This window comes from Mangifera indica, chromosome 18 (assembly GCF_011075055.1).
Source record: "Mangifera indica cultivar Alphonso chromosome 18, CATAS_Mindica_2.1, whole genome shotgun sequence".
NCBI classification, from domain to species: domain Eukaryota; kingdom Viridiplantae; phylum Streptophyta; class Magnoliopsida; order Sapindales; family Anacardiaceae; genus Mangifera; species Mangifera indica.
The window spans coordinates 8317752-8441884 of NC_058154.1; the positions used below are offsets into that span (position 1 = coordinate 8317752).

The window sequence follows — 124133 nt, forward strand, 5'->3', positions numbered from 1 at the left end:
AGGAATGAGTATCCCGAACAAACCGAAATAGCAGTTACGGGATGACGATGCCAAAAGCAAAATGTGAATTGGTTTTATTGAATATTGAGATAGACAAACCGCAAGAGCCTTTACAATTTTTGTTTGTTCTACGACGTGTAAGTGTTGAATTATCAAAACCTACTTGGTGGCTGAAGTCATCTCTACGTTAGCTGTCCTTCTCCCCATTTTTAACGTCCCTCGATTTAATACTTTCAAGTTTCAACTCTCTCTCTCTTCTTTCTCTCTCCCTCACTCTCGAGAGACCAAACCAAACAAACCAAACAAAATCAGCATACAAAGTTTTCAACTTTATCACTCTTGTTTCTTCTAATAAAACTTTCATCTCTATCAACGCTGCCTTGTTTTTTTTTCTTCTCTTTCTTTTGTAGAATCTTTTTGATATTTGATTATCATTTCTTGAGGAAGTTTCCATTTGGGTTTTTGTTTATAGATAGCATTTTAATAAATCATAATCGGTTAGTGTGTATTGATTTTGATTTTGTTAACAGAGAGTTTGAAGAATAAAACTTGAAAAAAAAAAAAACTTTTGTAGTTTAATCTGATTCATTTGTTTTGTTTGTTGAATTTACATTCAAAGTTTTATACTTTTTTTTATCCGATGGCTGCTGTTGCTGAAATTGCCAGTGAACAAACCACCGCCAACAAAACCACCTCCACCACCGCCACAAACACCACCATCACTACCAATAACAACGAGAAGAGTAACAATAAATTGGAATTGCCGAAATCGGATTCGGAATTCAATGTGCAAAAGCTGGTTGATATGTTCACAAAGTTGAATCCTTTGGCTAAGGAGTTTTTCCCTTCTTATTATCATCAAAACGGTGATGATAAGAAAAAAAATTTTGCTAACGATAATAAGCATTCTGCCAATGATAATTTCCCTAGAAGGGTACTTCACTTATTATGTTCATTTCAAGATATTGTTGCAATTTTGTTCAGTTCTCATGAATTTATTTGATGGGTTTGGCTTAATTTTTTTTCTGTTTTGAGATTTTGATAATATCGATTTGGTCTAAGTGTTTTGGGAAAATGGAGTTTTGGGTTTTCTGGGATTTTTCATTTTTCTGGTTTCTGATTGATGATCAGTCAAAATTGATTTGAGTATGAGAATTCTTGCTACTGTGCATAATAATTTTGTAGTGTCATTATTTATTAGTATAAATTTTTTGGAGAGTGGTTGGAGTTTAATTGTATTTACTATGCATTATTGATTTTGTTTTTCTCTTTAATTGTTTTCGGCAGTTTGATTAATCTGGTTGGAATTAATTATTTATAGTTTATCATCGTTCTTATGGAGTTTTAGACGGATGATGGGTTTTTTTTTTTTTTTTTTTGGTTTTCAAGGTAAATAAAATAAGATTTCTAGGTTGGTGTTTTATTATTAATACGTATTTATAAATTTGTTCTTGCTTTCTTTATGCATTCTAATCATGGTGGGTTTTAGTCGGAGTATGACTCCAATTATTGTCTATGTTTTAATTTTTTTGGGTTCAGTACTCTATATGAGAATGTCATGTTTCTTGTATTTGTTATTTTTCTTTTATTGTATCTGTTTTAATGTTTTTTTTTTTTTCTCTGTTCAGAGAAGAAATAATTATCCTCAGGGCACGAGGAGGTTGAATGGGAGAGCTTTTAGAGCTCAACGGGAAGATAGTATCAGACGAACTGTATATGTTTCTGATATTGATCAGAATGTAATTTGTTATGATTGATTACTATTTTCATGCCTCAATGTAAAAGTATTTCTCTAGTTTTGTTTTTGGATTCTAACATTGGAATATGTGATCTTTTTTCATTTTAGATTACTGAAGAGCGGCTTGCTGGGCTATTTAGTAGTTGTGGACAAGTAAGTTATGCCTGTTATGGTATTACAGTTAACTGTTTGTGTTAGGTGTTTTGATAAATGGATATTTCACGGCTTGAATAAGTTCCAACCTGGATAATTGTTAATTATCTTATTTTGCTTCATCACAATGTTTTACTCTAATGATTTTTTCCAAGCAAAAGTTCACTTTCTCATTCTTTGTTCTTTGTACCCATTTCGCTTTAACAGATGGGATACATTTGCTGAGAATTTTTAGTATTTCTGTCCATTCTTACTTTGGCATTTTGCATTTCTTTAATGTGTTTCCAGTCAAAAGTTAGTTAAAAATAAATTCATTTGTCAGCTTGCTGGAATGTGTTATGCATAATTAAGATGCTCTTGACATGTGTTGGTCTATGAGATAGTTTGAGTTTGCTCTGAGACTTTGATTAGGGAATATGCTTCTGATGTCATTGTGCATGTTTAAATCGCACTATAAAATAAGTGATGCAGGACAGCCCTTTGAACAAAGATACGGAGCTCTCTATGATCTATACCTGTAAATTACTGCTTACTTCTCAGAGTACATTGAGGAAAGTGGATTAACATCGAGGTTTTAAACTGGTTGAACATTAGCTCTACTTTTATTTCAAGTTGAAAGTAAATGGTTTGCTGGGTTTCTGGGAAGTGAGTACAATAGGCTAGGTTTAAGGCTAAAAATGCTAGGATATTTGTAGCTTGGGCATAAATGTATTGTTGAAAGTGGGCTACATATTGGGAAGGAAATTAAACGGGAATGGTTTTGTGCTTTCAAAAAAGTGGACGGATGATGTTGTTTTGCAAATTTTGGTTCTTTCTAAGATGTTTTATTAAAAATGAAACCGTTATCTCCAAATTGCCAAAAATTCGAAATTTCTTAAAAAAAGAAGAAAAGTTAATTGAAGTTTCTAATGTGTTAATGAAATTTATTATTGAAGGTTGTTGATTGCCGAGTTTGTGGTGATCCACATTCAGTTCTTCGTTTTGCATTTGTGGAGTTTGCAGATGAGCGTAAGTATTAACTTTTATTGCTTTCAAAAGTGTGCTATTGGCATTTTGGAACTAAGATGATCTATGATTATTCATATCTTACAAGTTGCATAATATTTGTTTCCACAGTTGGAGCTAGAACAGCTTTAAATCTTGGTGGGACAATGCTAGGTTACTATCCAGTTAGGGTGTTACCATCAAAAACTGCGATTCTTCCTGTGAATCCTACTTTTCTCCCTAGGGTATGAATGAGTTATTCTTTCTGGATTTCTTCTTGCATTAGTTTATCATGATACATGGACTGCGTATTTGCATTGTTTTAAACTTCATCTTAAGGTTTTATTCTAGGCTGCGTTTTCTTTATAAATTCTTATTACTGTAACTAATTGCAGTCTGATGATGAAAGAGAGATGTGTTCCCGGACAGTTTATTGTACAAATATTGACAAGAAGGTCAGACTACTTTTCCTTGTTTAGAATTGTGAATGGTTAAATGCTTCTGTTGCTGTTTCCTGATTGTATCTTTGTGTTCTGTTTCTTTCCCACAATATTGGTCATCATGGTGATCTTCTTCTATTTGTATGGGGTCATGTCATTCTGCTTGGTATGCTTCCTGCTAAAGATTTCATTGTCAGTGCAGGTTTCTCAAGCTGAGGTTAAAAATTTCTTTGAGACAGCCTGTGGTGAGGTAGGACTTTACCAAATTTGCCTATCATTTATCGTTTTATTTTGTTATCTAGCTAAAAAGCATGTGGCTATAAAGAGCTCTTTGATTATTAAAATTATGTTTTGATTTACAGGTTACTCGCTTGAGACTTTTGGGAGATAATGTCCATTCAACTCGTATAGCTTTCGTTGAATTTGTTATGGTAATTTATTTTACATTAATGATTTGGGAATGCGTTGTGTTTGAATTTGTTTTTTATGTCATACAAACTCTATTTCCGCTCAGGTTGTAATATTTATATATTTCAATATAGGTTTGCATTATAATAAAAAATCCTGCAATATTTGCCTTTATGAATTATACTTGGCCTTACGGTTGATCTATATGAACTCGTTGTCTGCTGTCTTATTCCCTGTGTGAGAGTGGGGGTGGTTAGGGGTTCATTTCCAACACATATAGGATGCCTGTCCCGATCTGTCTTTCTGATCAGATGGTTAGATCCAGTTAAGTGGAAATACTGATAAAGGGGAAGAGCTATGCCTATTCTTTCCCATGCACAAAGTTTGTTAAGTATATATCCTAGCTGATGAATCTTCGTCCTGTACTCATTTCTTCACAACTCCCTAATGAAAGTTCTCATACTGCTTAGAAGTATAGTTGGAATTTTGGTGTTCCCTGTTACACTGAAGAGGCTTCAGTATAACTTCATAAATTAAAAAGAAAAGTTATCCAAGTCTACTGTTACTGTTTGTTTTGTGCATGAGGATCTTACTAAAGAAGGTCATCTAAATCTGTACGCATATCTTGAGTCTTCATGGTATGCCAATTTGACATGATGTTTCCTTCCTAGTTGCACAAGTTATGTTGTCATGTGGCATAGCTTTCATTTGTCATCTCTAGTAGTTGGATATCTTTGAAAAAAATGAAGAGATAGACATTGTATCTCATTTTGCTATTTCTTGTGGGATGATGTCACTATGTTTGAGTTAGAATAGTTTTGATACCTAAAATAGAATTAGTTCTTTCCTTCCTAGATTTTTGAAGTGATAACAAAGTATATTGCAGAATTGTTTTGTTGGTATGGAGTTATTCATTTATAGAGTTTTCACTCTGGGTACGATTGATTTGCAGTGATTCTCTAGTGAACTCATAATGCTGAAACCTTTTTGATTTATCTGGGTGTATGGTTAACAAAATATGGTAAACTTTTGACTTTTAAGTAAATGTACTATAATTGAGGATGTTAGTTGATCTGAGGGTGGATTTGAGCGAAGCCCAAACGAGGCTTGGTGTGAGCTCGACTCGAATCCATAAAGTCCAGTTTGAGCTGGCGATGAAGTCATTGGAGAAGATGTTGAAAAGCATCAAAGAAGAAGAAAACGGGTCGTTGAAGATGATGATAAAGATGAGTTGTTGAAGAAGTCCGAAGAAGAAAAATCATCGGAGAAGATGAAAAGTTTCCTTAGAAGATGAATTTGCTGGTGACTCTTTGGATTCAAGCCGGCTTGACTTGAACTTGAGTTGGGGCTACTCTAGCTCGAATGTGGCTCATTTCAAGCCGAACACTAAGCTGGCTTGGCATGGATCCAACCCTATGTTGATGACTAGTTAAGTTTCTTAGTCTTCCAACAATTTGACTTTTTAAGTTAGCTGGTGGATTTAGGTATGATCTTCACCTACCTTTTCCTTTTACCAATAAGAGGAAAATTTGAATCTTCTGTTCTTCAGGAACAACTGCAACAAAGCTACTCCAGCAGAATAATGCTATGCAGCAGCCTGTGTTAATGTTCTTTCATATAGATGTGCCTGTTGCTATTGTTTGTGATGGCCCAATGTGTTTACGGTATTTGTTAGGAAGAGCTTGATATAGTAGTATTCCATAAATCGTACACTGGTAGGTTTGTCAGGTTAGAGCCTGTTGGTGAGAACAGTCCAAAAATGTTCTGAACATTTTCTGATTCCGCACGGTTCAAATTTTATGTCTGAATTTCATCTTGCCAAATTATTTAGTTTCTTTAATCTTGTGATATATTTGCAATGTTCCGATTCTTGGCCTTTACTTTTTCTTCATCAACTAAACATGTCAAATAAAATCTTGTAGACTCTGAGAAAACATTGTGACAGTCTTGAATTCTTTTATTTATCTAATTTAACACCAAATTACATATCGAGATGTTCGATCATCAACATTTCCACGTGCCTGGGCTGAAGATTATCCATTCTATTAGTCTTTTGTTACTGATATACAATTTCATCGTATTATGCTTGTTGAGAGTGACAATTTCCTTGCATTACAGTCTGATATTTTTGTTTGCTTTAACAGGCGGAAAGTGCCATTATTGCTCTGAATTGCAGTGGCATGGTACTTGGAAGCCAGCCCATCAGGTGTGGATCCTTAAACTCTAGCTATTTATAAAATGTTTTTTAATGTAAATAATTTGTACTATAATAAAGTTAATGTTGCTCCACTTTGCACCTGAATAATTTATCAGGGTAAGTCCATCAAAGACACCTGTGAGGTCTCGAGTTACCCGCTCAGCATTGCATTAGCTCACAATTGAGTTTCTTAAGATCCAGGGATGGCATCGGGTGACTTTCTGAGTTGAGAGTTTAACTTTGTTGTGTTGAAGGGATGGTGAAACTTCCATTTGTTTTGGTATTTCCGTCTTTTCTGTTGCAACACTAACTTTTTATGTGACTGGACATATGGTTATCTGCTTCAGAATTGAAGTTTTTAGAGGACCATCTTGATCTTTTAAGAAATTTTCAAACATTCCATCCCCCTTTGCCTCTTTGATCATGGTTTTAGGCTTATAATGTCTTGTAAGTTTCAGTTTCTTCTGTTTGTGGTGATGTTTATAGCCTTCGTGGATTATGCCTGTGCTGAGATGTGTAGGGCATATGCCCCCTTGGACTGGTGTGTTTTGAGTCGAAGCTTAACCAATCTCATAAATTCTGGGTTTGATTCGGTTTGGATGGCCAGGGTGATTGAAGTAGATGCAAAATTGGATAGAGATGTCATCTTTTAGTAGGAAAAAATTTAGAAACAGAAGTTGACATGAAGCAAATCTGGATGAGAACAAAATTATGCATTCTTTTGTTAGACAAGGAATGATGGATGGATGGATGGATTGGATTGGATTCCTTATCATATTTTACTTTTCTTCATGGGTATTTCAGACGTGTAAAATTAAACCAACCAAGAAATTGACTTAATAATATTTTGAATTAGTTGGTAATGCACTAATGATCCATTCAACCAAGAAGAAATATTTTTTTATATGTATTTTAAATGTAAGAGAATCTCTAACCTACCAAGACACCAGGATGTCAATTTTCAATTTGATCTATGCAACCGATACAATATTAAAAAAAATGAGTTAAGGTACGCTTTGAAACTAAACAGATATTATTAGAGTTGATACGAAAATAATTTAAACTGATTTGAATATTTAGAGAAATGTTATTTTAGTATTATGTGTTAACGATAAATTATAAAAATGTTAATGGACAATATTAATAATAATTAAAATACTTATATATTGTAGATAATTATATCATTATATAATGAGAATTACTCATATTATTCTTGATTTTTTAAAAATATTTTATTTTATTATTCGGTGGTAAGAATGTGATTTTGCTAGTAAGATTATTGTTGTGTTTTAAAGATTGTGATATATAATTTTTAGACCATTTGTAAATAAGACAACATGTTATATCATATGTTTTATTAATAATAGTTACATCGAAAAATACGGTTTTTTTTCTATTGAGTAATACTATTCTTTTCACCTTTGAATTTGGTGGATGAATTCGAATTTAATCGACTGAAACAACAATATCACAATATATCATTAATTAAGTTTTAATTTGATAACTTATATTATTCCAAAAATGTGTTTAATTTGACAAGAATATTGAATGTAAGATTTTACCAAATCCATTTTTAAAATATATAAAGGATTAGTGTGTGTGGTTTGAATAAATTTTTATTATAAAAAATGAAAGATTATTATAAAGATTGATTGGTGCTTATAAGTTATTAATACATTTGGTAAAATTGATTTGAATAAATAATTATTATGTTTGATAAGTATAGATAAAAAAATATTAAAATATTATTTTATCTACTCTTAAAAAATTACTATAAATTAGTATTTAAAATATTATATCTTATAGTAAATATTTACTTTGTATATATTTTAAAGTATTTTTCATCTTAATAACATACTAGGTCTTTTTAATTTTGCCAAATTACAAAATTAAATAAATAAAATAATTTTTTTTTTCAAGTTGTTTACTTATTGTCTTTTATTTTCTAAAACATTTTTCATTTTACTTGTTATTTTATTGAAAATAAGAATTTTTTGTCCTAAAAAAAATTATAAGGACAAAATTATAACAAAATTAAGATTACTTTAACAATATTTTAATACCTAAGGTGAATATAATTATCATATTACTATTTGTATTATTTTTTACATCACTTTTGGTAATAAAATATTAGTGAAATTTTTTATTACCTGACAAATTAAACAAAATAATTTTGGTAATAAAAAGTAGATTACCAAGGTGATTACCTTGAACCAAACATCCCCTTATAGTTATAATTTGGGGAGCTTATGTAATGGTCTAGAGAGATTATTAAAGTGATAAGGGTTATTAAAATTTTCCCATCCAAGGTTTGATCGAAAAACACTTCTCTATTAACTGAATGCATACATCATACTTTTTTAACGAGAATATCTAATAAACTCATTATAAATAAAGAGCTAGGTCCCTTTTTAAAACACAAAAATGTCACAACCTCATCTAAAGGTTATTGTGTTTTTGTTAGTGTTATTGGGAAGGAAAATTGGTTTAATAGATCAATTGTCTATCGAAAGGATTTTTGCATTAAATCGATTTTTTTATCTAATGGCTCAATTAGGTTTGTGTAAAGCTTATGTATGAGAATATTGGAATTAGTTAGCGATCCATATATTAGATAATTACTTTAGGTAATTTATTCCATTTACATTTGATATTAAAGCTTGTACATATAGGTTATAAAGCCTAATTTTGTGATTGAAATTATGATGCAATTTGTTTAATTTCGGTTTTTAGGGTTTATATAGTTTTGTGTCAATTGGGATTCAATCCTTTCAAGTTTGGGTTTAAAATTATGATTACAACATCATAAAACCTTTTTTTTTTTTTTTTTACCATTTTAGAATCATAAACTTTCCTAAATTAGACTGAATTGTGACTGGCATTGTGACATTGTCGTCATTGATTCTGTCGCAAATTAACTTGGTTCCAGCAGGTAACAACGCCTGAAAATCCACCAGGGAAAGATGACCTTTCATGCCAAAAATTTCCCCATAATTCTAGCTTTGATCAGCGACAAGAATCTTTGAATTTGGCAACTAATGAAATCTAGGGTTCTTACCATTTGCGGGTAAAAATTGGGTTAGGAAAATCCAATAACTTGACCCATATGGTCAAATAGGTATTTCCCTACCAAAAGTCAATGGTCAACTATTTGATCGGTGAACAAGGCCAAACTACTTTAAAACTTCCTTATGCTCAATTCACTCACATTTTTATTCATTCTCATGTAGTGGATAACAATGCTATGTACTGGCATTTAATCATCGCTACTGTAATGTATTTTACATAAAACTTAGAATTATGTATTTTATTTTTTAACCATTGTATGTGTATTCAGTGTTGAGTATTGAATATTTAATTAGATATTCAGATAATAATTGTTAATCACTTAATTATATAATAATATAATATCTTAATATTTAATTATATGCTCAAAATTAGGTTTTGCTATAGTTCGAAACTAGAATAAAATTGTATTTAATATATAGTTTATTAGATTGAAAAATAATTATAGTTGTTGATTATTTGTGTGTAAATCTTTAACAAATTGGTTTTTTTACTTGGAGTCTTGCTAAATCGTAATTTTTTCCCCAACTAAACTAGATTAGAGACGGCGATGGGTCTTGCCAAGCCTAAAGCCCATACAATCGTGGGTCTTCGTATCAGGTTGGCCTACAGGAATGAGATAGCCCACGTCATGACCCTATATATAGGATTCTATTGTATAGGATCCTAAACATGCTAGCTTGTGCACCGACACACAAGCTGACCTGTTTTTATATTAATAAAAAAATAAATTTTTGTAACATTCCTAATTCAATAACCCAACCCATTGCTAATATATTGTCAATTTTGGAGATATAATTTATCATGGTTTTCCTTTTGGGTTTGCAACCCAAAATATGTCTTGACAGTTTAAAAAATTCACCGACTGTTTAACCAATATTATCTTACCATCTCTAAGAGACGTGAGATGCATATAAGACTAGATTTGAGTCAAGCTGAACTCAAGCTCGACTATTACTAAAACGAGCTTGAGCCATGGGCTCAATGAGCCAAAGAAATCAGTACTTGAACTGGGCTTATGCTCGCAAGCTTGGCTCAAATAGGCTCAATAAACCTAATCATGTACTAAGCTTGGTGAGCTCAAATGAGCCTGTTTAAAGCCCATGTGCTTCTGCTTTCTTTTCAATGATTGAATTATAATAACTCATCTAGTAAAAACCATAAGGGTATAAAAAATATATGGGTTACTATAAGATATATGACTACATGAAATTATATGTCTTCTTCAATAACAAATTTCTATTTTTCACCCTTACATAAGCAGAGAGGGAAATAATAATTTAAAAAAATAAAAAAAGAATCTACTAACAACTTCATAAACTCAATTTAGGTGTATATAATTCTCACCAACACCACCAAAGGCTTCATGAATCTCTACATGCATGAAATGGACAATGTTTACAAACTTCTCCAACATCACCTATGAACACAAGATATTATATATTTTTCAAAAATAAAAAAAAAGAAATACATACATACATACATACATACATACATACAAAACACACACACACACACACACACACATGCATACACACATACATACATACTAATAAAGAGAAAGGTTCTTGTCTACATATGCATTTATAAAGAAGTAGTAAATTGACTCTTTGTTTTTATCAGCACCAAAACAGTATACAAAACAACATCGTTCATTACCTCTTCCAAAAATAAAATATTACAGATTTACTCTACCATGAAGAATTATCAAGCCAATAAACAAAGAGACAAAAACCCCTAAATTATAAGCCTAATTCCAAAATTAGGGTTCAATGAATTTCATCAAACAATTAAAAAATTCAACTAAAGAAATAACAAATAACATACCTTGTTTCGTCATCATCAAACGTAAACATCAGACGAATAGAACTGCTCAAACATTAGATACGAAGATGAAGAAAGAAGAACAGAAGAACCCAAAAGACTGATGGGAAAAATGAAGAGAAGAACCTAGAAGACTGAAGAAGAAGCTGAACCAAAGTGTTGAAAGCTGAAACACATGCGTGAATTAACGGCTGAAGACTGAAGAGTTAGGGGAAAAAGGAAAAAAGACTTTTCCTAATCAGTTTATTTTAAGTTTTAAGTGAAACGGTGATGTTTGACTTAAAACTTTAAATGACACATGTAGCTCGCAAGCTGTTTGGCTACCCAACTCAGATTCGTTTATCTTGACATCCACAGCTCAGGCTTAGGGTGGTTTACCTTTAACTCATTTCTGGCTCATTTGAGCCGAGCTCGAACAAAATTGATTCAAATCCAACCCTAGATGCACACATAAACCCAGTATCTTTCTCGTGTTTAATTGATATGAAATTTACCTAAGGTTGTAACATTTACCCCTTATAAGACTCAGCGTCCTGATTGAGATTTACCCTAACATTACTCAAGAGGACATGTGGAACAACTCTAATATTATTTGTAACATCTTTAGTCTAATAATCTGACTTACTGTCAAAATATTGTCTACTTTGAACATAGTCCATTATGGTTTATTTTTTAATCTTTGTAACCCCAAATGCATTTCAACAGTTTAAAAAACTCATAAGTTATTTAATCAATCAAATTTTCTCATCTATAATTGATATGAGATGTATAGACGGACCTAACATCTTTTTTGTGTTTTGTTGATGTAGAATTTATCTGAGAGTGTCATATTTGTAACATCTTTAGTTTAATAGCCGACTTACTGTAAAGATATTATCTACTTTCGACACATAGTTCATCATGATTTTGCTTTTGACATTATTTATTTTGAACACATAATTCATCATGATTTTGCTTTTGAGTTTTGCAACCTAAATATGTCTTGACAGTTTAAGGAGCTCATACGCTATTTAACCAGTATCATCTTAATATCTCTAAGTGATGTGGGATACACACACAAACCAAGTATCTCTCTCATATTTTGTTGATGTGAGATTTGTCTAAAGGTGTCACATTTACCTCTATAGGCCTCAATGTCCTTGCTAAGGTTTGTCCCACAATGCTCTGATACCATTGTAATATCTATAGTTCAATAGGCCAACCTGTTGTTAGGATATTGTTAACTTTAGACTCATAATTCATCATGGTTTTGCTTATGAGCTTTGTAACCTAAAAAATATCTTGACAGTTCAAGAAGCTCATATGCTATTTAACTAGTATCATTTTAACATCCTTAAGCGATGTGGGATGTACATACAAACCCAATATCTCTCTCATCTTTTGTTGACGTGAGATTTGCCTAAGAATATCACAACTAAAAAGATAATTATTTAAATTTACTAATAAAAAATTCTTTTCAAATTAATACAACTGAGGATTGTAAATTGCAAGTTGATCCTCCAAATCATATTTTGTTTATATTTTCAAATGATATAAAATCATTTTCTATTATTAATTATTGTATTTAATTAAACGAAACTTTTAATTTTATTAGTTGCGTTGTAATAGACTTACTTTCTCTATTTACGTTTTCTTGACTTACTTGACACTTAAATTTAGATAACTATTTTTCATATGCTCAACTACTAAGAAGAACCGAATAACTCAAGTGGGTGGTAATTTGATAGTGTCTCTTGCATTTTTTTCTAAACCTACTACTACCACCATTCTATTAATGTTTATTAACAACTTAATTTCTATTTTGTTTTTTAATTTTTGTTAATTATTATTATTTTTTAAAACATTTTGATAATGAAAATACTTAATGTTCTAAATAGAAAATGTGTTGAAACTATTGGATGACTTCACTTTTGTAGAATCAATTAATCAAGAATTGTAACAAAGACCGTGTGAGGTCTATGTTACAATGTTTATATTGCACTAATTGTTGATCAATTGAGTTTATAAAAGCGAAGTCATCCCAATTGCTCGCACACCCTATCTGTTCAGAGTAGATTAAGTTTTTTCATTATAAAAATATTTAAAAAATTAACAAAATTGGAAAAACAAAAAGGAAATTTTGTTGTTAATAGACATTAAAAGAATGTTGATAGTAATAGATATAACAAAAATTACGAGTGACATTGTCTGAAAGCCATGCACATGAGTTACTCAGTTTTTCTTGCTAGCAAAGAGTATGAAATATAATTGTCTTAGCTCAAGTGTAGGGTAAGCCACAAAGATATAGTTAGAAAAAACAAGTTCATCCAACGACATTGATAAAATAAAGAGTTTTGTTTAACTAGATACAACAATAAGTAATAAAAACTAATTTTACATTATTTGAAAATATAAATATAATGTGATTTGGAGGATCGATCTGTAATTTATGATCCTTGGTTGCATTAATTTAGACATAAATTTATCTTAGTAAATTTAAATAATTATTTTTTATTTAAAAACCAAACACAAAAAAATTAATACAAAAATTGAATGAGTAGAACATTGAGAGAAATTAATATTGACATTAAAATATTAAAATTGATTAAAAAAATTGTTGTATGTGTTATGTGTGGTTTGGAGAATAGGATAGGGTTGGTTTATTTAAAAGATAATAATAATAATAACGCTAAAAGACTTATTCCCACTAAGGTGTAGTTAAATCTCAAACTCATACTTGTCAATTTTTAAAAACTCAAATATCAAATATCAAATTTTTATTGGAATTTTCTGTTAGAACTAAGGGAAGAACCATTATTTTAATAGAAATATTAAAAAATTATATTTTTATTATATTTCCGCTCCCAAGGTTTTGAAAATTGACTTTCACCCATGCCTTAACTTTTTGATGACATTTTTTCATTTCTTCATCAATGGAGACGAAGAGATAACTGTTGAAGATAAGTTGTTATAGTTGGATAGTCGCCATAGCTAGATTGTCACCTGAGAGGAAAAATGAAACTTAGGGAATTGGAGAGGGGGGGATATCACTTTTCAAAACTAAAAAAGTTGAGACCAGGGTAAAATGTTAATTTCAAAACTTGAGAGAAAAAATAAGATAAAATTATTGATAAAATGACTCTAACAAAATTTAAGTGATGAGTGAGTGTTTGAGTTTTTGAGTTTTTGAAAATTGATGGGTATGAGTTTGAAATTTTACTATACCTTGGGTGGGAATAAGTCTTTTAGCCGAATAATAAAATTTAAAGCTTTTTGGATATGCTTTTTTGACTTGCTTTGTGCCAGTTCGACTCATTTGACATCTCTATATCGGGTATTTCCATTTCCATGTAAAAAAACAATTTGTGCGTCCCATCACCGCGCGTGGGTATGTTCCCTTTGATTGCTCCTGTGACAATTCTTTTCTCCTCCAATACTCCACAATTTCATGTCTTCCTTCTCTCTCCTTAAAATTTCCATTCTTGAGAGATCACTCTTCGTATAATAACAATAAACTAAAATACGAACAAATAAATAAACCACCAAAATATTTTATTTATGTCACATAAGGTGGATTTTCCATCACATGGAAGACAAATTGGAAACTTCTGTGGGAATGCATTCAATGAAGAAAAGGAATGAGCAGCTATATGTATACCATCTTGGGCAATGAACCTTGAAGGTGGAATGATTTTATTGGTTGAAGGGTGATGAGATTTCGCTATATAAACCCACCATTTCTATTGTATAAGCATGCAAAAAAACATAACAAGTATATTTTCTCCTCACTTTCTTCCGTTTCTGAATCAAATATCTTCATCTTTCTTTTTCTTCATTTCTTTCCTTTTTCAGTTTCTTACTTAATATATTCATCTTCCGTTTCATAAAACTCTAAATTTCTACTTTACCATTACGAGTATAAATATTCATTCTATTATAACATGTTATTAGGACCATTAGTTTAAGTATATTTTAATATTAGTTATCTTTCAATTATATTATTATTTTATTTATATATTACAAATATAGATATCTTAATTATAATATTATCCTATTTATAAAATACAAACTATAGATATTTTAATTTCTCTTATTTTTCTATTTAATTTTTATTTATAATTGTATCATATTTACAATTCGAAGTCTACAAAATTATGAATTTAAATTTGAAGTCTTTAATATCATGAATTAGACTTGAAGTCTTTAATAATATTTGTAACCCGAAGTTTACAAAATCATGAATTTGGACACAAAGTCATGAATATCATTTGTAACCTGAAATTTACAAAAACATGAACCTGAGTTAGAAGTCCTGAATATTATTTGAATATTTATTTTTATTATAATAATTGTATTTGATTTGCAACTTAAAGTTTGTGAAATCATAAGAATATATATATATATGGGCTCGAAGTCTCAAGTTTCATCAAAGTATTTATTTTATAATAATTATATCACATTTGTAACCTGAAATTTGTATATATTATGAAAAATATGGATTTGAAGTCCAAAATATAATCAGAATGCATATTATAATATTCTAAATACTAATTATAAAACCAGAATTTTATAAATATGAGATAATATATGAACTTGAAGTTTTCAAAAATTAATCATAATATTTTCTTTACAAAATCAACTACTTTCTAAATATGAGATAATATTTGAATTTCAAAAATTAACTCATATATATTGTCTATAAAACCAAAAGTTTTGTAAATATTACAATATTTGAACCTGAAGTTCTTAAAATTGGATAGATAATCTTAAATGGGTTTTTTATATGACTCTCTACCTTGAATATATGAACCTTAGAAAATTAATTAAATAAAATGTCCTAGAATGACAAATACAATTCTACTATTTTTTTAGCGTCACATCCCTGAACGATTGTAAGCTGAATATATAGATATAATAATATATCCATTAAAATTCATGGAGAAATTTAAAAGATAAATTTGAACATCAAATTCAATAATACTCTCAATGACTTTATAATTTAGTACAACTCTACGATGTTTAAAATTTTTTTCTGATTGAGATAATATAGAAGAGAAAATATTTTTTACCTTTTATTTTTTTATAATAATATGCGCCTGCAGTATCAATATTGGGAAAATAAATTATGAATTAATATTTTCTCGTTAATGACAAAACTGTCAAACTCGCTCCACAAGTATTGTAACATTCTTTGAAGTGAATACAACTACCAGAAGTAATTATCATAGGTGTGAGTAAGATCATAGATAAAATAATTTTTAATCTAAAGATGGTTATAATAAAAAATCTCACTTATACCACTAGAAATGGACTAAAACTAAAATAAAATAAAGAATAATGTAGAGTAAATTATAAAATAATAGATGTTGTCATAAATGTCATTGGTTTTGTACTTATAATACATACAGACATTGAGTGGATCTATATTAAACATTTGTAAGAATTAAATTTTTGATGATTTAGAGTCTATTGATCTAATGAATCGTAATATTTCAAAACTTCTTTTAAGAATAAAAATATGAGTAACTTGAATAGTGACATAAATGCCCAAAATTTTTATAATTAAAATTCATCATATATAATTATTTTAGAGTCATTAATATTATTTGGTGTTTTATTATTATTTTCTCATTTCTTTCAATATTTTGTGTACATTATGACTAATGTAATTTTTAAATGAAAAGATATAAACTTCAAAATTGAACTGTTGACTTCAAAAGTTGATGATAGAGACATGTGTTTGGTGGATAGTGTAACAACGCACACACTTTTCAAGGAAAAAAAATTTTTCTTGACTTTAGCACCAATTGAAATTAAAGTAAATATTATATTACGATCAATAAATTTGATTAAAAACTCCAAAAGAGCCACAATTTTGTTGAAAAATAAGACCAAATTAAACATTAATGATGCATTATATTGAAGTAGATCCATAAGAAATTTATTTAGTTTTAAAGATATTAAAAATAATAGTTATCACATTGAAACTATGAGTAAAAATAGTATATAATTTATCTGTATAATTGGTAATACGTCCAGAAAAAGGCTTATACTATAAAAGTTGTCCGTTTTATCTTCAAGATTGTATTACACAATCATAAAGACAATTGAAATCTACGTAGTATTAAACCAAAAGTTCTCTAATCCAAAAGTCTTTATACTTTGACATGACCATCTAAGTCACCTAGAATCTATAGTGATGTGTAGAATTATTGAAAATTCATATGAACATATATTAAAGAATCATAAAATTTGATTGTCTAGTGAAAATTTCTACACTGCTTGTACATAAGGAAAATTCGTAATTAGACTATTTCCCTTCAAAATTGGAGTTGAATTTTCATCATTCTTATAAAAAATTCAAGGAGACATATGTGGATCCATTAATCTACCAAGTGGGTATTTTGTTATTTTATGGCTTACTTGATACATCAATATAATGATATTATCTTTATTTATTGTCAATTTGAAATATTATATTTGTTAAACTGTTAACACAAATTATCAAATTAAAGACATATTTAATAAATTATTCGATCAAGTCAATACAACTAGATAATGCTGATGAATTTATATCCAAAATGTTCGAAGATTATTGCATGTCTATGGGGATTGATGTTAAACATTCAATCATGCATATCCACACTTAAAATGGATTAGTTGAGTTTCTTATTAAACTACTCAAGATAATTTTATATACTTTATTACTAAGAATTCAATTACCAACTTCTATATGAGGATATGCTCTATTACATACTGCGACTTTAATTCACTTAGGACCTTCCTTTTATCATCAATATTTTCTCCTATAATTGGTTTTTGGTCACCAACCTGATATATCTCATTTAAAGATATTTGGTTGTGTTGTATATATCTTATTGTGTCTCTTAAATGCACAAAAAAGGACCCCAACGTCGTTTAAAAATTTATATTAAATATAATTTACCATATATTATTAGATATCTGAAACCATTAATATGTGATATTTTTACTGCATGATTTATAGATTGTCACATTAATGAGATAACATTCTCACCTTTAGGGAAAAAAAACACCTTCTGAAGTTAGACATAAACTTACCTGGTATATACCTATCATGTCTTCTTTGGATTCTCGCACATCCCAAAGTAAAACTGAAGTACAAAGGATAATACGTTTATAAATTATTGTCAATCAAATGTTTGATATATTTATAGATACAACAAAAGTGACAAGATCACATGTACCAACTGCTAATTCACAACCAGAATTAATGTGACTACTGAACAATCTATTTGAACTGTGATTAATCAATTTAATGTAAGCCAAAAGCGTGATAGACTTGTTAGATCGAAAGACATTATTCCTTAAAAAAGAAATGCAAATATTCAAACAAACATCAATCATAATGATACTAAAATGAATGAAAAATTTATACTTTCTAATGTTTCTCTAGAAGATTTTATAGTCTCTAAAGAGATCAAACTTCCTAAGTGACACAAACCCTTGAAGTGATATAAAATTTTAAATAAAAAAAATTGATAATATTGAAATATCTTTAAATTATGCTTATACACGAGAGATGTGAAACTGTGAAATGGTTAATATTGATGACACATTCTCATTTACAGTAGCTATTGAAATTATGAATTATGATGATTTTGAACCACATATTGTACCTGAGTGTAGACAAAAACATGATTGACCTAAATAAAAAGAGACAATTCAGGTAAAATTAGCTTCTCTAGCAAAACGTTAAGTGTTTGGGCTTGTAGATCCAACACCTCAAGATGTACAACTTGTTCGATATAAATGAGTATTTATAAGAAAAAAATGAGAAAAATGAGAGTGTTAAATATAAATTAAAACTTATAGCCCAAAGCTTTTCCCAAAGTCAGGTATAGAGTTTGATGAAACATATATATCTATGACAGATATAATCATATTCAAATATTTAATCAATTTAATAGTCTCTGAAGGACTGAATGTGCATCTAATAGACGTAATTACTGTTTATTTGTATAAAAACTTGGATACTAAAATTTATATGAAACTCTTTGAAAGATTTAAATTGCCTAAAGCAAAAATGGTCAATTCAAGAGGCATGTACTTAATTAAATTACAAAGATCATTGTACGAATTAAAGATTAAAACAATCTGGATGAATATGGTATAATCACCTTAGTGAATATTTGAAAAAAGAGGCAATGTAAATAACTCTATATGTCTATATATCTTTATTAAAAGATCAGAACTAAGATTTGTCATTATAGTAGTTTATGTTGATGATATGGATTTAATTAGGACTCCTGAAGAGCTCTAAAAAACTGTTGAATATTTTAAAAAAGAATTTGAGATGAAAAATTTAGAGAAAAACAAAATATTTTCTTAGCCTGCAAATCAAACATAATTCCAAAGGAATACTTATTCATTAATCAGCGTATATTGAAAAATTATTAAAAGTTTTAATATGGATAAGAGTTATCCTTTGAGTATCCTTATGATTGTTTAGTCTTTCGATCCAAAAAAAAAAAAGATAAAAAGATATTTTGTCTTAAAGTACTGTATTTTAATGTCATTGGAGTTTTATTATATTTAGCCCAATACACTAAACTAGAGATATCTTTCGCAATCAATTTATTGACTTGATTTAGCTCTGCACCAACCAATTGTCATTGAAACGAAATCAAACATATACTTCGTAACCTATATGGAACTAGAGATTTAAGATTATTCTATTCTGTCAAATCCTTTAAAAATCCTATTTGATTGGATATGTAGATGCTAGTTATCTTTTTGAGCTCCATAAGATCTGTTCACAAACGAGATATATTTTCGCTTATAATGACACAACAATATCATGAGGCTCCACCAAACAGACTTTGGTTGCAACATCTTCAAATTATTCAGAGATTCTAGTTCTCCATAAAGCCAACTAAGAATGCATATGGTTACAGTTTGTCATCCATTATATTCAAAATGCATGCAATTTTTTTTTTTTGCAACTGACACTTCTTCCATATTATATGAAGACAATACAATATGTATTGCCAAAATTAGAGGTGGATTTATTAAAGAAAAAAGAACCAAACATATCTCATCAAAGTTCTTTTACACTTTTAAGTTCTAACAAAGCCAAAAAATTGATGTCAAACAAATACGATCTAATGACAACCTTGTAAATTTGTTCACTAAGACATTAACAATATCAACATTTAAAAAGTTAGTGTATAATATGATATACGCCGACTCAACAAGTAATCAAATTAATCTCATTACAAAGAGGGAAAATATTCATCAAAAGCATTCATTAGGGGAGTAGATTTTTTAAGTTTGTCACATGTTTGATAAAATGTACACTATACTCTTTTTCCTTTACTAGATTTTATTCCATTAGATTTTCTTAATAAAGTTTTTAATGAAACAGTTTAGACAAATCTAACCTCACTTTATAATATATTAAATGATTATGTTTTTCTGTTTTAGTTTTTATCTTATTAGATTTTTTTTTTTAATAAAGTTAATGTAATTATCTGTAAGGGATAAAAATTTAAGGGAGAGTGTTACAAAAGTGAATTTTTCCACCACGTGGAGGACAATTTGGAAATTTGTGTGGGAATGCATTCAATGCAGAGAAGGAATAGGCAGTTACATGTATAACATCTTGGGCAATAAACCTTGAAGGTGGAATGATTTTATTAGTTGAAGGATGAAGAGATTTGACTATATAAACCCACCATTTATATTGTACAGACATGCAAAAATAACAAGTATATTTTCTCCCACTTTGTTCCGTTTCTAAATCAAATATCTTCATCTTTTTTTTCCTTTCTTCCATTTTCAGTTTCTTACTTAATATATTCAGCTTTCGTTTATTTTCTTCAGTTTTATAGAACTTTAAATTTCTATTTTACTATTACCAGTATAAATTATTTATTATATTATAATAATTTAAGCATTTAAATGCATAAAAAAAAAAATATGTGAAACAAATAATAAATATTACAAGACGTCGCCGTACCAAAGGAAGAAATTAATTTTAAAAAAAAAAGAAAAAAAAAAAAGTGGGTTCTTTGTTTGTTTGTTTGTCTCGATTAATATAGAAAGTTCTGATTGTGTTTCGGTTGTTTTTAGCAAATCTCTCGATCTCTCCATTCTTTTCGTCAGAGAGACACTCTCTTATTTCAAGGTATGTTCTTCTTAAGCGCGTAATTGTTCTTTTCGTTTTGTTTTTATCTTTGTTCGTTTTGGTAATTCTTTTTTTTTTTTTTTCTTTAGTTGTTTGTTGAAGTAAGTCACGTTTTCTTTTTGTTTTTGTAGAGTTGTGAAAATGTTATTCGGCATTGTGGAGTCAATTGGACTGGTGAGTCATACATTCTGTACTGTGATTTTTGTGCTGTGATGTTAAAATTAGGGTTTCTGAATTTTTCTAGTCAATTCACTTTAGGAACTGTTTTTTGGTTTGTAATTTGTGTTTTGCTTTCTATTTCTGGCACTTGCAGGGTCTGAAAATGTTTTCCCGCAGCGAATTGTTGCCAATTTTGGTGAATTCATTTTCTGTCTGTTGTAAAGAGACATGAGTTAGGGTTTTGAGCTGTTGTGCAAATGTCTGTTGAAAGTGTTACCGGCTCCATTTTATTCTATTCGATTAAGCCTCTTCTGTGTGGGAAGCAAATGTTCTAGAGAAGTGAAGCAGTATGTTTACTTGTGATTCTTGTTTTTGATTTGTGTATTCTGATCATTTGAGTACTAAACCAAGAGCCAACAAAAAGAGAAGAGAGTTATATTGGATGGGTAATAAGCTGGGAAGGAGGAGACAAGTGGTGGATGAGAGGTACACAAGACCGCAAGGGTTATATGTTCACAAAGAAGTGGATGCTAAGAAGCTTAGGAAGCTAATTCTTGACTCTAAGCTTGCTCCTTGCTATCCTGGGGATGATGAGTGTTGCTGTGATCTTGAAGAGTGCCCTATATGCTTCTTGGTTAGCCCTTCTCTATCTCTGGCTTTCTTCTTAGTATCTCTTTTTTTTTTTTTTTTGAAAAGAAAAACTATTGGCTTTGTTTCTTCACCTATGGTTCTTTTATAAAATTCAGGATGAAAAGATGACCTAGGTCTATGAATTAATGAAATTTAGGACCTGGCTTAATGTTTTTCAAGAACAAAAGTGACTTGATGCTGTATTTCCAACTGTTCCCCCATATTTCATTTGTCTTCGGACCTAGTGGATTTAAAAGATGAAGAACTCATTGTTATATATATATATATATTGTTATCCATGTTTCTATGTCTTATTGGAGGAGATTGTGAAGGCCGAAAGATTTAGATTAGTTTGTTTGTGTTTTGTTTTAGTTGAATCTAACAATTCAGCTGGCTTTTTATTGGTTGTGTTTGTAGTATTATCCAAGTCTCAATCGATCAAGATGTTGCATGAAAGGCATTTGTACAGGTAGATATTCTACAATTTTGATTTCTCTACCTTGCATTAAGTGTTAATTATATAAATACAGTAAATTAATGTTTGCTGTAATTTGATTTATCTTTTCTGGATCAGAGTGTTTTTTGCAGATGAAGAATCCCAATTCTAGTCGCCCTACTCAGTATCCTTCGGTATTGGTGCAATGTGTTTAGATTTAAAATGTAATATAAAATTTTAATTTTATATTGTTTCTATATCCATTATTTGATTCACATATCCAGTGAGTGTATTTCTGAACATTGGAAGATGTCCTTTCTGCAAAACATCAAATTATGCTGTGGAGTATCGAGGTGTGAAAACGAAGGAGGAAAAAGGCATTGAGCAAATTGTGAGATCTGCTCACCCATAGCTTTCATGGTTGTACTATTAAAATTGTAAAATGTTTGGATAGTAATTTTGAAAGCTAATATGATTTTACATTTTTCCAAACATTAGGAAGAACAACGTGTTATAGAAGCAAAAATTAGGATGCGACGGCAGGCACTTCAGGATGAGGAAGAGAGAATGCAAAAAAGACAAGAATTAAGTTCTTCGAGCACAAGCGTGGCACCAGGAGAGGTTGAATACAGCTCAATGGCTGGTATCATCTCGTTTATTTCTGTTTCTAACTGTATATAAGCTTTCTTTTTCCCTTACAATTGTAAATTGTGTAACTTTTTTCTTTGCAGCTCCATCTGCTAGATATGTGGAAGGTGATGAAATTGTATCAATACAAGATTCACGTGCTACTCCATTTATAAGACAACCTTCACACCCTACACAAAACAGGTATGTAGCATTCATGGCTGATATTTTGCTATTCATGTTTGAATTTACTGTATAGTTTTAGTTGTTTACATGGTGGTCATTGTTTAATAACTTTTTAATAAAACTAGTTTATAGGTATGACCAACATTGCCAAATTACCAAAGTTTTTGAAATCAATTATTCTTTTCTTTGCTTATACTTGTGTTGCCTTCTTAATTTTTCTCTTTTTGTTGTCAAATGTTCCATCAGTGAGAATACGATATCTTTTGATTTACAATCATACAAACTCTTATTAAATCAAAGAAGTAATGGGTTTCTTGTACCTTACATGGAGCATCTCCTCTTGAAGCTCCTTCACATGCTTTCCTTTCTGGGTTTCATCAGAAAACTAATCTCCATTCTCTTTACCTATTTGGGTCCTCAAGAACTACTCGAACCCAATAGTACTTGGACCGACATGCTAACCATACTTGTCCTCGTGCCTCTCTTCGTCTCTGCTCTTCTTATTTGCAAAATCCTGCTAGTCGTCAAGTTTTCATACTTGTTGACCTGGTAGACTCGTGCTGTTTGTCTGTATGAGTTTGAAGACTACGATGAGATGAGATTAGACACCATATCTTCCACAATAGCTGCCTCGATCATTGAAAAGGTTATGAACAAAAAACATGGCACTTGTGTCGGATGGCATTTATATCAGATGATATGCAAGAGACGTTCCATGAGAGGCTGCCGGCAGCCTCTGGGATCACCTACTTATATGATGTTGAATATTCTTAGGTAATTGATTTGCATATTTCAAGTTAAAAAAATGGAGGAAAAAATAGAGAATTTTTAGGTTTATTAACTTTTGTAACAAAATAACGTTGTTTTGATATAGAAGATTTAAAAGGAAAAAAACCTGATTGGGTAACCTAAATTTGGTTATGCTTCCTGTTCTCAGGTTGGTTCTGGTTCCTTACAGGGCTGGAAGTAGAACCTATCCTCACAATGACAGTTCCATAAAATTTAGATTCATAATTGATCCTATTGAATTCGGTTTCAGGTAGGAATAGGAATTTAAATGTTGGGTGTCTGGCAGTTTTGGTTCAACCCAGTTCCTTTGCTCAGCCCTTGTCTTTATTACCTCCTTGAACCTTAGTATGCATGCATAAGCCTTTTTGGAGTGGTTACAAACTATATGATGTCATGCATGGAATTTGAAATTTCATTTGGTAGCTCTGTTTACTTGAGGTACATTTAATTTTTTAAATGGAATCTGAAACTATGTTGTTTTCATTATATAAATTGCAGAGATGATGAGTTTGACCTGGATTTGGAAGATATAATGGTCATGGAAGCAATATGGCTTTCAATTCAGGTAAAACAGTGCTCCAATAACTTAAAATTACTTTAATTTTGAGCTGTGCAACTATAGGGAATGACTTCTTGTTGTTTCTCATTTAGAAAGAGATTTTGTGGACTATATAGTTAAGCTTACTATTAAAGCTGTTAGGTCATAAGGCATTTAATTAATAGCAATCATGTCTATATAATGTTGGATTCTGTGTTCAAGAACAGAAAGTGTCACTAATTGTTATGAATGGGTTGAGCATAAACCAATCTTGAATGCGTGGATAAAAAATTTCTTTGATTACTTTTGGCAGTTTAACTAAAAAATTATCTCTGCTTGATCTTGTCTGGCTAAGTTTCTTATGATTGTGCTTTGGCATTATTTATGACTAAAGTTCTGTTGTTAAGTTATGTTCTCTGAGGGTTTTCCTTTTTGTGCATTTCCTTGTGAACATAGAATTATCTACGTGATAAACAAACTACAATGGAGAGGAAGAAGTTTTTGAGCTCGAGTGTCATGTATTGCGTTGAAATTGGGGGAAACTTTGCGGAATTAGTGTATTGTTAAATGCAATGTTAAGCTTTAAAAATAACAGGAAATCTGCCACTTGCTATTGTAATTGCTTTTTTACATGTCTTTCTCAAATTAGATTTGAAATTCTGGTGGATGTTTGGTTCTGATTTGTTGAAATTGTATAAAAATAATCAAAATTACTTATACAGGAGAATGGCAGACAAAGGCACCCTGTTTATAATGGTGCTTCTTCTGGCCAGTATGTTACAGAGGATTGCTATGTCTCATCAACCGTGGCTCCAATGGCGGATACATCATCATCCCCTTCTGGTGGTCTTGCTTGTGCAATAGCTGCCCTTGCTGAGCGTCAGCAAACAGGTGGAGAAGCATCTATAAACCATAGTGCGAATATTTCAGGATTCAACATGCTTCCGGGTAGTAGGAGGTTCCATGATAGGGTGGACAGAGTTGTGGAGAACTATCCTCCAGCAGAGAGCTCCACCAACTCATCGCCTGTTGGCAGAGTGGAAGCAGCTAGAGATGAAGGCGAATGGGGTGTAGATCATGGATCAGAAGTGGCCGAAGCAGGTACTAGTTATGCAAGCTCTGATGTCGTAGAAGATGAAGTTGGAATTTCAGGAATTCCTGTGTCTGATGAGATAGGAGGCAACTTTCAAAATGTCTCAGGAGCAATTGTTCCTGAGAGTTTTGAGGAGCAGATGATGCTGGCTATGGCTGTTTCTCTAGCTGAGGCTAGATCTATGACAAGTGGACCAGGAGTCTCATGGTAATAGTTGTTAGTGGTGGAGTTCTAGAACAGATGAAACTGGCAGTGACTGTTTTAGTTGAGGTTGGTGAGTGGAGCTAGGACCAGTTCACATTGCCTTGCTTGCAGCTGGTTCAAAGTTTAAGGTACTTCCGACTCCTCTCCTTGCACTATACTCCATATATAAAATGTTATAAAAGGAAACACAACAGGTTATTTGAGTTGAATGATTTGTTTGATTTTCCATTTGATAAAAATCCCATGGAAAAATGCCTTTCAGTTGTGATAAAAGGGCATAAAGTCGTCATGTAAAACTGAAACCATTATGAAATGTCGTCTGTGAATAGCAATTTCGAGTCGTCCCTTTTGCATCAGCGCATTCCATTCTAGGATAATAGTATTTTGTTTTAACTGGATGTACCCGAGATTTTTGTCCATTGAAAGGGACATATGCATACAATTGGGCATAAATTCAACATTCTTCATTAGTGTGTAGCTATTCCAGTTGAGTTTAGCGAAATGAATTCATGGTTTTTTTTTAAAAAAAAAGAAATCATGAAACATTGTTGAAATAATGTGGGTATTATTATATTGTGTTTTAGATTATCAATTGAACTTAAAAGAATGTTATTAACTCTTCTTACTTCCATTTGCACTACAGAAGAATGTTATCTACTAACCTTACTTACCTTTGTACTATACTTGAACGGGCAGGTAAATCATATGATCTGTTAATTGGTCAATAATACATTTATTATTGCCGAGTGAAAGTCAAGTGTTCAACCATTTTGTTGATGTTATATTTCAAATTGTCATGAAATCATGTTATATGTTAGAAAGTATATCTTTTGTTGTTTTATTAGGGGTATAGTGTATATACTTTTAGATACATAAATTCATTGTTATCGTATAATTAAGTATTATTTTATTTATAATTTAAAATTATTTAATTATATAATATTTTTATATATAAAAAGCTTATATACATATAGTTTTATTGATTGATTTTATAGTTAGATGAAGAGAACTTCGAAATTTTGAAATACGAAAATTATATAGTTTTTCCAAAGTAGAAGATCTTAAAATAAACCTATGAAATCAACTTTGTAATTTTTTTATTTATGTATAATTAGCACTAATTTGTAGTCCTTTATATTGAAGGAGTAATATGTGCAAAATAATATGTACAAATTTATAAACAAATGGAGATATATTATTATGTAATTAGGTATTATTTTATTTTTAATTTAAAAATATTTAATCATATATTGATATATTTTATTAGGAATATTAATTTATTATATATTTCAAAATAATAAAATTATGTGTATATACTTTTGATATATAAATGTATACAATGAATGTGATATTATGCGATGAAGTGATTTTGAATTAATGATAAAGTAATATTTAATTATATGATAATGTATTTATGTGTGTATATATTTGTGTACCAAAAATATATGTATATGGTATTGCTCACTTTGAAATATATGTGGTTACCCATCTATAATGTTGCATTTGTTTTTATACTCATAGCTATTAGTATTTTACGATGCTTGATTTGTATCTTACTATAGTAAGATACATGATTTGTATTTTATTAAACGATATAGGTGAAAAATGATATGTATCATGAGATGTATTGAATTAATATGATATAGTGAATTTATCATATGATACAATACGTATTATATGATATATGATATAGTACATATTATCGATATGAATTAATATACTTTTTAAAGAAAAATGATGATATATTAAGAGTATATAAGAAATTTTAAATTTTTAAAAATATTTGTGAGATATTTTAAACTAATGACATTGTCAATTAGATCTTTTATATATTTTTTTAATATTGTATCATACAATATGATATGATATTTGATATACAATATAAAAATTTAGTTTTTGATATATGATTCATATCTAAATTAAAACAAAACAAAAGTCATGCGCCAAAATTTTAAATGAAAATGAAAATGAAAATTGTTGGTATAAATGTTGAACGTGGTACCTGTTAATGTCCAAGGCGATCTTTCTATTTATGATTAATTCAATCATGACCGTTGGATCTTGGTCTGAAACAGGTGATTTAGCAATGAGATTGATTGAGAAGTCGTTGGAGAAATGTCAGAAAACATTAAAAGAATCACATGCTTTGTGTGATAATAATGTAAGCAATATCTTTTGGATTCACATGCTTGGTCAATTCTCCCTACTTTTATTGACCTATGCCCTCCGATCACATCATTCTCCATTCGTGGGTATCCAAGCTCCAGAAATAATACACATACGTGATTGTTACTGGATATTAATCGAATTTGATATCTTATCATTTAGAGCATATTCATACCATTTTTGGTTACCAATTAATATATATAATTTATAGTTTTATATAATTAATAAAATTATGTATATAAATAAAATATATAATTTTATATATAAATATTGATAAATCACTATATTAGGTGTTGTTTTATTTTTAATTTAAATTATTCAATCATATGAACACATGTTATTGTTTGTACATAAAATTATATATATTGTTTATATACATAATACTCCTTTTATATAAAATAGTTTACGATGATATCAATTAGAGTTTAAGAAGAGTTAGTGTGCGAAATGATTATGGAAATGAATTGAGACAAGTTAGACAAAAATATGTGATACTGAAGTTTTTACATGGTTTGACCCATTGATCAAAATGCTTACGTTCATGGCATTTTCACTAGTTGTTGTATAATACAACAATACTCTATAATATCTTTAATATTTTGTCAGTTAAAAAACTCTTTAATAGATAAAATGATTCTAGAGAAACCCGAGGGGGTGGGTGGGGAGGGTTGGTGGTTGAATAGGATCTTTAAAAATTTTTAGTGCAAATATGAATTTATTTATCTTGCAAGTCTTTTAGGCGTACTTTTTCAAGCAATCGATTTGAAGTTTTACTACCACTTGAAACTTGTATATTAGTTGGTACAAAATTGCTTCCAATATAATATATATATATATGAGATTTCATCTACAAATGAATGAATACAAGTTTGTGCCTATAAAAATGCCTCACAAATAGTCTCTCAAGGAAATGAATTTAAGTTTTGTGTGTGAAGAGAGTGCTTGAGCTTTTGAAGATAATCTAAAGATTATGGTTGGAAACCTTGATAGAGCTATTGGATTTGAAAAAACTATCTGTTGACTTTTGAAAATGATAGTTTTCACTTAAAAAACACGAATAAAGGAATGTTACTATCCTTATGCATGGTTGTTCCTAACATTAAAATTTCTTTTCGATGAAAGTCAACCTCGGTTAGAGCTTTCAATAGTTGAGTTTAATTTTTCGCATCATTGATGAACAATCGATACTTATGAAGTGCACAAACGTTCATCTCTTTATAGTTTCAAGTCTTTAGACACAGGTTGAATGATTTCAATAACGACTGAAATTTTCACTATGAATAGTCGTCACACCATTATGCACGGATAGTATTGATTCTTTGACTTTAAGTTCTTTTAACCTTGACTTTGACTAGAAATGAGTGCCATGAACACAAATCATCCTTGTTAGTCTTCACAATTCTAAATGAATGAGCATTACTCATCTTAATACACGGTCGATACTCTAGGTTTGACTTTTTCACACATTGACTCCTTTTGAAAGCTTGAACGTGCATGAGTACCAAGCATCTTTTTTCTTGCATGGCTAGAAAATGGTCATGAGTGATCGATACTTAACTCAAAACATTCGTTCATGACCTATATGAGTTGATCCAAATTTTCAAAGGCGTGAACAATGAAGGAACGACTAGTTGCACAAATTGATAAGTTAATTTTTGTCTAGGAACATTTGTGCGTCTTGAAATATTGGTAATTCATTTCCTATATTTTTCACATTTTGTCCAATTTGTATAATTTAACATATTCTTTAGACATGTTAGTACTGTTAACTTATGTTTTTATCATCATCAAAACACCTAAGGGTCTAACATATATTTTCACCTCTTCTCTTGCTCTCTCCTTTTCTCTTCCTTAAATACAAGCTTTTCGGAGGGAAAGATACATTTCAATCCTCTTTGTCCTTAGAGCATTGAATTATAATTTTGAATTTAAATGGACGAAGTTATGGCTATATTGTCAGCATTTTCATTTATGTGAAAATTTACAACTTTACTGGATGATCATTATGAGGATGTTATGGTATGGGATCCAATTTGGTTCTTCTCTCAATAACTACAAAAGAACCTTCTTTTTATATGTTATAGATTTGATATTGTCTGGTCTTTAGCTTAGGTGTCAAAGTCTTGAATCTAATGTAGGCTCAACCTAGAGAGTCGACTAGTGGTTATTCATTTTTTGTAGCGTCAAGTTGTTCTTCGAGGGTTTACTTCTAAGTGTTTAATTTGACCACATAACATTTGCCTTTAGTTCTTAGAGTGTGAGAACTTCAAGAACTTTAAGAATCTATTAACAAGTAGAGATCTCATTGTATCTTTCTAGATAAGCAAGTTGGCGTTGTCATAATCCTATGCATTTTGAGTAGTGTATCAATTTTATTGCTTCACTTTCTTTGTAGAATATGATTCAACATACATTGCTTACAACACGAGATGGTCAGCACATGTTCAAGAGTCATTTGAACAATCATGATAAATATTTCATTGACTATTAAATAAGGAGTCTAGGAGGAAGTTTTTCATAAGTTCTTCCTATGAATGTTTTTTTTTTATTTATTTTATATAATTCTTTCTTGAGTCCAATTGAGGAGACCTCCTTGGAGTGGTGGTGTTCCTTTTTGCCATAATGACTTTCTTTATATGGATGTGCTATCATTCCTTTATAAACCTTCACAATCTTGATCATTATATGAGTATTTGAAAGTACAAGACGTGCTCAATTTTTAATTAATATAACAAATAATATGAAAATATTTCAAAATAATTATACCTAAAAATATTTAAGTAAAATAATATTTTAGTATTTTTTATTATATCTAACCAAACACAATAATTATTTATACCCATCAATTTTTATCAAATATAATAGTAATTCAAACTCAATAATCTTCTAGATAATTTATCTTTATGGTAATATTTTATTTTTTAAATAAATATTACTCGAATCAAGTGTACCCTAACAATTTTCTTTTGGTCAATGTAAAATGGAATCAAACAGTAACATATATATAAGCATTCTTTTGCAGTTCTAATAGATTAATAATAAAAGGACTCTCTATTGCTATCTCTAGTCTGGTAAAGTCATACACACACACACACACACTTGCCATTGATCATCTCAAAACAAAAAAAGAAGGCAAAAAACCAATATTAGATCCACCATTGTTAGCACAAAAACATATATAATTATAAAAAAGGTGGACAATTGTCCAAATAGATGAACACTTGTTCCAATAAGTTGTTCCATGAGTTTAAGAGAATGTTATGAGTACTTGAAAGGACAAAACATGCCGAAGTTAATTTATAAAGTAAGGGTGTGAGTTATAAGTAAGATATACATGAGTCATAAGTAAGATATATGTAAGCAAGCCATAAGAAATGTTAATAAGGGTTTGAGCATGAGTTCATGATACATGAAAGCATATTGAGTTTTCATGTAAGAGATAAGTTAATAATGTGCATTCAACATGTTTTCTAAGATCATTAGGGTGTTTGAGTTTATGATGGACTTGTTCCTTTTGTTATGTATGCAAGACTCGATCCTATTAGCTTTATAGTATTTTTATTAATACCCATAAAAATATGTATTTTATGAGTCTTACAATGTCTTTAAAAGGTTATTACGAGAGAACACCTATAAGATTTCTCATACAGATGCTCTTAGTAAGACACACCAACAGTAAAGCTCTTATGGTAATCCAAGTATGTTCTGTGTGTATGAAAATGGGGATCGCAAAAACTTATGTTACCCACATGACTAAGGTTCCAAATCTACTATCTCAACCTAGTCCGATTGACATAATTAGTTATACATTTCAATAAATTATTTTATGAAAATGCTTTCACCAATTTTAAATATATTTTATATCATGTATTGTATCTCATGTCATCACAGTTAGGGTTAGCAGACATACCTTAAATGATGAGTTTATGAAATTGGAGATGTAAGATGATAAAAAGGAAGGGTAATGAAAGATAAGAGGAACGTAGGTGTTTAGTGGTCTCCTAATTACTGAGTATTTAGCACTCACTCATTTCTTTTTATATTTTACAAGTAATAGATAATTGTTGATTGTTGAGTTATGGGTCAATTGAGGATAGTCATGAGGGATCTACTTAGAGATTGATAGGTTCGTAATGATTTTTTATTTATTATGTTTTATCATACACATTATGTATTAGTTTATGTTTATTTGATAGACATCTTTTGCACACATAGTGATGGATTTTGATTGATTGTTATTATTTTGATGGATTTCATTCCAAGGTTAAATATAAGATTGTTTGTTTTAATTTCTCTTGAATATGTTTATTTTGAATGTTTTTTAATTAAGAGTTAAATGATAACATTTCTTTATGGATGTACATTCTCCTAGGAGGGTGATTGTCTAGAGAAGTGTTGCATTATAAACATGCTTTAGCCTCCCCTTGCATATGGTCTTATTAGAGGACTTTTAGAATATTTTTGGGGAAAAAGCTCTAAGGGAGAAGAAGATATGGATATTAGGAGATTTATCTCCTCCCTTGTGATCTTGTAACTTTCATCTTCTTCTAGCTAGGGAGATTCCGACCTTGCCAAAGAAGCATGCCACCTAGTTGGTTAGGCCCAAATCTACTTGTAGACTAAGAGTAATTGCTTATGCACTTGCAAAGTAAATATAATTTTACATGTATTTATTTTGAATAAATGAAATTTTATTTCTCATCTTCGTTTATTATTATTACTTTTTGCTACGCTTGTAAAGGCTATAATTAGGGTTGGATTCGAGCCGAGCCAAGCTCGGCTCATAGCCAGCTCGAGCTCGGCTCGGTTCATATATGAGTGGCTCGAGTTCGGTTCAAGCTCGACTCGAGCTCAGCTCAGCTCGTTTCGAGTTCTCGTTCAGCTCGGCTCGTTTTTTCTTATCAAAACGACGTCGTTTTTAATATATATTAATCAAAACGACGACGTTTTGTATAAAAAATTAAAAAAAAAAATCTACCGAGCCAGTTCGAGCTCGATCGAGCTCAGCTTAGCCGAGCTTGTTTCGGGCTCGAACCGAGTCGAGCCGAGCCAAGCTCGGCTCGGATCTAGCCCTAGCTATAATAGTGTACCTTTTACATGATAAACAAACAAAAATATGATAGATAAAAAGAACTTGAAGTGAGAACAAAATACCCTAGGTAGGGTATAATTAATAGCATTTTAGGGCATTCCCCTACTCAAAAATAAATAGCAATACATTGCATTTTAAGATCTTGATAAAAGATTACTAAGTAGTCATGTCGAAATGACTACTTATGGGACTGCACAAAGTGCCCTTTCTAGTTTTTTGAGGTGGTAATACAATGCATAAATGCACATAATTGAGTTTCACATGTCACATGTTCGAGGATGTTTTACATGTTATGGCTAGAATACTGTTGACATGAGTTATCACTAGACATTGTAAGTACATACAAAACTATATCATTCTCAGAGCTATTCAACACTCAACAATGCATAATCATGCTAACTCTAGAGTGTGAATACAAGATTTGTCACTTGTTGTCCTTAAGGTGAGGAATGTAACTTGAGGATTGAACTCTAGTCAGTTTGGCTAATTAGATATGATATTACATGTGAACATAATGAGCTTTCTGAGCTCTACATTTTAAGAGATAATACTTTTATTAAGTCAAGTATTCTACATGTAGCGTTTCCAATACATTTAGCCACTTTCTTCAATGAGGCTTGACTAACATTCAGGTTTTCTCAAGGCCTTGACCCATAATTTTGAATTTATATGGATGGAGACATGGAGTTATGCTTATATTATTGTCAATTTCATTATGCGGAAAGTAATGACTTTGCCAAATAATTGTTATGAGGTTGTTGTGGTGTGAGATTTGGCAATAGGTCTCTCTTGAACCACAAAAGAACCTTCTTTTTTTAAGTTGTAGATTTGATATCGCTTAATCGCACAAAGTTTATTATCTCACTGATTGTAAGAATGTTCTTACATAAAATATGTATGCACACCATAATTTGTAATTAAAAGACAATGAAACTTAGATGTGAAAGCATTATAGTAATTATAGAATGATGGGTTGCTTTCTTATTATTAAGTGTTAAAAGAAATCATAAGCAAATTTAAAAACCAAAAACCAACCAAATCCCATTATTTTCCTTAACACAAGAATAATCTGGCTTTCTTTAAAGTATGAACAATGAACTCAATGGGTGAATTCATTAGTGAAAAGTCATAACATGATGCACATGAAAAGTCATTAGTGAAGGTAATGAGATTTTGTGTTCCTTCTGTATTGATGCCATGATGCACACAAATATTAGTATCCTATGATATATGAGACGTATTTTACAATATAATATGATACATGAGAAAAATGATACGTCTCATTAGATGTATTGAATTAATACGATATAATGAATGTATTGTATGATACGATACAATACAATACCTTTTTATCTATATAGATAGATATACTTTTTTGAAAAAAAAATAATGATATAGTAGAGATGTATACGAAAAATTTTAAATTTTTAAAAGTGTTAGTGCTATTTTTCAAAATAATAATGTGTCAATTATAATTTTATTATTTTTTAGAAATTGTATTATACGATACGATATTCAATATAAGATATAAAAAATTACTTTAATAATTCATAAGCTGTGATATATTTGCATTATTGAATAGACCAACATAAAATCATGTTACCTAAATAAATAATGCACATCTCTTTCTATAATATGAAGATTTGATTGACGTGTTTTGCTAGATATTGTCAACAAGAATTAACTTTTAATGCATATTTTTTTACACATTTCTACCGCATGAGAAAAATATACAAGTAATGTTATGTATATCTAATTTTAAATATTTAGATAAATATGTTATTATTTAATTGGATGATACTTTATTTATAATTCAAAATTATTTAATTATATAATGATATAAATATCTAATTGAACACTTAAAATTAGATATATATACATAATTTTATAAAAAACATATAGTATAAATTTGGATTTAGTTAAAAATGTATAATTTTATATAGAATAAAGCAAAACCCTCCTTTGTAAGAGTTGGAAGATTCAACCAATTCTGTAAATTGCATACCCGGATTTGAAGAATTCGTCTGTTTGGAATCTTCATTGAATGATCCGCAATGTAATTATTAGTTTCCATAAGACAATTTGCTTTGGGGGGATTTTATGTAAAAACTAAAATGCTCTTCTCGTATTCTTTGTATTGCAGTAAGTTTTGAAAAGCGACAACACATAAGTGTCCAATTGTCAAGTGATTGCTATAACAGTCCACTCAACGGCAATATGAGTAGGGTTGACCCGTCAAGGATATACCCAAGCCCAACAGTAAGTGTTTTTAATTAAAATTTTAAAATGAAAGATTCTCATTCAAATAATAATTAAATTATATGTATATATATTTTTGTTTATAATTTGGATATATAAATAATATATCTTTATGTGATTAGATAATTTTAAATTAAATATAAAGTAACATCCAATCAGATGATGATATATCATTTATATATTCAAATTATATATTAAAATTGTGTACATATTAGAGATGACAATGGAGAGGGGAGGGGAGGGGAGGGGCGGGGAGGGGATCTCAATCCCCATCCCTATCCCTATAGATGATATCAATTTTATCTCTGACCCGTCCCTTTTACGGAGATGAAAATGATTCTCTGTCTCCTCCTCGTGAAAAAAATCCTCTCTCTATCCCCTTCCCATACCCACACAGAAAAATCTATTTATTATACTTTCTAAAATATAATATAAATATATTAAATAACAAAATTAAGTAAAATTAAAATCAACCAACTATTTCAAATGTCACAAATATAATATATTACCCACTTTAATATGCACAATAAAAACTTAAATAAATTTGAAAAAAATAAATAATCTAAAATTATAAAGATATATTAGTATTTTAAGTAAATATATTAATATAAAGAGATGGGGATGGGGATGGGGATGGGGATGGGGATGGGGATGGGGGCGGGGATGGGAACGGGTGTAGCAGATCAGGGAAGGGACACATGTATCCCCATTCGATTACGAAGATTTTTTTTATTCTCATCTTCGTTCCCTTCCATGTTTTTATCGGGAAACCCTTTCTCTACTAGGGTTGGAGCCTCTAAAGTCGAACCAAAATTACTATCTCTAGTACACATAACATTGCTCTTCAAATAATATCTACACTAATTCTCATTTTTTTCTTCTTATACTCATATTAGTTACAGATGGAGCAACAATAAAATTTTGCTAGTATAGATTTTCGCCTCCAAGTGTGATTAAAAAAAAAAAAAAACCGTAGTCTAATAAAATTAGACCAAAAGACTTATTTTGACCCAAGGTATAGTGTAATCTCAAACTCATATTTATTAACTTTAAAAAACTCAAAGTCTCACCCATAAATTAATTTATGTTAAAATTTTTAGCTAAAATTAAGAATAAAATTGTCATTTTAACAATAATATTTTTTGAAAAGTCACATCCCCCCCCCCCCCACCCCAAACTTGGGGTTTTTTTTCTTTACCCCTCCGACCACCATCTCTGACCATCGGTGACCTCCCTTTTCAACTCTAAACCTTCGTGTATGAAAAACTCCAAATAGCTAATAATCCTAGAGGGGGATGAAGAGAATTATCTAAAACTTTTAACCAAATAAAAATTCCTTAAGCAATTTTATAATCAATCACAATCAAACAAATAAATTCAACAAGATATCCAAACAATTAAGAACAAACTATATTTAGGCACTGATCAAAACATGCAACATATATGTAAACATAAAGTAAAGAAAGGAAAGGAAGTGCTCAATAATTTATAGCGGTTCAAAGTTTTCTTTTCCAAGTCTCTTACATCCACTTCTTCAAACAATTTATTTGATATTTCACTAGTAAAAAAATCCCCTCTTTACAATAGTTCTTCGGGATTTTGCCTATGTTTACTAGTTAATCAAAGATTACGCCCAACTCAATAGTTATCCGGGATTTTGCCTACCATAATAGTTATTCGAGATTTCGCCTAAAATTGTTTGAATACAGAAAAACAAATGTGAATGTCTTTATTAGGCTGATACAAGAAAGTGAGCACAAGCGTATCGCTCAAAAATTTGAGTTATGAGTTTTAGAGAGAAATTAGAGAAGAAATAAGTATTGGATTTTATATTAGCAATATCTTTGACGTATTCTTCATCAAAGAGTCTTCAAATTATAGTCTTTGATGGTCGGAATAGCTTAAATGACTGTTGGTTTGGATAATGTATCTGTTGAGCTTCGATAATGATATTTTGGCCTTGAAAACACAATGGGATGGGCATCCTATATTAAGGGACAGACATCCTGTTACACATTCTAACTTTGGCAGCTTCTAAATAGTCATCCAACAGTCGAATTCTTGAAATGAACCACTTGAGGGATGGGTGTCCCTTTTTTAGAGATGGGCATCCTTTTTTGCACCTTCAGAATTCAATTTCAAAAGCTTCAGATAGGAAAGGACCAATAGAGGAATATGCTTCCCACGTAAGGGAATAGGTATCTCTATCATGGGAATGGGTATCCCTATCATTTGGCAAAAATTTTCAAGAACTTTAGACTTGCAAGGATGGTCATGGGATGAGCAAAGGAATCAGCATCCCACATTTGGGGACGAGAGTCCCATGTCTGAAAAGATGAAAAACATATATTTTGTCTATCTTTTAGTTATAAGAATTTTATGTCATGGACTTAATTAGCTCAATAAATATAAATTAACAATATTAAACTTAGTTTTGACATAATCAAAACATATAGGGAGTCTAAGAGTTTGGATGATGAAGCCATCATCCAGACAACAACATGAAATAGATCAAATGTAAATCATACAAATAATATATTTGTGAGTCCATCTCCCTTTCATGCCACTCTATCACTGAACGATTGCTTCGTCATTGCCATGGCCTACAAAACCAAGAGAAAATGGTGAGTGAAAAACACTCAATAAACAAGAGTAATCTATTGTACAATATTCAAAAATATTAGTCCCTTTTCCATTTTCTATCTCACACTTTAGGCTTAATCTTTTTCATTCTCTTAAGATTTCTCTAACGTATCTTGGATGACTTGGAATGTTAGCATATACACTCTATCTACTTCATCTAAGGTGAAAATTGGATTAACTTTCAATCATTTCGTATCGATTGAACTCGGTTAAGTTAGAGATTTGGTACCTTAACCATGACTTATCTCTAAGGTTATCTATATCTTGGTTGTCTTACTATAGCTACCAATTGATAGACTCACAATCCTAGCATGTCAATTTACAAATGTCAATCAATGAACTATCTATGTCCTAACAGGTCCTAAGCCAATCGATAAACCCTTAATTTTGGCATACACATCAGTGGACACCAATCAACAAACTATCTATCACCTTATCTACCGTTATAAGCTTGTTTATGTGGATTATTTTGTTGTGACTTGCTTTTATTTGTCGATTATTACATATGTGTATCAACCTTATGCTCTAAATTTACTTCTTAGGATTTGGGTTCACTCGACTTTTTCCTTGGTTTGAAAGTTGTTCGACAACCCACCACCTTGTATCTTTCTTAATGTCATAACATAATGGATTTGCGACAACACTTCCAACTTGTGTGATCTTTATGCTACACACTTTGTCTTCCCTAAGACATCATAGTCTACCAAAGATGTCTTGTTTCTTGTTGCTACACTCTATCACAATATGGTTGATAGTCTTCGATATCTTATTCTCACATGGTCTAATATTATATTTGTTGTAAATCAGGTCGTCTAGTGCCTATCTATTCGTACTTACTGAGACATGCATAGGATAACTCCTAGCTCTAACCTTCATCTTCGAACTTATTCTAATGTTTACAAGGTTGTTGATGTTTCCACTCGGACAACTTATCATAATTGGTTATGTTTTTCTTAGTTACAAACTTGTTTTTTATATTGCCAAGAAACATGCTATTGTGTCTAATTCTAGTGTGGAGTCAAAGTACCATGCCCTTGCTGATGTTGTTGCTAATATTCGGTGGTTTGTAACCTTCTTGGTGAGCTCAACAATCCTCTCCACTTATCTCTACTCAGCTTTGTGACAATCAATCTACTCTTCATACGGTCACCAATCCTATTTGTATGCTTGCATTCAACATATTGACATTAATCTATATCTCATTCATGAGTTGGTTGTTCGTTTAGAATTTATTTTTGGATTATATAATAATTATATATATTATACAAAATTTTCATAAGTAATATACAATTTAATTTACAATTCTTAAAAAAAAAAAAAAAAACCCTTGAACTTTAGAGTATGTAAATTTGAAGAAGACTACTTGCTAAAGAAAGACCTCGAAAATGACACAACTAAATCATGCATTGTTGTGAAGGTTTGTAACATATTCAAATACTTCTCTTCAAGAGATAGTTTGAATAATAAATTATGTGATATAAAATTTCTAAATGAAAGAGTTTGGATTTGAAATTTGTTAATAATATATCAAGATTAAAATCATTAAACTCAAGTTTTATTTGGTTATGAATTTAAAAGTGTCACGGATATTTGATGAACTAAAATTAAATTAAAAGACACCAAATTTGATAAACGAAGCTGTATTTAAAGTTGAAAAATTGCACGCACGCACTCACTCTTATTGGAACAGGAGGAAAGTGTTCGAATTTAGAAAAAGAGTTTGAATTTGGAGAGAAAAACTGACAAAAGAGACGAGTCAATTGTTAAGCACAGGTTGTATTTTCAAGATTTAACAATAATTTACTTTCCCCCATTTTTTTTAAATTACTCTTTTGTCTTCTTCAAAATCTCTACTACCATCACCATCCCCTGCATCAATCAAGCTTTATTTCAAAGTTTCAAACTTTATTTCACTTCAGTTCTCTCTCTGTCTTCATCTCCACCACTTACTGTGAAAAAAGATTTTACCTTTCTTCTTCTCCATTGATTCTCTTGCATTTTGTCAGAAGGGTTTTTCATAAATTCATCATAGATGAAGAATATGTGTAGCTTAAGCTAAAGCTCTCAGTTTCAGATAACTAGGTGAGGTGAAAAGAAGTTTGTTTTATTGATTTTTTCTTATTTTTCTCTTGCATTGTTTGACTGTCATTTGTTTTTGTTTATTGTCGTTTGATTTTTGGTATTATATATGCTTGCATGTTATCTGGCATCGCTAGTGTCTTGTGCTTTGATTTGTTTGATTGTTGAAAATGAGAGAGTAAGGTATTGTTGAAGTTAAAATCTCATCGCTTTTTCTTCTTGGCTTTCTTTTCTCAGCTACCAAACACTTCATCAGTGAGGTCTCTAAATAAAGTTTGAAACTTTATTTATTTAAGATCTAACCCATTTAATATTTTTCACTAATTTTTCAAGTATTTATTAGGACTATAGTGGTTGATCCATAGAAATCTTATCAAACATGGTGATCCTTGAACATTGATCTGTTTGAAAATTTTTTTTGGTTTGAAAAACCAATAGATTGAATACAATAATTTTGTCTTTGTCTATGGTTGTCTTGTTTGTACTAACACATACAAAATTACACGCATGTGGTGGCGCGTGGGATAACATATATTTCCTTCTTCCTGAGGCCTGTTTCTTGTTTTTGCGTAACATGGCTGCCTCTGCCTCTGCCTCTGCTAGTTTTATAGCATCCACTACTTTAAAACTTGTCAGCAAAAGCTGAATTAATGGAAAAGCAAGTGGAATATCATAAGTGCCCTTTTGAATTTGAAAATATGGGAGAAAAGAGTTATTTTATTTGAGCTTAGGAAAATGCCCACATTTTAATACAGATGGAACAAGAAAAGCGCTTTTACACTGCCCCAGAAAAGCTCTTGAGAAATATTGATAAACACATGGGCGCTTGGAAAAAGTGATTTTATTGGAATTTTCTTTTGGTATTTTGTTGGTTTTTGGTATTTTTCGTTCTTGTAGATAACTTTTGGCAAAGTTAGAAGATTGTTGTTGGGGTAACATTATGTTCCTAGCAAATAGCATTATTGGTTGCCCCCAAAGGATAGTTTAAATGGTAATGGAAGAGTTATCTGTATAAAAAAGCATAAGTTAAAATTTTTTGACAACATTTTAATATTAAACTCTTGATTTATCTAGTAAAATGGTTGTGATTGTGGGTTTCTCATTAAAATAAAAAAAGTTATTGGCCAAGCATTATTAATAACATTTACTGTGTGGTGAATATTACTAAAATGTTTCATGTTAAAATCGTTTTGCTGTCATGATTTGATCAGCAGTGTGAAAGTAATTTATGATGTGAAAAAGATGGAGGTGGGTTTGGTTCAAAATCTACCACAAAATTGAAGTGAAGTTTTTCTTTCAATTATTGAATAATTTGGTGACTCATTTGTTGCCTAAAGTGAGTAATATGGTGGGTCAAATGCACCCGCTTGGAAAGCTAAAGTGTTAACCCTCTGCTGAATTGCATGGCTCGCTTACTCTCTGCATTAACTGGAGAATATGTTGAAACGATATCGCACATTCATTACCTTTTACTTTCTGGGACATTTGATATATAATTTCTAATACTAAATTTGCACAAAGGGTGGTGGGATGGAAAACATGTTACTATTTTCTAGATGAGAGATGACCTATCTTATAATGAAGCACATTGCAATATTTGTTGTTATCCTGTGCTTCTGTGGGCACAGTCACATGCCATGGCCAGGCCTCATTTTCATTATATCTGAATCTATGTGCTAGGAATTGCATAGGCGTGTATTGATTTAGAACATGCAAGACAAAAGGACACAAACAATTGTAATTTTGTTGGTTTCAGGCTCGAATTTTAGCTTTTTATCAATTGCAGATATCTAGGGTCAAGACACTGTGACTCTTGCTGGCTGAAGAATTATTTATTCATGGTTAAAAATTAACTTCATGTTTTCCTTGATTCCTTGTTTTGTTTCTATGGCATTCATTTACTTTGTCTTGATTTGTGTATTAATGCTTTTGGCACATTGGATTCTGCAGATTACAAGCTTCTGATTATCATCCCATCACTCTTTGTCTGCATATATCTTCTGGTCTACAAAATGCCAAGGTCAAGGTTAGAGACGCAAATCTATCCATTACTTTTTGAGTTGGTTTCCATTTTCTGGATCATTAATACAAATTTAACATCTCTAGTATAATCAAATTTTGTAGTTTTCATGGTTTTTCCTTCTCTTTTATATACCTTCAGTGTGTTTGTGTGAATAGCAAATGTCAACAAGATTCAAGTACAGTTTTTAGATGATATTTAGTTGAATTATGTTGTCTTGTTTTAATGAGGAATAGGGGATCAGAAGTGCCTCAAAGACAGTCTCCTCGAGGTCCACATCAGCTGAGGACATCAAGTTCTGATTCAGATCCACCTCATCATCGGCCAATTGCTGATCGCAGTCCCAAGCTTGGAGACCGCCGTTCCCCGAGAGGTGGCCCTCACTCTGATCCAGTGCACCAGAAGAAACTTGGTACTCGCATTGCAGATTTAGAGTCTCAACTTGGGCAAGCGCAAGAAGAGCTAAAGGTTCTGAAAGACCAGTTGGTATCAGCTGAGGCTGCAAAGAAGGAAGCTCAAGAAGAACTGGAGAAGAAAACTAAGAAGTCAAAAGCTCCAGGGTCTACAGAGATTCCAAAACAACATTATCCAAGTGAAATCCAAGAAGAAGCTAAACTAACAGAGACCAATCCTAGGGATGGGGTTTTGGATGAAATTGACGAGACTGATGTTTTTGAAGTTCCAGTAGAGAAAGTTACAGTTGAGCCTAAGGTTGAAATATGCCAACAAACCTCTGAGGAGGGAAAAATGGCCAAACAAATTGATGTATCAACTGAACCATCAGTAACTCCAGAACCAGAGAAGGCATCCAACCATGACTTATCTCTGGCAAATGAAGAGATAACTATGCTAAAAACCAAATTAGAAGAGAAGGAGAAGGAGCTAGTGGTGATTGGTCAAGAAAATGAAAACCTGAAACTGCAGCTGAATGAAGCTATCCTGAACATTTCGACTGCTGAAGCAAAGAAAGAGGAAATGGCACAGAACCTGAGCCATCTTGGAGAAGAGCTGAAGACAAGTAAAGAAGAGGTGGTAAAGTTGAAGGAAAAGCTGGAAGCAGTGGAAGACGCAAAAGAAGCACTAGAAACAGAGATGAAGAAGCTGAGAGTACAGACTGAGCAGTGGAGAAAAGCAGCTGATGCTGCAGCAGCCGTGCTTGCTGGGGGTGTAGAGATGAATGGGAGGGTTCCTGAGAGGTGTGGATCCATGGATAAGCACTTTGGTGGTGTGTTTGAACCATTGGCAGGTGGGTACGCTGGCTTTGTAGGATCGCCTGGAATGGCGGACGGCTTAGATGATGGTTTCGGTAGTGGTAAACGAAAGGGTTCTGGAATCAAAAAGTTCGGAGACTTGTGGAAGAAGAAAGGCAACAAATAATCAAGAATCACTCTCTTTCGTGATGTTAAAATCTTTTTCAGTATCTAAGATGTTGGCGAAATGGTCGCTCGCTATTTCGTGTTGTGTTCTTAGTAGTCAAGAGTTTGAAGTTATGTAGTGATTTGAACACCAAGGATGATTCGAATATGTTGTACTTAAATTTTGGCTATTCCAAGAGCCACTTCTTATAGATGGGGCTTTTTGTTGCTGCATGAATGCTTTGAAAATATTTTTTTTTCTGTTCTATGCTTCATATTTCATTACCTCCATCATCAAGATCTTCATAAGAAATCATTCGAACAATTTCTTTCGGTTTCTAAATTCGAACACAAATTTTAAACCAATCTTCGTCAAATAAAAAAAAGGGACCATGAGGAAGAAATCAGCAAGAGGGGATGCTGATACTAACATGGAATATCTGATCTAATAAGGCCTTCATCCCCTACTCCTGTCATCACATAAACCCACAAATTTGGTCAGAATTTTATAAAAAAATTAAGCAACAAACTCATTTATCTCTTTCTCAAATGTCTTCTGTGTTCATTTCCACCAATGCATTTGTAGTTCCGTGCATAAAAGTGCCAGAACAGTGGACAAAAGTGGCATTAATATTATTAAATATTCATCCTACAAAAGATTAATTAGTTACATGAGAAAAATAAATGGAGGTACCTCCATTTTTGTGGAGTTGTTTGAGAGAACAATGCTTAATTCAGTGATAACGAATCTGACTTTAATTCAACATTATTATTTTCAACAAACTTGATCATGCATGAGCATGGCAACCAAAGGGAAGTTTGTACTGATTAAGCTTACAAAGAAAAACACCTACAAAAAGCAACAACAATGATATGGTTAATAATGTGATTTTTTTAGAAGGCATAGAAATTTTATACTAGCTGAGGAAATTTAGACAAAGAGAACAAGATTTTATTTAGCAAAGATAAAGAAGGTACAATCATCAAGATAGCACAGGCAACCTTGAAAAGATGCAAGACATTGTAAAAATAGTCCTACAAATTTTTTAGTAGAGCCGTAATCTAGGGTCCATTTGGCCTAATCCATGGTGTGAGTTTAAATCCAAGAAACATTGAGAGAATAACCTTGGGAGACAGTTTAAGTAACAAAAAAGTGAGAGTTTAAATTTGAGAGTAAATGTTTAAATCCCTTCTAATGATATTTTAATATTAAATTTTTAATTTGTTTGATGTAATGATTGTGAGGTTAATCGTTAAACCTAAGATTTCACTTATTTTGATCGGTTAATTTTGACTTAAATAAGGATTCCTCATTACCAAACATTAAAAAATATGTCAGAAAGCTTTCAAGATGCTCTAATATATTTCTCATCCAAGTAGGCAACAAAATAAAACTTGAATTTTTATTCTAATATGATTAATCTTGGTCATTCAATCTATAGGATTTGTATGAATTTTGATTATCAAATTTCCCTGTGAACTTTATAAAGTTAGACAATGTTAAGGTTATTTTCATTCCAAGTATTACTTTATTTTAAAAGCTTTAATAATGCAAGAGAGTTTTCTCTGCATCTCCTTTCTGAGTTCTTAATAATACAAGAGAGTTTTCTCTGCATCTCCTTCTTTCCGAGTTCTTCATATATTCTTGAGTTCTTTGTGTGTGTTTTCAGATTTACTTACAACCAACCACCACCTTTTGTGCTTAAGGCCACACAATTCTCTAGGGTCATAGTAGTTGGTATTTAAGGGGAGACCTATGATTGAAAAAAGTATCTTGGCTGATGCAAGTTCGGTGCAAGAAAAGGCAAACAAGCTAAGGAAGAAACCCCATGACCGTTCCAAAAAATTTGCAATGCACTAGGATCCATGGAGATTAGATTGGCAAAGATAAAGCTAGGTATGATCGATGTTCTTTAAAGGCAAGACCGTCTAGAACAATTTGTGAAAGAAGTTTATGATAAGAAAGAGAAACAATTGAAACAGTTTCGTCAGTCCATGGAGATGCAGTTAGAGGATTCTAAAAATCTATACTTGATGCCATTGATAGAAGATTCACAAAACAACGTCGAGAGAGCATAGATTTCAACAAAGCTTTAAAGGGCAAGTGTTTGAAACATCGGCCAAACATCAAGAAAAAGTTGATAAGATAAAATCAAGCTTGGAAGAATCTTGGGTAGATTAGGTAATTTGCAATGCGATAGTGACCAACAACTCAATTGTGATACTACAGGGATTTTAGGCCACTAAAAACTGGCAATATAGTCAAATACAATTTAAAATTTTAAACATGTAACCCAAAAACCCTTTTGGATCACGTTTTAGAGGATACATTCATGAAACATGTTATAACAAACATAGGATAAGAACACCATACTTGTGTTTAGAGGCTCCTTTCGTCTTTACATGGCAAGACACTCGCTTTCCAACCCACATGGAGGCACCTCAGAATCCACACAGAGCATAGATGTAACAAGGCTGAAAGCGTGCATAGAGTCTGCTAAGACATGATGCATAAGGAGGATGAATGGGATCATGGACGTGCGTATGTGTTTTTATGTGTCAAGATGCAAAATTGCAAAATCGTGCGTCTATTTATACATATTGAAAGAATATGGTGAAGAAAAATGATGAAAAACAACATGCATGAGACAAAGGTGCAAGAATCAACACAATGCAAGCTTGTATCAAAAAAAGTTAGATTTTACCAACTTCAAGGTTGAGTTTTTTATGAAGGATGATGGAGAATAGCTTCACACTTGTCAAGCCTCCAAAGAATTGCACCAAACCAAGCAAAATAAGTTATGGATGAAATTCTAGTGAGAAAGAAGTGAGAGAAGTGTTTTAGTTGAAATGAGTTCATATATCAAAAAATGAACTAATTTTGATTTTATATATTAGGAGACTTAGTTAGCAATTAGATAATTGTTGTATGACTCTTGTAAATTCTCAGTTTAAGCAATGGTTATGCATGTATATCATACATACAAATTGGCTAGCCAAATTTTATCTCATAAATACCTTAACTCTTAAAGTGTTATTTTACACTCATATAACAGGTTATATAATATAATCTTACTGTCCTTTGGAAGGTGCTAGCCAACCTTGGATAATTAATCCTCACTCTAAAAAGTGTTTAGTTTATTGATGTGACTTTTTAGGTTCACCATGACATAGCCATGATCTCTTTTTAAGATGATCCAAAAAACATATCCGAAAACTCAATGACTATAGTAAACATCTAGCAGTGTGTCATAGCCCCTGAACCACGATGAAGAAACACTTCATTGAACTTAATTTTCTAATCGTATGTTTCGTATAGGTAAGATTTTCTATTGTCCAATCATTATCGATTTCCGGTTTATGGTTCGTCTAAACCTTAATTTAATTAACCAAGATTTCTATTATATGAGGTTAATTAAGTTCAATAAGAATTTGATCTAACGGAATTTTTAGATCCTATCTAAGGGAATGCGAGATTCGAATAAAATAGTGGGAGCTAATGAAATTATGCAATTAAAAAAGGTTTAAATTCACATGTTCAATTCACTAATAAAATTATTTTCTCTTTACAGTATTTTCATTTAATTTTGATATATTCAAAAAATGGCTAACAACGTAGTCCTAAAGATCTTGGATAATAATATTTTGACTAGACCCAACTTTAAGGATTGGTTAAGAAATCTTCAAATAGTACTAGACTTTAAAAAGGTTAGTTACGTTTTGGAAGCACCGCCTCCTATTGATGTAGCTCTAGATGTCTCCACTGAGGAACATAAGACATTTGAGGCATGGGTCAAGGATAATAGAAAAGCTCGAGCTACAACTAGCCTCAATGAATAAGAAGCTTCAAACCAAGCATGAAAATGTTTTAGGGGTTTATGATATCCTCGTTGCTTTACAAGAGTTATATAGTAAGAACTCGAGAGTAGTCAAGTACGAGCTATGCGCTTTGCTCTTTAACATGAGATTAAAGGAAGGCATGCCCCTAGATGAACATGTCATAAAGATGATCAATGCACTAGGGCAGTTGGACGTTTAAGACATGGTCGTACCAGACCACATCAAAGTGAATTCGATTTAACAGTCTCTTCCATTGAGTTATAAACCATTTATAACCAACTATAATCTAAATCAGATAGAGTGGACACTTCTTGAGTTACTCAATGGTTTCCAAGAGTTTTACAAGCAAGGGAAGAATGACTCTAGACATGTGGATGTCTATGCAACTTTTACCTGTAGGGCCAATAAGAAGCCTAAAAAGCAACAAATGAAAGGTTCAAATGTTGGACCCAAGAAGAGGATTTTTAAGAAATGTGCCACCAAAGCGGAGAAGGCAAAAGAAAATAGAAAGTGTTTCCATTGTCAACAAGATGGACATTAAAAGAGGAATTGTCTTTTATACCTGAACAACCTTAAGAAGAATAAAATAGGTATAATCTACTATCAAGTCATTGAATTCGAATTAAGTTTGGATTCAAATAATCATTCATGGATCATAGATTCAACAACTACTTCTCATGTGTGTGTTTTTATATAGGCAATACAGAATAATTTTGTTTTTTCATAAGGTGAGATCATTTTAAAGATGACAAATGGAACAAAGGTTAAAGCTGTAGCCATGGAACTTGCCAAGTTAGACTACCATCAAGGCACATTTTGAGGCTTTATAATGTTTTGTATTTTGCAAAAGCCACTAGAAATATCATTTATGTTTCCGTATTATGTAAGCTTGGTTACAATGTTAAATTTAATGGAAATGAATGTTTGATATTTTGTAAAAATATTATAATAGGCAAAGTTATAAATACAACTAGTATGTATGTATTGGAACTAAATGATTATCATATAAATTTTATTACTAATAAAAGATTTCGAAGTGCAACAAACCCCAAGTTCTATGACATCATAGATTAGGTCACATTGGAGAAAAAAATTGATTCAACTTGGAGAAAATAGGCTTTTAATTTCATTTGGTTTTGAATCTTACCTAACATGTGAATCATACCTTTAAGGAAAAATGCCCAAATCTCTCTTTAAGAATAAAGGGAAACATGCTAAAAAATTACTAGAGTTAATACATACTGATGTATATGGACCACGTAATAATATGGCCAGGAGAGGCTTTCACTACTTCATTACCTTAACGAATGATTATTCTCGATATGGGTATTTGTATTTAATAAAATACGAATAATAATCCTTTAAAAAGTTCAGAGAATTCAAGAATGAAGCAAAGAAACAAACTATAAAAAGTATAAAAATTCTACGATCAAATCATGAAAAAGAATACTTGAGTATGGAATTTCAAGAATTCTTGAAAGACAATAGAATAATTTCCCAAATGACACCTTCATACACACCTTAACATAATAATGTATCTAAAAGAAGCAATCGTACTTTATTAGATATGGTATGATCAATGATAAACTTTACAAACTTGTCGATGTCATTGTAGGGATATACCCTCCAAACCATTGTGCATATCTTAAATCAAGTATCGTCAAAATCAGTCCAGAAAACACTATACGAGTTATGGTATTCTAAACACCCAAATCTCAAATTTATGAAAATTTGGGGATGTTCAACTTATGTCAAAGTAATTAAAATAGACAAGTTTGATGTTAGATCAAAGAAAGGTCAGTTGGTAAGATATCCTAAAGATAGTTTAGGATATTACTTTTACTTTTCAACTAATCAAAGAATAACAGTTAATAAGAATGCACACTTTTTCGAGAAAAAATTCTTAGAAGAAAGTGGTGTAGGAAGAAACATTGAACTTGAGGAAGAGTCCAAAGAGCCTCAAACCAACATTATTGAGATTGGATTGTCCATTCAACAAATACTACGATTCCAACATAAAAATCTTATAGGGTATCTAGACCTCTGAAAAGATACGAATTTCTTTATGAGCAAGATTTTGAATCCTACTTAGTGGGAGAAATAAATCATGATAATGATCCTAGAAATTATGAGAAAGCTATACTGGATACTAATTCAAGTAGATGGCTAGAAGCAATGATTCTGAAATAGAATCAATGCATACTAATCAAGTACGGACACTTGTCGATCCACCGGAAGAAATTGTTCCTATTGGTTGTAAGTGGGTCTTCAAGAGAAAGATTGAAAAAGATGGAAAGGTGGAGACCTATAAAGTTTCGCTAGTAACAAAGGGTTATACTCAGAAACAAAGATTAGATTATGAGGAAACTTTTTCGCCCATAGCTATGATTAAATCTGTCCGAATAATGTTAGCTATCATAGCATACCATGATTATGAAATTTGGCAGATGGATGTCAAGACCACATTCCTTAATGCACTCATTAAGGAAAACATATATATAGAACAACATATAGGTTTTGTATCCGCTTCCAAAAGACATAAGGTATGCAAGTTGTATCGATCTATTTATAGACTGAAGCAAGCCTTCAGAAGCTAGAATATTTGATTCGATTAAACAATCAAATTGTTTGATTTCAAAAAGAATCTGAATGAACCCGGTGTTTATAAATGGGTTAAGAATCATGCTCATATTGTATGTGATGACATACTACTAATGGGTAATGACATTGACATGATGAATGAGGTGAAAATCTAGTTGTCCAAAACCTTCTCGATGAAAGACTTAGCAGATGCATAATTCAATACAATACATATTGTATCCTATAGCTATCAATGGATATATCATTTACTAAAATTAATTGAATTATAGTTTTCTAAAACATATATATATACGTGTAAAATAAATATAAAATATATATATATATATATAATGCACATGTAAAGAAAATGACAAAATAAATATGAAAAAACAAGTTGTACATCTAATTGTTTATTGAAATTTTGTCAAACATTGTATATATATATATATATATATATATATATAGTTTATGGTTTGGTTCAGTTTGAAAATCACCGAAACCGCAACCTAAACTAAAAAAAATTGGTTTGAAAAATTTCAACTCAAACAAAACAAAACAAACCAAACCATAATTTTTAAGCAATTCAATTTAGTTTTACAATTTGAACAAAATTGTGCATACCCCTAAAATTGCATTAGTCCATACATTGTTTATGTACTTATTGATCTATTATCAAGATTTAACCCCTATTATGCATAGGGGTATTAAGGTTTGGTTTGATAAGGTTTAAAAGTTTTTTAAAACCAAACTGAAAAAAATGGTTTGAAAATTTCACAAATCAAATTATTTTAAGTTTCAAACCAAACCAAACTGAAAAAATATGATTTGAACATATTAAAATAATTCATTTCTAAATATATATCATTTAATAAAAATAACTAAATCATAGTTTTCTAGATTATAATATAAATATGCAAAATAAATATAAAAAATATATGCAATATATATGTAAAGAAAATGTTAAAATAAATATAAAAAATACAAGTTATATACCTAATTGCTTAATAAAAAATTCTGTCAAATATAATTATATATATGTATTCTAAAAAAAAATGGTTTATGATTTGATTTGGTTTGAAAATTGTTTAAACTGCAACCCAAACTAAAAACTGTTTTTCAAAAATTTATCAATTCAAACCAAATTATTTTACAAACCAAATCAAATCAAATCCTAATTTCTAGGTGGTTCAGTCTGATTTAACGATTTGAACCGAATTATGCATACTCTAAATTTTGTTGTAGTTTGTGTTGTGTGTTATATTTTCAATTTACATGTACAATTTGGTCAAACTGAAGCATGTTTACTCCCATTACTGCAATTCTTTGGGTCCTTAAGTTTCTGCAGTCACCTAGTTATGTGATCAAATTACGTCATTCATTTATGAAATTTGTATTTGATTCCAATCAGTCATTGTTTCCTATTGCAGAAAGACCATAGCTAAAGCCATGTAAAGTCTAAATTAACCATGCACCTCTTAAAATCCTACATCAGGCATGTCTGATGTTTGTAAAATTGGCATTAAAACAATGGCAGATCCAAGAATAAAATTTAGAGGAATCAAGAATGAATAAAATTAAAATATAAGGGATTTAAAAAAGTGTACAACTTTAGTGGTTATATTAATATTTTATATATATAAACTTATAATTTTTCATACCCACGGGGGTCATTTAACCAACTCTTATCTCTCTTAGGCTTGCCACTACAATAAAATGTAGTCCTTCCTTCTATATAAATTGATTTTTTCAAAGGCCAAAGGACTATTTCCCACCCAAGGTATGCTGCAATCTCAAGTTTTCACCATTTATCTTTAATAATACCAAACACTCATCTATGAACAGTTAAAATTAATGGTAGTAAGGATAAAATCTTTATTTTCTCTATAATATTAAAAATAAACTAAAATATAATCTATTTTTGTCTCCCTAAACTTTAAAAACTAAAATTTTTCCCTAGCTTAAGTTTTAAAAAATGGCAGTTTCATCATATGGTTTCGTTTTGAAATCTCCGACGACATCTCCAGCTCCATTGCCGACAGCCTCTCCCTCCCGAAGTATCCTCTCCTTCCGACGATCTCTTTCCTTCCATTTGGACGCCCAATCGACGTCGAAGAAGCCTTAGAAGATGAAGAACTTCGTCAGGAAGACAAAGTTCTTCGTCTTCCCAGACGAAGACGATAGCTTCGGCTTCGTCTAGGAAGATGAAGAACTTTGTCTTTCCCAATGAAGTCTTCGTCTTCCAAGGCTTCTTCGACGCCGATTGGAGTCCAAATGAGAGAAAAGAGATCGTCAGAAGAAGAAGATACTTCAGGAGGGAGAGGTCGTCGGAGATGTTGTCGAAGATTTCAAAACAAAACCCTAGGGTGAAACTACCATTTTTTAAAACTTAGGCTGGGGAAAACTTTTAGTTTTTAAAGTTTAGGGAGGCAAAAAAAGATAAAATTTTAAAGAGTTAGGGTTTTGTTAATTTTAACAACTCATGGTGGGTGTTTGGTATTATCAAAGATAAAGGGTGGAAACTGACATTGTAGTATACCTTGGGTGGGAAATAGTGCTTTGGCCTTTTTCAAACTCAAGGGGTCAACTGATCATCTTGACCCCCCTGGGTCCACCACTGCGATAGAATACAGCTCTTGCTTACGTTATGGTTTTCATAGCCATTTTCAAATGAATCTATTAAATAAACATTATAGATTGCATTGACAGAAGTCTTAGTGATGTCTGTTCTACAAAATGAAAATCTATATATATATATATATGGCCAAATGACTATTTCCTACCCAAAGTTTAGTGTAAATACAATTTCTCACTCGTTAATTATCACAAATCTAAATGTTTTCCCTTATATTAAATTTCACTGTTACTGTTAGGGTAAAATTATCATTTAAAAAAATATTTTAAGATAAAAAAATCGCATTTTCACCTTCTAGATTTAAAAACTAATAAAGTCACCCCCACCAAAAGTTAAAAAAACTTACATTCCCCCTTAGGGTTTTTGCAATAGTTGTCGACAGTTGAAGACAACGGTGACGACAATGTTCTCCCTCCCTCTAGGCTTCTCTCTCAACCGTAGTCCATTTCCAACCATCATTGACTGTCTTCTCCCCTCACCGATGGCACGATGAAGATATTTCAACCTTTCGTCATGTCGTCAATGAGGGAAGAAAAAGGCCAAAAATGGACTGCAACTAAAAGAGAAGTTGGGATAGAGGGAGAATGCCGCCAACAGCTGTTGTGAAAACTCAAAGGGTAATGTAAGTTTTCAAAGTTTTGGTGGGGTTGACTTATTAGCTTTTAAACTTAGGGGTGAAAATGTAATAAATTTTTAGTTTTTGAAATATTTTTTTAAATAATAATATTACTCATGACAATAACAATGAAATTTAACAAAACTATGGGTATTTAAATTTTCAATTATTAATGAGTGGGAAGTGAACATATAAATATATATGTATATATATGTATGTATGTATATATGTATATGTATGTATGTATATATGTATATGTATGTATGTATGTATGTATGTATGTATGTATAAAATTTGTAAAAACAGTTCAAAAGATTCCATGGCAATGGAAATGAATCAAATTAAAATTTTCTTCAATCATGTGTTCATTGCCTCATGACATGAAATCATAATGTCCTTAATTTAATTTTGGCCTTTAACTTTTATTTGATTTAAATTAAATTCCATGATGCTTTAGAATATGCGGCATCTTCAGAAAGCTTATAGTACTTTTTGTACTTTGCATACTTGGTTTTCTGCTTTATATGACAACTTATTTAATGTGCATATCTTATTGGCTACAAAACTTCTGCATGGTTAAAAGACCACACGAGCAGATAACTTGCATTGCCTTCCCTAATTAACTTGCTGTCAATGCAAACTTTGCACTGTAAGTAAATATCTAGAGACAAGAAGTCAGAGACATGGTTTTGCCTTCAGTCGTTCAACAGTTTTCACATTACATTATGAGCTGATTTTGTTTGCCTTCCAAAGCCATTTGACATTATTCAAAATTTAGTAAGGTGGGTTTCTTTATGGGTGAGCTGGTCCAGATGCCCTTCTAGAAAAGGAACCCACAGGATTCTTATGCTTTACCGTGTCCTATCTATCTTGCTTTCTACATCTAACTTTCCTCACGTTTCATCTTGTTCTTCATTCTTTGGGAATCAAAATCACCGACCCATTACACTTGTCTCCTCTTATTGAGTTAACCCAAGTACTTCCAAATTCTACAAAACATTCAAACTTGGATATTCGACAGCTGAAACATTTACCGTAAAGAAAAGCAGTTAAGCCTTAAACATAAGCACAATCTTGTATTGAGCAATGTGATTTGTGTTTATGCAGTAAACAAGAAAGGTAATTACATGATAACACCAAGTGTAACTCTCAATCTAAGCCTTTGTTTTGAGTATTGAATACATTATGAGGCAACTATTTTCTCGAAGTGCATCAGCCTGTTATCTGCAAGCCTAGAACTGTAAGCAGATTTTTTGTATTCAAACCATGTAAACTCTTTGTACAAGCTTTGTTCATGGCCTTTCATGAGCGAAGGCAATGGAGCTATTTTCTCATTCAATGGTGGTCCACCAAAATAAATCATAGAAACTCTTGATTTTAAGCTGTTTGCCAGGACTCTATGTTTGACACTTTTAAACCTCCCATTGGTCAGCACCTGCAAAATCACCCACCAAACACAGAAGATGTCCATTAGTTAACTACAGTTCAACTCCGCAAATTACTATTGTCAGCTTTTTATACAAATTTCCTCTCGATAAAATATAAAATAAGTATTAAAGATATATGTATGATTCATTTATGATCGATTATTATAAAGATATATTTTAAGTTGTAGAATTTAAAAATAAAATTACATATCTAAAATAAATAATATCTTAACAATAAATATATCTTATATTACATTATGATTATATATAAAAATAGATAATATATTAAAGTTTGATAAGGGATGTCACAAGGGTTTAATCCAAAAAAAAAAAAACTTAAAATGAAAGATATATATCTTCTCTGTGACAGAGAAAGGTGCGAATAGTGATGGGTAAAATGATAAAAACCGCATAAATTTGTGCCTGTAATGAGTCTCCAACATTGATGAAAAAGGAGTTTTGATCAGGAGGAACTGAAATCCAACTCCCATCTTTGAGAGAAATTTGCAAGCCAGTAGTGTTGTTGGATCTCAACACAGAAATAATCTGAGGGTCTGTGTGTTCTCCAAATCCAATCATATTGCTACTGCTGCCATTCAGAACTTGAATATCCGGACAAGGCGGATAGTGATTTAGCCTGAAAACAGAGTCACTCTGTTCATCTATCAGTAGCTTACTGAACACATTCTTTTGTTGAATCTTCAGTCCCTCCGCCATAAGTTCCAGAATCTCACACGCCATTTTCTTCACTGCTGATATATAATCATTCAAAGCAACACTGCATCAAACACCAAAACAACGTTACAAAAACACAAATATACAAATGAATATAAAAAACGGACAGATTTTTTGCAAAGTTTATACCTAAAATTTTCAGGGTTTTTGGCCGAAACAAATCGTTGGACATTAGACTCTTGATTGGCAGTGAAGAGGAGGTATTCAACCCAACCCACATCGCCGTTTGGTCCGATACTTTTGTTGCCGTAGCCGAAGGGGCAAGGGGGGCCAGCTTGCTCTTTCTCGGGGAGGGGTAAAGAGAAGAACTTGAAGGCTTCAGCTTCCAGCCTGGAAATGAATTCCAGGGGGACTACATGGTTGATGACCTTGAAGAAACCGAAGCCTTCGCAGGCGTTGATTATGAGGGTTTCAGCATCAGGTTTGGAGAGGTCAATAAGAGGAATTGCAGGGCACAATGTAGAGGCTTTGCAAGAAGATTTTGTGAATGGAAAGTGTTGCATTACTGGCTTAGACAAGGCCAGCATTACTCAGATTGTATGGAGATGAAAATGGTGACGGAATTAAATTGAATGGCTTTTGAGTTGAGCGGTGGTATTTATACGAGAAAAATATGAAGAAAAATGTTATTTGATAAGGTTTAGAGGTGGAATTTATTACATTATAAAAGGAGGTCAAATCAACCACTATAAAATATTTTGAATAAATTTAATATATATATATATATATATATATATATATATATAGGCCATATAGCTATTTCCCACCCATGACGTAGTGGACCCATTGAAATCTGTTAACTTTTAAAAATTTAAAATTTATATAAAAAATTTCAGTTATAATTAGAGATAAATTTATTATTTTAATAATAATATTAAAAATATATATAATTCATTATATTTTCACTTCTAAATTTTAAAAATTAATAATTTTACTCTTAGTTAAAGTTTTTTAATTTTGAAAAGTTATACTTCTCTCTCTCAAAACTTAGGTTTTCTTACTACTCCTCTCTGACTACTGGCAACTTCCACGAAACTCACTAACCTATCTCTAACCACTAACAGCATCTTATAAAAATCCTAAAAAGAAAAGTTGATATTTTAAATCTAGGATTGAGAAAAATTTGTTAGTTTTTAAATTTTAGATAGAAATATGATAAATTTTTAATTTTTAAAATATTTTTATATATAACAATTTTATTTTTAATAATAATAATAAAATTTAATAGATAGATGGATATTTAAATTTTTCATTGATGGAAGAAAAATAGATTTACACTAAACCTTCGGTGGGACATAGCCATTTGGCTTTATTTGAGGATAAGTTAGAGGCCCACTCATGATTAGAAATGAAATCAATGTTTTTAATTAGGAAAATTTAAAATACACGTGTTGAAAGGGCAGCCTCCACTTCAACAGTTGTTCATCTATCTACGTGGGCGATTATCAAATCTCGACGTGGCTTTATCTCCTCCGTACACTTCACTGTCGGCTGCATTTTATTTCTTTTCCAGAATTATTCAAAACGCTGCCAAGCAGCACACCGCAACATCGGTCGATAATTCTAATAATATTGCACGTCCTACGAAAAAAAATATATATATATATATATATATATATATTTATTTAATATAAGAAATATAACAACATAAGATGGGGGAATATGGTATTAATTTCGTTTGACAAATACTATATTCTATAAATCAATCTCTTTGATTGAATAAATGTAGGTGGGTCTCGTGGGAAACAATGGTCGGTCGAATTAATTCTCATTCATAAATCTTCAATATTCAATCATATATTCACTCATGTTATATTTAGATTTGGTGTCTCTCTCAACAAACATTTAGATGACGGTTGATTTAAATAATATGTTATTATCAAATTAAAAAGATTATTTGAAAGATGTATTATTTAAAAGATTATTAGGTATAAATAATTATTATATTTGATAAAAATATATATATATATAAATAATTATTATGTTTAGTTAAAGGTAATAAAATAATATTAGTAAATTATTTTATTTAAATAGTTTTAGATATAATTATTTTTAAATATTTTTTATATTATTTATTATATTAATTAAAAATAAATTAATTTTTATCTTAAAAATTAATAAATTATAATATAATTATAATAAAATTAATATTATATCAATAATCTTTTAATATATAAAGAAAAAATGATAATCAAATTATCACTTATTTTATCTATTATATCAATATAAATAATAAAAAATTATTTTTATTATAAGTAAATTAAATAAAATCATATAAATTAGATTAATAAAATAACCTTTAAAGCCAAAAAGACAAAAGGCGGCTAAGGATTATTAATTATAGACCATTTTCACTTTCCTTTCAACCATTTTCATGATAATATCCAATTAATTTATCAACTTAGAAATTCTCTTACATTACACATGATGTCTCTCCAACTGTGGGCAAGAAATTAGATGTGCTGCAAATTATATCCCTTGGCCTAGTGGTGTGTGACTGATACTAACAAAATTTGACAAACCACACGCAAGAAACATGATGATGACCCTGACGGTTAACAAAATTTGTATAAATTTTTTATTTACTTAAAATAATAATTATAAATTCAATTACTATACCCTAAGTTTATTTTTTTAATAAATACAAACAAAATCTTTGATTATAAAAAAAGATATTATAAATAAATAAATAATTAAACAAATATTGTTAGAGTCTCTTATTATAAAAAAAAAAAAAATGATGTTGTAAATGGATAATTAATGTAGTTTAAGGTGACAACATATTTGATCAAATCATATTAGATGGATCTTGCTTAAATTCATGTACTAACTTGTTGGATCAACCTGACAAAAACTCGAACTTCAGAGCACAACTCATGACTCAGAGTTATGTTTCTATAGATCCTTAACTCAAAGGCTTATTAAATTATAAATTTTAATATTATTAATTTATAATTTATTTTTATTATTTTTACATTTTAAATATTTTTAGCGATTTGTGTGATATTGATCCAGAGGTTTCATCTCACAATCTAAAGCACAACATGTTAAGTTCATAAGTTTGATATGACCCACTTTTTTCTGTATGAAGACAGTGTAGACTATATCAAATTATACAAATCTGAGCCAAACTAAAAGTTAACTCTATCTCGATGACATCTCTATCCGTAACAAGCAAAAGTGAGTAAATGTTGATGGGTTCAAGATAATTAAGCGTCCATGCGATAGAGAATTAAAGAACACATCATTAATAGTAGTTAATAATATTGATATGAAGTAGCAAATATTTAGAGATTCATGGCACCATAATAATAATAATTCCTGAGAGTGCTAATTGAATATTACTGTCATATGACATTGTCGATGAAAAGACATTTGAATTTTTAGGCCTTTTTTATCGTTTATTTTATAGTTTTGTTTCAATGATATTGACTGATATTCGTATTTAGTCATGAAATAAATATGCCCTTTTTCACTTTTCTCCTTTCTGTTTTTCCGCTTTGTACTTTATCAAATGTTTGTTGTGTTTAGGGCTGGATTCGAGCCGAGCCAGCTCGAGCTCGAGCTCGGCTCGGCTCGGTTTGGGCCCGAAATGAGCTTGGCTTAGCTCGGCTCGATCGAGCTCGAGCCGAGCCCGAGCTGGCTCGGATTGGCTCGGTATATTTTTAAAAAATTTTTTTATACAAAACGACGTCGTTTTGATCCATATATATATACAAAAAGGTGTCGCTTTGATATAAAAAATGAGCCGAGCCGAGCCGTTACCGAGCCGAGCTGAAAACGAGCCAAACTCGAGTCGAGCCAAATTCGGCTCGAGTCGAGCTCGAGCCGAACTCGAGCCGGCCATTAAAAAGTCGAGCCGAGCCCGAGCTGGCTGCGAGCCGAGCTCGGCTCGGCTCGAATCCAGCCCTAGTTGTGTTCATTGCATCCATTTTATAGGTAACCAAAGTACATTGAAACTTTTCTATTTTAGAAACGGTCAAATCATTGTCGGCTAAGGGTAACTTGAGAAATTAGAGTTGTCTAAGATTAGATTCAAATTGAGTTAATTCGAATTTAAATCTAAGTTTAATTCAAATAAGTTTAAAATGAGTCAGTTTTATATAAGTTTGAGTCAATATTTTCAAGCTCAAACTACTCATCAAATTTATGAATTAAAAATTTATATACAAAATAATATCATTTTAACCGATATATATTAAAACAACGTTATTCGAATAACGTATTAGTTAAAAATTTGAGTTTGTAATGAGTCTAACTAAATTCGAATCGAGTTTGAGTTTAGCTTCTACAAGCTCAAGTTCTATTATGTACAAACTGAGTAGAACTCGAATGCGACTCAATTTGAATCCAACCTTAGACGTGTGAATATACCATTTCTAAAATGTTTTAAGCTAAATTAAAAAAATAATTTAATTTAATTTAGATTATGATTTAAATATATTAAAATCATATACATAATAATAATAATAATAATTAATTAAGTTGTAGTTTTTTAGAATATAATATAAACATGAAATATATATATATATATATATATATAATAATAATAAAATAAATATGAAAAAAACAAATTGTATACTTATTTATTTATTAAAAAATTATGTTAAATACAGTTACATATTTGTATTTCAAAAAAAAACAATTTACAGTTTAAAATTTATCCAAAATACAACTCAAACTGAAAACTATTTTTTAAAAATTTATCAACCCAAATAAAATCATTTTACAAACTAAATCAAACCAAATCATAAACCTCTATGAGAAATGGTAGTCTATTGATATAAACAAATTATATATGCATATTCAACTATCCAAGTTGCCTGAAATTATGTTTGCATATTCCTTGTTTATACTTTACATTTATATGAGGACCGGGCTTTAGGAAACTTTACCACATGATTGTGGTGCTTGCTCAACTATCCAACAGTGTTGGGCTAGGTTGAGCCCAACAGTATTGGGCTGGCCCAGACTATTAAAAAATTTTAATCAATTTTTTTAAATTATATTTTCTGAACCATTTTCCAATAACTGAGAACAGTATCCTGAATAATTTATTGATAATCCATCACTTGTAGGTGAGAAATATCATGTTTATATCATAGAAAATGTTATAATATAGTACAAATAATTTAATTTGTATTTTGTTTATTTATAAAAATAAATACAATAATATATATATCATTTATTTACTTATCTTCAACGTCAAAAGTTAAAAATTTTTCAAAAATATCTTCAATGACTTGATTTAATGTCAATCCTTTGTACCTACAATCATCGATCTTTTTTCTTAATTGTTCTTGTTGTACTAAGCCAGCCGGTTTCAAATAAGAAAAATTCTTCATTAAGAAATTGTAAGACATTTTTCATGGGAAAAATTTATACAATTGATGATGCAATATTTAGAAACTTTTTATTCCTATGATATTTTGAAAATGCTACAAATATTACTGAACAATACTATATATATTTATTTTGAGTACATAAATAAATACACATTTATATGTGTCATCATGTAATTAGATATTACTTTATCCTTAATTTTAAATTAATCAATCACATTATGATATATTTAAATGTGTACCTATTTATGTATTTAAAGTAAATATACATAGTTTTATTATTACGAAAATATAATGTACATGTCCACACACACAATAAAATTAAAGCCTACAATAAAACCTAATCTTAAATCAACTATATAACCCCTAGCTAGTATGATAAGGTACTATTTTTTCTAAGGCATTAAGCCAAACCCAAACAATAAGCGACAATTAATTATATTGCACAAACCAGCATCCAAATAGAGGGAAACGAATATTGTGGCATTGAAATATTAATTTCAAACGTTGTGAAGTCCACAACCCAAGCCATTTCTTTCACTTCGATTAAGGCACAACAGTAATGGCCGTGGACTTGCTACCTAGGCCCATGGGCCAGTCTTTATGGCTCATGGGTCTGCTACCTCAGCCCACGAGTCACTCTTTATGGCCCATGGCTCTGCTGCCTACCCCCACAGGTCAACCTTTATGACCCATGGGTTGGGCCAAGCCCTGTTGCAATTTTAAATCGAGTTTAATTATGTTAAACTTTGTAGTGCGTTGGCTAGTCCAACCCATTTGACGCCTCTAATTCTACAAGTTAAATTTGAAAATTTTAGCTGTGATAATTGTCATTCATCCAAACCTAAATCTATCAAAAGTTTCCACTAATTCAAATCTAAACCCACCAACAATGTCATTCACCCAAATCCTAAACCCATTAAAACATACGCAAAGAAAAAAATGAATAAATGAATTCACTGAGTGAATTTTGAGGGTCAATGGGAAAATGTAAGTAGGAGTGGATTCGGATCAAGTCAAGCCCAAACACCTTTCGGCTCTAGTTCGACTTGCATTAAAAAATGAGTTAAATCTTTTGGTTCGAGTTCAATTTAAATTTTAATCGAACGAATTTGAGTCAAGCTAAATCGAATCGAATCAACTTTCGAGACTAAACTGACTTATATTATATCCAGATCATATTGAAAATTAGAGATCGTTCCATCTTTACGTCCAGTTAAAACATTCAAAAAATGATTTCTCTATTTAAAGAATGGTAAAACAGAAATAAAATATAGAGAATATGAAAATGTGAAAAACAAGTTTAAAGATAATTTGATAGAGTTTTTACTATGGTGACAATTGAGTCCCTAAAGCAAGAGTATTTGCACAAGAAACTACACTAAGACATTCTTCAATTGAGCTGAATTCAAGCTAAACTAAATCAAACACCTTTTAGCTCAAGTTTGATTCTAATTAAAAAATGAATTAAATTTTTTAGCTCAAATTCAGTTTAAATTTTAATCAAATAAATTTAACTCAAACTAAATCAAGCTAAATCGATTTTGGAGATAGAATTAATTCGAATCATATCCAAACCTAGATGTAAGTCCGTTTTTTAAGTGGAATCATTTCCAACGAAGTTCACATTGCCCAATTGTAGACATTCATGCATCTTAAGGGATACGGGAATCTTTCTACATATGGGTTCAGTATAACAGCGTAGACATATGACGTATAATTAAATACAATACGGTGTAGCTTTTCAGCATTTAATCATTAAATGAACACAACATCATGTGGCTGATAGCCCTCTGATTTCCGGCGGTAGGATAGTGATCACGATCCATCACCAAAAGTCAATCCAACACACACCATCTCACACTTGACGCATCACACGCTCAACTTTGACCAAAGAAGGACGTTTTTTATTTAACTGTATAAAAATTCGTGTCCTCTGTCGCACAACAGCTATACTTATCCTCTGGAATGATCCTACCCGTCCACGTTTCACTCTACAAAATCATTGGGAACTGCGTCTCCCTATTGGGTCCCACTCTCTCTTATCCCACTTCTACATTCGCTCATCGTACGGCCAATAGCCAATCATCTTCTACTTCTGTCTCATGGGTCTCATTGATTATCTTACCAGATCATTCACCATCCCCTTATTTATTTTTTGAGTTAAAGCATCTTGGCTTTAGTTGTTATTATTCAATATATGATTTTATCAGCATAATAATAATAATAATAATAAGGCTAAAGGGCTCTTCCCCACTCAAAGTACTATTTAATCTCAAGTCCCTATTCTTTAATTTTAAAAATTTTATTTATTTATCTATAAACAATTAAAATTAATATAGCCTCGTCTCCTTAAAATTTTATTTTTTTCACCTCAAACCCTAAAAACAAGTCATTTTCCCTGTATACAGAGTTTTAAAAAATGACATTTTCCTCTTAGAGTTTAATTTTCAAAATTTGGCACTATCTTTGATGCAATTGCTAATGGCTTCCCCCTCTTGAAGTTTTCTTTTCTTCTAACAATCTATTTTCTCTTAGTTAGATACTCAATCGATGTTGAATCAAGTCAGGGACAAACCGTTAATAATAGTGTTAGAAATGGTGCTAGAGTTTGAAAACTAAACCCTAGATGAGGAATGTCATTTTTTAAAACTTTATCTATCGGGAAAATAGTGGTTTTTACGGTTTTGGGGAGAAAATAAGATTAAATTTTAATTTATTTTTAATATTACAAATAAAATGATGATTATATCCTTAAAACTAATAGATTTAATCTTTTATAGATGGGTGTTTGATATTTTTATAGTTAAAAGATGAAAATTTAAGATTAAATAATACTTTAGATGGAAATAAATCCTTTGGCTTAATAATAATAATAATAATTATGCAACTTTTGAATAAGAAGATTATTTTATCAATTTACTTTTTATTAGAAATATTATTTTATTTAAGGTATTAAATAGTAACAGAAATTTATAACCTATAATTAATAATGATAATATTCTAAATAATATAAGTGATTACCTTATTATTATATAGATGTAAAATAGCAAAAAATCAATAAAATAATTTTAATTTGGTTAAATTTCTATTTCTATTTATTAATTTTTTTGATAAAAATATTTTTTATAATAATTTTTATTAAAATTTTTTCAGTAACCAAAAATTTTATCTTAATTGGATTATTATATTAGACAAAAATTAGTAATACCAAACAAGATAAATTTTGAGTTTAATGATTAAATATATAATTATTAAATTATATAAATTAATAATTTAATATTAATATATCGTCATAAAAAATTTAAACTCATATATTTTTAAATATAAAAATTTTTTTTATTACATTAAACTACCCCTTAAGGTAATTTGCAGTGAATATTATTCCAACAAAACATACCCTTCATATGAAAAATACCCTTCCATGTATGTAAAAAGGTCAAAAAAAAAAGCATGATGGCGTGAATAATTTGGACTTCGGAGTAAAAAATTGTGTAAAAATAATAAATAAAAGAGAAGGGTGACAATAATTCGTCTCAGTTTACAACAAATACCCACAAGACACGTGGCAAAATAGATTAAAAGTAGCCCCAAGAACTATGTCCCACGGGGTTTGAAACCTAAAGTCAGGTTATGGTTTAAACTTTTGAATAGAGTTATTTTATTAATAATATTAAAATATAAAAATTATTATATTTTTTTTATAAATTTTAAAAATTAAAAATTTTATATTTATTTAAAGTTTTTTAATTTTAAAAAGTCATATTCTTCATCAAATTTAAGTTTTTTTCCTTCATCGACCACTATCTCTAATATCGACAATTTTTTCTCTTTATCATAAAATATTGATCGATGTACAATGATGTTTTCTTTTTAGATTTTTTCGTTTTTAATGAAAAACTCATTAGAAATAATCTCTTTGTTATGACAAAAAGATCTAAAGAGGGGAGATTGTCATATCTTATTGTATATCGATTAATATTTTAAGGTGAAAAAAAAAATCATCAATGTTAGAGATAATAGTCAAAGAAAAAAAAAATTTAAATTTAGGAGAAAATTATAACTTTTTGAAGTTAAAAAATTTTAGATAAAAATAAAATTATTAATTTTTAAAATTTAATAGAATAAATTTAATAAATGTTATATATTTTTAATATTATTAATAAAATAATAATTTTATCTATATCTTTAATAAAAATTAATTTATAAATACTACTGCAAATTCTTTAATCTTTCGTAAATATCAGTTTTAAAACGCATCAAAACTAACATGGAAAGTATAATGAGTTGGGTCTAACCAAAACAGACATTAATTAATAACTTGCCAAAAAAAAAAATTAATATTACCAAATCCTCAAAAAAGCGAAAGAGAGAGAAGAGAGAGTGTCCGAAGTGTACTGTGGTGAGGCAAAAACTGCAAACAGAGGGGGGGAGAGCGACAGAGAGAGAGAGTGTGTGTGTGTGTGTATTGTATTAATGTTTACCATCAAAAGAATCAAGGAATCTTTTTGCAAGAGGAAAGACAAAGCGCAAGGCAAACCTCTTCTCATTCTTTTGCTTCTTTCTTTCTTACTTCTGTCAGGTATGTTTTTAATTCAAAACTGAATTTAAAACCTAGTTTTTTTTGTTTGCGCTTGCATCTTTAGTTTGACGTAATGCTTGATTTCATCTGGGTTTTTGCTCTTTCTTGATTTTTTTTCTTGAAATCTTTGGCTAGTGAAGCCAATGGTTTGATTTGTCCAGTGTTAATGTTGTTTAAGTACAGTAATGGTGCATTTTCTTTGTGGTGTTTTGTGCATTTTGTGGAAGTGTGGACATCTGAGTGTTTTGGCAGATGGGTTTGTCTCAAGTTCTTGTCGTTCAAGTGTGTATCTTTAGATGGGAGAAATTTTTTTTTTTTTAATCTCGTTCTTTTGGAGTGCCATGTGTTTGGAAATGCGGGGAGATTTGAGGAGTAATTATTGATGGATACATTTTGAGTCAGAGGGCTTTGCATTGTGATCCTGTGTGTTTTAGAGCTCTTCAACAGTGAGAGGTGTAGTCATTTGAAAGATTTAAAGGCATGCTTTATGGAGTTCATGATTGTAGTGAGGATTTAGATGGTATTTGCCTGAGGATTTGCAAAGGTAGCAAATTTTTGGGCTAAATCTGGATGATATTAAGGGAGATAAATTACTTAAAGAGACAGGAATCTTCTAACTCACGGTTCAATGTGAGATTGTTGGCATCTTTGGGTTTGTAGTTTTCTCTATTGTATTTCTTTTAGCAATTTTCGGTCTTTTGAGGAATTTCCTTGGTGCTTCGTGTTTTGGGTTTGATTTTTATTTTAATTTTTATGGTGTAGCTCTGTATTGTTCTGATGTCCTTAGGTTGGGTCTCTTTGTTTGATTTTATTTCTATCTAGCAAAGTTGAAAAAAGAAATGAAATACAACTCAGTGACTTGAGGGCTGTGCAGTTCAAATATATACTATCACTGGATCATTGCATAAATAGGTGTGGTGGAGGCTCTTTAATGCTTGTTGTGAGAACCTGGGTATTGCTGAGGCTATGTGGAATTCATTTTGCCTCTGTGAAGCTTAAAAATGTCCTCATGCTTATTTCTTGTGGTTATTCTCAATGTCCTCCAAAGTGAATGAGGGATCTTAAGTGTTTTCCTTTTTGTTGAAGGCCTCATAAGATGTTACAAAAAAAATATGTTTGTACCTTTCTTGTCTGATGCATTTCAGGTGTCAAAATAGATTTTGTTTCTGTTCTTGTTGTCTAAGCCAAACTATTATGTTGAATACTATAAAATGACCAGTATGAACAGAGTTCTTTATATTTATTTGCTCACATGCTTGCATATCTTCTTGTATGTGAGCTACTGATGAGGAATTGAGATGTTTGGTTTTGCTGTGCTGATTAACAGCTTTTTCTATATTATGAATCTGTAATTTGACAGGTCGAAGGCTGAGCATAAGTCATGTTACATTCAATTTAGCTGATCCTAGATGTTGATTTATCTTGACTCATGTAGCATAAGAGCCATATCTTTTGGGTGGTGGTTTTGAGAGAAAATTGGACATGAATTTGTTGGTGGGGACATGCTCGAGCCAAGGGAAGCTGATGTACCTATCCTATTTCTGGTCCTCGTTGTGCTTCCTGTGGTTGCTTATTTCTTACTTGGCAAATGGAGTGAAACAGCAAAGAAGAGGGAGAGGATAAATTTGCTTGCTCAATTGGCTGCTGAAGAAGCTTTGAAAGCAGAAGCAATGGGTGCTGCCAATGTTATCCCTGTTGTTGCTACATCAAAAAATGCACTTCATGTCTGTGCCAGATGCTCTGCTCCTTCTATAACCCGCTGTTCCAGATGCAAGTCTGTCAGATATTGGTATTTCTTTTTCTCTTCTACTGTAACATGCTTTATTATTAATATATACTTTTAAAAGACCTTAAATCCATGTCTGAGCAAGAACCTTTTCAGAGCTGCATCAAAGCAATATGCCCTTTTACTCTATCAATTTGTTTTTATCTTTAAATTTTGTGCAACCTTATCAGATATTGATACCTGTATTTTTATTTCACCTTCTTTCTAAGTGATAATTTCACATCCATTAGGTAAAATTTACAAAAGGTAATTCATGAGTGGTTTTTATCACCGGCAGGTGTAGACCATAGTCAGTAAATTTGTTCTAGAATTACTAAACATTGGACTGATAACCTCTGTGCAGTTCTGGAAAGTGTCAGATAATTCACTGGAGGCAAGGTCATAAGCAAGAATGCCAACAACTAGAGAAAACAATCTTATGCTCATCTCCTCTGGCTGAATCAATTCAAGATACAATTCTACTTAATGAAAGCTTGAACTCTCAGTTATCTGGGTATTATAGTAAGACTGGGAGGGAGAAAGCACCATCAGATGACATGATTCATCCATCAACAAGCAGAGGTGCCTTTGCTGCCACACATTGCTCTGCAGTTGATTCCTCTCATGTCTCCTTGTTGGATAGAGCTGCAGACAAGCGGGCTTGCCTTAAATCCAACAGAGAATTGTTAAGAAAAGAGGATGCAACTGTATTTGACTCCGAAAAAGAACCCCTTGAAAGTTGCACTACAAATCCAAATTCATCTATTAATGTTTCACCAAAAGAGGCTCCAGTGAGGCATAAGGTTCTTACCTTTTAAGTTTCTATTTCATAAGCATTGGCTTTTCTGTAATCATTATGCAGTTTCTGATTGTGCCAAGTGTTGTCTGCAGTCAAGAACTAGTGACTTTGTTGTGTCAGCTGAAGAGACTTGGAGACAACACTATGGCAATGTCTCTAATGTCCATACTCATGGACCTGCAAGAAGTACACTGCTTGAAAATCATTATTATCAGTGCCAAGATGGAAACATATCTGAACCAAGAAGCAGCTCTGGATTTCCAATTGCACCATATTCTGCAAAATATGGGACAAATGCACATACTGAGACTGCTGTTGTTCCTGATGGAAATGTTGAAATGTTGGATTGTTATTCTGATATGAAAGCAATCAATGGAAGTATAAAAGTAAAAAACGCATTGAATCCTAGAGGGACCAAAAGTTGTAAGTCGGAAAAATCATCCACAAAAGTAGTTGGTGAGCAGCCGTGCACAACCGTAGTTGGTGAACAATTATGCTCAGAAAAAGAGTGGAAAGGACTGATTGAGGATGAATCAAGTGGGTCTCTGGATTACATTTCCTATCTATACCTTGCAGTTTCTGGTTTTCCTAATTCTGGATTTGTGATACAGAAGTTCCAAGAGTGAGAGAAAATATCACAGCACAGAGAAGCAGTGGGGTCTCCAAGATGGGAATTGTGAAGATGATGGGTTTAAGGAAGTCATCCAAACTCAAACAGGATGCCCCAGAACTTGGGCTTGGAAAAAAGAAATTGAAGGTAGGTTCCCTTAAAATATAGTTACATATCAACTGCAATCTGTGCACAATTCATACTGGATTCTTGAATTATTAAGTGATCTCATTTGTTTTCACTATTGTGGTGTCTTAGATGTTGTTTCCTTATGAAGAATTTGTGAAGTTTTTCCAATGTGAAGTTTTTGATTTATTACCCAGGGGCCTTGTAAACTGTGGGAATAGGTATGGACTGTTCTTCTTTCCAGACCTTTTTGCAAACTATGATTTAGAATCTTGATAATTTGATATGAAGATGTTTTGGTTTGTTTATATATAGATTAAAAGATTGAGCATGCATTAGTTTCTTGGTTGGCATTTTTAAATTTTTTGTTGATTATTACTTTTATTATGCAGTTGCTATGCTAATGCCGTGTTGCAGTGTTTGACCTGCACAAGGCCTCTTGTCATCTACTTGCTCCATAGATCACATTCCAAAGCCTGTAACTACATTTGCTTATTTTCCTTAAGTGATAGCTTTCATGATGTTGATATTAGTTTAGTGTTCTAGCATATATGTGATTTCAGAATTATCATTTGAGTGATAGGTTGTGGAAAAGATTGGTGTCTAATGTGTGAACTTGAGCAACATGTAATGATGTTAAGAGAAAGTGGCGGTCCCCTGTCTCCTGGCAGAATCCTGTTGCATATGCGAAGTATTAATGATCAGATTGGGGATGGAAGCCAGGAAGATGCACATGAGTTCTTAAGGTCCTCAAGATCTGCTAGCTGTTTATTTTTAAAGACAATTTTATATCTATGAAGATGCTGGTTCTACTCTTCTTTACTTCTGTTTTCACAGATATATCATCTGAATCCTGAATATATCCGATGTGAAAAGTTTCAACTTTTATACTTCAATTTGTAAATGGAATTTCAGCCTTTCAGACATTGAAGAAGTTAAACTTTGTACATCACTGTTGTTTTATATCAGGCTTCTGGTTGCCTTGATGCAATCCATATGCTTGGAGGGACTTGGTGGTGAGAGCAGGGTTGATCCCAGATTGCAAGAAACTACTTTTATCCAACATACTTTTGGTGGGCGTCTTATGTCAAAGGTTTTATTGCTCATTAGCTCCCTTGAAAACTTGTCTTAAATTATGTTCTAATAAAGTTTAATGTACTATTTAATTTTATCTTCATCTTAATTCTTTCGGTAGTTTTAAATGATGTCTCTGTCAATTTCAATGCAATAGGTAAAGTGTCTTAGATGTTATCATGAATCAGAAAGATACGAAAACATTATGGATCTTACATTAGAGATATTTGGCTGGGTTGAGTCACTGGAAGATGCATTGACTCAATTTACAACTGCTGAGGATTTGGACGGTGAAAACATGTACAGATGTGGAAGGTTTGTTAAACTTCTTGAAGCATGTTCTTTGGAATTTCAAGTTTATTGCAATATACTAACTCACTGGCTCTGCTATTTTTTGATGAGAAGGTGTGCTTCATATGTCCGAGCCAGGAAGCAGTTGAGTATACATGAGGCACCAAACGTCCTGACAATTGTCTTGAAGAGATTCCGGGTATACTTGCTTTGTTCATGAGAATCAGTTCTTTCTGTGTTATTATGTTATCTTCAGTAATTTTATTTACTTTAGATGGTTATAATAATAATCAAGCCTAGAGTAATATCATCTACTGTCACTGGATGCCTTTAGTGTAGTATTTTCAAAATGATTTTGAGGCTGGTACATCTGTGTAGAAATCTGTTTGTTTCTTATACAACCTGTATATGGTTTTGGGCTCATTGCTATTTGATTTGATTTGATTTGCTTTATCAGGAGGGAAGATATGGGAAAATAAATAAATGTATCACTTTCCCCGAAATGCTGGACATGATTCCATTCATGACTGGAACTGGTGACATGCCTCCGCTTTACTTGCTATATGGCGTTGTTGTACATTTGGATACACAGAATGCATCATTTTCAGGGCATTATGTGTCTTATATAAAAGATTTGCGAGGCAATTGGTTCAGGATAGATGACACAGAGGTAAATCTGTTTCTTCTAGTACTTTGAGTTGGGCAAATATGTGTTAATTATTTGCATTCGATAAATGGGAATTGAAATGATGGTCTATTTGGAAAATAACTGTTCTATGAATGTGTTCTCTTGCATTTTATATGCTGTGTCATAGAAATGGTACCTCTACAAAACAAGTGAACCCCTGTTTAATGTAGATGAATTGCTTCCTCTTTTTCATCTATTGCCCTATATTCTGAAAAATTATGTAAGAGTACCTGCTGACTTTAGGATGTAGCTTAGTTCACCATTATCATGGTTGAATTTAGGAACCTAAGCAGTCACATATTTATTTCCCTCTGGTTATACTAACTGACGTGGTTCCTGTATCTGATGTATTAAGAATAAACAAGATTGATTGGTTTTCAATATAGTTTATGATTTTCATTATTGTTTTGATTCCTTAACAGAAAAGATAATTAATTTTTTCCTTTCTTTTTGTGGGTTACAGGTTCATCCTGTGCCAATGAGCCAGGTGATGTCAGAAGGGGCATATATCCTATTTTACATGAGGTAGACGTTTGATCTGTTGCTAAACTGTTGTACAAAAGAAGTGTTTTTTCTCTGTGTGAATTGCCAATGTACGTCTTATGTGGAAATTTTGCTCTTGTCAGGGTCCTTAAATGGATTTTGTGAAATTTTCCCAGTTTTGTGTTCATTGGAATAATTGTCAATTGTATGTGTTCCTATTATATATACTTAGTTCTCTTATATAATTGCTTTCATAGGTCCTGCCCCCGGCCGCCACTGAGAGCATCTTTGGGGAAAGCTATGAGACAGCAGGTTCCAGCTTCTGCAAGGCATTGCATACCTAAAACTCTGAAGTCTTCAAGACAAGAAAAAAACACAGCAAGCAGCCATGTTGTTGGCCTAGAGTGTTCATGTGATATTAGAGCAGAAATTGCTTCTACCTTTACTGACCACAACTCTGATGGTATTCTTCCGAGGGTGACTAACAAAAGTACACAGCCGGTGATGGAAAGATATGTCGAGCCGACAACCATGGAGTTCTCTGATGCAACTTCAAGTGATTGGTCCCTTTTCACCAGCTCAGATGAGGCTTCTTTTACATCTGAGAGTGCGAGAGACTCTTTCAGCACTGTGGATTATTCTGATACAAATGGAGATCCGGTATCGACCTTCAAGACTGGGTACGCTGAATCTGCAAGTGCTAACACAGTTTGCTGTTGGACTTTTCCAAATAGTAAACCACAGACTAGGTTCAGTGTAGAAAAGAAGGGCTACGTTTCTGACTGTCATTTGTCTACTCAATCTACACAGAAATTACATAGGGTCGACGAGGTCAGGCAGGTTGATGATTCTTCAGCTGAATCTTCATCTGATAGTAACTGCAGCATGTTTGTAAATTATCGGACTTGTAGAATGTAGTTATTGAACTCTTTTTAAGTAAGGTGTATTAGCCAGGTAGAAGTGCCTCAAATTTTTGTTCCCAATAGTTTGTTGATTGAGGCATGTGGATCATCAAATATTAAAACACCCAAGAAAAGGAATATTCGTGTAAGATTTTACCATGAATCATTAATTAAATTTTAAATGTTCATGTGATCAATCATAATCTGTCGTATTCAAAAAATAATTCACTAATTTTTAATTCACATTAATATCTTAATAATATGATTTTTATAGTTATTCGTATTAATATTACTCAATGGAGACCTTTAATATATTTATTGTGTGATGTGATTATTCAATGGGTATCATGTAAATAGTGAGCTTCAAAGGCTTGTATCATCTAGACAATTTATATGCATATAATATATTTAAAGAATAAATAAAAAGTAGACTACACGAGTGAAAATATGACACTTCTTTAATTGATATAAATTATTTATATAAGATAAAATATCCTGAAATCGATAACACAATTGGTTCATAAAGCAAACACTAATATACATGAGCACTTAAATGTCCATTTGGCCTCTCTAGAGAAGGTAACTGAATAAATTCCATCAAAGGTCATGTTGGGAAGCTTTATTGTATCTCTAAACACCTTGGTAGTGAAGACTAGTAAACTAAGCATCGAAGGAGAAAATACTCCTCCAATCTATCCGAAGAGAACACTAGTCGTTTATCGTTCAATTACTCGTAATTTGTCAACAATCAACGAAGCCGATAAATAAAAAAGTTGATGGAGAAAACGAGATCACAAATGATTCCACATCAAGAAATTCAAAAAATATCCTACTTTATATAGCAGATCTACTTTGCCCACCTCCATCAATTAAATCTATACCATTGGTAAGCGCAAAAAAGTTATTTTCACAACTCTAAATAGTAAGAGAGATAGCATTTTACAAGATTATTTTCTAAAATATTTTATTATATTATTTGTTATTTTAATTGAAAACAAGATTATTTTTATACAAAAAATTTAGTAAGAAATAATGTCAGAAGTAAAATCTTATTATCCCTAAAAGATTTTTACCACTGGATATGACAGGTGGATAAATGTATTTTACAAAGTTAAAAGAGATGTCTCATTTTTTTTCATCAAAGTTTGGGTGGGATATAGTCATTCCGTTTTATTTTTTAGAGTAATGTTATGTGTATTATTTTTATCTACAAAAAATGACGTATTATTATATGATAAATAATTAAAAATTAAAAAAATAATATTTAATTATATAATAATATATTATTATTTGTATATAAAATAGTACATATAATTTTATGGGAAATTATTAAAAATAGGCAAAAGTAAGGGGGCTTAAGCGAAATTGCCCAAAAAATTCATATTTAAGCAAAAATGCCCAACATTTGTGAAATGTCTAAAATACTCCGCTATATAAACAAGCCAAAATTTCATAATTCCCACTGTAAAACGCCCATAATTACTGTGCGAATTCAAAAAAATTAGACTTTTCTCCCACTGTGAAAAGCGTTCCACTATTGCCCACTGTGAAGCCATTTCTGACGATTGTCTTGATCTTCGGTGACCGAAAATGGTCGAGAAGGTTAGTATGTCTTTCGTGATCTTGTTTGAATCAAGTTATTGTTCATTTTATTGAGATTTGAGTGAGATATTGCGTTTTGAAATATTAGGGTTTGCGGTTTGAACATTGCTTAATATGTTGTGATTTTTTGCTGTTTTTGTTAAATTTGTTGAGGGGTTTTGTGTTAAAGCATATCTAGATTTGATTTATGTTGAAATTGGAGGCCGAAATGAGCGATTTTTGGCCGAAAATTGCGTCGGAAGTCATCGGCAGTGCGACAGTGGAACAGTGCTTTCCACTGTAAAGATGAACAGCCCATTGTGACAGTGGTTAGGGGGCTTAAGTGGCTTTTTGAAAATAATAGGGATCCGATTGTTATTGGTAGTCCACTGTAGGCGTTTCTGAAATTTGCCATTTCACAGTGGATTGGGGGGAAAATTAACAATTTTGAATCTAAAGGGACGCTAATAATTTTGAGAATTACTGAGGGGCAAGAGATAAATATTGGACCTGTTTGTAATAGACATTTTTTCAGGGGGTAAATTGATAGTCTTCACATCTAGGGCTTCTCGACGCGTAGTTTTCGAATTTTCGAATTTCAATTTCCGAAGAATTTCTCGATTGTTACCATTCTAGGGTTTTTCAACTTCTAGAATTCGAATTTCAGTTCCGTTTTTCGAATTTTATCGTTTTACTATATATCGATTCGTATTTTTCAGATTTTCGAAGAATTTCTCGATTGTTGCCATTCTAAGGTTTTTCAACCTCTAGAATTCGAATTTCAGTTCCGTTTTTTCGAATTTCACCGTTTTACGATATATCGACTCGTATTTTTCAGATTTCCAAAGAATTTCTAGATTGTTGCCGTTCTAGGGTTTTTCAACCTCTAGAATTCAAATTTCAGTTTCGTTTTTTCGAATTTTACCGTTTTACGATATATCGACTCTTATTTTTCAGATTTCTGAAGAATTTCTAGATTGTTGTCGTTCTAGGGTTTTTAACCTCTAGAATTCGAATTTCAGTTTCGTTTTTTCGAATTTTACCGTTTTACAATATATCGATTCGTATTTTTCAGATTTCTTAAAAATTTCTCGATTGTTGCCATTCTAGGGTTTTCCAACATCTAAAATTCGAATTTCAGTTCTGTTTTTTCGAATTTTATCGTTTTTCAGATTTCTGAAGAATTTCTTGATTGTTGCCATTTTAGGGTTTTTCAACCTCTAGAATTCGAATTTCAGTTCCGTTTTTTCGAATTTTACCATTTTATGATATATCCACTCGTATTTTTTAGATTTTTGAAGAATTTCTCAATTGCTGCCATTGTAGGGTTTTTCAACCTCTAGAATTCGAATTTCACTTCCGTTTTTTCGAATTTTACCGTTCTAAGGGATTTCAACTATTAGAATTCGAATTTCAGTTTCGTTTTTTCGAATTTCACCGTTTTATGATATATCGACTCGTATTTTCAGATTTTTGAAGAATTTCTCGATTGTTGTCATTCTAGGGTTGTTCAACCTCTAGAATTCGAATTTCAGTTTCATTTTTTTGAATTTCATCGTTTTACGATATATCGACTCGTATTTTTCAGATTTCTGAAGAATTTCTCGATTGTTGTCATTCTAGGGTTTTTCAACCTCTAGAATTGAATTTCAGTTTCGTTTTTTTGAATTTTATCATTTTACGATATATTGACTCGTATTTTTCAGATTTCTGAAGATTTTCTCGATTGTTGTCATTTTAGGGTTTTCAACCTTAAAATTTTTCAATCACCTTTATTGTTTTGTATTTTTTTTCTTTTTATGATTTTTCCATGAAGACATTTGTTTATATATTTGCTATTTATGCATAACTAACGAATTTTGTAAATTTTTGCAGGATATTTCTAGCAAAAGAAGACGTGTTGAAAGCGAGCTGCGAATCCCTGATGAGTCCAGACACTTTCGGACAGATCTGATATGTCGTGCACAAAGTACAACATTATGTAGGGTTATGTCTACACTGAGCCCGGAGCAGCTACGACTATTTGAGAGGACATGTTTCGGGTATCTTCTTCGTTTACCCGAGACTAAATTCTCTGGTATATTAGTTCATTCATTTATACTACGGCAGCTACATCGATTCTCTGCCAGAGATGAGTTTTGGTTTCGGATTAGCGGGGTTGATGTTCGTTTTAGCTCGTTTGAGTTTGCATTGGTGACGGGTCTTTCGTTTAGTCGACGCACTGATATTTCTTCATATATTCCTCGCTCCTCCAGTCATAGGATCAGAGATACGTACTTTCGAGGTTGTCCGAAGGTGCAATATCATGACCTAGAGCGTGTTTTCTTATCGAGGCCGTGGGGGGATGACGATATTGATGCAATCAAGATGGCATTATTGTATGTTCTTCACATGGTTTTGTTAGGAAATGATCGGCGAAAGAAGGTATCTTTAGAGTATTTACAGTTGGTCGATCATCTGGATGGGTTTAATTCCTATCCCTAGGGTGTTCCCGTGTGACAGATGACATACGAGTCTATGTCACAGGCGAGTGACAGAGTATGCTCCGGACGGATGCCTGAGATGCGTAGATACGACCTCTACGGATTTTCTTTCGCCTTTTAGGTTAGTTAAATTTATTGATTATATATATTAATTTGAAAAAATGTCAAATGATTTATTTAAATTGTAAATGATTATATTGCAATATTGGATATATGAGACTCTGGACACATTACACGATTGGATTGACCTTGTCGATCTGTATGCGTCCCCACGTATGTTTCGATGGCGTACGCGAGACGTCCCTAGTTGGACTCATATAGGTCGTATTTTCACTAGTGATCTGGTATGTACTAGTAAATTAATAAGTTGATTAATTCATTATATGTTACAATTATTTTAACTTATATATCTTCATCACTAAGAGGATGTCACATTCCCTCTTCGTCCATCAGTGATCGAAGAGGGTTTACCGTGGTACGCTGAGATTCGTGAGTACACCGGTTTACCCGATGCTGATTCCTCCTCATCTTTTTCGATTCCGATTGCAACTAGAGATGGGGCATCTCCAGCGTCAGGACCTTCAGTTGTACCTGTCGAGTCTTCTGAGTCACATGAGGAGCCTATTCAGCCTCCTGTTATGGAGCAGCCTATATGTTCCCCTATAGTTCAGAGCCCACGGACGACAGAGCATCTTGGAGTGGAGGACCGCACTACCCATTATGCCACAGAGCAGTGTCCCCCATTCGTAGCACCCAGTATTTCTACATTAGATGCTACATTAGCGCACTGGGGTGCTATAATTTTACGTGAGATATCGAGTTTTCGTGACGATATCTCTTCCCAGATGTCTCGATTACGTGATGATATTTCTTCTCAGATGTCTCGATTACGTGACGATATCTCCTCCCAGATGACTAGATTAGAGGATCGTATGACTCGTTTGGAGGACATCGTCACGCGTACATATCCAGCCCCGTCGCTCAGGTTGTAAAACCACTTCTAATTTAGTACCTATAAAAAATGTCTATAGTGTTATTATTCTGACAACTATTATTACATTCGTATAGGAGAGGGACGACGATGTCCGACCAACGTCCCCCATTGATACCGCAATACCATCTCATCACTCACACGAGGTTCGTATGACATTTCAAATTTAATTTATTATTAAATGTCATTATTATATTATAGTATTGTTATTTATGAAATGTCACTAATTAAGTTATTATTACTATTATCTTAGGGTAGTCGCCAGGAGGACGCATCGGTTAGCCTTTCTGTTGCATTACCTACCCGCGCTGAGGTATGTCACTTACCAATGGAACTTTAATTTGTATTTTTTTCGGTTATCGATTAATATAGGGAATATATATTCATATAAGGTCTTCCTCATGAGGGTCATCCGGTCGGATCTCATATAGTTTCTTTAGATCCTCCACATGAGGTATGATAATTATTATACATTATATCGACTTTTAGATATGATATTATATTTTATATGAAATATCGTTTACCATTTTGTTATTTTCATGTTTATAGGGAACTGATATTGATATATTATCGATCGAGGGTTCTCCCCGAACACCTTCCCCGGAAGTCCAGGTTATAGGGATTTAAGAAATATCATTGATCAATTTGTCTTTAATATTTTATTTTTTTTAATGAAGTTGTTTCTTTTTCAGGACGAGCGACTATGGTTACTTGTTGATATCCCGAGCTCAACCAAAAAGCTTGTGGATATTAGTTCACAGGAGGAGGACTTCGAGGAGGATGTTTTTGAGACCGTCCACATTGAGGTTTGTCAATTATAATTAGTGAATAAATATATTTGACAAATATATGTCACTAAGATGTTTTTATATATAATTATGCAGTCTGTCGAGGGAGCACGCGATGTGGACTTGACCGTGATTCAGGATTCTCCAGCTAAACCTCTTCCCACATACGTGGAGAAGATAACATAAATCGAATAATGTGTATGATTTTACTGAATGAAATAATGAATTAATAGTTTTTTGTATCATGTAGTTGGTTCGTACAACACGTGGTCAGATCGTCCGGAAGGGTCCGCTGGTTCGCACCCCGTATACAAATCCACTCAGAGGGAGGGCGAAACGGCAACTCACGACGATTCCATCCTCTGCGTCAGAGCGTAAGGAATCTTTCCTCACATGGTATACCAGAGCTGCGGCTTCTGACACACATGATGTCTACTTCATAGGATCGAAGTCGAAGGCTAGCTTTTGGAGGCTTGTAGTAGAGTTGCGTGAGTGGTTGACCGACGATGTAAGTTGTCTATACTATATAATTTGGTAAAAAGTTTGATATATTTATTAATAACTAACACGTAAACTTGTTTATACCATTTTAGCATGTGGATTCCTTTTTGGCTTTATTACGTCGGCATCAGGCCAATCGCCAGTCGACTATCTCCCAGCGTTGGACGACTGCCCACACATTCTTTGGAGGCCATATTGAGATGGCTTGGAAGAGTTGGCAGACCACACCGATTGGCGAGTTTGAGTTTTCGGGGCTCTTTACGAGGATGGTTAATGCAGCGTACACCCCAGGATTACTGTACAAACCATGGGGGATGGTTGATGAGGTATAGTATATATATATATATATATATATATATATATATATATATATATATATATATATATATTTCTATTACATTCAATTGGTTAACAACAACGATAATTAACTAAAATGTGTCACTGTTTATAGGTTTACATCCTTATAAACTTCGAGAACGCACATTGGGTCGCTGGAGTTATAGATTTCCGTGAGTGGTCGATTACGGTATACGATTCGGAGGTATCATATTCGGGGAATATAGGGACTCTTGAGCAATGTATGCGACCATATATGACATTCATTCCCGCGTTATTAGAGGCAATGACAACTTCAGGGAGGCCTCCACGACGTGATTCCCTCACTTTGCATCGAGCGACAGATGTCCCTCAGCAGGGATTGGGCTCCGGTGACCGTGGCGTGTTTATGTTACGATTTTTTGAGTGTTTGACGTTGTCACGGAGCTACGGTTTTCCCCGAGAGTCGTCTACCTCTATGCGTCGACGTTTAGCGGCGCAGTTGTATTTTCATTGTATCGAGTAGCTCACGGATGTATATTTAGTTGACTCATTGTTTATTTATCGTTCTTTCTATGTTTAGATGTATATATTTATTGTATGTGCGTATATGTATGATATACTTTATCTGTGGTTATATATGGATATGTGATTTTAGTGATATTACTATTATTGTAAAACGATGAAATTCGAAAAAATGGAACTGAAATTCGAATTCTAGAGGTTGAAAAACCCTAGAATGACATTAATCAAGAAATTCTTCGAAAATCTGAAAAATACGAGTCGATATATCGTAAAACGATAACATTCGAAAAAACGAAACTGAAATTCGAATTCTAGAGGTTGAAAAACCCTAGAATGACATTAATCAAGAAATTCTTCAAAAATCTGAAAAATACAAGTCGATATATCGTAAAACGATAAAATTCGAAAAAACAGAACTGAAATTCGAATTCTAGAGGTTGAAAAACCCTAGAATGGCAACAATCGAGAAATTCTTCGAAAATCTGAAAAATACGAGTCGATATATCGTAAAACGGTAAAATTCAAAAAAACAGAAATGAAATTCGAATTCTAGAGGTTGAAAAACCCTAGAATGGCAACAATCGAGAAATTCTTCGGAAATCTGAAAAATACGAGTCGATTTATCGTAAAACGGTAAAATTCGAAAAAACGAAAATAAAATTCGAATTCTAGAGGTTGAAAAACCCTAGAATGGCAACAATCGAGAAATTCTTCGAAAATCTGAAAAATACGAGTCGATATATCGTAAAAAGATAAAATTCGAATTCTAGAGGTTGAAAAACCTTAGAATGGCAATAGTCGAGAAATTCTTCGAAAATCTGAAAATACGAGTCGATATATCGTAAAATGATAAAATTCGAAAAACAGAACTGAAATTCGAATTCTAGAGGTTGAAAAACCCTAGAATGGCAACAATCGAAAAATTCTTCAGAAATCTAAAAAATACTAATCGGTATATCGTAAAATAGTAAAATTCGAAAAAACAGAACTGAAATTCGAATTCTAGAGGTTGGAAAACCCTAGAATGGCAACAATGGAGAAATTCTTCAGAAATCTGAAAAATACGAGTCGATATATCGTAAAACGATGAAATTCAAAAAAACGGAACTGAAATTCGAATTCTAGAGGTTGAAAAACCCTAGAATGGCAACAATCGAGAAATTCTTTGGAAATCTGAAAAATACGAGTCGATATATCGTAAAACGATGAAATTCGAAAAAACGGAATTGAAATTCGAATTCTAGAGGTTGAAAAACCCTAGAATGGCAACAATAAAAAAATTCTTCAGAAATATAAAAAATACGAATCGGTATATCGTAAAATGGTAAAATTCAAAAAAATGGAACTGAAATTCTAATTCTAGAGGTTGAAAAACCCTAGAATGGCAACAATGGAGAAATTCTTCAGAAATCTGAAAAATAAGAGTCGATATATCGTAAAACGATGAAATTCAAAAAAACGGAACTGAAATTCGAATTCTAGAGATTGAAAAACCCTAGAATGGCAACAATCGAGAAATTCTTCGGAAATCTGAAAAATACGAGTCGATATATCGTAAAACGATGAAATTCGAAAAAACGGAATTGAAATTCGAATTCTAGAAGTTGAAAAACCCTAGAATGACAATAATCGAAAAATTCTTTAGAACTCTGAAAAATACGAGTTGATATATCAAAATACCCCCCAAATTTTAATAACTTTTCATTTGACCCCTCAATTATCTATTCCTAATGTTTAATATCAAAATACTCCCTAATTTTAATAAAATTTCATTTAACCCTTTTTAGTAAGTAAGAAGGTTTATGTAAATGAAGAGAAGGGCAATTTTGGCGTTTAAAAAAAGGTCATGGGCATTTTTGTTTAGGAACAGTGAATTTGTCTATTTCTGTTTGAAAATAGTGATTTTGACTATTTTTGCTTAATATGAGGGTATTTTGGGTATTTTAATAATTTCCCTAATTTTATTATATTTTAAAAAAAAACATTACATGCTAGACGTGTAGTCTAGCCGTTTTCAGATCCAGCGCATACAGTACATTTATAAGGAAATGGAAGGACAGATAGTTGATTACGTGATGCTGTATGTTAAGGTCATAACTTAAGCTTAGCGAAGGGAGGACTGTGTTCAGTGTTCCAAGTTATCTTGGAAATGTTCTTTTTTAGTTAAATTATTATCACTTCTCCGTTTTGTTTTTGCAGCACCCATTGGATTTTGGCGTTTTGCTTTCAAGATTTTGTCTCTCTTTTGCAACGTTTCGGTGATTTCAAATGACTTAACCATGCCAAATCACCTCACTTCCCCTTAATCAAAACTGGGTCCATTAGGTACATCTTATTACAATGGGATAAATGTTGTGTGATTTGTGGCGATATATTGAGTGCGAGCTGGTATTGTGTTTGATCAAATGCCTGACTGAATACTGGTTTCTTGGACAAGTGTCGTTTGGGTTCGGAGGCAATGAGGTTGGTCTTTAGGACGCATAAGGTGTGTAGAGTTGCATGTGACTTTCTAATGGTTATGCTTAGGCAGACTGTGAAATGTGAGTTTGAGTTGTGTAGCTCTTGTTGTGCTTCAGTTCTTGGTATGTTAGTTTCTCAATGGCATCCCCGTTGTGGGGAAGATCTGGGGCATCAAGGAATACGTTGCCTGAATCTATGTGCTTCAGTTCTAAATGGCATTCTTTTATTTATTTGATTCTTGTAAATTATGTGCTTTGTCGATTTCTGACCATGGGAGACTGTTCCATGGTGTATCTCTGAAGGATGGTTTTAATATGATGACGTTGCGGGTAGTAAATTAAGATCAAGCTTGCAGAATCGTAGGTAAACGTTGTTAAAGTTGGTATCTGCCCGTTTATGTTTTCACACATGAAGTGTAAGTTGAAATGATCATAATTGTAACATGAATTTCATGCACATCATTAATCATATACATACTTATGATAGATAGGAAGTTAATGTTGCTTTATTTTATATTTTTTACTTACTGACCTTTTTCTTCCTTTTTTTTTTCTTTTTTGTTTTTTTTTCCCCCATAGTAAAATCTGATTAAATAAAGAAGAGTGGTGTAGCATCACAGATTTAGAAGGAGCCTCCAATTCACCAATTACTGTTACCAGGCACCAACATGGCCCAACAGAATCACTCTACACCGATGCAGCCCCAAAAAGGCACTAAGATTAATATTATTTTAACATGACATCATATGAATTTGGTATTTTATCAATTGCCTTTCTTCTTCAATTTGGAAATTTTTGCTTTCTAAAGTTTAATTTGCTCTTGAACTATTGAAATGATTTGTTTTGAATGCTGAAATGTTTTGTTGGTCATGATTTACTTAAAACGATAAATTTTAAATACCCCTCCTGTTTTCCTTGACAAAAACTTTTTTTGTTAAAAACCTTTTTCTGTTAGGTTTTGATGTTTGTATGTGAGTATGTGTTAAGTATGCTGAAACATTCATGTTATAGGTTTTATTTAATGTTTTCTAAATCCATATTTAATGCATATAGGTTTTTGTTGCTCGGAAATTGAACTGGATGATTTTATAAAGTCAAGTCCTGAACACAAACCTCTGCCTGTCTTTGAATCCAAACTCAGCTAGTAAAATGTTTATCTAGCCTTGGTGTTTTTTTTAGACTTCTATACTGTTTTTGAGTCTTTTTTGTTAGCTTGACCTTCTTGGATTACTGGTTTCAATATGGTATCCAAGTTTATTTGACAGAGGTCTTGTGTTTGAATCCTGACAATTCTTCCAATCTGTTGATTAAATCAAATTGTTGAGTTAGAAATATTTATGGCAATAGGGTCCATAGCTCAGTGGTAGTGCATATGTCTGCAGATCAAGGAGTCACTAGTTCAAACCTAATTGGGCCCTTAAAATCATTTATTTATTTATTTTTAAAAGTTATGTGTTTGGATTCAAATTTATGTTTTGTGTATTTGAATCTCTTTTTTTTTTTTTGGTTAGTAACTATAGTATGTATCAGTATGAAAACTTGAAATTGTTGCTTCAGTAAAGTGGACCAGTTGTCCACAGAGTTCAAAAGAATTAGAGGCAGCAAAAACTATACAAATACAGCCCATAGCAAACAAAAATATGCTAAAAAGCACTCTTTACAATTTGAAACTAAGCTAAGGATTTAAGCTTTCAAAAGCCCTTCCTACTTTGGATGAATGGAGAAGAAAGTGTAATCACATAAATCATGTGTCAAATTCTGTACATGAGATGTCTCTTAATTTAATTTGACCTTGCATCTGAGGATGCATTTTAGAGTTTAATTACTTTTTTCAGGCTTGTTTTGTATGGCTAGGACGTTTTAGATTAGTTGTTACTGAATAAATTTATTTTATATTCTCTAATATATTATTTTGCTACATTTTAATTTGAATTAGTTTTCATCAACTTATATATGAATGTCAATCATGTTATTTATATATTTTGGTCTTCCTTTTCATTTAGTTATGTTTTGCTTTTATGCTTTTTGTTGAATGGAGGACCATGAAGAAAACAATGTGCAGATCCTGTTCCAATGACTGCCCAGCTTTCTGCTGCAGGTGGCTATATGGTTGGATTTGATGTTTTCCTTACTCATCTGAGTGTCTTCCTTGTAAGTGCTTTGCCCATTTGCATCATTGTTCTGGATTTGAAATTTCAAAATGACCCAGGCATTTGGCTTGACATGTCTAATTGGTTGATTTTGTTCAAAAGAAAAGATAGAAACACTGTATTCTTGGGTCATGCAAAACAAGTGTTTGAGTGTAGGTCTAGAACACACAATTTTATCTTCCCTACCTCTCCCCCCACCACCCCCCCCCCCCCCCCCCAAAAAAAAAAAAAAAAAAAGCTGAAGGGTAGGACCACTGACCATGTAACAATGTCCATCATCAGACCCAGCTTTTGTGTGAACAGCATTGGAAGAAAAGTGAATAGAGTTTGCTAGGTCAGGTCTAATGCCAAATTTAGCAGCCTTCCTCTAGGAACTTTAATATGTTTTCTCAGTCTTGTATTTATAAGTTTGATAAATTGGCATAAACTAGACATGGGCAGAGTAGAAGATGATGAATAAGCAGGTACTTATGATAGTACTACATATCTATATGTACTCCTGGTGCAGTGAACTATAGCTGTGCTGAGCTTATATGTTATGTCTAGATGACTACAAATTGATGCCTGACTGATTTCTTCCCTGTTCATGTTGTTCAATATTTGAATACAGTTAAAATACTCTTTTTTCTTGATATTAGGCTTGTGTTCCTCCTTTAAACTTATTCAGTTACGGTTAGTAAAAGGTAAAAGGTATTTGGCGCCGTTGCTGGGGATTGGTGCTTTGTTGATATTAATATAATTTGTAGTTTGGCTAGACTAGAGTTTTATTTTATTTTATTTGTGTTTTATTTGATTTCTAGTTGTCTTTGTTCTTTCTTTGTAGGTACTTTATTGGTTTATGACCAGATCTCAAAATCTAGAATTATTGGATTTTGACCCAGAAATCGAGAGAACCTTTAGAAGACGTAGAAGAGAAAGACGAGTAAGACAAAAAGTTGCCATGGAAGATAACATCAACAATCATCGAGCTCTTCGTGATTATGTTGTACCTACTGCACATGATGGTTATTTTAGTGTAGTGAGGCCCGCTGTGGTTGCTAACAATTTTGAGATTAAACCTTCTATTGTTCAGATGGTGCAACAAAACCAATTTGGAGGGTTAGAAAATGAAGTTCCACACGTCCACCTGTCACGTTTCTCTTATATATGTGACACCTTCAAAATGAAGGGGGTTTCTGAAGATGTAATCAAATTGAGGCTATTTCCATTTTCTTTGAAGGATAGGGCAACATCTTGGTTGGATTCTAGGGCACCTGGTGCATTCACTACTTGGCAAGCACTTTCTGAAGCTTTCCTTGCAAAATACTTTCCACCTGGTAAAATAGTCAAATTAAGAAATGAGATTGCCACTTTTTGCCGAAGGGATGATGAGTCTTTATATGAAGCTTGGGAAAGGTTCAAAGATCTACAGAGACAATGTCCCCATCATGGTTTGCCTGACTGGATAGTTGTTCAAACTTTCTATAATGGTCTTTCTCACTTGTTGAAGAGTATTTTGGACGCAGCTGCTAATGGGTCATTAATGGGTAAAACATTTGACGTGGCTTTGCACTTGATTGAAGAAATGACTTCCAATAGTTGTCGATGACCTAATGATAGAGCTAGCCAAAGAAGACATTTGAGAGTGCATGAAGTGGATGGAATTACTATGGTGAATGGTAAGTTGGATGCATTGACAAAGAAATTGGAGAGATTAGATATGAAGGTTGTAAGAACTTCTAGTTGTGAGAATTGTGGAGGGGATCATGCGAGCTTTGAATGCCAAATGGGTACCCACTATGCATATGAGCCTACAAATGAGCAAGTGAATTTTCTTAATTACAACCAAAGGGGACAGGGTAATCCTTACTCAAATACATATAACTTAGGTTGGAGGAACCACCCAAACTTCGCATGGTCCAACCAAGCTAATACTTCTAACCCAAACCAGAATTTTAAGCAACCACCTCTGGGATTCCAAGCTAGAAACACTAACCCCCATCCTTTACATCATCCTCAGCCTTCTCAAGAGCAAAAATCAAATTTAGAATTGATGATGGAGAATTTCATTTTTGCCCAAAAACAAAAGGCCGATGCTCAAGATGAAGCAATTAGACAACTTACTGCCAAGGTGGATCAATTGGCCATACATAATAAGATGCTTGAAGTACAATTGGGCCGACAAGCAAGTACTTCCAATTCTAGGGAAATGGGAAAACTACCTAGCCAACCTCAAAATCGAAGGGAGCATTGTAAGGCAATTGTCACCAGGAGTGATAAATAACTAGGTGAACCTATAGGCAAGGTTGAAAATGAGCCTGATAAGCAAAAGGACGTTGAAAAGTCTAGTGAAAAAGATACATTGAAGAAAAAGGTTTAGGGAAATATCCAAGAAGCCCCTGAAAAGCAAGTGCCATCCAAAACATATTCAACACCTTTGCCTTTTCCTCAAAGGTTCCAAAAGGCAAAGCTTGATCAATAGTTTGGAAAGTTTTTGGATGTTTTCAAACAGATACATCTCAATGTTCCTTTTATGGAGGCTATAACTCAAATGCCGACGTATGCTAAGTTTCTCAAAGATATCCTCTCAAATAAAAGGAAACTTGAAGAATTTGAAACGGTGGCTCTCTCAGAGGAATGCAGTGCCATTTTACAAAATAAGCTGCCACTAAAGCTTAAGGATCCAAGGAGTTTTTCTATTCCTTATGTAGTTGGTAAAAAATCTTTTGAAAAAGTTTATGTGATCTTGGTGCAAGTATAAGTCTAATGCCTTTATCTATTTGCAGGAAATTGAAGCTTGGAGAATTAAAACCTACAACAGTAACCCTGCAATTGGCGGATAGATCCATAAAGTATCCTAACAAGGATAATGAAAAATGTGCCAATTAAAGTTGGAAAATTTTATATCCCTATAGACTTTGTGGGTTTGAAAATGGAAGAGGATATTCAAGTTCCTCTTATTCTGGGAAGACCATTCTTAGCCACAGCAGGAGCGATCATCGATGTTAAAAATGGAAAACTTACTTTTGAGATTGGAGATGAGAAAGTAGAGTGCAATGTTTTTCGAATGTCAAAGCAACCTAATATTGTGAATTCTTGTTGTAGGGTTGACAATATTGATGATTGCGTGAAAGAAGTCTTTATCAAGAAATACTTTGAGGATCCATTCGAGTTGTGCATTATGCACGGAGCTTCAGTCGATGAAAATATGGAAATTGCAGCCTGTGCTCAACTTATGGAAGTAAATCCTACGGTTGTTCCCATTTTGAATTTCAAGTATGAAGAACTCGAGACAGGTACCCATTCTCTTCCTTCTCTTAAAACGAAAGATGTACCTAAGGTAGATCTTAAACCACTTCCTGTTAATTTGAGGTATGCTTTTCTTGGCCCTAATTCTACTTATCCTGTGATTATAAATACTGAATTAAATGATGAACAAGAAGATAAGTTGCTTAGGGAACTTAGAGCATATAGAAAATCATTGGTTATAACATTCATGATATCAAAGGAATAAGCCCTACCATTTGCATGCATCGCATCCATATGCGTGATGATTTCAATCATACCATTGAACATCAAAGAAAATTGAATCCTATCATGAAGGAGGTAGTGAGAAATGAAGTCATTAAATTGTTGGATGCAGGGATTATCTATCCCATTTCTAATAGCTCATGGGTAAGTCTAGTGCATGTGGTACCAAAGAAAGGGGTTATGATTATTGTCAAGAATGAGAATAATGATTTAATACCAACTAAGACAGTCACAGGGTGGAGGATGTGTATTGATTATAGAAAGCTTAATGGTGCCACCCATAAGGATCACTTTCCCCTTCCTTTCATTGATCAAGTTTTGGAGAGACTAGCAAACTATTTTTATTTTTGCTATCTAGATGGGTATTCGGGATTCTTTCAAATCCCCATTCACCCAGAAGACCAGGAAAAGACCACTTTCACGTGCCCTTATGGCACATTTGCCTATAGGCGTATGCCTTTCGGTTTTTGCAATGCATCTGTTATCTTTCAAAGATGTATGATGTTTATATTTTCTGATTTTGTTGAGCGAATTATGAAAGTGTTTATAGATGATTTTTTTGTGTATGGAACATCCTTTGATGATTGTTTGCTTAACTTATCTAAGGTTTTGTAGAGGTGCGAATAGGTCAATTTAGTGTTTAATTGGGAAAAATCTCATTTTATGGTGAAAAAAGGGATAGTTTTTGGGCATAGAGTCTCACAAAGGGGGATTGAGGTAGATAAAACAAAAGTAGAAGTAATTGAGAAGATGCCTCCACCAATATTAGTAAAAGGAGTTCGGAGTTTTCTTGGCCATGCTGGGTTCTATAGGCGTTTCATTAAAGATTTTTCAAAAATTGCTAAACCTTTGTTTAATTTACTTGCTAAAGATGTTCCTTTTAACTTTGACCAATATTGTCTTGATTCTTTTTTTAGGTTAAAGGACGCATTGATTTCAGCTCCCATTATGCAACCACCAGATTGAAGTTTACCTTTTGAAGTAATGTGTGATGCTAGTGACTTCGCTGTAGGGGTAGTTTTGGGGCAAAGGAAAGATAAAAAGGTTTACGCAATTTACTACGCCAGTCATACTTTGGATGGAGCACAAGTCAACTATGCCACCACTGAGAAAAAACTTCTTGCAGTTGTGTTTGCTTTTGATAAGTTCAGGTCTTATTTAGTAGGGTTTAAGGTCATAGTCTACATAGATCATTTAGCCATTAAATATCTCCTAAATAAGAAGGATGCAAAACCGAGATTGATTAGGTGGACAATACTTTTTCAAGAGTTTAACTTGGAAATAAAGGATAAAAAGGGGACAGAAAATGTTGTTGCTGATCATTTGTCCCGTTTGAAGCAAGTTAAGTGTGGAGATTTTGACAAAAGTCTATCTATTGATGACTCTTTTCTAAATGAACAACTTTTAGAGATATCTCATTGGGTAGTACCATAGTATGCAAATTATGTGAATTACTTTGTGTATGGTGTATTACCTCCAGAGATGAATCACCAACAAAAGAAAAAGTTCTTGTGGGAGGTGAAAAACTATTATTGGGAAGAGCCACTACTTTACAAAAGATGTTTTGATGGGATTATGCGACGATGTTTACCACAAGATGAGATAGAAAGTGTTCTAACCCATTGTCATTCTCTTGAATGTGGAGGTCATTTTAACGTCACCAAGACAACAACAAAGGTGCTCCAAAGTGGGTTCTATTGGCCAACTCTTTTTCAAGATGTGAGGAAATTTGTTTTAACATGTGATAGGTGCCAAAAAACTGGAAACGTTTCAAGGAGGAATGAAATGCCTTTAAACAGTATACTTGAAATTGAAATTTTTGATGTGTGGGGCATTGACTTCATGGGGCCATTTCCTACGTCTTATGGGAATAAATATATCTTAGTTGCTATAGATTATGTTTCTAAATAGGTTGAGGCACTAGCAAGTCCATCCAATGATTCTAGGGTTGTGGTGAAGTTCTTAAAGAAATATATCTTCGCAAGATTTGGACTCTAAGAGCTATTATTAGTGATGGTGGTTTTCAGTTTTGTAATCACCTATTTGAGAAATTATTAAAGAAATACGGAGTTACCCATAAGGTTGTAACACCATACCACCATCAAACTAGCGGGCAAGTTGAGATTTCTAATAAGGAGATTAAAAGCATACTTGATAAAATCGTAAGTGCTTCAAGGAAAGATTGGAGTTTGAGATTGGATGATGCGCTTTGGGCATACCGCACAACTTTTAAAACTCCCATTGGTACATCCCCTTTCCGCCTTGTCTACGGTAAGTCTTGTCATCTTCCAGTGGAGCTAGAACATCGAGCTTATTAGGTTATTAAGTTTCTAAACTTTGATTTAAAGAAAGTCGGTGAAAAACGTCTCCTCCAACTAGATGAGTTAGAAGAGTTTAGATTAGACACTTATGAGAATGCCGAAATATACAAGGAAAGAACCAAAAGGTGGCATGATAAGCATATTTTAAAGAAAGACTTCAAAGAAGGTGATCAAGTGTTGTTTTTCAACTCAAGACTGAAGCTTTTTCCAGGAAAACTTAAGTCAAGGTGGTCCGATCCTTTTAAAATCTTAAAGGTATTTCCCTATGGGGCGTTGAGGTGTGGAGTGAAAATTCTAGAGCATTTAAGGTCAATGGGCAGAGGTTGAAGCCATATTTTGTTGGTGACCAAGTGAAAGTGGAGGTGGAGGTGTCTCAACCACTGTCCAATCCCCCAACTTAAGTCTCACAATCGGTCAAGCTAAGGACCCTAAATTAGCACTCTTGGGAGGTAACCCAAGTTTTTCTCCTCTTAAAGAATTTTCTTTTAGTTTATTGATAAATAATTTTCCCCACATTTAGTTTAAAATTGTTTTTCTTGTTTATTTCAAGTTTATTTTGGAATGTCTAGCAATTGGAGTACAAATATGGACATGAGAAGTATTTTCAAGTCAAAAGGAGGGAACAATTAAATCTTGCTCAATTTGATGTTTTCATTGGTTGTGATTTGTTTGATTAATTGTGTTCTTACCATTGATCGCATTAATTGGATTTTGTGATTTCTTTGTGGTGTTGAATTGGTTGATAAAAAGTATGAAATTTGAATTTCCTCATAAATTCTATTTTGAGTTAAAGAGAACAGTGTTTATAGGCACCAAATATGCGCATAAAAGTGCTCGTAATTGGTCTCTGAAAAAAAAATGAGGAAGAGTGTGTTGGGTTGCTCATCTTTCATTTTTTTTACTTATTTATATTTATATTTTATTTTATTTTATTTTATTTTGTCTTTTACTTTACTTTATTTTATTTCATTATTTTATTTTATTTTATTTTTTCTTTCTATGCATATTTTATATGTATTTGTTTTATTTTATTTTTTTCGTATATATACATACATTTGAAATCCTAGTCTTTGTTTTATTTCTCTCATTTCAGCGTCGCACTTTTCTTCTATGTTCTCCTGACAATAACACTTTTCTGCGCTCATCTTCTCTTCCAATTTTCACCACACAGCGTCCTTTTCTTATTGAATCAGCATGCGTCAGCCCCTCCATTCTCGTTGAATCAAAAATCGTCACTTCCAGCGTCAATAAAACGCCATTCGTCTTTTCTCTGCGCGGCGCCACCACTTCACCTATTTCAACCACAAGTTGACGCATCAGCCCCACTTTTTCACACTGCAGTTCGTCACTTCCAACTTCAATAAAACTCCATTCGACTCCTCTCTGCATAGCCCCACCATTTTGCACATTTCAAGCTGATGCGTCAGCTTTCAAATTTCTTTTTAGCTTCAACAACAACCTCACATTTCCTCTCCTTCAGAAACATGTCACTTGTTCCCTCAAATTTTCAATTTTTCCTCCACAACCCAATCATGCTAAGGCCGCACATCCAATTCCAATTTTTCTTCACATTTCTTTCCAAAACAGTTCTAATTTTTTTTCAGTCTACATGGAATGAATTTTTCGTTCCAAAATGGGTCGGATTAAATACATTCCTAACAGAAAGAGGTCATATGAACGTCCGAGCAATTTATCTTCGACAACACCATCGTCCTCTTCTCCGAGGACTAGCGACACAACGTCATCGTCCCTTCTTCGTTCAGCTTCGAAGACATCTAAAAATTCATCGAAGCCCAAAAGGAAGCAGCAGGAACACAAATCACATCCTATAACAGTGAAACGTACTCCACGAGCATCTCGAGCAAGCGCTGGACCTTTGTTACTCTTTCCCCGCACTTTGCAATTTTTTGATATCGATCAAATGAGCAGGTATGAAAAGCTTTTACCTAAAAAAATTATCCCAACAATGTATTTAGATCGTCATACCCTAAAAACTTTGAATCTATATAATGACATTTAAGAAATCATGTTTAGGGTAGGTTTGGATAAATTTTAGGCCAAACGACTATTTCCCATCCAAGGTTTAGCGTTTTCTCAAATGTCTCCCCTTTAACTATGGAAACACCAAACACCCATCCATGACGGTTAGATTTAACAAAACCCTAACGGTGGTAAGGGTAAAATCGTCATTTTTGTTATAATATTAAAAATAAACTAAAATAGAATATAATTTTGCCCCCCTAAACTTTAAAAACTAAAATTTTTTCCCAGCCTAAGTTTTAAAAAATCGCAGTTTCACCGACGTCTCTGGGCGTCGATTGGACCTCCAAATAAGAGGAAAGAGATCACCGGAAGAAGAGGTTGCTTCGGGAGGGAGACGCCATCGGCAACGGAGTCGGAGAGGTTGTCGGAGATTTCAAAACCAAACCCTAGGGTGAAACTGCGGTTTTTTAAAACTTAGGCTAGGGAAAAATGTTAGTTTTTAAAGTTTAGGGGGGCAAAAAAAGATAAAATTTTTAGGCGTTAGGGTTCTGTTAAATCTGACCGGCCATAGGTGGGTGTTTGGTGTTTCCATAGTTAAAGGGGGGACATTTGAGAATACGCTAAACCTTGGGTGGGAAATAGTCGTTTGGCCTAAATGTTATCAAATCCATCACCATATCTTTAAAGCGCTTATCCTAGAATTTCTAAGTTCTTACTACTTTGTTGATGATCCTACTAGTTCACCCTATGGGTTAATGAGTTTCAGGTTTAGTAATAAACATTACAGTTTCGCCCTTAGTGATATAAATACAATTTTCGGCTTCCCAAATGATGGGGTAACACCCGCCATATGGGTAGTTTTAATTGTGCAGACGTATGACACAGTTTGACACACCATATCTTCTGCAAGTCACCTTTGGATGAAACATCCAAATTGAGCAGTTCCCTCCATAGGATTCTATATCAGTTTATTGTGAAAAATATTTATGTAAGAAGGGACAATGATGATATTGTTACTAAAATTGAGTTGTTCTTGTTCTATTGTTTAATTAATGACACAAAAATTAATAGAGCCTTTTTAGGACAGAGATTCAAATATACAGCCTTGGATGAAAAAAATAGGAAGGGAAACATCGCTTGTGGGGGTTCTATAATGTGTTGCAGTGCGGGTATGAACCAATAGTAGGGGAAAAATTTATCAGTGTTGAAATGCTTAAAAAAATAGGTATTTGTCAAAAAATTGTAACTAGTTCTTATGTCTTAATAGGTGAAAACCCTACTCAAGAGCAAATGGGGAAAGAGGCAGAGATCCCAGTCCAAGAGGTAACCCTTGGAAGCTCCAACATGAAGGCAAAATTGTAAACTATAGAAAAACGATAACTCAAGCTTCAAAGGAAAATAAAAAAAATCAGCAGCATGTTGAAATCCTACTTTCATCACCAAGGATTCACTCCTTCCCCTTCTTCACTTGATCAGAGCTCTTCCACATCTAATTCAGAATCTGACCGCTAATCATGATGATGTTTTCACTCGTTTTAATGTTCACTTTTTATTTTGGACTGACTTTCATTATGCGTTGATATATACAACCATATTTTGACGAATTAATTCATTTGATTAGGTGATATTTTGATGATTTTATTGATGTTGACAGACTGGACACTTAGAGCATATGATATTCTTTTGATGTGGTCGGATGCATGTGAGCACTTTACGTTGATTCAATGTGATGTTTTCCTAGTTTAATGATGATTTGATGCTCAATTTGTTGAGTTGCATGTGGTTTATTAATGTGGAGATTTGATAAAAATTTTGATGTATAAGTTGCTATAATTGAACTCTCAAGCTTATTGGAAGAGTGTTACTGATTTATTCATTATTTGATATTTTTTTTTCGCTGATGGGGATTGTTGCATATGTGGATCCATAATTGTTGATAATGTTGCTATCTTTCTCTTTTCATTAGTTGGATGTGATTTTTTTGGGACCTCTTTTGCTAGATAGTGCAATTTTGTTCATAATTTACTCATTATAATTTTAGCGACAATGTTTACATTTTCATCCAATTTTATCACATGAGCTTATACTGAGCCAGAGGGTTTTTCATCTTCTCTTATCCATACTTGGTTATGCATTCCTTATTATATGTTGAAAAAATATTGAGAACAATGTTTGTTTTAAGTGTAGGGGGAGTCTTTAATGTTAATTTTGTAATTTTATTTTCAATTCTTAAATTAGGTTTTTTTTTAATTTTCAGTTTTAATTAAGCCTACATTTGTTTATCTCTTCTTTGATTTTGAACTAAATTTTACAAATTCATTTTTAGTGCCTGAAAAGACACATTTATGAAAATATTTCAGGTGATTTGAATAATTAGAGCATCTTTGACAATCGAACCCACTTTTTATTCGTAAAAGGTAAAGAGTGTTAAGACATTCATGATTAGTGATAGAGTTATGATTGTCGCATTTGTTGTTCAGAGTTTGTTGTGCATGTGATCATTTTTTTTCGAAATTGTTTATGCTTACTTAGAGAGGGTTTATCCGTGCTTAGACATATTTTCTAGTGTCTCACGAGTCTTAGAACTTGTCACTCAATCTTTCAAAGCGAAATAAAAGTTGCATGCATTGATAAGGGATATGATATAGGCATTTATTTGATTTTTTGTATACCCCAAATTATCTTATTCTCTTAACGAACATTTATAAATGTTTAATCTCTTGTTAGCCCTTTGAGCCATTTTTTTTGTGTTTTATTTATAACCTTTTGCATTTTCTTTGTTTTAACCTTAATCACCCACCTAGCTAATAAATATATTAAACATACCTTTTATATGAGTTATATTATTGATGAGATGAATAGATTTACATATGATTTTTAAATCAATTGAAAAAGAAGAATGAAGAAAAATGAGAAAGTCATGGCATTATCATCTATATGTTCGATGTACAAAAAAATAATTTTAGGGGATTTTGAGATAATTATATATATTCATACATGTAAAAAAAAAAAAAAAGGAAGAAAAAATAACATATGAAAAAAAAAGAGAGGAAAAGAAAATAGAAAAAAAAAATTCTTTACATATTATTAGTGCAATTTATATTCACATTTCTTTCCTATTATTTATTTTGTAATCATGTAGATCTTTACTTTCTCATTAATAGTATACTCATGTTCATTTGTTAACTCATTTATCCCTTTATTCTTGAACCCATACCTTTAGCCACGTTATAATCTAAATAAAGACCTATTGATCATTTTGAAATGTATTGTACCTTTATTAGTAGAGATAGGTTGTTTGATTTTGCCTATGAGACTTGGTTGACTTTATTTAGAGATCATGAAGATTGCTAAGTACGTATATGCGTATCTGAAGTGCAACAGTTTTGGTGAGACTGGGCATTGCATACATTTTTAGTTTGATTTTTTGTGACTCTTGTTTTCTTTGGATCCGAGATAGAGTATCTCTTGCACTTAGGGCTTTTGAAGAGCAAGTTTTGGCTTCGATTGCATAAGGGCACTTTAAGAATTCAATTACTTAAACCCTATTGATCATTTCAATTTTCCTTTTTGTTTCACTTCTGTTCCTTTTTGTTTGAGGACAAGCAAATTCTTAAGTTTGTGGGAGTTTGATGTGTGTTTGAAATACACATAAATAGGGTTATAATAGTATAGTTTTAAAGTGAATTTTAGTTCATTTTGTCAAATTCTTTAAGTTTTATTTAATCTTGATAGGTTTATCTTATTTTGTTCTTTGAATTATATTTTTAGATGATTTGGAGTCATTCAAACCCCTTTTAGAGTGAAAATGGAGGCTTGAAGCAAATGAGATGAGTTTACATCAGGAGGCAGAGAGTAATTATGGGCACCATAGTATAGTTTTAAAGTGAATTTTAGTCCATTTTGTCAAATTCTTTAAATTTTATTTAATCTTGATGGGTTTATCTTATTTTGTTCTTTGAATTATATTTTTAGATGATTTGGAGTCATTCAAGCTCTTTTTAGAGTAAAAATGGAGGCTTGAAGCAAATGAGAAGGGTTTACATCAGGAGGCAGAGAGTAATTATGTGCACCAATTATGACTATGAGACTGCACATAATTACTTTCTGCCTCTTGATGTAAACACTTCTCATTTGCTTCTTTAAGCTTCCATTTTCACTCTAAAAGGGGTTTGAATGACTCCAAATCATCTAAAATATAATTCAAAGAACAAAATAAGATAAACCTATCAAGATTAAATAAAACTTAAAGAATTTGATAAAATGAACTAAAATTTACTTTAAAACTATACTATTATAACTCTATTTATGTGTATTTCAAACACACATCAAACTCCCCCAAACTTAAGAACTTGCTTGTCCTCAAACAAAAAGGAACAGAAGTGAAACAAAATGGAAAATTGAAATGATCAATAGGGTTTAAGTAATTGAATTCTTAAAGTGCCCTTATGCAATCAAAGCCAAAACTTGCTCTTCAAAAGCCCTAAGTGCAAGAGATACTCTATCTCGGATCCAAAGAAAACAAGAGTCACAAAAAAATCAAACTGAAAATGTATGCAATGCCCAGTCTCACCAAAACTGTTGCACTTCAGATACGCATATACGTACTTAGCAATCTTCATGATCTCTAAATAAAGTCAACCAAGTCTCATAGGCAAAATCAAACAACCTATCTCTACTAATAAAGGTACAATGCATTTCAAAATGATCAATAGGTCTTTATTTAGATTATAACGTGGCTAAAGGTATGGGTTTAAGAATAAAGGGATAAATGAGTTAACAAATGAACATGAGTATACTATTAATGAGAAAGTAAAGATCTACATGATTACAAAATAAAGAATAAGAAAAAAATGTGAAAATAAATTGCACTAATAATATGTGAAAAAAATTTTTTTCTTTTTTTTTCTATTTTCTTTTCCTCTTTTTTTTCATATGTTTTTTTCTTCCTTTTTTTTTTTTTACATGTATGAATATATATAATTCTCTCAAAATCCCCTAAACTTATTTATTTGTACATGGGACATATAGATGATAATGCCATGACTTTCTCATTTTTCTTCATTCTTCCTTTTCAATTGATCTAAAAATCATATGTAAATCTATTCATCTCATCAATAATATAACTCATATAAAATGTATGTTATATATTTATTCGCTAGGTGGGTGATTAAGGTTAAAACAAAGAAAATGCAAAAGGTTATAAATAAAACACAAAAAAAATGGCTCAAAGGGCTAACAAGAGATTAAACATTTATAAATGTTCGTTAAGAGAATAAGATAATTTGGGGTATACAAAAAAATCAAAGAAATGCCTATATCATATCCCTTATCAATGCATGCAACTTTTATTTCGCTTTGAAAGATTGAGTGACAAGTTCTAGGACTCGTGAGACACTAGAAAATATGTCTAAGCACGGATAAACCCTCTCTAAGTAAGCATAAACAATTTCGAAAAAAAATGACCACATGCACAACAAACTCTGAACAACAAATGCGACAATCATAACTCTATCACTAATCATGAATGTCTTAACACTCTTTACCTTTTACGAATAAAAAGTGGGTTTGATTGTCAAAGATGCTCTAATCATTCAAATCACCTGAAAATATTTTCATAAATGTGTCTTTTCAGGCACTAAAAATGAATTTGTAAAATTTAGTTCAAAATCAAAGAAGAGATAAACAAATGTAGGCTTAATTAAAACTGAAAATTAAAAAAAAACTGCATAAAAAAAAAACTAATTTAAGAATTGAAAATAAAATTACAAAATTAACATTAAAGACTCCCCCCACACTTAAGACAAACATTGTTCTCAATGTTTTTTTAACATATAATAAGGAACGCATAACCAAGTATGGATAAAAGAAGATGAAAAACCCCGTGGCTCAGTATAAGCACATGTGATAAAATTGGATGAAAATGCAAACATTGTCGCTGAAATTATAATGAGTAAATTATGAACAAAATTGCACTATCTAGCAAAAGAGGTCCCAAAAAAATCACATCCAACTAATGAAAAGAGAAAGATAGCAACATTATCAACAATTATGGATCCACATATGCAACAATCCCCATCAGCGAAAAAAAAAATCAAATAATGAATAAATCAGTAACACTCTTCCAATAAGTTTGAGAGTTCAATTATAGCAACTTATACATCAAAATTTTTATCAAATCTCCACATTAATAAACCACATGCAACTCAACAAATTGAGTACCAAATCATCATTAAACTAGAAAAACATCACATTGAATCAACATAAAGTGCTCACATGCATCTAACCACATCAAAAGAATATCATATGCTCTAAGTGTCCACTCTGTCAATATCAATACAGTCATCAAAATATCACCTAATAAAATGAATTAGTTCGTCAAAATATGACTGTATATATCAAAGCATAATGAAAGTCAGTTCAAAATAAAAAGTAAACATTAGAACGAGCGAAAACCTCATCATGATTAGCGGTCAGACTCTGAATTGGATGTGGAGGAACTCTGATCAAGTGAAGAAGGGGAAAAAGTGAATCCTTGGTGATGAAAGTAGGCAATCAACATGCTGCTGATTTTTTTCAGTTTCCTTTGAAGCTTGAGTTTTCGCTTTTCTATAGTTTGCAATCTTGCCCTCATGTTGGAGCTTCCAAGTGCTGCCACTTGGACTGGGACCTTTGCCTCGTCCCCCATTTGCTCTTGAGTAGGGTTTTCACCTATTAAAACATAAGAGCCAGTTGCAATTTTTCGACAAATACCTATTTTTCTAAGCATTTCAAAGCTGATAAGTTATTCTCCTACTATTGGTTCATACCCGGGTTGCGACACACTAAAGGCCCCAACAAATCATTTTTAGTAACAATCTCATCATTGTCCCCTCTTGCATAAATATTTTTCACAATAAACCGATGTAGAATCCTATGAAGGGGGCTACTCAATTTGGATGCTTTATCCAAAGGTGACTTGCGGAAGATATGGTGTGTCAAATTGTGCCACACGTCTGGACAATTAAAACTGCCCATATGGTGAGGTGTTACCCCATCATTTGGGAAACTGAAAATTGCATTTATATCATTAAGGGCTAAACTGTAATGTTTATTACTAAAACTAAAACTCATTAACCCATAGATTGAACTAGTAGGATCATCAACAAAGTGGTAAGAACTTAAAAATTCTTGAGTAAGCTCTTTAAAGGTATGGTGATGGATTTGATAAAATTTATCCCAATCTACCCTAAGCATGATTTCATGGATGTCATTATATAGATTCAAAGTTTCTAGGGTATGACGATCTAAATACATTGTTGGAATAATTTTTGTAAGTAAAAACTTTTCATACCTGCTCATTTGATCGGTATCAGAAAATTGCAAAGTGCGGGGGAAGAGTAACAAAGGTCCAGCGCTTGCTTGAGATGCCCGTGGAGTACGTTTCACTGCTGTAGGACGTGATTTGTGTTTCTGTTGCTTCCTTTTGGGCTTTGATGAATTTTTAGATGTCTTCGGAGCTGAACGAGGAGGGGACGGTGACGTTGTGTCGTTAGTCCTCGGAGAAGAGGACGATGGTGCTATCTAAGATAAATTGCTCGGATGTTCATATGGCCTCTTTCTGTTAGGAATGCATTTAATTCGGTCCATGTAGACTGAAAAAAAATTGGAATTGTTTTGGAAAGAAATGTGAAGAACAATTGGAATTGGATGTATGGTCGTAGCGTGACTGGGTTGTGGAGGAAAATTTGAGGGAACAAGTGACGTGTTTCTGAAGGGGAGGAAATGTGAGGCTGTTGTTGAAGTTGAGAAGAAATTTGAAGGCTTGCGTTAACTTGAAATGTGCGAAATGGTGGGGCTGCGCAGAGAGGAGTCAAATTGAGTTTTATTGAAGCTGGAAGTGACGAACTGCAATGTGAAAAAGTGGTGCTGACGTGTCGACTTGTGGTTGAAATAGGTGAAGTGGTGGGGCTGTGCAAAGAAAAGATGAATGACGTTTTATTGAAGCTGGAAGTGACGATTTTTAATTCAATGAGAATGGAGGGGTTGATGCATGTTGATTCAGTAAGAAAATGACACTGTGTGGTGAAAATTGGAAGAGAAGATGAGAGCAAAAAAGTGTTATTGTTGGCAGAACGAAGAAGAAAAGTGCGATGCTGAAAAAGGAGAAATAAAACAAAGGCTGGAGTTTCAAATGTATGTATATATACGAAAAAAATAAAATAAAAAAATATATAAAATATCATAGAAAGAAAAAATAAAATAAAATAATGAAATAAAATAAAGTAAAAGACAAAATAAAACTAAAATAAAATATAAATATAAATAAGTAAAAAAATGAAAGATGAACAGCCTAACACACTCTTCCTCATTTCTTTCTAGAGACCGATTACGAACATTTTTATGTCAGGCAAAGGACTATTTCCCACCCATGTTTTAGCCGTTTCTCAATCACATGCCCATGTCAGATTAAAAACCTAATTACCCACCCAAAATTTAATCTGTTTGTTTCCACCCACATTTTTTCAGTTAGATTAAGGGGCAAATTAGTAATTTCATTAATAATATTAAATAATTAAAATTTTATCTCATTTTTCCCCTTTTAATTTGAAAAACGGCCAAAGGACTATTTCCCACCCAAGGTGTGCTGCAATTTCAAGTTTCCACCATTTATCTTTGATAATACCAAATACCCACCCATAAGTAGTTAACATTAACGGAACCCTAACCCCTAAAACTATTTTCTCTTTTTCGCCCCCTAACCTCTAAAAACAAACCATTTCCCCCTAGGCCAAGTTTTGAAAAATAGCATTCCCCCCCTAAGCAATCTCTGACACCGAATCCGGCTCCATCACCGACGACGACGCTTTCCAGAGGCATCTCCCGATAAAGTTTTTCTTCTTTCTAGGCCAGATCTCGGTCGACCGTCGCTCCAGAGGAGGCAAAGGAGATCGCCGGAGCATGGTGATGCCTCTGGAAAGTGTCATCGTCGGCGATAGAGCCGGATTCGATGTCAGAGATTGTCTGGGGGGGAATGCTATTTTTCAAAACTTGGCCTAGGGGGAAATGGTTTGTTTTTAGGGGTTAGGGGGCAAAAAAGAGATAAAATTTTGATTTATTTTTAATATTATAGATAAAATGACGATTTTACCCTTATCACCGTTAATTTTAACTACTCATAGGTGGGTATTTGGTATTATCAAAAATAAAGGGTGGAAACTTGAGATTGCAGCATACCTTGGGTGGGAAATAATCCTTTGGCCTTGAAAAACTAACATTTGTCCTCTGAATTAGATTTTAAAAAATTCACTTTTCCCCACTGAAATGTAACCACTTTTTTCGACGACGGTTGAGAAGATTTTGTCTAGAGGTTGACCACCTCGATCGTCGTCCAGAACGGTCGACGCTTTGTTGTCCATTCTGGACCACTTCTGGACCACCTCTGGACTACGATCTTGACAACGAATCGTTGTCCATTCTGGACGGGACGACCGAGCATCATCCAGAGAATGGACGATCATAGTCCATTCCAGGGACGAGCGTCGTCCAAAGAATGGACGAGCCCTCGTCACTCTCCCTCCAGCCACGTCATCATCGGTGGCCGGAGGGAAAATGAAAAAAAAATTAGGGATTTGAGGGGGTGAAAGTCACTTTTTTAAGTTTAGGGATGGGGGAAAGTGTAACTTTTAAAATTGGAGGGGGAAAATGCAATATAATTAAATCAGTGGAATATAAACAGTAAAATGACGGTTTTACCCCTCTATTTGACGGAAAATTTAACGGCAGATGTGGGTGGATGCAAATAGATTAAACTTTGGGTGGATTTTTGAGTTTTTCATCTAGTATGGGTATGCTTTTAATATTCAACTAAACAATGGGTGGGAAATAGTCCTTTCCCCTTTTTATGCCTATAAACACTGCTCTCTTCAACTCAAAATAAAATTTATGAAGAAATTCAAATTTCGCACTTTTTATCAATCAATTTAACACCATAGAGAAATCACAAAATCCAATTAATGCAATCAATGATAAGAACACAATTAATCAAACAAATCACAACTAATGAAAATATCAGATTGAGCAAAATTTAATTGTACCCCCTTTTTGACTTGAAAATACTTTTTATGTCTATACTTGTACTCCAATTGCTAGACATTCCAAAATCAACCTGAAATAAATAAGAACAATTTTAAACTAAATGTGAGGAAAATTATTTATCAATAAACTAAAAGAAAATTCTTTAAGAGAAGAAAAACTTGGGTTGCCTCCCGAGAGTGCTAATTTAGGGTCCTTAGCTTGACCAATTGTGAGACTTAAGTTGAGGGATTGGACAGTGGTTGAGACATCTCCACTTCCACTTGGTCACCAACAAAATATGACTTCAACCTTTGCTCATTGACCTTAAATGTTCCAGAATTTTCACTCCACACCTCCACGGCCTCATGGGGAAATACCTTTAAGATTTTAAAAGCACCAGCCCATATTGACTTAAGTTTTCCTGGAAAAAGCTTCAGTATTGAGTTGAAAAGCAACACTCGATCACCTTCTTTGAAGTCTTTCTTTAAAATATGCTTATCATGCCACATTTTAGTTCTTTCCTTGTATATTTTGGTATTCTCATAAGCGTCCAATCTAAACTCTTTTAACTCATCTAGTTAGAGGAGACGTTTTTCACCGGCTTTCTTTAAATCAAAGTTCAGAAACTTAGTAGCCTAATAAGCTCGATACTCTAGCTCTACTGGAAGATGACAGGATTTACCATAGATAAGACGGAAAGGGGATGTACTAATGAGAGTTTTAAAGGTTGTGCGGTATGCCCAAAGCGCATCATCCAATCTCAAACTCTAATCTTTCCTTGAAGCACTTACGGTTTTATCAAGTATGCTCTTGATCTCTTTATTAGAAATCTCAACTTGCCTACTAGTTTGGGGGTGGTATGGTATTGCAACCTTATAGGTAATTTCGTATTTCTTTAATAATTTCTCAAATAGGTGATTACAAAAGTGAAAACCACCATCACTAATAATAGCTCTTGGAGTCCCAAATCTTGCGAAGATATATTTCTTTAAGAACTTCACCACAATCCTAGCATCATTGGATGGAGTTGCTAGTGCGTCAACCCATTTAGAAACATAATCTATAACAACTAAGATATATTTATTCCCATAAGACGTAAGAAATGACCCTATGAAGTCAATGCCCCACACATCAAAAATTTCAATTTCAAGTATACTGTTTAGAGACATTTTATTCCTTCTTGAAATGTTTCCAGTTTTTTGGCACCTATCACATGTTAAAACAAATTTCCTCGCATCTTGAAAAAGAGTTAGCCAATAGAACCCACTTTGGAGCACCTTTGTTGCTGTCTTGGTGGCACTAAAATAACCTCCACATTCAAGAGAATGACAATGGGTTAGAATACTTTCCATCTCATCTTGTGGTAAACATCGTCACAAAATCCCATCAAAACATCTTTTGTAAAGCAGTGGCTCTTCCTAATAATAGTCTTTCACCTCCCATAAGAACTTTTTCTTTTGTTGGTGATTCATCTCTGGAGGTAATACACCACACATATGGTAATTCACATAATCTGCATACCATGATATTACTCAATGAGATATCTCTAAAAGTTACTCATTTGGAAAAGAGCCATCAATAAGTAGACTTTTGTCAAAACCTCCACACTTAACTTGCTCCAAACGAGACAAATGATCAGCAACAACATTTTCTGTCCCTTTTTTATCATTTATTTCTAAGTCAAACTCTTGAAGAAGCAATATCCACCTAATCAACCTCGGTTTTGCATCCTTCTTATTTAGGAGATATTTAATGGCTGAATGATCTGTGTAAACTATGACCTTGGGCCCCACTAAATAAGACCTGAACTTATCAAAAGCAAACACAACTGCAAGAAGTTTTTTCTCAGTGGTGGCATAGTTGACTTGTGCTTAATCTAAATTGTGACTGACGTAGTAAATTGCATAAACTTTTTTATCTTTCCTTTGCCCTAAAACTGCCCCTACAGCGAAGTGATTAGCATCACACATTACTTCAAAAGGTAAACTCCAATCTGGTGGTTGCATAATGAGAACTGAAATCAATGCGTCCTTTAACCTAAAAAAAGATCAAGACAAATGTTGGTCAAAGTTAAAAGGAACATCTTTAGCAAGTAAATTAGACAAAGATTTAGCAATTTTTGAAAACTCCTTAATGAAACGCCTATAGAACCCAGCATGACCAAGAAAACTCCGAACTCTTTTTACCGATATTGGTGGAGGCATCTTTTCAATTACTTGTACTTTTGCATTATCTACTTCAATCCCCCTTTGTGAGACTCTATGCCCAAAAACTATCCCTTCTTTCACCATAAAATGACATTTTTCTCAATTAAACACTAAATTGACCTCTTCGCGTCTTCGCAAAGCCTTAGATAAGTTAAGCAAACAATCATCAAAGGATATTCCATACACAAAAAAATCATCTATAAACACTTCCATAATTCGCTCAACAAAATTAGAAAATATAGACAACATACATCTTTGAAAGGTAGCAGGTGCATTGCAAAGACCGAAATGCATACACCTATAGGCAAATGTGCCATAAGGGCATGTGAAGATGGTCTTTTCCTAGTCTTTTGGGTGAATGGGGATTTGAAAGAATCTCGAATACCCATCTAGATAGCAAAAATAAGAATAGTTTGCTAGTCTCTCCAAAACTTGATCAATGAAAGGAAAGGGAAAGTGATCCTTACGGGTGACACTATTAAGCTTTCTATAATCAACACACATCCTCTACCCTGTGGCTATCTTAGTTGGTATTAAATCATTATTCTCATTTTTGACAACAATCATACCCCATTTCTTTACTACCACTTGTACTGGACTTACCCATGAGCTGTCAAAAATGGGATAGATAATCCATGCATCCAACAATTTAATGACTTCATTTCTCACTATCTCCTTCATGATATGATTCAATTTTCTTTGATGTTCAATGGTAGGTTTGAAATCATCAAGCGTATGGATGCGATGCATGCAAATGGTAAGGCTTATTCCCTTGATATCATGAATGTTATAACCAATGATTTTTCTATATGCTCTAAGTTCCCTAAGCAACTTATCTTTTTGTTCATAATTTAATTAAACATTTATAATCACAGGATAAGTAGAATTAGGGCCAAGAAAAACATACCTCAAATTAGCAGGAAGTGGTTTAAAATCTACTTTAGGTGCATCTTCCGTTTTAAGAGAATGAAGAGAATGGTTACATGTCTCGAGTTCTTCATACTTGAAATTCAAAATGGGAGCAACCTTAGGATTTGCTTCCATAAGCTGAGCACAGGCTGTAATTTCCATATTTTCATCTTTGACTGAAGCTCTATGAATAATGCATGACTCGAGTGGATCCTCAGGGTATTTCTTGATAAAGACTTCTTTCACGCAATCATCAATAATGTCAACCCTACAACAAGAATTCACAATATTAAGTTGCTTTGATATTCGAAAAACATTAAACTCTACTTTCTCATCTCCAATCTCAAAAGTGAGTTTTTCATTTTTAATGTCAATGATTGCTCCTGTTGTGGCTAAGAATAGTCTTCCCAGAATAAGAGGAACTTGAATATCCTCTTCCATTTTTAAAACCACAAAGTCTACGGGGATATAAAATTTTCCAACTTTAATTGGCACATTTTCCATTATCCCTGTAGGATACTTTATAGATCTATCCGTCAATTGCAGGGTCACTATTGTAGGTTTTAATTCTCCAAGCTCCAATCTCTTGCAAATAGATAAAGGCATTAGACTTATAATTGCACTAAGATCACATTAAGCTTTTTCAAAAGATTCTTTACCAACTACATAAGGAATAGAAAAACTCTCTGGATCCTTAAGCTTTGGTGGCAACTTATTTTGTAAAATTGCACTGCATTCCTCTGAAAGAACCATCGTTTCAAATTCTTCAAGTTTCCTTTTATTTGAGAGAATATCTTTGAGAAACTTAGCATATGCCGACATTTGAGTTATAGCCTCCATAAAAGGAACATTGAGATGTATCTGCTTGAAAACATCCAAAAACTTTTCAAACTGTTGATCAAGCCTTTTGGAACCTTTGAGGGAAAGGCAAAGGTGTTGAATATGTTTTGGATGGAACTTGCTTTTCAGGGGCTTCTTGGATATTTCCCTCAACCTTTTTTTTCAATGTATTTTCTTCACTAGACTTTTCAGCGTCTTTTTGCTCATCAAGCTCATTTTCAACCTTGCCTATAGGTTCACCTAATTGTTTACCACCCCTGATGACAATTGCCTTACAATGCTTTCTTGGATTTTGAGGTTAGCTAGGTAGCTTTCCCATTTCCCTAGAATTGGAAGTACTTGCTTGTTGGCCCAATTGTACTTCAAGCATCTTATTATGTGTGGCCAATTGATCCACCTTGGTAGTAAGTTGTCTAATTGCTTCATCTTGAACATCGACCTTTTGTTTTTGAGCAAAAATGAAATTCTCCATCATCAATTCTATATTTGATTTTTGTTCTCGAGGAGGTTGATGATGATGTAAAGGATTGGGGTTAGTGTTTCTAGCTTGGAATCTTGGAGATGGCTACTTAAAATTCTGGTTTGGGTTATAAGTATTAGCTTGGTTTGACCATGTGAAGTTTGGGTGGTTCCTCCAACCTGGGTTATATGTATTTGAGTAAGGATTACCCTGTCCCTTTTGGTTGTAATTAAGAAAATTCACTTGCTCATTTGTAGGCTCATGTGCATAGGGGGTACCCATTTGGCATTCAAAGCTCGCATGATCCCCTCCACAATTCTCACAACTAGAAGTTCTTACAACCTTCATATCTAATCTCTCCAATTTCTTTGTCAATGCATCCAACTTAGCATTCACCATAGTAATTCCATCCACTTCATGCACTCCCAAATGTCTTCTTTGACTAGCTCTATCATTAGGCCATCGACAATTATTGGAAGTCATTTCTTCAATCAAGTGCAAAGCCACGTCAGATGTTTTACCCATTAATGACCTATTAGCAGTTGCATCCAAAATACTTTTCAACGAGTGAGAAAGACCATTATAGGAAGTTTGAACAACTAGCCAGTCAGACAAACCATGATAGAGACATTGTCTCTGTAGATCTTTGAAACTTTCCCAAGCTTCATATAAAGACTCATCATCCCTTTGGCAAAAAGTGGCAATCTCATTTCTTAATTTGACTGTTTTACCAGGTGGAAAATATTTTGCAAGGAAAGCTTCAGAAAGTGCTTGCCAAGTAATGAATGCACCAGGTGCCCTAGAATCCAACCAAGATGTGGCCCTATCCTTCAAAGAAAATGGAAATAGCCTCAATTTGATTGCATCTTCAGAAACCCCATTCATTTTGAAGGTGTCACATATATGAGAGAAACGTGACAGGTGGACATGTGGATCTTCATTTTCTAACCCTCTAAATTGGTTTTGTTGCACCATCTGAACAATAGAAGGTTTAATCTCAAAATTGTTAACAACCACAACGGGCCTCACTACACTAGAATAACCATCATGTGCAGTAGGTACAACATAATCACAAAGAGCTCGCTGATTGTTAATGTTATCTTCCATGACAACTTTTTGTCTTACTCGTCTTTCTCTTCTATGTCTTCTAAAAGTTCTCTCGATTTCTGGGTCAAAATCCAATAATTCTGGATTTTGAGATCTGGTCATAAACCAATAGAGTATCTACAAAGAAAGAACAAAGACAACTAGAAATCAAATAGAACACAAATAAAATAAAATAAAACTCTAGCCTAGCCAAACTACAAATTATACTAATATCAACAAAGCACCAATCCCCGACAATGGCATTAAAAACTTGTTGCCAATGGCTCGCAAGTATACGAGTCAATTAAGTAATATAGTTAGCAATCACAGTGGGCCTCACTACACTAGAATAACCCTCATGTGCAGTAGGTACAACATAATCATGAAGAGCTCACTGATTGTTGATGTTATCTTCCATGACAACTTTTTGTCTTAGTCGTCTTTCTCTTCTACGTCTTCTAAAGGTTCTCTCGATTTCTAGGTCAAAATCCAATAATTTTGGATTTTGAGATCTGATCATAAACCAATAGAGTACCTACAAAGAAAGAACAAAGACAACTAGAAATCAAATAGAACACAAATAAAATAAAATAAAACTCTAGTCTAGCCAAAATACAAATTATATTAATATCAACAAAGCACCAATCCCCAGCAATGGGGCCAAAAACTTGTTGCCAATGGCTCGCAAGTATACGAGTCAATCAAGTAATATAAAAAGATGTCAGTCCCACAGAGATTGGTTGTTGAATACTAGCTTGTTTTATAGTTTAAATTAGCTAGAGAAATAAAAATGCTATGGATTGGGATTGAATTAAAAAAAATAAAATAAAACAACTAATTAAATTGAAATTAACAAAGGAAAATAATCACCTAGCAAATTAAAAATAAAATACCAATTATAGAGAAGCATAGAGTTTATGATTTCACTATCAATTACTCATAAACCAGTAACGAATTCAATTAAAATCAATGATAAGATGAATTGTTGATGGTTAATTATCCTATTTTACTCAATCCCTTTTTCAAGATTAATTAGGTGTGTTAAGATTAAAAGTTTATCTACTTTCGTGGTATATTGTTAATCAAAACCCATTAATTTCTATGACAATCAATTTGCCCACAAAAGATTTATATTTATCTCTAAATAAAACCCTAGGTTTAGCAAAGGTATGAACTAATTAGGTATGCATTTCTCAATATAATACTCCAATCTACAAATAAACATGGTATTGGGCCCTAACATCAAGCAAGAAGTTAAAATCACAATTACTAAATCAAACATTCATCATCATTAATTAAAAATCAAAACCCATTACATAATTCTTGAGAATTTATAGATTCATCATAAACCCTAACAAAGAAAATTAGCTATTCATAGCTATAAAGTTCAAACTACAAGATAAAGTTGGAGAGAGAGACATTTTGAATCAATAAAAGAAGATAATAAGAGAGATAAGAAAAATTCTAAAGTCTTCAAATCTTGATTCTCTGGGGTCTTCTATCTTTAATCTTGGATCTTCCCTCTTCTACTTGTTTCTTGAAGCTTTTTCTCTCTAAAAATTCTTTGAGCTACTATATTTTTTGGTCCCTCTTTTGGAGAAGACATAATTTTCTTTTTATACTTGTCACTTAACCCTATTTTCTTTCTTTTTTTTTTATTTATGCCTAGTAATTATGGGCACCAATTATGACTATAAGACTGCCTATAATTACTCTCTGCCTCCTGATGTAAACCCTTCTCATTTGTTTCTTTAAGCTTCCATTTTCACTTTAAAAGGGGCTTGAATGACTCCAAATCATCTAAAAATATAATTCAAAGAACAAAATAAGATAAAACCATCAAGATTAAATAAAACTTAAAAAATTTGATAAAATAGACCAAAATTCATTTTAAAACTATGTTGTTATAACCATATTTGTGTGTATTTCAAACACACATCAGCTCTTCACTGTTAAACTTGGGTAGTTGTTTTGTAAGAACCTGATTATTATCTATTTTGGCTTTAAGAGATTTACGTAACTATCTCTCATTCAAATATGTCTATACTTAAATTGAGAAAACTAAAGGCTTATTACCTGAAGAAGGCATGCTACATTTGGTAGCGATGTTGGATGTAACACTGTTTTTGTACATGATGTTACGTCTTAACTTTTAAGCTATTTCAAAAAATGTAATGCAAGTGTATGATAGGCAAAAATATTTTTAAGAGTAATGTCATGTGTATTATTTTATATACAAAGAATTACGTATCATTATATGATAAATAGTTAAAAAATTAAAATAAAATAATATCTAATTATATAATAATAATGTATTATTATTTATATATAAAATAATACATATAATTTTATTATATTTTTAAAAGAAACATTACATGCTAGATGTGTAGTCTAGTCGTTTTCAGATCTAGGGCATACAGTACATTTATAAGAAAATGGAAAGACAGATAGTTGATTATGTGATGCTGTATGTTAAGGTCATAACTTAAGGTTAGCGAAGGGAGGAATGTGTTCAGTGTTCCAAGTTATCTTGGAAATGTTCTTTTTTAGTTAAATTATTATCACTTTCCCGTTTTGTTTTTGCAGCACCCATTGGATTTTGGCGTTTTGCTTTCAAGATTTTGTCTCTCTTTTGCAACGTTTCCGTGATTTCAAATGACTTAACCATGCCAAATCACCTCACTTCCCCTTAATCAAAACTGGGTCCATTAGGTACATCTTATTACAATGGGATAAATATTGTGTGATTTGTGGCGATATATTGAGTGAGAGCTGGTATTGTGTTTGATCAAATGCCTGACTGAATACTGGTTTCTTGGACAAGTGTCGTTTGGGTTCCGAGGCAATGAGGTTGGTGTCTTTAGGACGCATAAGGTGTGTAGAGTTGCATGTGACTTTCTAATGGTTATGCTGAGGCAGACTGTGAAATGTGAGTTTGACTTGTGTAGCTCTTGTTGTGCTTCAGTTCTTGGTATGTTAGTTTCTCAATGGCATCCCCGTTGTGGGGAAGATCTGGGGCATCAAGGAATACGTTGCCTGATATCTATGTGCTTCAGTTCTAAATGGCATTCTTTTATTTATTTGATTCTTGTAAATTATGTGCTTTGTCGATTTCTGACCATGGGAGACTCTTCCATTGTGTATCTCTGAAGGATGGTTTTAATATGATGACGTTGCGGGTAGTAAATTAAGATCAAGCTTGCAGAATCGTAGGTAAACATTGTTAAAGTTGGTATCTGCCCGTTTATGTTTTCACACATGAAGTGTAAGTTGAAATGATCATAATTGTAACATGAATTTCATGCACATCATTAATCATATACATACTTATGATAGATAGGAAGTTAATGTTGCTTTATTTTATATTTTTTACGTACTGACCTTCTTCTTCCTTATTTTTTTTATTTTTTGGTTTTTTTTCCCCCATAGTAAAATCTGATTAAATAAAGAAGAGTGGTGTAGCATCACAGATTTAGAAGGAGCCTCCAATTCACCAATTACTGTTACCAGGCACCAACATGGCCCAACAGAATCACTCTACTCCGATGCAGGTCCAAAAAGGCACTAAGATTAATATTATTTTAACACGACATCATATGAATTTCGTATTTTATCAATTGCCTTTCTTCTTCAATTTGGAAATTTTTGCTTTCTAAAGTTTAATTTGCTCTTGAAATATTGAAATGGTTTGTTTTGAATGCTGAAATGTTTTTGTTGGTCATGATTTACTTAAAATGAGAAATTTTAAATACCCCTCCTGTTTACCTTGACAAAAACTTTTTTTGTTAAAAACCTTTTTCTATTAGGTTTTGATGTTTGTATGTGAGTATGTGTCAAGTATGCTGAAACATTCATGTTATAGGTTTTATTTAATGTTTTCTAAATCCATATTTAATGCATATAGGTTTTTGTTGCTCGGAAATTGAACTGGATGATTTTATAAAGTCAAGTCCTGAACACAAACCTCTGGCTGTCTTTGAATCCAAACTCAGCTAGTAAAATGTTTATCTAGACTTGGTGTTTTTCTTAGACTTCTATACTGTTTTTGAGTCTTTTTTGTTAGCTTGACCTTCTTGGATTACTGGTTTTAATATGGTATCCAAGTTTATTTGACAGAGGTCTTGTGTTTGAATCCTGACAATTCTTCCAATCTGTTGATTAAATCAAATTGTTGAGTTAGAAATATTTATGGCAATAGGGTCCATAGCTCAGTGGTAGTGCATATGTCTGCAGATCAAGGAGTCACTAGTTCAAACCTAATTGGGCCCTTAAAATCATTTATTTATTTATTTTTAAAAGTTATGTGTTTGGATTCAAATTTATGTTTTGTGTATTTGAATCTCTATTTTTTTTGGTTAGTAACTATAGTATGTATCAGTATGAAAACTTGAAATTGTTGCTTCGGTAAAGTGGACCAGTTGTCCACAGAGTTCAAAAGAATTAGAGGCAGCAAAAACTATACAAATACAGCCCATAGCAAACAAAAAATATGCTAAAAAGCACTCTTTACAATTTGAAACTAAGCTAAGGATTTAAGCTTTCAAAAGCCCTTCCTACTTTAGATGAATGGAGAAGAAAGTGTAATCACATAAATCATGGGTCAAATTCTGTACATGAGATGTCTCTTAATTTAATTTGACCTTGCATCTGAGGATGCATTTTAGAGTTTAAATACTTTTTTCAGGCTTGTTTTGTATGGCTAGGACGTTTTAGATTAGTTGTTACTGAATAAATTTATTTTATATTCTCTAATATATTATTTTGCTACATTTTAATTTGAATTAGTTTTCATCAACTTATATATGAATGTCAATCATGTTATTTATATATTTTGGTCTTCCTTTTCATTTAGTTATGTTTTGCTTTTATGCTTTTTGTTGAATGGAGGACCATGAAGAAAACAATGTGCAGATCCTGTTCCAATGACTGCCCAGCTTTCTGCTGCAGGTGGCTATATGGTTGGATTTGATGTTTTCCTTACTCATCTGAGTGTCTTCCTTGTAAGTGCTTTGCCCATTTGCATCATTGTTCTGGATTTGAAATTTCAAAATGACCCAGGCATTTGGCTTGACATGTCTAATTAGTTGATTTTATTCAAAAGAAAAGATAGAAACACTGTATTCTTGGGTCATGCAAACAAGTGTTTGAGTGTAGGTCTAGAACACACAATTTTATCTTCCCTCCCTCCACCCCACACCCCCCCCCCCCCCCCCCCCCCCCCCCCCAAAAAAAAAAAAAAAATGCTGAAGGGTAGGACCAATGACCATGTAACAATGTCCATCATCAGACCCAGCTTTTGTGTGAACAGCATTGGAAGAAAAGTGAATAGAGTTTGCTAGGTCAGGTCTAATGCCAAATTTAGCGGCCTTCCTCTAGGAACTTTAATATGTTTTCTCAGTCTTGTATTTATAAGTTTGATAAATTGGCATAAACTAGACATGGGCAGAGTAGAAGATGATGAATAAGCAGGTACTTATGATAGTTCTATATATCTATATGTACTCCTGGTGCAGTGAACTATAGCTGTGCTGAGCTTATATGTTATGTCTAGATGACTGCAGATTGATGCCTGACTGATTTCTTCTCTGTTCATGTTGCTCAATATTTGAATACAGTTAAAATACTCTTTTTTCTTGATATTAGGCTTGTGTACCTTCTTTAAACTTATTCAGTTACGGTTAGTAAAAGGTATAAAAGGTATGCTCCTCACTGTTAAACTTGGGTAGTTGTTTTGTAAGAACCTGATTATTATCTATTTTGGCTTAAGAGATTTACATAACTATCTCTCATTCAAATCTGTCTTTACTTAAACTGAGAAAACTAAAGGGTTATTACCTGAAGAAGGCATGCTACATTTGCTAGCAATGTTGGATGTAACACTGTTTTTGTACATGATGTTACGTTTTAACTTTTAAGCTATTTTAAAAAATGTAATGCAAATGTATGATACACAAAAATCAATAAGATAGTGTAGAAATCTTAGGTATTCATTAGGAAATATTGACAGGATACTATTAGGAAAGACTTGGGAGGTAGAACAAGTAATCTGAAGCATATGTTGAGGTGTGATTTTCATGTTTTTTATAGAATTAAATATATGTTAATATTAAAGAGTTATGAATATTTTTTCCCAATACGCAATAATTTACTAATTTTTGAACTTTGTGTAATAGCTGATATTCTTGGACTAAGGGCAAGAAAAACTAGATGTTTTCCTACGGTCAAACGCAGGTGCCAGCTTGTTTTGCCCAGCTGCTTATATTCTTGCATCTTCAATTGGGAAAAACAATGGCTAATTATTTCCGAGCCCTTGTTGGGTTAGTTCAGTTCTGATTGTTGTCTCTGTTCCAAGAGTAAACTTTTTTTTTTGGATAACAAGGAATCTCACCCGAACTGGATTCTCATTTTTAAGATCAAACTAATCGTATCAAATAATATTTTCAGATTAAGTGACTAATCCTACAATCATTAAACTAGATAAGTTAAAAATTTGGTTTTAATATATTATAAGAAAAAGCTTGAACTTATAGATGAACTCTCCATTTTTACTACTTTGTGGGTTTCTAAGAGTAAGCTTTCTTTCTATAAATTTATGAAAGGGAAATTTTAGAAAATGGCCAAAATGCCCTCTCATTAAGCAAAAATATCCAAAATCACTATTTCCAAACCAAAATGTCCAAAATTACTGTTCTAAAAAAAAAATACCTATGAATTTTTTTAATACCAAAACTGCCCTTCTCCTCATATTTATATAACTCTCCCATTTACTATAGGGTTTTAATGTAATTTTAGATAACTATGAAGGGTTTTTGGATATTTTACATTATAAAGGCATTTTAATATTTATTTATTTATTTCAAACTTTTTATAAAATGTCAAAATTACCCTTCCCTTCATTTATATAACTCCCTTCACTCATTATGGGGGTGAAAATAATTTTAGATAAATATGGGGGGTTTTTGGATATTTTATATTATAAAGACATTTTTATATTTATTTATTTATTTCAAACTTTTTTTAAAATGGCAAAATTACCTTTCCCCTTATCTATATAAATCCTCCTCACTCATTTTATTTACACACACTTCTCATATCACTCAAACACTCACTCTCACTTTTATTTTTTTTCAACATCAATTAGTAGGGATTCGTTCGGACGGAAGAAGTTCGTATTTCTGTAGTCGATTCGAAAAAATACTATTCATCAAAAAAGGTATTTATGTCAATTTTAGTCTAAAACTTAATTTCATTTGTTAAGTTTAGTTTTTATGTCATAATATAGGGGTTAAATGTAATACTTCACAAGTATAGGGGGTTAAATATAATTTAAGATAAATATAGGGGGTTTTTAGACATTTTACATTATAAAGACATTTTCATATTTATTTATTTAATTACTTTTTCTAAAATGTCAAAATTACCCTTCCTCTCATCTATATAAACCCTCTTCATTCCATTTATTTACACACACTTCTCATATCACTCAAACACTCACTCTCACTTTCATTTGTTTTTCAACATCAATTAGTAGGGATTCGTTCGGACGGAAGAAGTTCGTATTTTTATATTCGACTCGAAAAAACACTATTTATCAAAAAAAGTATTTATGTCAATCTTAGTCTAAAACTTAATTTCATTTGTTAAGTTTAGTTTTTATGCTATAATATGGGGGTTAAATGCAATGCTTCACAAGTATAGGGGGTTAAATGTAATTTAAGATAAATACGGGGGGTTTTTAGATATTTTACATTATAAAGACATTTTCATATTTATTTATTTAATTACTTTTTCTAAAATGTCAAAATTACCCTTCCTCTCATCTATATAAACCCTCTTCATTCCCTTTATTTACACAAACTTCTCATATCACTCAAACACTCACTCTCACTTTCATTTATTTTTCAACATCAATTAGTAGGGATTCGTTCGGACGGAAGAAGTTCGTATTTCTGTATTCGACTCGAAAAAATACTAGTCATCAAAAAAGGTATTTATGTCAATCTTAGTCTAAAACTTAATTTCATTTGTTAAGTTTAGTTTTTATGCTATAATATGGGGGTTAAATGCAATGCTTCACAAGTATAGGGGGTTAAATGTAATTTAAGATAAATACGGGGGGTTTTTAGATATTTTACATTATAAAGACATTTTCATATTTATTTATTTAATTACTTTTTCTAAAATGTCAAAATTACCCTTCCTCTCATCTATATAAACCCTCTTCATTCTCTTTATTTACACACACTTCTCATATCACTCAAACACTCACTCTCACTTTCATTTATTTTTCAACATCAATTAGTAGGGATTCGTTCGGACGGAAGAAGTTCGTATTTCTTTATTCGATTCGAAAAAACACTATTTATCAAAAAAGGTATTTATGTCAATCTTAGTCTAAAACTTAATTTCATTTGTTAAGTTTAGTTTTTATGCTATAATATGGGGGTTAAATGCAATGCTTCACAAGTATAGGGGGTTAAATGTAATTTAAGATAAAAATGGGGGGTTTTTATACATTTTACATTATAAAGACATTTTCATATTTATTTATTTAATTACTTTTTCTAAAATGTCAAATGAAATGTTATTAAAATTAGGGCGTATTTTTATATTAAACATGGTGGGCGCATTATAATTGAAATTATACGTTTTTTCGAGTTTCACTCCTTTAGGATATATCAATTCACATTTTCCAGATGTTTACAGAATTTTTCGATTGTTGCCATACTAGGGTATTTCAACTTTTAGATTCTGAATTTCAGTTCTGTTTTTTCGAATTTCATCCCTTTAGGATATATCGATTCGTATTTTTAAGATTTTTGAAGAATTTTTCGATTGATGTTATTCTAAGGTATTTCAACTTTTAGAATTCAAATTTCAGTTCTTTTTTTTTTAATTTCACCGTTTTAGGAGATATCAACTTGTATTTTTCAGATTTTTAAAGAATTGTTCGATTATTACCATTCTAGGGTTTTTCAACTTTTAGAATTTGAATTTTAGTTCTGTTTTTTTGAATTTTATCGTTTTAAGATATATCCACTAGTATTTTCCAGATTTCTGAAGAAATTTTTTATTATTGACATTTTAAAGCATTTCAAAGTATAGAATTTGAATATCTATTTCAAAGTATAGATATTATAAAAACGTTTTAAATAGAACATTACAAACAGATAGATGCATTTTGAGGGGTAAAATAACATACGAAAGTGTTATATAAATTGTTATATAAATTGTCAAATAATTATAGGGGGATAAATAAATTATTAGAAAAATATTATGATTTTTTTTTAATTATTAATAATTGTACGATTGTTTTTCATAGTTATTATTGATTTTTTTATTATAAATGAATAATTATCTTCAAAAACTGGTCATTGTAGGATTCATATGAAAAGGCAAAGGAACGAGATCTTGACATGTTTATACTCAATTATGTTTGTTATATGATTCTTCATTGTGGAACTGATATGTAACCGATGTACTTTTATTATTGTTTCAAACGTGTAATTGTATTGTCATTTGATGTAATAAATTTAGTGTTTCTTATGAGTTATTTCAGTATTACTGGAGTTCCTCTATTTGTTTTTTTTATGTTTTTACATGTTTGAGTAATCATACGTTTTTATTATTTTTTCATGTCAAGATGATTTAAAAAATTGAAATCAAATACAAAACATATCCATATATAACCACAGATAAAGTATATCATACACATAGAGGTAGACGACTAGACAATGAATATATACATATAAACATAGGAAGAACGATAAATATACATCCATGTGCTACTCGATACAGTGAAAGTACAACTGCGTCGCTAATCGTCGACGCATAGAGGTAGACGACTCTCGGGGGAAAACGTAGCTCCGTGACAACGCCAAACACTCAAAAAATCGCAACATAAACACGCCACAGTCACCGGAGCCTACCCCCTGTTGAGGGACATCCGACGCTCGATGCAAAGTGAAAGGATCACGTCGTGGAGTCATCCTCGAAGCAGTCCAAAAACTCATCGCCTCTAATAATGCGGGAATAAAGGTCATGTATGGTCGCATGCGCTGCTCTAGAGTCCCTATATTCCCTGAAAATGAAACCTCTGAATCGTACACTGTAATCGACCACTCACGAAAATCTATAACTCCGGCGACCTAATGTGTGTTCCCGAAGTTTATAGGGATGAAAACCTATAAACAATGAGACATTTTAGTTACTTATCGTTGTCGTTATGTTCTTGAATGTAATAGAAATATATATAAACTATACCTGATCGACTAGCCCCCATGGTTTGTATAACAATCCTGGGGTGTACGCTGCATCAACCATCCTCGTGAAGAGCCCCGAAAACTCAAACTCGCCAATCGGGGTGATCTGCCAACTCTGCCAGGCCATCTCAATATGGCCTCCGAAGAATGTGTGGGCAGTCGTCCAACGCTGTGAGATAGTCGACTGGTGATCGTCCTGCTGCCGACGTAATAAAGCCAAAAAGGAATCCACATGCTAAAATGGTATAAATAAGTTCACGTGTTAGTTATTAATAAATATATCTAGCTTTTTACCAAATTAAATAGTATGAACAACTCACATCGTCGGTCAACCACTCGCGTAACTCTACAACAAGCCTCCAGAAGCTGTCTTTCGTCTTTGATCCTATGAAGTACACATCATGTGTGTCAGAAGGCGCAACTCTGGTATACCATGTGAGGAAAGATTCCTCACCGTCTGCCGTAGAGGATGGAATCGTGGGGAGTTGCCGTTTCGCCCTCCCTCTGAGTGGATTTGTATACGGGGTGCAAACCAGTGGACCCTTCCGGACGATTCGACCACGTGCGGTACGAACCAACTGCATGTTACAAAAAACTATTAATTCATTATTTCATTTAACAAAAACATACACATTATTCGATTTATGTTACCTTCTGTACGTATGCGGGAGGAGGTTTAACCGGAGAATGTTGACTCACGGTAAAGTCAATATCGCGTGCTCCGTCGACAGGCTACATAATTATATATTCAAACATCTTAGTGACATATATTTAACAATTATATTTATTTAGTAATTATAATTGACAAACCTCAATGTCAACGGTCTCATAAACATCCTCCTGGACGTCCTCCTCCTGTGAACTGATATCCACAAGCTTTTTGGTCGAGCTCGGGATATCAGCAAGTAACCAGAGTCGCTCATCCTGAAAAAGAGACAAAACATCATTTAAAAAAATATATAATATTAAAGACAAAATGATCAATGATATTTCTTAAATCCCCATAACCTGAACTTCCGGGGAAGGTGTCCGGAAATAACCCTCGATCGATGATATGTCAATGTGGAGTCCCTATATATATGAAAAGGAAAAAACGGTTAATGATATTTAATATAAAATATCATATGAACAATAATTTTTATACCTCCAGTGGATGATCTAAAATGATAGGAGATCCGATCGGTAAACCCTCCTCATGACGAAGACCCTATACAAATATATATCATGAATTAATCGATAACAAAATAGTATTAAAAATTAAGTTATAATGATAAGTGACATACCTCAGATCGAATCGGTGAAGTCACCGAAGGGTCAACCGGTGCCCCATCCTGTCGATGACCCTAAGATAATAGTAATATTAAATCTATTTAGTGACATTTTATATATAACGATATTATAATATAATAACAACATTGGACATTGGATATTAAATATAAATTTGAATTATATTCGTACCTCATGTGACTGATGGGATGGTATTGCGGTATCAATAGGGGAGGTCATCCCAATAACGTCGTCCCTCTCCTGTACGAATGGTTCGAATAGTTGTCAGAATAATAACACTAAACGCATTTTATATAAGTAATAAATTAGAAGTAGTTTTACAACCTCAACGACGGGGGTTGGATATGTACGCGTGACGATGTCCTCTAAACGAGTCATACGATCCTCTAATCGAGTCATCTGGGAATAGATATCGTCACGTAATCGAGTCATCTGTGAAGAGATATCGTCGCAAAAACTCGATATCTCACGTAAAATTGTAGCACCCCAGTGCGCTAAGGTAGTGCGGTCCTCCACACTAGGATGCTCGTCCACGGTAGGGTGCTCCTCCACTCTAGGATGGTATGTCGTCCGTGGGCTCTGAACAACAGGGGAACATACATGCTGCTCGATAACAGGAGGCTGAATAGGCTCCTCACGTGTCTCAGAAGTCTCTACGGGTACATCAGAATGTCTCGAGGATGGAGGAGCCCCGTCTGCAGTCGCGGTCGGGGTCGAAGAAGATGAGGAGGAATCAGCATCTGGTAAACCGGTGTACTCACGAATCTCCGCGTACCACGGTAAACCCTCCTCGATGACTGATGGACGAAGAGGGAATGTGACATCCTCCTAATGATGAAGATATATAAGTCAAAATAATTATAATATATAATGAATTAATCGACTTATTAATTTACTAATACATACCGGATCACCAGTGAAAATACGACCGATATGAGTCCAAACAGGGACGTCTCGCGTACGCCACCTCAACATCCGTGGGGACACATAAAGACCGACAAGGTCAATCCACTCGTGTAACGTCTCTAGAGTCTCATATATCCAATACTGCAATATAATCATTTACGATGTAAATAAATCAATTTATATTTTTGCCAATTAATATATATAAATAATAATATAAAACTTACCTGAAATGCGAAAGGAAATCCGTAAAGGTCGTATTTACGGATTTCCTGCATACGTCCAGAACAGACTCTCTCACTCGTCTGTGACATAGAATCGTATGTCATCTGCCAAACAACGACGCCCCAAGGGTAGGAATTAAACCCATCCAAATGATCAACTAACTGTAAGTACTTCGTGGATACCTTCTTTCGTCGATCATTCCCCAACAAAACCATGTGTAGAATATACAACAAGGCGAGCTTGACAGCGTCAATATCGTCATCCCCCCATGCCCTCGACAAGAAAACATGCTCAATGTCGTGATACTGCACCTTCGGACAACCGCGAAAGTACGTAGATCTGATCCTATGTCCGGAGGAGCGAGGAATATATGAAGAAACATCAGTCCGACGGCTAAACGAAAGCCCTGTCACCAACGCAAACTCAAACGGGCTAAACCTCACATCGACCCCGCTAATCCTAAACCAAAACTCGTCTCTGGCAAAGGGTGGATGTAACTGTCGTAGTAGAAATGCATGAACTAATATCCCGCAGAATTTTGTTTCGGGTAAACGAAGGAATGACCCGAAACATGTCCTCTCAAATAGTCGCTGCTGACGCGGGGTCAATGTAGAAGAAATCCGAGATAATGCAGTACGCTGTGCACGAGATATCGCATCTGCCCGGAAGTGTCTGGACTCGTCGAAAATGCGTAGCTCGCTGTCAACTCGTCTTCTTTTGCGAGAAATATCCTGTAACAATCACGTAAAAATTGTTAGATTTTCATATAAATAAATATGTAAACAAATGTAGTAATGAAAAAAATATAAAAAGATGAGAAATATCAAATAATTAAAATGAAAATAACAAAACGTAAGAAATAAGAATAGAAATTCGAATTCTATACAATGAAATACCTTAAAGTGACGATAATCAGAAAATGGTTCGAAAATCTTGAAAAGACGAATCGATATACCCTAAAATGATGAAATTCGAAAAAACGGAACTGAAATTCGAATTCTATATATTGAAATACCTTAAAGTGACGATAATAAGAAAATGATTCGAAAATCTTGAAAATACGAATCGATATATCCTAAAATGGTGAAATTGGGAAAAACGAAACTAAAATTCAAATTCTATACGTTGAAATACCTTAGAGTGAAGATACTTAGAAAATCGTTTGGAGATCTTGAAAATATGAATTGATATATCCTAAAATGGTGAAATTCAGAAAAACGGAACTAAAATTCAAATTCTATACGTTGAAATATTTTAGAGTGACAATACTAAGGAAATCGATCGCAGATCTTGAAAATACGAATCAATATATCCTAAAATGGTTAAATTTGAAAAAACGAAACTGAAATTCGAATTATATACGTTGAAATACCTTAAAGTGACGATACTCAGAAAATCGTTCGAAAATCTTGAAAATACGAATCGATATATCCTAAAATGGTGAAATTCGAAAAAACGGAACTGAAATTCGAATTCTATACGTTGAAATACCTAAAAGTGATGATATTCGAAAAATCGTTCGGAGATCTTGAAAATACGAATCGATATAACCTAAAATGGTGAAATTCGAAAAAACGGAACTGAATTTCGAATTCTATACGTTGAAATACCTTAAAGTGACGATACTCAGAAAATGGTTCGAAAATCTTGAAAATATGAATCGATATATCCTAAAATGGTGAAATTCGAAAAAACGGAACTGAAATTCGAATTCTATATGTTGAAATACCTTAAAGTGACGATATTCAGAAAATAGTTCGGAGATCTTGAAAATACGAATTGATATACCCTAAAATAGTGAAATTCGAAAAAACGGAACTGATATTCGAATTCTATACGTTGAAATACCTAAAAGTGACGATATTCAGAAAATCATTCGGAGATCTTGAAAATACGAATTGATATACCCTAAAATGGTGAAATTCGAAAAAACGTAACTGAAATTCAAATTCTATACGTTGCAATACCTTAAAGTGACGATTCTCAGAAAATGGTTCGGGAAGCGTGAAAATATGGATTGATATATCCTAAAATGGTGAAATTCGAAAAACGAAAATGAAATTCGAATTCTATACGTTGAAATACCTAAAAGTGACGATACTCGGGAAATCGTTTGGAGATCGTGAAAATACGAATCGTATATGCTAAAATGGTGAAATTCGAAAAAACGGAACTGAAATTCGAATTCTATACGTTGAAATACCTAAAAGTGACGATACTCGGGAAATCGTTCGGAGATCGTGAAAATACGATTCGATATATCCTAAAATGGTGAAATTCTAAAAAACGGGACTAAAATTCGAATTCTATACGTTGAAATACCTATGAATTTCGCTAACGGAAAAATCATTTGAAAAATTGAAAAAAACGAATCGATATATCCTATAAACGAAAAAATCAAAATATTAAGTTTAAATAACGTCGTTACATCGTAAGTTGTGTCAAAAAGCATCAAAATTCAAAAACTCGAATTTGAAATTTGAAAAATAGATATACAAAAACCTAAAACAAAAAAAACGGATATAAAATTCGAAAACTACACGGTCAGAAACCGTAGATAAGAAAATCTTCAATTTAACCCCTCATGAAAATTCTTTAATCAAAAAAGTCCACTGTTATATGCCAAATTTCCTAAAACCCCCTGTGCTGTAACGAAACTCATCCGGCTCCCCAAGGTTTTAAAAAACCAACTTCAGCTGTGGGAAAACTCGTGCTGCCGTGGGAAACGCCGTTCCCACGGCAGACTACCGATTCATTTGGCAGCGATTTTCGACCCAATTTTGGTCGTTTTGACCTCCAATTTTCACATACATCAAAGGTAAACATTGTATAACATCAAAGCCCTCAATCAATTCAACCAAAACAACCAAAAATCGAAAGATTTTAAGCAATATTCAAACGTAAACCCTAACATTTCAAAACCAAAATTCTCAATCAAATCTCAATTATTTCAGCAATAACTTGATCCAAACAATATTACGGGAGATATACTAACCTTCTTTGTCATTTGCGGTTGCCGGGAAGCTTCAAAATCGACGGAAATGAGATCGCCGTGGAATTGCCGTGGGAGGTGGAATGCTTTTGGAATTTTCGTGGAAATGAACGCAACTTGCCGTGGGAGGAAATGAAATTTTGCTGTGCTTATAAGGGGGGGCATTTTCGTAATTGCGCTTTTCCCACACCAACTTGCGAAATATCATAAAAACCCGACGTGGGATAAATATTTCCCCGAAAATCCAATGTTTTAAAAAAGCCATTTCACACCCCCAAAAACACATTGTCCATTTAGCTGCCGTGGGAGAAATCTCTTGCCGTGGGAAACTTCGTTCCCACGGCAAGACAGCCGATCCATTCGGCAGCATTTTCGGCCAATTTTTGGTCGTTTCGACCTCCGATTTTCACATAAATCAAATCTACACATTTTATAACATAAAACCCCTCAATCAATTCAACGAAAACAACCAAAAATCGAAACATTTTAAGCATTATTCAACCCGTAAACCCTAAAATTTCAAACCTAAAATTCTCAGTTAAATCTCAATAATATCAGCAATAACTTGATCCAAAGAAGATTGCAGGAGATATACTAACCTTATTTGCCATTTTCGGTTGCCGGAACGAAAGAAAATCGGCGGAAATGACGCTCGCCGTGGGATTGCCGTGGGAGGTGGGAAACTTTGGAATATTCTTGCCGTTGTACAGTGAAAATTAGTTAACTTTATATATGGGGGTATTTTCGTCATTTCACAAAACATGGGCATTTTTGCTTAAACCTAAATTTTTTGGGCAATTTCGCTTTGACCCCTTTAATTTTGTCTATTTTTAATAATTTCCCTTTATGAAATCCAGAGTGCATTAATTATTTGTGTGATAAACAACATACATTTTTTTTTTTGGGAAATTAACAGCATATTTTATTTGCAACGGATTCTCGCATATTTTAGAATTTAGCTTAATTATCATTTTCAGTTCTTGCACTAACGCACAATCTTAAGAATTAGGGAGAAACTGGTCTATACGTTTTTTTAGAGAAAATAATAATATAATAAAAATATATATAAAAAATTTTAAATTTTTAAATGTGTTTATAATATTTTTTAAGATAATATCGTGTTTATTAGATTACCAAGTGTATATGTAAATTACCACTTTTAACTTAGGTATTAAAAGAATACCAAGTTAATGTTGATTTTATTATAATTATATATTTATTTATTATATTTTTAGGGTAAAAATAACTTTATTTTCAACTAATATAACAAATATTTTAGAATAATTATATTTAAGAGTATTTAAGTAAAATAATTTATTAATATTTTTTTATTATCTCTAATCAAACACAATAATTATTTATACTTATTAAGTTTGCTCAAACATGATAATCATTTACATTCAGTAATCTTTTAAATAATTTATTTTCAAGGTAATATTTTAATTTTAATAATAAAACATTATCCAAACCAAATGTCCCTTAAGCATTCCTCCTCTTCCTTGCTTTCTCTTTTTGACAGGTATGTAACCGTAAGCCTTTGCTATGTTTGTAGTATGTAACAACTTTATAATAAA

The 124133-nt window shown here is 32.4% G+C and overlaps 6 protein-coding genes, 1 long non-coding RNA gene, 2 other non-coding genes and 1 pseudogene across 19 annotated transcripts; 8 read left to right on the forward strand and 2 right to left on the reverse strand.

Moving 5' to 3' along the window:
- The first annotated feature begins 208 nt into the window (after nt 1-208).
- LOC123202105 (polyadenylate-binding protein-interacting protein 9-like) lies at nt 209-6325 on the forward strand. The gene is made up of 10 exons (XM_044617852.1): nt 209-934; nt 1629-1739; nt 1847-1891; nt 2827-2899; nt 3008-3120; nt 3271-3330; nt 3518-3565; nt 3678-3746; nt 5868-5929; nt 6037-6325. The coding sequence occupies exons 1-10, from the start codon at nt 641-643 to the stop codon at nt 6092-6094; spliced, it is 933 nt and encodes a 310-aa protein (XP_044473787.1). The 5' UTR covers nt 209-640; the 3' UTR covers nt 6095-6325.
- Nucleotides 6326-20792: 14467 nt separating this feature from the next.
- On the forward strand, nt 20793-26096 carry LOC123202285 (E3 ubiquitin-protein ligase DA2-like). Its single transcript, XM_044618113.1, has 10 exons — nt 20793-20957; nt 21089-21131; nt 21271-21750; nt 22164-22215; nt 22321-22366; nt 22492-22573; nt 22681-22825; nt 22914-23013; nt 24283-24349; nt 25045-26096. Exons 3-10 carry the CDS (start codon nt 21559-21561, stop codon nt 25624-25626), a joined length of 1266 nt encoding a protein of 421 aa, XP_044474048.1. The 5' UTR covers nt 20793-20957; nt 21089-21131; nt 21271-21558; the 3' UTR covers nt 25627-26096.
- A 13432-nt stretch (nt 26097-39528) lies between these two features.
- LOC123202189 (interactor of constitutive active ROPs 1) lies at nt 39529-43467 on the forward strand. Of its 4 annotated transcripts, none has more exons than XM_044618016.1 (3): nt 39529-39552; nt 41809-41884; nt 42115-43467. In XM_044618016.1, the coding sequence occupies exons 2-3, from the start codon at nt 41871-41873 to the stop codon at nt 43253-43255; spliced, it is 1155 nt and encodes a 384-aa protein (XP_044473951.1). In that variant the 5' UTR covers nt 39529-39552; nt 41809-41870; the 3' UTR covers nt 43256-43467. The 4 variants fall into 4 exon arrangements, with proteins under 4 accessions (XP_044473951.1, XP_044473950.1, XP_044473948.1 ...); XM_044618015.1 differs by lacking the exon at nt 39529-39552 and adding an exon at nt 39579-39853; XM_044618013.1 differs by lacking the exon at nt 39529-39552 and adding an exon at nt 39580-39861.
- A 10483-nt stretch (nt 43468-53950) lies between these two features.
- On the reverse strand, nt 53951-55677 carry LOC123201642 (gibberellin 2-beta-dioxygenase 1-like). Of its 2 annotated transcripts, none has more exons than XM_044617232.1 (3): nt 55193-55677; nt 54737-55106; nt 53951-54336 (listed from the first exon to the last, which is right to left on the reverse strand). In XM_044617232.1, the coding sequence occupies exons 1-3, from the start codon at nt 55588-55590 to the stop codon at nt 54085-54087; spliced, it is 1020 nt and encodes a 339-aa protein (XP_044473167.1). In that variant the 5' UTR covers nt 55591-55677; the 3' UTR covers nt 53951-54084. The 2 variants fall into 2 exon arrangements, with proteins under 2 accessions (XP_044473167.1, XP_044473168.1); XM_044617233.1 differs by having other exon boundaries at nt 54752-55106; nt 55193-55670.
- Nucleotides 55678-64759: 9082 nt separating this feature from the next.
- On the forward strand, nt 64760-71922 carry LOC123202301 (ubiquitin carboxyl-terminal hydrolase 15-like). Of its 3 annotated transcripts, none has more exons than XM_044618157.1 (14): nt 64760-64987; nt 66348-66776; nt 67117-67555; nt 67644-68088; nt 68163-68308; nt 68420-68508; nt 68680-68765; nt 68871-69033; nt 69257-69380; nt 69519-69676; nt 69767-69851; nt 70110-70322; nt 70804-70865; nt 71081-71922. In XM_044618157.1, the coding sequence occupies exons 2-14, from the start codon at nt 66490-66492 to the stop codon at nt 71739-71741; spliced, it is 2958 nt and encodes a 985-aa protein (XP_044474092.1). In that variant the 5' UTR covers nt 64760-64987; nt 66348-66489; the 3' UTR covers nt 71742-71922. The 3 variants fall into 3 exon arrangements, with proteins under 3 accessions (XP_044474092.1, XP_044474094.1, XP_044474093.1); XM_044618159.1 differs by having other exon boundaries at nt 66423-66776; XM_044618158.1 differs by lacking the exon at nt 64760-64987 and adding an exon at nt 65060-65639.
- An 8993-nt stretch (nt 71923-80915) lies between these two features.
- Nucleotides 80916-85439, forward strand: LOC123201579. 2 transcript variants are annotated; one of them, XM_044617157.1, is made up of 5 exons: nt 80930-80999; nt 81109-81784; nt 81948-82123; nt 83407-83519; nt 84342-85439. In XM_044617157.1, the coding sequence occupies exons 4-5, from the start codon at nt 83442-83444 to the stop codon at nt 85104-85106; spliced, it is 843 nt and encodes a 280-aa protein (XP_044473092.1). In that variant the 5' UTR covers nt 80930-80999; nt 81109-81784; nt 81948-82123; nt 83407-83441; the 3' UTR covers nt 85107-85439. The 2 variants fall into 2 exon arrangements, with proteins under 2 accessions (XP_044473091.1, XP_044473092.1); XM_044617156.1 differs by having other exon boundaries at nt 80916-81784.
- LOC123202521 lies at nt 84846-84952 on the reverse strand. The gene has a single exon (XR_006498990.1). It is a non-coding gene; the product is annotated as a small nucleolar RNA R71 (small nucleolar RNA).
- LOC123201669 lies at nt 85167-90129 on the forward strand (annotated as a pseudogene).
- A 16288-nt stretch (nt 90130-106417) lies between these two features.
- Nucleotides 106418-106524, forward strand: LOC123202523. The gene has a single exon (XR_006498992.1). It is a non-coding gene; the product is annotated as a small nucleolar RNA R71 (small nucleolar RNA).
- Nucleotides 106525-109279: 2755 nt separating this feature from the next.
- LOC123201527 lies at nt 109280-114086 on the forward strand. Of its 4 annotated transcripts, none has more exons than XR_006498833.1 (3): nt 109280-110495; nt 111778-113207; nt 114032-114086. It is a non-coding gene; the product is annotated as an uncharacterized LOC123201527 (long non-coding RNA). The 4 variants fall into 4 exon arrangements; XR_006498835.1 differs by lacking the exon at nt 114032-114086 and having other exon boundaries at nt 109280-110155; nt 110320-110495; nt 111778-112490; XR_006498834.1 differs by lacking the exon at nt 114032-114086 and having other exon boundaries at nt 109280-110103; nt 110320-110441; nt 111778-112490.
- The last annotated feature ends 10047 nt before the right edge of the window (nt 114087-124133 follow it).

Excerpts from the sequence above, each read along its gene's own strand:
- LOC123202105 (XM_044617852.1), top strand. The coding sequence starts at position 641 with ATGGCTGCTGTTGCTGAAATTGCCAGTGAACAAACCACCGCCAACAAA. Across the intron at positions 935-1,628 it reads ATGATAATTTCCCTAGAAGG|AGAAGAAATAATTATCCTCA; the intron begins GTACTTCACTTA and ends TTCTCTGTTCAG. Across the intron at positions 3,121-3,270 it reads ATCCTACTTTTCTCCCTAGG|TCTGATGATGAAAGAGAGAT; the intron begins GTATGAATGAGT and ends AACTAATTGCAG.
- LOC123202285 (XM_044618113.1), top strand. The coding sequence starts at position 21,559 with ATGGGTAATAAGCTGGGAAGGAGGAGACAAGTGGTGGATGAGAGGTAC. Across the intron at positions 22,216-22,320 it reads CATGAAAGGCATTTGTACAG|AGTGTTTTTTGCAGATGAAG; the intron begins GTAGATATTCTA and ends TTTCTGGATCAG. Across the intron at positions 22,574-22,680 it reads AAAAAGGCATTGAGCAAATT|GAAGAACAACGTGTTATAGA; the intron begins GTGAGATCTGCT and ends TCCAAACATTAG.
- LOC123201642 (XM_044617232.1), bottom strand. The coding sequence starts at position 55,590 with ATGCTGGCCTTGTCTAAGCCAGTAATGCAACACTTTCCATTCACAAAA. Across the intron at positions 55,107-55,192 it reads AAAAACCCTGAAAATTTTAG|TGTTGCTTTGAATGATTATA; the intron begins GTATAAACTTTG and ends TGTTTGATGCAG. Across the intron at positions 54,337-54,736 it reads TACAGGCACAAATTTATGCG|GTGCTGACCAATGGGAGGTT; the intron begins GTTTTTATCATT and ends GTGATTTTGCAG.
- LOC123202301 (XM_044618157.1), top strand. The coding sequence starts at position 66,490 with ATGCTCGAGCCAAGGGAAGCTGATGTACCTATCCTATTTCTGGTCCTC. Across the intron at positions 69,677-69,766 it reads AACATGTACAGATGTGGAAG|GTGTGCTTCATATGTCCGAG; the intron begins GTTTGTTAAACT and ends TTTGATGAGAAG. Across the intron at positions 70,866-71,080 it reads TATATCCTATTTTACATGAG|GTCCTGCCCCCGGCCGCCAC; the intron begins GTAGACGTTTGA and ends TTGCTTTCATAG.
- LOC123201579 (XM_044617156.1), top strand. The coding sequence starts at position 83,442 with ATGACTGCCCAGCTTTCTGCTGCAGGTGGCTATATGGTTGGATTTGAT. Across the intron at positions 83,520-84,341 it reads CTCATCTGAGTGTCTTCCTT|GTACTTTATTGGTTTATGAC; the intron begins GTAAGTGCTTTG and ends CTTTCTTTGTAG.